The sequence below is a fragment of the Salmo trutta genome, chromosome 2, assembly GCF_901001165.1.
Source record: "Salmo trutta chromosome 2, fSalTru1.1, whole genome shotgun sequence".
Taxonomy (NCBI): Eukaryota; Metazoa; Chordata; class Actinopteri; order Salmoniformes; family Salmonidae; genus Salmo; species Salmo trutta.
The window spans coordinates 33369009-33513187 of record NC_042958.1 but is presented as its reverse complement, the minus strand read 5'-3'; the positions used below and the strand labels follow the sequence as shown (position 1 = coordinate 33513187).

The following is a 144179-nucleotide window of genomic DNA, read 5'->3' as shown; positions in this document are numbered from 1 at the left end:
ATAAGAAAAATACTGCAAGGCTAATACTACAATCAGGTAAAACATGATACATTTTTGTGCAAAGCTGAGCATGAAAAAGCCAATGGTTCAAAAATATCTTTGAACATCTAGAAAACTAATTTGCTCAAACAGTGTGCAAAAGCCTATATTTATTTCTCTATAAATGTTTCATATATAATGTAAAATTCAGAAAGGTCAGCTACCCTGGCACCGATGGAAACTTTTAAAACACACACAGATGGGCTAAATCAAGCACGACAGACATGAGTGCATTTAACTGTATTTTCGAATGAGAATGTATATCTTCAAAAATAGTGGTGTGGTGGAACTGAGACTGTGAAGTAGAAGTGTCTCAGAGCACTAAAGAACCTGGATATGCAGCTGTAGTTGTAAATATAGTGTCAGCTCAACACTGTCTGGGGCTGGAGGAAGGTGATGACTAACACCAAGAAGCATCATTTTGGAGTCAGATGTTACTGTACAGCAAAAGAAAAGGCAGCAAATGGAGCTTGTCTGGACTGTGAGAAGGCATCAGTATGACCATGGTACATACAGAAGGGCAACTCTAAATGTAGGTCCCAACGCTATGTGGCATACTGTATATTTAGATTTTATTGTAAAAAAAATATTTTGTCTTTATTCAAAAAATATTTAGACTTCATAAAAAAAATCATTAATTTAACTTAAATCTACAAATATTTAGTCTTTATTCTCAAAATATTTAGACTTAATTCTGAAATATCTGAACTTCATTCCTGAAACATGATTTTGACCTTAATCTCGAAATACTTTTCATGTTTTGAATTATAATGCTTAGAAAAATATATGTATATTTGTACTTAAGCTTCTTCCAGAAAATGTATTTTACCTCAAAGTTGCTTTTTGTTTGTGTCTTAGAGAAACTATTTTCTGCTCTGAAATGCATTATTTAAAATGCTGCCATTTAAAGGAAAGCTATTTCTGTTAATAATGATCCATGGGAAGCTTCTGTTCAGTTAAATGTAGTGTTTGTTCATTGAGCATCAGAGGATATGGCTGTGATATTCATGAAAACCAGAAAAAGAGAGACAAATGTGAATTTCCTTCTAGAGCTATTTAGTCATAAAATGCCCCCTAAAACAGAGAGAAATACTGCAACTGGCAAAACAAACATGATTCTTAAAGCTGCATAACTCACCAACCACGTGGCATTCCTACTCAGCAATCTGAAGCATGTCTCACCACCACTCTATGTTGAGTCTCGTCAGACTTGTGTCAGGAGACAGAAAATGTTTGTTAAGATATTCTGACTAAGGAAAGCATCTGAAATAGGAAGTAACTCCTTTGAGAACAAAAAATGGTAAACCATTTATGGACACCTGTGATACACAGAAGCATGACATAAGAATGAATGACAGACCGTCTCTTGTTGTAAAATTGACTTGTGCCAGAAAATCTCGTTATCAAATTGATTGGATCCAGCAAAGAGCAAGAATCAAACATGTGGAAACCGCTCAACCCCAGTCAATTTGACAATTACAGATTTGCCAGCCCCAGTCAATTTGACAACAAGAGTCTTTGGTTGACCAATAAGAATGCTGCACCATTATAACGCAATTTTGTTTAGACCCAATACATTTTTGGGGGGTGGGGTGGGGGGGGGGGGGGTATTATGAAAAACTATCATTCCACTATTAATGTAGATATATTAAGGACATTTTCTGAAATGACAATGTAAAACTATTACACATAGCTCTATGTACAGTATTAAATATTATACTGTACCAAAACATAACTCTAAGATCCACTAATTAATCATCATTCTCGGGTAGAAACATTTGTCTTCTCAAGTAAAAAAAAAAGTCCAAAATTACATTATTATAGCTACATTCTGCATTACGCATTTATGTTTTGAGGTCAGAGTGAATTCCACAGTGACATTATCCTTACCATAGTTTCAGAGGCATGGAAGAAAGGTAACCTAAGATAGTACTGTCACTCATGGCACCTTGCTAAATGGCCATTATTCAACAGAGAAGATTCAATAGAGATTCAACAGAGAAGACAGGTCTGTCTATACAAAACCACTCATTACATCAAAATAATAAGGGATCAAGCATAACTATTTATAACTATTAATCACTGGATAAGTAAGTGCAGACTCAGAAATTGTTTCGATGACAGCACAGATCTAACTCTCCAGGGTCGTAAACATGTCATCAATGCAGGACATGATCACCTCATCAACGAGTCGTCTTGCATCCATCCCCAAACACAGAATATCACTGAATACTCCACATGAATTCAACAAAATAACAGAACTTCAGCAATTTGTACCTGTAATCTACTATTACAAGTCTTTAACTGGAAATTATAATTGTTGCACAATGATTCTTGCTATCGTTTCTCATTTCATTTGTTGTGGAAGGCAAAAAACACACACAGAGGAGTGCAGAACTAATCAAAATGCACCCTCACCTCATAGTCATAAAGTTACAGGAAACAGGTTGAAGATATGAACAAGAAAGTACAAAACTATAGCTTTGGGCTGTCTAAAGCAATAATTTTCCAAATTGCTAGTCTTTTCTTTCCCTGTCTCACCGTAGAAGTTCAAATCCCTCACCCAGACAGGTCTCTTATTACAACTTACTGAATCTAACTTGAGTGCTACAATGCTATGTTCAAGTAGAAGCGACTTAATCAAGCCACACTAGCGGTTCACTGACTGTGAGATGCTCAGTGACACTGTCATTCTAGGTGAGCGAATTCAATGAAATCTGGAGTGATGGGAATCTTTCATGAGTTATCACACAAATGAATCTAGGCATGTCTGTATTTTTGTTATATTGTTATATTATTGTTATAAAGTATATTTTGTAGTTGTCAAAGACCCGTGAAAGATTATTTAACTAGTGAAAGATTCCCATCACTCCAGATTTCATTGAATTCGCTCACCTATTGACGTTGAAAGCTTCAGTGAAATACATGCACATACGTAATTAAAATGACCAGACCGACCGACTGAGAGACAAAATAGATCATCTCCCTGGAATTCCAAGGGACCTTTTCTTGTTTTCGAGGCAAGGAGCGTCGGACAGTGGGGTTGAGAGGTCAACGGGACCAGTTTGCTGAGGACCAGCTGTCGGTCTGCTCTGTATACGCATCATCCCTGAAGTGAAAGCAAGCGGCTCAAGAGCTATCCTGTTCTCATAACACTACACCACTTCATAATGGAGGAGGAGAGAGAGTCCTCATGCTCTGAACCCAGCAGCCTACCGACCAGGGCTGCACTAATTCAACATCTAACAGGGCTATAACAAGGTATGGATAAAAGATAGAAGTCTCAGACGCCATTTCCTTATTTATGCTACGTATTGCTTTGAATACAGAATGATGCGTATCTTATTGTTAAAACAATATTTTGAAGGCGAGTTGAAGGCGAGACATCATGATTCTACTATACACGTTCTAACCTGGAGGCTACCAGGCCTAAAATAAGTATTTCCTAAATGGTATTTTGACTCAACAGTGTGTAGTTTCATTCACAAAATCTATGATTACACATTTTAATGATATGATTCCAGGCCATGACAGAAACCATAGTGGGTGTACTTATTTTGTTTTACTGAATATTAAAAGGTAATATTTTAAATGAGATAGTTTTCCATACAATTTGAAACGCTGATACTGTATTTAAAGCAAATTGTGCCTGCACTTGTGAAAAAATGACAGTGCTCACTATGTATTTAAGTCAAGCTGAGTACAGTAAGAGAGCAATATGAGAATACCCCATGACCACATAAAACAGCAGAATATTGACTGACTTCAAAGGGGCAAAGCCAGGGCACCAGGAGCAAGCACCAACAGCAAAAACAATAATTTAATACATCATTATAAATATTAGGTCAAATTCTAATTTATCTCATAATCTTTAAAGTGGGATTTTATTATGTTTACTCTGTGTAATAAGAGGTTATAGGATAATTAAGGTGTCACTTGAGAGAGACCCATCTTGTGGGCTATATTTGATGAGATTACTCACTTTTCACCTGTACACTTAGCAGATTTTGAACTCTATGTGGTTACATAAAGTGGCTAGCTTACACTTTTCCGATTAATGTTGGGGTTGATCGAACTTTGTAACCCTACCCTTGTTTTGATGTGATTGAATACACCAAATGTTTGTTTAAACAGTTTTGAGTGATTGTTGAGGTTTATATCACACACTGTAAGCCCCATGGCATTATTAACTAAAATAATTATAGTAAGTTGAACTGAAAGTCAATGAAAAGTAATTATTACTTAAAATGTTTATGTGGTACTGACTCAAAACTAAATGAGGAGTCACATCACCTCTATTTTTGTAAATTATGATAACAAATAAACTTTTTCCCCAGCATGCTCTAATGCAGGTTTATTTGTTTTTGATATCTGTATTGTTGCATGTACAGTTGAAGTTGGAAGTTTACATACACTTAGGTTGGAGTCATTAAAACTATTTTTTCAACCACTCCACACATTTCTTGTTAACAATCTATAGTTTTGGAAAGTCAGTTAGGACATCTACTTTGTGCATGACACAAGCAATTTTTCCAACAATTGTTTACAGACAGATTATTTCACTTATAATTCACTGTATCACAATTCCAGTGGGTCAGAAGTTTACATACACTAAGTTGACTGTGCCTTTAAACAACTTGGAAAATTCTAGAAAATTATGTCATGGCTTTAGAAGCTTCTGTTAGGCTAATTAATGTAATTTGAGTCAATTGGAGGTGTACCTTGGGATGTATTTCAAGGCCTACCTTCAAACTCAGTACCTCTTTGCTTGACATCATGGGAAAATCAAAAGAAATCAGCCAAGACCTCAGAAAAAAAATTGTAGACCTCCACAAGTCTGGTTCATCCTTGGGAGCAATTTCCAAATGCCTGAAGGTACCACGTTCATCTGTACAAACAATAGTACGCAAGCATAAACACCATGGGACCATGCAGCCGTCATACCGCTCAGGAAGAAGACGCGTTCTGTCTCCTAGAGATGAACGTACTTTGGTGCGAAAAGTGCAAATCAATCCCAGAACAACAGCAAAGGACCTTGTGAAGATGCTGGAGAAAACAGGTACAAAAATATCTATATTCACAGTAGAACGAGTCCTATAACGACATAACCTGAAAGGCCGCTTAGCAAGGCAGAAGCCACTGCTCAAAAACCGCCATAAAAAAGCCAGACTATGGTTTGCAACTGCACATGGGGACAAAGATCGTACTTTTTGGAGAAATGGCCATAGTTTGGCCATAATGACCATCGTTATGTTTGGAGGAAAAAGGGGGAGGCTTGCAAGCCGAAGAACCCCATCGCAACCGTGAAGCACGGGGGGGGGGGGCACCCCACAACAGCATCATGTTGTGGGGTGCTTTGCTGCAGGAGGAACTGGTGCACTTCACAAAATAGATGGCATCATGAGGTAGGAAAATTATGTGGATATATTGAAGCAACATCTCAGACATCAGTCAGGAAGTTTGGTTGCAAATGGGTCTTCCAAATGGACAATGAACCCAAGGATTCTTCCAAAGTTGTAGCAAAATGGCTTAAGGACAACAAAGTCAAGGTATTGGAGTGGCCATCATAAAGCCCTCACCTCAATCCTATAGAAATTTTGCGTGCAGAACTGAAAAGCGTGTGTATGAGCAAGGAGGCCTACAAACCTGACTCAGCTACACCAGCTCTGTCAGGAGGAATGGGCCAAAATTCACCCATCTTATTGTGGGTATCTTGTGGAAGGCTACCCGAAACGTTTGACCCAAGTTAAACAATTTAAAGGCAATGCTACCAAACACTAATTGAGTATGTACACTTCTGACCCACTGGGAATGTGATGAAAGAAATAAAAGCTGAAATAAATCATTCTCTCTGCTATTATTCTGACATTTCAAATTCTTAAAATAAGGTGGTGATCTTAACTGACCTAAGACAGGTAATTTTTACTAGGATTAAATGTCAAGAACTGTCTAAAACTGAGTTTAAATGTATTTGGCTAAGGTGTATGTACACTTCCGACTTCAACTGTATATTAAATGATTGATCAATCTCATGCTGCAAAGAAACATAACGTACATTTTTCTAAACTAATCCAATCATTTAGTTTTTTGCACCCGTTACTGAAATAGTTCTTCCAGTTTGTTCCTAACCCCGACAGTCATTATGAATGCAGGTTGCGGGTGAATAATAATTTCAACTGTTGGATATCCGAACACTGGCTGGATTCCAATAGGAATCACACATTACTTTGCAAGCCAGCATAGGATGGCAAAATTCTGGTAAATTGCCCAGGTTTTCCAGAAATCCCAGTTGGAAGATTCCTGAATATCCTTAAACAAGGATGTTTGGAAAATCTGAGAATTTTGGAAAAGTTACCAGACTTTTGCAGCCCTATTTGCAGGCCTGATGTCACCTGTAAATCCTGAGTTTCAGGCTGCTGTATTAGGGTAAAGCTAGGCCTCAAAATAAGGCCTCATAAGATATATAATTTATTGTCATATAGTGTTTATTTATAATGATAACATTTTCCTAGGAACTCACTTGGCGAAGGCCACAGGACTGAAAAGGAATGAATTCAACAACCATGTCTCTGTCACTAACAAATACAGTCATGGGTGGTTACTCTACATTTCACTCGAAAAGGCAAGGCACACTGGGAAATTATATTGGAGGCTTGGCTTAGTGGGGGTGTTACTCAGAATATGATTATTTGTCAAACGGCAGTCAAGCATCGATCATCATGTCACCAGAATAAGCCCCTCGATACTTATTGAAAAGGAGCATCAAGCTCATCCCCCATTTACCATCCTGTGAAGTTCATCATAATTTATTTAATCTGTAGCCTAATGCCACGTTCAAGAAAACTAGGAACTCTGAAAAAAAAACTATCTCCGACTGAGACTCTTTCTAGAACTCTGACTTTCTGACCTTAAGATCACTGACGTCATGATTTGACCTTGTTTCTTTCCGAGTTCCCAGTTGTCTTGAAAGCACCATCACTGCATGGTTTTCTAAATTGTAGTGGGAGGTCCACACACCATATTTTTTATTTTATTTTATTTTTTATTTTATTTATTTCACCTTAATTTAACCAGGTAGGCAAGTTGAGAACAAGTTCTCATTTACAATTGTGACCTGGCCAAGATAAAGCAAAGCAGTTCGACACATACAACAACACAGAGTTACACATGGAATAAACAAACATACAGTCAATAATACAGTAGAAAAATAAGTCTATATACAATGTGAGCAAATGAGGTGAGATAAGGGAGGTAAAGGCAATAAATAGGCCATGGTGGCGGAGTAAATACAATATAGCAAGTAAAACACTGGAATGGTAGATTTGTAGTGGAAGAAAGTGCAAAGTACAAATAGAAATAATGGGGTGCAAAGGAGCAAAATAAATAAATAAATACAGTAGGGGAAGCGGTAGTTGTTTAGGCTAAATTATAGATGGGCTATGTACAGGTAATATCATCATGGGACTCTAAGTTTACTTCGATATGTTGGTTATTATATCAATATTTGAGCATAAAGGCATTTTTCTACCACCATTTGTTGCATAATTATTTTTACTGACACAGAAAGATCCCAATACGTCGAACAAACAAATGATGTCTGCATTTATAAAATTCTACAGAAACTTCCTGTTTCCATCACAGCTGTCTTGATTTTTTTTTAATAATATGACTTAACTCGCATAAAAACTGTGGATGGAAATGTGGTTAATGAGGCTGAGTCTTCAGAGATAACCTCTCTGGCTGAGTTGTGTAAACCAGGGAAATTCCTATTGTTGGCAGAAGTACCAGCAGGCCTCAGGCATTTAATGTGCAAGTCTTGGCTACACAAGACACTGCCTGGGGAGCTCAGACAGAATATACAGACCCCAAATACAAAAAAAAAGAAGGAAAAAAATTTGAAAATATAAACTGTCATTCCATCTGGCTCCAAAAGGGCATAGTAGTGTAAATTGTTAAATGCTGTCACCTCTACCCCTATCATCTATCATATACTTTTGAAACAATCACAGAATGTGTGAACGTAAACATTGTAAAAGTAATAAAAGCAAGGACATGAAACATCTTCTTGAACATTTAGACTAGCTTTGTATACATGGCAGACAAACTGAGCAAGTTCAAGCTTGTGCTCATGAACTGTTTAATAAATCTTACATTGAAGGATGAAAACACTTAACAGACTGATTAACCGCTGACAGCTTTATGGCAAAATTACTATTGTTGCACTTTGAGCACTCATCATTAGCTAAATCAATGATAAGGTACAATCATTTATACTTTTACCACACTTCTTGTGTCTGTTTCTTCCCTTTGATTTGGTCCCACTCTATCACCATGCCACTGCAGTGCAACAAGCAGACACTCATAATCGCCCCAAATATCCTATGACAAAAACAGTCATATGACACTTAATAAGTAGGCCTAGCCTATATCATATCTCAGCAATGTACAGTATGGGAAATCTGAAGGTCCCAAACACAAGGGGGGAAATAACACAATCATAAGGAAGCCTAGGAGCATTGAAAATAATATATTTTGCCAAAATAATTTTAAATAATTCACGTTTCGCCAACCAAGTATGATCCAGCTCACCTGTGTTGGCTGTGATCTTGTCCCAGGCAGCATACAATACGTCTACTCCCGCTCGGTTGGAACTACAGCATCGTAAACTGGTAAGAAACCATTTTTTCATCTATCATTAACATAATAGGCATATTCCAATTGTGTTTTGACCAAGAATATTAGATATTTGGAACATCCTCATTTTATAAATTGTCGTAATTAACTCAGTGACGCAATTTAATAATTAGCCTAGCTGTAGGAAACAGCCGACATAAAACAGTATTTTAGGTCGCAAAAGATGAATATGCCCATAGGCTACCTCTAGCCTACACAGTAGCCTACACACTAAAATAAGTAGCAAAGCAACCTTCATGATGAGAACAACCTTCATTAATTTGCTGTGTCTAATGACAATGACGCCATGTAGAGATGAACGTATTTTCTTTCTTTTTTTTATCCAGTGAAATATCTAAGAAATGCAAGGAATGTCTTTTGTTGGGCTTCCTATATTGATCAGCCCTACTCAAGAGGCTACTTGATGTCCTCTCTTTGTGGGTCTTTGGGCCGGACACTAAAGCCTGATCCCATAGATGGGTCTCAACCCTCCACTTCTGTTGAGAAAGGGGCGACAGAATACCCTAGCTTGCTCAGATAATCTTCTCTGAACATGCGGCTGCAGAGAGGGACTTTGACCACTGCAGAGTCTGGATTCAGGCTTGCAAGGTAGACGTTCTATGAGCTGGCAGTGATTACCTCCCTCACTCCCATCTTCCCTTCTTCCCTCCCTCCCTCACTGATTCAAACCTTACACAGCAACTCTCCAAGACTGACAGACATACAGTCATAGAATTAGGAATTTGGAATAATAATAATTTAATAGGATCTACAGTATATGCATAAATTTTTTACATTTACATTTACATTTACGTCATTTAGCAGACGCTCTTATCCAGAGCGACTTACAAATTGGTGCATTCACCTTATGATATCCAGTGGAACAACCACTTTACAATAGTACATCTATATCCTTTCTGGGGGGGGGGGGTCTACGGAAGGTGGTGATTGACTCCGCTGTCCTGGCGTCGTGAGGGAGCTTGTTCCACCATTGGGGTGCCAGAGCAGCGAACAGTTTTGACTGGGCTGAGCGGGAACTGTGCTTCCGCAGAGGTAGGGGGGCCAGCAGGCCAGAGGTGGATGAACGCAGTGCCCTTGTTTGGGTGTAGGGCCTGATCAGAGCCTGAAGGTACGGAGGTGCCGTTCCCCTCACAGCTCCATAGGCAAGCACCATGGTCTTGTAGCAGATGCGAGCTTCAACTGGAGGCCAGTGGAGAGTACGGAGGAGCGGGGTGACGTGAGAGAACTTGGGAAGGTTGAACACCAGACGGGCTGCGGCGTTCTGGATGAGTTGTAGGGGTTTAATGGCACAGGCAGGGAGCCCCGCCAACAAGGAGTTGCAGTAATCCAGACGGGAGATGACAAGTGCCTGGATTAGGACCTTCCTGCGTAAGGCAGGGTCGTACTCTGCGAATGGTGTATAGCATGAACCTACAGGATCGGGTCACCGCCTTGATGTTAGCGGAGAACGACAGGGTGTTGTCCAGGGTCACGCCGAGGCTCTTAGCACTCTGGGAGGAGGACACAATGGAGTTGTCAACCGTGATGGCGAGATCATGGAACGGGCAGTCCTTCCCCGGGAGGAAGAGCAGCTCCGTCTTGCCGAGGTTCAGCTTGAGGTGGTGATCCGTCATCCACACTGATATGTCTGCCAGACATGCAGAGATGCGATTTGCCACCTGGTTATCAGAAGGGAAAAAGGAGAAGATTAATTGTGTGTCGTCTGCATAGCAATGATAGGAGAGACCATGTGAGGATATGACAGAGCCAAGTGACTTGGTGTATCACGAGAATAGGAGAGGGCCTAGAACTGAGCCCTGGGGGACACCAGTGGTGAGAGCACGTGGTGCGGAGACGGATTCTCGCCACGCCACATGGTAGGAGCGACCTGTCAGGTAGGACGCAATCCAAGAGTGAGCCGCGCCGGAGATACCCAACTCGGAGAGGGTGGAGAGGAGGATCTGGTGGTTCACAGTATCAAAGGCAGCAGATAGGTCTAGAAGGATGAGAGCAGAGGAGAGAGAGTTAGCTTTAGCAGTGCGGAGAGCCTCCGTGACACAGAGAAGAGCAGTCTCAGTTGAATGACCAGCCTTGAAACCTGACTGATTTGGATCGAGAAGGTCATTCTGAGAGAGATAGCAGGAGAGCTGGCCAAGGACGGCACGTTCAAGAGTTTTGGAGAAAAAAGAAAGAAGGGATACTGGTCTGTAGTTGTTGACATCGGAGGGATCGAGTGTAGGTTTTTTGAGAAGGGGTGCAACTCTCGCTCTCTTGAAGACGGAAGGGACGTAGCCAGCGGTCAAGGATGAGTTGATGAGCGAGGTGAGGTAAGGGAGAAGGTCCACCTATCTCCTTAGAAAATGTATGTAATCAAAGCATCATGTATCCTATCTTTCTATGAAAGCAAATCAAGCGTATTTATTTTAAATTAGGCAAACTGGTGGATAAAAAGTGTAAAAACAATAGAAAATTGTTGCCTGCATTACACTCGGTTGGCTAAATCAGCTTTAAGGAAGAAACATTCACCACCAAGAGTGTAATAACACACTGACTGGAGAGGGGCTTAAACCATGCCAAAACACTGCAACAACTCAAACAATGGTCAAATGTCCTCACTCTTTGTGTGCCATGGCATGACAGCACAAGCTTTTAGTTCCATCAGGTTTAGACATCTATTTAGCATGAAGATGTTGAAATAGTTTACTTGAACATTTGTTTTAAATTAATGCCAATAATCTGTATGTAAAGAAAGCAATCTTTCATGGTGAACTCAACGTTTTGTGATGTTAAGGTGTCCAGGTTTGTCCAGGTATTTGTAGTGCCGTGGTGATAGCTGACTATTTCCTCATTGTTTTTGAGGTCGATCATTTACTTCAGGTCAGGTGAGAGTGTTTTCAGTAATCAATAACAAAGCCCATTCTCAAACGTCAGGTACAAAGTTGGCACCTCTATGGACGTGTAAGACATGAGAAAAGACACCTTCAATGAGGACAAAGAAGTTCTTATCAGGTGACACACTGTCATTATAACCCTGAAGAGAACCTATAGGGAAGTGTGTGTGTGTGTGTGTGTGTGTGTGTGTGTGTGTGTGTGTGTATACCTGTGTATTTGAGTATCTTTAAAATACTTTTTCTGTGTATTTGAGCATTTTCAAATACACAGCCCAAAACAAGTACAGTAAATTCCAGACTATAAGCCGTAACTTTTTTCCCACTCTTTGAACCTCGCGTCTTAAACAATGACGCGGCTAATATATGGATTTTTCCCACTTTCAATTTTTTTTTTTTTTTAAAAACACATTCTGCGACGTGCTCAGTTTTTTGGCGGCATGAAGCTTTCATTCGACCAATGAAATTGCCAAACAGGTTAAGGTCAAACAACTTTTTTGTTTTCTGTTTAGATTAAGTCGAGCGCTCTCAAACTTCCCATCATTCTGATTACGGTAGTCATTTTGTCACCCTCATCATGGCAAAGACACAGAGAAATGCATATGATGCAGCTTTCAAGTTGAAGGCAATTGATCTGGCTGTTGGAAAAGGAAATAGAGCTGCTGCACGGGAGCTTGGTCTTAATGAGTTGATGATAAGACGTTGGAAACAGCAGCGTGAGGAATTGACTCAGTGCAAAAAGACAACTACCGGTAAAGCTTACTGCAAATTTTTTTTTTGTTTGTTACAAGCCGTGTTTCGTTAAAGCCTATTTATTTTTGTTACAAGCCGTGTTTCGTTAAAGCCTGTGTAAAGTTCATTTGTTTCAATGTACCGGTAGGCACCTGCGGCTTATAGACATGTGCGGCTTATTTATGTTCAAAATAATACTTTTTTTTTAATTCAGTGGGTGCGGCTTATATTCAGGTGCGCTTAATAGTCCGGAAATTACGGTACTTTTATTTGAGCATTTGAATGGTTATTTGTAAAAACCAAATAGTCTGCCAATTTGTATTTGACAGTACGTTCAAATACTTATTTCAAATACTATTTTCGAAAACCTGGGTTAAATGCTTGGGAGTGTATTTGAATTTTTCAAATACTTTCCAAGTGTATTTCCAAAAACATTAACATATTCAACTACTTGTCTTTTCAAATAAAAGATATCTGAATACTTACTTTGAATGTATGTGAACGTACATGAGATATTTGAAATAGTATTTGAATCCAGGTCTGGTGTGCACCTTTACTTGTATGTACATGTGCACATGTGCGTGTAGAACTATGCCAGCTGAACCTTCTAAATTCACTCCACACGTTAGCCTTTCAAAGGGCAATCTAATATGACCTCAGCCTCGGGTCACCCACTTCTTCCTCATGTTATTTCAGCAACACAGACCGATCTAAAGCAGTTAGTAACTTCATCTCTGGACATATTCTTTCACAAAAGGTGTGTTTGTTTACAAAACCCTGCAAACGTGACACTTACCCAGTCGGCGGGTACAAAGCCCCAGTCGTGTGAGTCGAGTGATCGCGGCACAGGGAGTGAAAGATGAAAGCTGGACTGAGGCTAGGGCTCTGCACACGTTGGGATGATGCTCTCACCAGCCTCATCGGCCTTCAATTAGACAGGTGGAAGAGTCAGCTGTAGAGAGGTCTGGGGGGGGGGGTTAAACCCAGACCGGTGTTGGTCTAAACTTATTTTGGGGGTTTGATGCACTTTGATATGTACACTCCACATGAGCAGCCCAGACTGTGAGTGGTGCAGGGCGATGAGCAGGGACTTGTCGGAAGCTTTATGGGATGCAGCGTTTGTTTATTAATCACTGGGTTCTGTGATGTGTCTCTCATCACTCCAACAGGTATAATTAAGCTTTAAAGGGCATGGGAGGCTTGATGTGTCTGAGATACATTTTGTTTTATCTCCATGTCTCTTTTGAAGTCAGTGGTGCAGCGTGAGTGCGTTGTGTGTAGTGTGTAGTGTGTGTTTGTGTGGGGGAGACTACTCAGCTGGGGTTGCCATGTTACATGTTCTTCAAAATGTATGCAGCAAGCTTTTTACACGACAGCTTGTTAATCCTTACATAACTTACTTAGCACAATTCATTCATTGAATTGAAAAGATTGATAGTTCAAAAACCGTCAGTTCATCAATGGCCAGAATGGGGAATAATTGTTCCCATGACATCCTTGATTTCCACCAGACAGCTGTGACAGACTGTTTCCCAGTGAAAGCTTCTAACAAACGTTGGGAAAAAACCAACACCTCATCCTCAGAACCTGTGCAGCTTGACTGTCGTAGCCCAATTGACCCAATCGAAAGGTCAAGCGAATTGGAAGATACATCACAGAACATGTTTGAATTTCATAAGTTCCTCGTCACTTCATCTCATCTAATATTGATTTACGGCGTCAAGCGGGAGATGTTGAGTGGGACATCAGAGAAGAATGTAAACACACTGCCCGTCACGGGCCTTGATCTTCCATTTCACCTTTCCACCTTAAGGACCGGTCCTCTGCCGGACTGAAGGGCGACATATCTTTTTCTCTACTAATATATATTTTTCAAGATATTTTCAGATTTAGGATAGCTTTGTAGATAGAGGAGAGAGAGAACGTGAGTGGCGTAGCAGGGGATCAAACCAATGTCTACAGGGGCTCGAAGCACGATTCTCTTTCTTTTTTTGGAATACACTTCAAACAGAAGTTATCATCTTTGTCTGAGGACACCAGAAAAAAGTCCAATCTGGTCAAGCGCTTGAGCTACATATAGCCTTGCTAGCTAGCGTATCAGGACGCAGAACGTATGGTGGTTGGCTACGCAAGCTAAAATTAATTCTACAAGTTACTGGGGTACATTGTATAAAATAAGTGATTTCATGTGTGAAACCAGGTAACTTTAAATAGTAAAAAAGGTACATTTGCTTAATTTTGGTTGTGTTCCATGTGCTTGATCAAGCTGTCATAGAGCTGGAGCAGGGGAGGTGTGAAGAGATGAGAAGCTCACCTGTTTACTTTGGCAAGGAAGATAGAGCAGGCAAACAGCCAATGAGCTGTCACCTCTCCAATTCGATCACACGGTAATGTCCCTTCACATGTGAGTGAGTGAGCGAACACAAACCTTACAGAAAATGCTATCTGACGCTGCACATAATAAAAATATAGTGGGCATTCATAATCTGAACGTAGTCTGAACGTAGTCTGGACGTTTCAGGAACAGTCGAGTTCGAGGATGTCAATGAGGCAAATTGGCTAATCCAACGGAACATTTCGTAAGCCTAGAATGGACCCCAGCCATGTTCTCAAACATACAGTTGCTTTATTAATTCATACATTTAGCCTTTAGCGCCATAGTGGCATATTAGCGTGACATCTTCTTGAATTTTTAGTGAGGAAGCTTTGTTGATGCTAGAGGCACATCCTAACACCTGACCAGTAATCAGAATGACATTAAGAAGTCTATTGACTTCTTATTAATACTTAATAATACTGTAGCTGGAAAGTTACATGACTGAAATACTCACTAAGTTGGAACACAAGTACAGATTGAAACAAGTCCTGCTGAGATTGAAAGAAGTCTGGCCTATATTATGGACACCGTTAAGGAGGAACAAATTGCAGACAGTATACATTGTAGATCAAAGACATATAATGACATACTGTATGTGCAACTGACTGGAGATTGAACTCAAGTTTTGGATTTGACTAATGATCATGTTAGCCTACTGAGCTAAAGCCTAGGCATTAGCTTAGGGAGCTAGCACAAGTTCTCAGGTGTCGTTACTCACTCATGTGACCATAACTGACCAATGAACTTCAACCTTCTTTGACCTCCTAAACATAACACAAATGTGACCAAAGAGGTATAAACCAGGTTTGCGAGAATAAAACAAGACCATATTATCATTATATTGCCAACTCCTGTCCTGTTCACAAACTGAATTCAAAGTGGTGCACTACATATTAGACTGAGTGTACAAAACAAGGAGGACACCTTCCTAATAGGAGGACACCTTCCTAATATTGAGTTGCACCCTCTTTTGCCCTCAGAACAGCCTCAATACGTTGGGGTATGGACTACAAGGTGTCCAAAGCGTTCCACAGGGATGCTGGCCTATGTTGACTCCAATGCTTTCCACAGGTGTGTCAAGTTGACTGGTGTCTTTTGGGTGGTGGACCATTCTTGATACACACGGAAAACGGTTGAGCAGGAAAAACCCAGCAGCGTTGCAGTTCTTGACACACTCAAACCGGTGCGCCTGGCACCTACTACCATACCCTGTTCAAAGGCACTTAAATCTTTTGTTTTGCCCATTGATCCTCTGAATGGCATACACACAATCCATGTCTCAATTGTCTCAAGGCTTCAAAATCCTACTTTAACCTCTCTCCTCCCCTTCCTCTACACTGATTGAAGTGGATTTAACAAGTGACATCAATAAGGGATCATAGCTTTCACCTGGATTCACCTGGTCAGTCTATGTCATGGAAAGAGCAGGTGTCCTTAATGTTTCGTACACTCAGTGTATATTTAACAGTATGACTTCCATTTGTCTCTGACACAGGCCGATACATCCTATGTCTGTATGCGTGTACTACTCATTCAAACCAAGAGCTTTGTTTTTGCAATGTTAACAGCCTGCAACAGAGCAAATCAAACTATCCTGCCTCCTAGTCACCAAGCCGACATTTCAAAGTCTTCGTCACGGACCTGATGAATGCACCATGAGAAATACAATTATGAGGTGACAATCAAACGTCCCAACTGCAACATCAACCCTCACTGATCCACCCTGTGTTACAGAAGAATCCCTTAACCAGAGAGTGATTTGTACTGACCTCATGTTCATAGATACACATTTGTGACACATTCACAACATGTCCAAAAACAGAGAAGAATGAAGAAACCACTCAGGTTCCATGAAAATAAAGCACGACAGGGCGGTGTAGTACGGTCCCTGAGACTGAACTGTTCTTCACAAACAGTTTTTTTTGGTTTCATCAGTGTTCTATGCAGCCTGGAGTGGTGTGTTCCTTGCCACAGATAAAGAAATAACAAGAATTGTATCAGCTTTTTGGAAAAAGTCTTGTTTTGTGGCTCACATTCATATCAGATGTCTAAGTGCAAAGTGCCATAAACTTTGAATTGTGTAATGAGGTGAATGATTTAGACCAGGGTTCTCTAACCCTATTCCTGGAGAGCTACCCTCCTGTAGGTTTCCGCTCCAACCCCAGTTGTAACTAACCTGATTCAGCTTATCAACCAGCTAATTATTAGAATCAAGTGTGATAGATTAAGGTTGGAGTGAAAAGAATGGTAGCTCTGCAAGAACAGGTTTGGAGAGCCCTGATCTAGACATCATTTTTTGAAAACATAACTGATCTCTAGACAAGTCATTATATCTAGGCCTCATTTCACCACAAACCGAGGTTGAGGTTCATAGATAATCATTAATCACATGATTGAAGGGGAAAAACGTGTGATCAGACAGATAACGGAAACGCAAACACAACGCGCTGTACCTTTGGCGCATTGAAAAATAAGTAAATATGTGTTGCTACTTTACCTTTCATCGCTGTTTGAAATTACAACAAGAGGCCAAAAGACTGCTTGCATTTGGCACAACCTCAACATGCTTTGAAGTATTAAAGCTGTGGTGAATGACTTGCCTCCTGAACGGTTAAGCAACATGTGTCATTTAGACTGTGGGGGTTTTATGTTTTTTTTATGATGGGCTTGGCTTTTGACAATCAAACCATTTTGATTTTTTGAGTGAGGGAAATGTTTGGGAGAGGTTAATCCTGTGTGCTGTATTGGCACAAAAGTGTAACCAATGCCAAAATATATTGTCATGTATAATGGGAAATGTGGTAGCATTGAGTTCCCTTGTGGTGGCACTGGCAACAAAGGTACACCTGCCACAAAAACACCTTTTACCTAAAGACATTTGTGTTTTCGAGTAAGCACAGTAACACAGAAGACCAGAAAACACAAAACATTAAAGTAATGTGCCGTGATCTGTCAGTCTATTTGGAAATGTACATCTAACCACAAACCTCAAGTACCTTCTTAAAAGTGCACCACTGCTGTTGTTTTGAGCAGTTCAGAAATCCTGTGTTTTGTTGTTGAATTATGTTTGACTGGCACAAGAACATCTCTACCATGTTGTAAGCTCTCATCACCTGAACATGTATTCATACAAGCAAGGCGGAGGAGACAGTGGGGTCCTGTACTGCAGACGCGGAAAGTCCCCAATTATGTGGTAATTCTAGAGAGTGGTTGGGATATTTATTCTTATTGCCCAAAGAACTTGGCATTTACGAGACTCACCACAAAACACATTCCACCAAGCACAGTACAGGCAAACTTGAGGCTCCCTCACTCACTCACTCAGATGAAATAGCTACTGATTTATGGTGTATTTTGAAGGAAGTCTCCAGGCTTAGTTTTTAATTCTGCCTCTTTTTAAAATGAAATCAGTTAATTACCTTTTCTTTGAGGAGTGGTTGGCAATATTAACGAGTATGCTAATAAACTACAACAAACAACCTGCAGTATTTTCACCTCACACCGCCACCCTTCAATATGCCCCCCTTAGGTAGGGTGTGAAAACCATAGAAGTACATATAGATAATAGGATCTCCATGGTGAAAACATTGCTGTAAATTACATGATCTCGAAATGGTCATTTACTTTTGCGTAAGACAATTTACATTTTTATTGATTACATATTTCATGTATTTTCCAATTGTTATAACGCTTATTTCTAAAGTCACTCCATAACTAGGAACAGGGAAAGTCCTGTTCACTGTGCTCACAATGTTTTTTTAGGTTTGGACCAATGGACCTCAGTGCTAAAGGTATAATTTGAATCATTTCTACGTGCCATATATGTAATCAGCATGCAGTCAAGGATAAGTACAAAACCCCTGTATGGAAGTTTCAATGCCTTTCAGACACAGCAGGGTTGGTCAGGTTTTCTCGAATAATTCCTTCCTAAAGCACCATTTAAGGCCATTATGTGACTCTATTTTTGGTCACAGAGATGGATTCTGCTCAATTATTGTCCATTATGGAGAGAGATGGCCTAACATGCGTGACAGGAATTACTGGTAACGGCTGTGACATCCACTGTGAAATCCACTTTGCACATTTAGCTCAGCTCATCAACAAGTTTGTATTTCTAATTCACTTATGTGTGCAATGGCTGGTGGCTGCTTTCATGTTGTCTTCTTCCATTCTCATATTAGGTATCTGTACAGATGTGGGATCTTCATTTGACCAGTTTCGTCTCAGGAGTAAAATAATCCTGCAGCAGGAGGATTGGACTATAAAAAAAGGGGTTCATTTGTAACGGGAAATTTGTTTTGATAGGCTAAAGTAGACTATAGTTTTTGGTGTGAGATCTAGTGAGAGAAAGAGAGCTGCAGGTTTTCAATTAATTTATGCAAATCACAAGGCTCGTTTTTTTCTGCGACAACAGATACTACACCTGTAGTTTATCAATTCATTGGTAAATGCTCCACATACTCAACATAATTGTACCTATGATGAATAGGTACCCATCACGTATAGCCTACCAACTCTCCTTATAGTCCAGGGTTATGTGAAAATATCATAAAAGCAGGAAACTTGGTACAATTTGGGGCATATATAATGCTATTTGCATAACCTGCAGTGGTACTTGTCTTATCAAGACTAATAGAACAGAAACAGGCAACAGAGGTTGAGTTAGTTCCTATAACTCTTCTCCTGGCGCTAGAGCACTGCAGTGGATGGCGTCTTGCCAGGGTTCAGTCACAGCAGTCAGCACAAACTGAAGCTAATTGAGAAGGAAAAGTGGAAACAAGTTCTACCAGAGGGCCTGAGAACAACCCCGAGAGCCACCAAGGCCCCCGCCAGAGATGAATCAAAATGGTCGATCAATAACTTCTCAAGTGCTAATAAGCGCTGGCACATTTGGTGATATGTGAGCCTGTTCGTCATTTCAACTGCGCAAAGAGTTATGGGAAATCCATTGTTAGGTCCAAAGTATGACGTAATGTAGCACTTAGTAAATGAAGGAAAACCAAAAGCCCTCTGTGATTTGTATTTCATTTACAAAGGACAAGTCTAATCATTAGGAGCTCCATCTCTTCAAAACGCATAGGAAATGCTATAATGACGGCCATGTTTTTTTATAGCCGACTTAGTCAGCAATGAGCCAATGACACAGGAGATTACAGCAAATAGTATAGCCTTTCTGTCTTCCATCTTTGATTGGTTCCTTCTCAGATAACCAGGGGATGGATTCCTATTCACCATAAGGTGATTAAAGTCATATTAGGAAGCGTTATGGGGGAGTCGTAAAATTATTTGATTTCTGTCCTTTCCACTGTCTCCTATCAAAGTGATTGGTCTACTAGGTCATCTGCAGTGTTTGACATAATTGTTAATTAGCCATTATGGCCTGGCCTCTCTCCCCCAGAAATGTAATCTCTGGCCAATTATTAATTTGAAAACAATGCCTTATATCACAGTGTGATGTATGGATACAGACCATTTTTATTACCACAGACTGACATGACACAGTGGCCTGAAATGGTGATATATTTACACTCCAGTCTAGACATTACATTACATATTGATTGCAATATGAAAATTAAATCATAATATGGCAAAAACTGCAAGTCATTCCCAGTATTCCTTCACTCATGCTGCCAAACATACCATCGTAAAACTGACTATCCTGCCGATCCTTGACTTTGGCGATGTCATTTACAAAATAGCCCCCAACACTCTACTCAGCAAACTGGATGTAGTCTATCACAGTGCCATCCGTTTTGTCACCAAAGCCCCATACATTACCCACCACTGCGACCTGTATGCTCTCATTGGCTGGCCCTCACTACATATCTGCCGCCAAACCCACTGGCTCCAGGTCATCTATAAGTCTTTGCTAGGTAAAGCCCCACCTTTTCTCATCTCACTGGTCACCATAGCAACAGCCACCCGTAGCACGCGCTCCAGCAGGTATATTTCACTGGTCACCACCAAAGCCAATTCCTCCTTTGGCCGCCTTTCCTTCTAGTCCTCTGCTGCCAATGACTGGAACGAATTGCAAAATCTTTGAAGCTGGAGTCTTAAATCTCCCTCTCTAACTTTAAGCATCAGCTGTCAGAGCAGTTTACCGATCATTGTACCTGTACACAGCCAATCTGTAAATAGCACACCCAACTACCTCATCCCCATATTATTACTTACCCTCTTGCTCTTTTTCACCCGAGTATCTCTACTTGCACATCATCATCTGCACATCTATCACTCCAGTATTAATGCTAAATTGTAATTATTTTGCCTCTATGGCATATTTATTGCCTACCTCCCTAATCTTCTACATTTGCACACACAGTACATAGATTTTTCTATTGTGTTATTGACTGTACGTTTGTTTATGTGTAACTCCGTGCTGTTGTTTTTGTCGCACTACTATGCTTTATCTTGGCCAGATCGCAGTTGTAAATGAGAACTTGTTCTCAACTGGCCTACCTGGTTAAATAAAGTATTTTGTAAAGAAATATATTTCAACTGTCAACTTTCAATTTCCCCGCATATTAAATAGTTCGGTCCAGCTATACTCATCAGATATAGTACTATATCACTGTTCAATGCCTTGTCCATCCAAGTAAGCACAAGGCTTATGTTTTATTAAAGAGAGACCCAGTTTATAGAGAGGAAAATGGAGGTTGGAAAAAGGCTGTGTGACCATGTGGATACATACCAGTGATATGGGTCAAGTCCAAGGTCAAAATATGTGAAAAGGAGAAGACTGCTTCCTTTAGAGAGGCAATTCGGATTGACAAGACTAAAATGAATGGTTGATATCAAAATCATGGGTCACCTGACTTTAATCAACAACGATGTAAAACAAATTGTATCAAACAGATTATTTAATAAGCAGATTTTTGTCATCCTTTCAGTGAATATTCTTATACACTTTTATTTACCCGTATGATTGTATATCATTGATTGAATAAACATATGATATCATATTACCCATTATAACATATTTTGTTTGTGTTCCTGGCATCTGGGCATGTTACTAATCACATCATGTTGATACCCTGCATGTCTTTTTCAGCATAGATAAATTGTGGGCTTATTTTTTTCCTATTCAAGTCTGTCGTTGGCTCACAGTTTGCAAAGGGGTACAGCAAAGGGCTCTTTTTCAAATTATTACCACTACAAAGCACCTTTTTTTAACCTTTATTTCAGTCATCAGCTTTTTGCATGACAAGGTGAGTTTTTCTTTTCAAAATACCACAGATCAGGTAAAGAGATTGGGGGGGTAGAAAGTTAAATAAAAGGCTCTTTAACATGGTATTTATAAAGAAAAAGACAAACAGTGTCCCTGTTGAAAATAAAAGTTCTGAAATGTTCGGAAATCCATTCTGATGACAGTTGGAAGAATGCAGAGCTTTATGAAGGACTTGAGCCCCATCTTTGCCATATCTTTTAACCATGATTATTTACTTAAAAACACAAGCGAGGGCCCTAGTCTGGCATTGTGGACGGCAGTCCTTTGATAAGGGCTCTAGGCTTGAATTCTTAACTAATAATTTGTTCCACGCCTTTGTCTGAGGCATTAACGGCAGTGGTCTGCGTTTTTCTTTCTCTAATCTCAAGAATGTGCCAGCCTCTTGAGAAGCGCAGGGCTTCCCTCCTCTCCCTGAGCGGGCTCCTGGTTTTGTTTTCTTAGAGGGCTCCCCAGATTGACAAGCCTCATCGTTGGGCCCTCTCCTCAGCCATCTGTTTTCACTGATTCTGTCCCAGCACATCAAAGTCAATCAGAGCAGCAAAGCATTTTAAAAGACACACACTAACCCCGCAGTGTGTGAGAAATAAGGCTAACTTTCATCAACCCCACAGAAAAAGATTGTTAGGATCTCATTTATGTTTGTGTGTACGATTTTCCATGTTGGGGGACCTGAGAGGGATTCCTTAGCTCACAGCATAGGTATGAGCAGCTAAGCTTTGTTCATCTCCAGCTCTGACGACAGCTCGGTGAGTAAATTCGTCCCAACATTTACCATAGACTTAGATAGACATCGCGTCAATATATCTGTCCCATTATGCTGTCTCTGAGGCCATTTCCCTTTTGAAGTAGTCAATTTTCTTATTCTACTAACTGAAAGGGTACATACAAACAAACTGAAAGGGTAAATACTGCCACCTGGAGTGTGTTGTTTGAACAGGTATAAACCCTCCTGGTGACCTGGATGGAATGATGGGATCCTTCCTTAACCCATAGGAAATCCCACTCAGCTGACTACTTCAAAATTGTGAAAATCATCAATGGCACTGCACATGCTAAAACAGGCTTTTTGGCATTAGAGTCCTCTATTTATCTCTATGACATAGACAACTTTTTTGGTAATGTATTCAGTGACATCTCTTGACAATGAAGGAATCACCTGTAGTGAAGACAGAAGTCAGTTCAATTATGTTTTTGTAGGAAAATCATATTTTTTATTTAGGTCAAAAGAAAAACATGGCTATATATAGTGACATGAAAGATGAATCCTAGTTGACTAATGGGACTGGCTGGGGCTATTGTACCACAAGAGTGTATTAGCCCACTGTGCGAAAGCCTAGGAATTAGCACGGGGAGCTAAGACAAGTCTTCAAGTTTCAGACAAGGTTACTTAGACAAGCGTAGTTCACCAAACCACATCTGTGTGAACCAGTGTTTTTTATGGTCTCTGGTGTGAACACATTAAGTATCATAGAAGAAATATTAGATTCTGTTGATACAATTTGATCTTTCTTCATGGAATAAACAGCATTTTATGATGTGTGAATGTGATGATTGGAAAACAGATGTTCTATTCAAGTTCAAACCCTAAAGGTATCTAGACAGTTAGGGCTCAACAACAACAAAACCCAAACATTACTATTATTATCATACTATTACAGCCCTAATAAAACATTTTTTTTTAAAGCATGGACATTTTAGGTAGTCAAATCTGGGTAACCTGGTTCAGACTCGTAAAACATTCTCAATTTCCATCCAGTAACCAATAGGCTACGTATATGTAGAAGACAACGGAAATACCATTACAAAATATATTCTAGTGTTTTCTAGCAGGTTAACAGCACAAGGCAAATAGACTTATTCTCAGCCCAATCGGTGATTCACTTGACCAAGGAACTTGTTTGAGGTGGATGGGGAGGAGGATGTGATGGGGGACTATTATTAAGTTATTAAAGTATTCTAATTCCTAATTCTGTGGGGCAGATCATGATGAAGGTTTGGATTTTACTCTTTGTATGTGTCTTGTTTTCGATTCCTGTCAATCATGAAATCATTTTTGCAACAATCGTAGCAACTGTTCTTTCCTGACAATCTTTCAGCGCATGCATATTTATCTAGTCCTTTAGCTAGCTATTTTGATCTCTAAATGTAGCAATGTTACAATGCAGCTTGCTTGCCGACTAACAAGTCTCAGTTGGGCATCTTTCAGCTAGCTGAGTGACATAGTAACATGTGATCTGACTGAGAAACATATGTTTGAACATAATAAAGTGCATTTGTCATAGACAATGTTTTAATGTAAGTTTTGGGGTCCAACTATAAGAGACATTTATTTGTCTATCATGAAGCAACTAACCAGATGCATGTCCCATTTTACTAAATACTTTTTCTACGTGTGCACATTTCCACATCAAATGTCAGATTTTAAAAGTCTTTATATTAATGCAAAGATACTACATTAGGCTATGTGAATACAAGTAATTTTTTTTAAACTTTTGTCTTATTTGTTCATTCTAAAATAGATGCAAACTTCACTATCACAGTTCAAGAGGGGTTTCTCTCATTTTACCGGGCTTGAACTCAAAAGCAACCAGTGGCAAGTTAGCGATCACCACAACTGCTCTTCAAGACCATATCATATAAAACTTACTGTTTCAGAATGTGTCACTGTGTGACCCTGTGAAGACAAGACGGTGCAGAATAGCCTCCACAGACGCCCACTGCAAAAGAAACCATGTGAAAGGAACTGTGAAACAGAAAGGTCCTCATCGTCCCCAGTAACACAATGGACCAGAGGAGAAACAGTATGTGCTAGGTAGCCAAAAAAATCTATCAATCAATTACATTCATTTTACAGTAGTCAGTTGGGAACAGGGGAACTATTTCAACAACACTTCTGAACTAACAAGTCTCATTGTGAAATCAAATCTGCATTTTGGTGCTTAGGCTACTACAGAGCTATTTCATTTTTCACTTGTTGTTTGATATTGTGCCGTTGTCTGCCTCCCCAGGCCAGAAATTGGGTTTGGTGGAATCCCCGGCCAGGAGACTGATGGTGGATGAATGGAGTTGGGACAAATCGAGGTCTATTCACAAGGGAGACTTCAAGCAGCCCTGTGTGATCTGCAGGGAGGAGCTTCACCTACAGACTCAGGTATTCCTCCATACACAATACCTGTTGTTTATTCTCAGTCAGAGTCAGTCAGAGGACCCTTTTTGAACGTTTTTAATGTTCCTCACCCTCCCTTGGGGCAGCCCCCTCCGACTCCCCAACACCCTCTCTACCCCTCCCTCTGGTTCTTGTATTTTCTAATCTGTGTAGACAACTGTACACATTTCCCATACTGCCTTGGAACTCAACTGTGACGCGATGATGTAGCAATCAGTGTGTTACTGTGAGGGGCATTCAGTCTTACATCTTTCTGGTCCCCTTTTAAGATGCCAATCTCAAGAATGCGGGCTAGAATAGACTGCCTCACAAAGCACAGTTGCCATACATGCCTGCGTAAATGTTAGTTTGATTGGAGGGACATTTTTTAATTAGAGCCTGGAAAGTGACAAAAGTGAATCTTTGTTGACTTGTTGATGTGTTTGGCAAAAACATGTTAAATGGGTTTGTTATTAGTGAAACAGTGCAATTATTTGAAATGGTCTAATTTCCTGTATTATAAAATGCTTCCTTATTTCATACAATGTACATTTTTGCAGATTATGCTTTCAGCTATTTAACATTGTACTAACACCAAGTACAGACCATACCATCTATATATAGATATAGACTGAGCACTGCAGTGAGCCCTTTCACTGGTGATATAGTATGTTGGTCAGGCCAAAAACAATGGGAAATCAATATGGCTCCCCTGCCCTCTAGAGCTCGGAGTACACTGGTTTGTGTGTCCCAAGCCCCTTAGCTGGAGCTACAGACTCCTCACTCTCCTTGTGAGAGCAGACGACAAAAGAGTCTGTGGCAGGTGGAGCAGAGGAGAGGAGAGGAGACTGCAGTCCCAGGTCCCAGCCCTCCCAGCAGGGGCTCGCTGACTCCCACTGCCCCCTGAGAAATAGCACACACTCACACTCACACACACACACACACACACACACACACACACACACACACACACACACACACACACACACACACACACACACACACACACACACACACACACACACACACACACACACACACACCTCTCACAGGGCTCACCAGAAACACTTAGAGAGATGTGAAAAACTATACATATGCTCCAGCAACCCCATGAGGCTCTGCATGCCACAATCATCTCAAAAGTCATTCAATCGGTAAAATGCAGAGGGTATTTCAGATGGATAAGACCAAACCAAAAATCTAATCTAATTATAAGGCTGAAGCTGATTAATTTAAACTATATATATATATATATATATATATATATATATATATACATGTGTGTTTATAATTTATAATTGTGTGTATAATATTCAACAATCAGCACTAATGATATTCATATTGTGTCTAGGTTTTGATGTCCTGTTCCCATGTGTTTCACAGAGCCAGTATGCAGGCCTTTGAGAGGTTTTCAGGTAGGAAGTTCTGTCCTCTGTACAGGAAGGAGCAGTATGAGACCAGAAATTCACGATGGAGCTCGTCTCTTCAAAGAGAGGTGTGCCATCAGGTTAACTTCTCCAGAGATTAGACTGCATGTTTCCCTCTATTTACTGGGTTGTTACACCAATTTGGTGCCTTTTCTTAGGTGTAACTTAATAAAACATTAAAAAAGAGTTTAATTTCACCAGATTATACCATTGTGCCATAAAGACCACATGTTCAACTTCATTAAAAACACATTTTCCCATCTCAAGAGGTTAAATTTAAAAATAGACTATAATAAGTGCCTATTAAGTGCCAAATAAAGTAATTGTTGGGTTGACCTTAACAGGGTTGAAGGTTTTTGTCAAATATTACCTGGGGATTTTAACAAAGCAAACCTGAGAACAAGGCTACCTAAATTCTATCAGCATATTGACTGTAGCACTCACGCTGGTAAAACACCCGGATCACTGCTACTCTAACTTCCGGCAATGCATACAAGGCCCTCCCCCGCCCTCCTTTTGGCAAATCAGGACTCCATTTTGCTCCTCCTTGCTATAGGTAGAAACTCAAACAGGATGTGCCCGTGCTAAGGACTATTCAATGCTGGTCTGACCAATCGGAACCCACGCTTCATTATTGTTTTGATCACGCGGACTGGGACATGTTCCGGGTAGCCTCAGAGAATAATATTGACGTATACGCTGATTCGGTGAGTGAGTTTATAAGGAAGTGTATAGGAGATGTACCTACTGTGACTATTAAAACCTACCGTAACCAGAAACCGTGGATAGATGGCGGCATTCGCGCAAAACTGAAAGCACGAACTACCACATTTAACCACGGAAAGGTGACTGGGAATATGGCGAATACAAGAGTGTGCAAAGATGTCATCAAGGCAAAGGGTGGCTACTTTGAAGAATCTAAAATATGATATGTATTTTGATTTGTTTAACACTTTTTTGGTTACTACATGATTCCATATGTGTTATTTCATAGTTTTGATGTCTTCACTATTATTCTACAATGTAGAAAATAGTGAAAATAAAGAAAAACCCTGGAATGACTAGATGTGTCTAAACTTTTGACTGGTACTGTGTATTAAAAAGCAGATTTATTGAATTCTCCATGTGGTCTATATTAAAGGGCACTTTATTTAATATAACAGGCTTTTAAAATGCAATACTGGTGCACAATTTCAACTTAAAATATCAAAGTTACACAAAAGGCACTTATTTCGTTGAACGACCCGACTATATACTGAACAATGCCATGACGGCTCAAAACACTTATCTGGTGAGTCTGTCAACTGGTGACCACCAGGTCACATTGCTGAGGCTTTTCCCTACTCCTATAAGTATGTGTCACAAATGTCACCCTATTCCCTATATAGTGCACTGCTTTTGATCAGAGCTCTATGGGTCCCGGTCAAAAGTAGTGCCCTATAAAGGTAATAGGGTGCCATTTGGGATGCATCCTAAGTCAGCATTCTTCCTGAAACTCACCCGCCAGACATTCCTCACCTATTTAGCAGTGGTGGACTTTAGGTTGCTGTGATTGATGGACAGACAGCCGATCTGATCACAGGTCAGTGTGGAGTGGACATGGGCCTCAGTGGAGGTGGAGGGCCGAGTAAGGGGGAACTGAACCTTCTAAGCAGCTCCAGAGGGCCTTTGATGCCGTGTGAATCATACACTGTTTGTAAACTAATTATGGAGAGTGTGTGTTTTGGTCAAACAGTCTGGACATTCCAGGGTCAACACAAAAGCAAGTGTTTGTCTGTGTGTTTTGCCCCCAATGCATATCAGTGGCAGGTTCCCTGGTTATCATTTGCATTGGCTATTTTCACTGTCCCACTTTAAGAAGGAAAATATTCCATTGGATTTCACTTTGATCTGAGGAAAGAATATACATTCTAAAGGGTTAGTCCTTTCAGCTTTGGCTGGCTGGTTGCGGGATCTAGCAACTGGAAGGGGGCCTACCGACATTAAGGCCACTCTGCCTTCTCTAGTCTGTGGCTCCCTGGAAAAGGAAAGATTGCCACCTAGTGAGACTGAAATCTCCCCCTCCATTTTACTTACTTACCTCTGTCTGGAGTGCAGGTTTGCAGAGGTTTGCAGAGACAGGGCTGAATAGAAAACACTACTATTGAGCTTTTCACTACATTTGGTTCTATCTTTACCAGTCGGCACAGTTGTTCACTAGCTATGCCATTTTCCCATCAAACAGACAAGTTAAAACTTGAGTAGCACATATACTGATTTTACTGATATATTTGTCGTGTGAGCTTTGGTTTCTGTCCAAATGCACCCCTTTTGGGCGGTAAGTAGCCAATTGGTTAGAGCGTTGTGCCAGTAACCAAAAGGTTGCTGAATCGAATCCCCGAGCTGACAAGGTAAAAATCTGTCGTTCTGCACCTGAACAAGGCAGTTAACACACTGTTCCCCGGTAGGCCGTCATTGTAAAAAATAATTTGTTCTTAACTGACTCGCCTAGTTAAATAAAGGTAACAAAAATATATAGATAATAAAAATAAAATAAAATAAAATAGGGCTCTGGTCAAAAGTAGTACACTAAATAGGGAATAGGGTGCCTCTGTGGGATGTAGGATGTCCTACTCTTTCCTAGAATCCTCTAGGAGCTGCCAATCACTTCTCTCTCTAGGGCTCTACGTAATCAATCAGAGTGCCTCTATGGGTTCAGAGAGACCGATGACACCTTGATTACGCCCAACTTGTAATGCGCTCGGAGAGGTCCATCACCTATAAACCCTGCCTTAGAATGTCACTTAAACACCGAGCAGACATTATATTGGTCTCATTAACTCTGTTGGAACTCATTAGCCCCGTCCAGGGTCCCATCCTGGTGCCAGTGACGGCCATGTCAAGGATGGGGATTGGCGGCTCCAAGAAGATTCTGAGATAGAGTAGGACATCCTCCATCACACAGAGACAGGTTGAGTCCCAAATGGCACCCTATTCCCTATTTAGTGCACTACTTTTGCCCAGAGCCCTATAGGCCGAGTTGCACCAAGCCAGCAAAGCCTTTAAGACGTTCAACCAGTTTTCACATTCTTATCAGCCGACTGCGATGACCAGCTTTCCATTTGTACCTTTTTGACGTCCGACCCTAAGTCAACACATTGAGGATAACTGGTGACATCAAAATGGATTGCAGTGAGATAACGCGGCACCCTCTAGCCCCTTTCTTTGCCCCCCTCGCTCCATCCCTATTTCTGTCCTCTGCGACTGCAGTGAGACAAGGCAAAGTTCACCAGGGTCCATGTTTTTTGGATTCGCTGTAGAAAAGTCAGCTCATAAAACCTCATCTGAATGCTTAACAGTTGTTTAACTCGTGATAAAAGCCCAGCAATAAAGCACTTGTGATGTCACTGTGACATGAGCGAGCTCGGTGGGGCAGCCTGAGGGATCGCTTGTGTGTGTGTGTACACGTGTGTTTGTCTGTTTCCCAGCACCAACTATCCTATTACTGGTTTCCATAAATGTTCCATGTAAGTCTGAGACGTGCCGGTATCAATCTGGCCTGTTTAGCAACTTGACTTTGTCTTCAGGCTTCAAGCATTACAATACAACAGCAATTAAATCTGAGATAAAAACAGTACTCTATTTGGTGTCCAATTGAAGGATGACCCTTTGTACAACTAAATGGTTTCCAATTAGTTGCAGGGGTGGAATGACAGCTTTGTCCAATACCGCCACACAGACGTGGAGGCTTTCCTGAATGATATCGATGAGTTGTGTCATCGAGCTGAAGAGTGTTCCATCAGTTTGAGAGAGAGCACATCTCAGAGCCGCAGATGGATGATTGGAGGAAAATACAGGATAAGATTTGGGCCCTGACTGTGGAAAAGTGTTGCAAAATTCCTGGAACATTCCCAAAATTCCCAGGTTTTCCGGGAAAATCTCCAAGCAGGATTTCTGGAAAACCTGGGAATCTTGGGAAAGTTACAGGAATTGTGCAAACCCTACTGTGGAAAAACTCACCATACAAATACCATAGTGCCCTATCAAAGAGAATCTCATAAAGTTCTAACCCTGGTCTAATTCTCCCTGTAGCCAAGCCATTCATTCAACATGCTAACGCTTGTCCAGGAGAGGCAGCTGCTATACAAAGTCAAATCTCCCAGAGATGATCATTCACTTTTCCAAATGAATGATGGAAATAATTCTCTGTGTTTACAAAAAACGGAGCAAGTCTTATAATGCACGCCAGGGCTTTCATCGCCCCGTCTGAACCACCTGTACTGTGGTTCGAAATTAAAAGAGATCTAGATTTGCTGTTCCATAGGTGTCACGTCCTGACCAGTAGAGAGGATATTTTGTTATTGTAGTTTGGTCAGGACGTGGCAGAGGGTATTTTGTTTATGTGTTTCGGGGTGATGGTTTATGTAGTGGGGTGTTTGATTTATTATTTCCGGGTTTTTTGGTCACTGCTATATGTTAGTCTATTTCTATGTTCTTTCTAGTTAGTCTGTTTCTATGTGTAGTTAATTGGGGTGTGGACTCTCAATTGAAGGCAGGGGTTGTCTAGTTGCCTTTGATTGAGAGTCCTATATATTAGGGTGTGTTTGTGATTTGTGGGAGGTTGTTCCTTGTTTAGCTGTCTATGCATGACAAGACTGTCTTTTCGTCGTTCATCATTTTTGTTATTTTTGCATACATGTTTGTTTGGTTTTCCTTCTTTCGCCTATTAAAAGAAGATGAGTATACAACCCGCTGCGTTTTGGTCCTTTCCAGATGACAAACGTGACAATAGGCTCTGTTGTATATAGGTATTTTTAATGCCAGCCAATGTAGTTTCCCACAATCCCACAGGAGGTGAAAAAGGGTATGTTTCTTTATCTTGTGTTAAAAGGTTGTGCGCAGGGCAACAGGTATTGCTCAACCTTGACTCGTACAGAGAGAATCAAACGGTGAACTCAGGGTGTTAACCGCACACAGTGTACCTTCCTCATGAAGGTAAACACTATAAATGTCGCAAAGCTCATTATCAAGCGTTTAAGCCTCGAGGGTGTTGACCGTTTCTGAATAAAGGAAGCTGTCTCAGAGTTAATCATTGGTGGAGTTGCAGCAGACACCTGCCCCCCAATGGTATCTCAGAGACACACGGCCAAACAGCCAAGCTTGTGTGACACGCTAAACCAGATAATGTCAACTGAACAGGGAGGCTTTTGTAAGGAGGCTTTTGTGAGAGAAGATAACCATTATAAGGTTGGGGTCCATTCCATTTCAATAGCGGAGGTGCATTAATATGGCCCTTGCACTTACCACAAATTGCTCATTTGTTTGCCGTATTGTACATTGCTCTCCGTTACTCTTAATTGAAAAACTAGCTTGTGCTGATTTATAGGCACATTGAACCATGTAACACACCGTAGTTTAAACAGTCAGTGCCATGACGTGATATCTGAATTCAGCCATTTTTATACACGTTCGCCATTGTCAATTCAGGAAGTAGACATTCTAATTCCCCAAAATGTTCATAGGCTTTGAGGAAAATGTGAGTTCCCTTCCTTAATGGAAATGGAATTGACCCCAACCGTATGTGGTGGTGTGGTAATGTGTTGTGGAAATGTATTGAAGACTTGAAGTCTTATTTTGGAATGCCAGTCCGTCCCTTCAGGTAACAGCCCTGTCTGTCACAGGTCATCCAGAGACACGGGACTGTCCCATTTGCCTCACCGCATCCCCAGACTATAGATGGACGCAGGGATGAAAGAACAAAATACTGGTTGGATTTTACTTCAAAACACACACACACAGTACCAATCAAAAATATGGACACACCTACTCATTCAAGGGTTTTCTTTATTTAGACTATTTTCTACATTGTGGAACAATAGTGAAGACATCAAAATGATGAAATAACACATATGGAATCATGTAGTAACCAAATCAAAATATATTTTATATTTGAGATTCTTCAAAGTAGCCACCCTTTGCCTTGATGACATCTTTGCACACTCTTGGCATTCTCGACCAGCTTCATGAGGTAGTCACCTGGAATGCATTTCAATTAACAGGTGTGCTTTGTTAAAAGTTAATTTGTGGAATTTCTTTCCTTCTTAATGCGTTTGAGCCAATCAGTTGTGTTGTGACAAGGTAGGGGTGGTATACAGAAGATAGCCCTATAAGACAAAGTCCATATTATGGCAAGAACAGCTCAAATAAGCAAAGAAAAACGACAGTCCATCATTACTTTAAGATATGAAGGTCAGTCAATTCAGAAAATTTCTAAAACTTTGAAAGTTTCTTCAAGTGCAGTCTTAAAAACCATCAAGCGCAATAATGAAACTGGCTCTCATGAGAACCGCCACAGGAAATGAAGACCCAGAGTTACCTCTGCTACAGAGGATCAGTTCATTAGAGTTACCAGCCTCAGAAATTGCAGCCCAAATAAATGCTTCACAGAGTTCGAGTAATAGACACATCTCAACATTAATTGTTCAGAGGAGACTGTATGAATCAGGCCTTCATGGTCGAATTGCTGCAAAGAAATCACTTCTAAAGGACACCAATAATAAGAAGAGACTTGCTTGGGCCAAGAAACAAATAATTCTCTGTGTTTACAAAAAACTGAGTGAGTCTTATAATGCACGCTACGGCTTTCATCGCCTTGTCTGAACCATCTGTACTGTGGCACATCTCAACAACTGTTCAGATGAGACTGTATGAATCAGGCCTTCATGTTACCTGGGGTGGCATGTAGCCTAGTGGTTAGAGCGTTGGACTAGTAACCGAAAGGTTGCAAAATCGAATCCCCGAGCTGACAAGGTGAAAATCTGTCGTTCTGCCCCTGAACAAGGCTGTTAACCCACTGTTCCTAGGCCGTCATTGAAAATAAGAATTTGTTCTAAACTAACTTGCCTAGCTAAATTGCCTAATTGCTGCACCAATAATAAGAAGAGACTTGCTTGGGCCAAGAAACATGAGCAATGGACATTAGACAAGTGAAAATATGTCCTTCTGATGAGTCCAAATTTGAGATTTTTGGTTCCAACCGCTGTGTCTTTGTGAGACGCAGAGCAGGTGTTGATTAGGATGATCTCTGCATTCGTGGTTCCCACCATAAAGCATGGAGGAGGAGGTGTTATGGTGTGGGGGCGCTTTGCTGGTGACACTGTCTGTGATTTATTTAGAATTCAAGGCACACTTAACCAGCATGGCTACCACAGCATTCTGCAGCGATATGCCATTCCCATTTGGCAAATCTGACCACAATTCTATCCTCCTGATTCCTGCTTACAAGCAAAAATTAAAGCAGGAAGCACCAGTGACCCGTTCAATAAAAAAGTGGTCAGAAGAAGCAGATGCTAAGACAAAAGACTGTTTTTCTAGCACAGACTGGAATATGTTCTGGGATTTGTCTGATGGCATTGATGAGTAAACCACATCAGTCACTGGCTTCATCAATAAGTACATCGATGACGTCGTCACCACAGTGACTGTATGTACATACCCCAACCAGATGCCATGGATTACAGCCAACAACCGCACTGAGCTAAAGGGTAGAGCTGCCGCTTTCAAGGAGCGGGACTCTAACCCGGAAGCTTATAAGAAATCCCGCTATGCCCTCCGACGAACCATCAAACTGGCAAAGCATCAATACAGGACTAAGATTGAATCGTACTACACTGGCCCTGAACCTCGTCGGATGTGGTAAGGCTTGCAAACTATTACAGATTACAAAGGGAAGCACAGCCGAGAGCTGCCCAGGGACACGAGCCTACCAGATAAGCTAAAAACTTCTATGCTGGCTTCGAGGCAAATAACACTGAAACATGCATGAGAGCACCTGCTGTTCTGGATGACTGTGTGATCACTCTGTCCACAGCCGATGTGAGTAAGACGTTTAAACTGGTCAACATTCACAAGGCCGCAGGGCCAAACAGCTTACCAGGACGTGTACTCTGAGCATGTGCTGACCAACTGGCAAGTATCTTCACTGACATTTTCAACCTCTCCCTGTCTGAGTCTGTAATACCAACATGTTTAAAGCAGACCACCATAGTCCCTGTGCCCAAGAAAACAAAGGTAACCTGCCTAAACAACAACTGACCCGTAGCATTCACACCTGTAGCCATAAAGCGCTTTGAAAGGCTGGTCATGGCTCACATCAACACTATTATCCCAGAAACCCTAGACCCACTCCAATTTGCATACCGCCCCAACAGATCCACAGATGACGCAATCTCTATTGCACTCCACACTGCCCTTTCCCACCTGGACAAAAGGAACACCTACAGTTGAAGTCGTAAGTTTACATACACTTAGGTTGGAGTCATTAAAACTCGTTTTTCAACCACTCCACAAATTTCTTGTTAACAAACTAGAGTTTTGGCAAGTCGGTTAGGACATCTACTTTGTGCATGACACAAGTAATTTTCCCAGCAATTATTTACAGACAGATTATTTCACTTATAATTCACTGTATCACAATTCCAGTGGGTCAGAAGTTTACATACATAAAGTTGACTGTGCCTTTAAACAGCTTGGAAAATTCCAGAAAATTATGTCATGGTTTTAGAAGCTTCTGATAGGCAAATTGACATAATTTGAGTCAATTGGAGGTGTACCAGTGGATGTATTTCAAGGACTACCTTTAAACTCAGTGCCTCTTTGCTTGACATCATGGGAAAAGCAAAAGAAATCAGCCAAGACCTCAGAAAAAAAAATTGTAAACCTCCACAAGTCTTCACAACGTTCATCCTTGGGAGCAATTTCCAAACACCTGAAGGCACCACGTTCATCTGTACAAACAATAGTACGCAAGTATAAACACCACGGGACCACGCAGCCGTCATACTGCTCGGGAAGGAGACACGTTCTGTCTCCTAGAGATGAACGTACTTTCGTGCAAAAAGTGCAAATCAATCACAGAACAACAGCAAAGGACCTGGAGATGCTGGAGGAAACAGGTACAAAAGTGTCTATATCCACAGTAAAACGCGTGCTATATCGACATAACCTGAAAGGCAGCTCAGCAAGGAAGAAGCCAATGCTCAAAAACCGCCATAAAAAGCCAGACTATAGTTTACAATTGCACATGTGGACAAAGATCGTACTATTTGGAGAAATGTCCTCTGGACTGATGAAACAAAAATAGAACTGTTTGGCCATAATGACCATCGTTATGTTTGGGCGAAAAAGGGGGAAGCTTGCAAGCCGAAGAACCCCATCCCAACCATGAAGCACGGGAGTGGCAGCATCATGTTGTGGGGGTGCTTTGCTGCAGGAGGGACTGGTGCACTTCACAAAATAGATGGCATCATGAGGTAGGACAATGATGTGGATATATTGAAGCAACATCTCAAGACATCAGTCAGGAAGTTAAAGCTTGCTCGCAAATGGGTCTTCCAAAATGGACAATGACCCCAAGCATACTTCCAAAGTTGTGGCAAAATGGCTTAAGGACAACAAAGTCAAGGTATTGGAGTGGCCATCATAAAGCCCTGACCTCAATCCTATACAAAAATTGTGGGCAGAACTGAAAAAGGGTGTGTGAGCATGGATGCCTACAAACCTGACTCAGTTACACCAGCTCTGTCAGGAGGAATGGGCCAAAATTCCCCCAACTTATTGTGGGAAGCTTGTAGAAGGCTACCCAAAACATTTGACCCAAGTTAAACAATTTAAAGGAAATGCTACCAAATACTAATTGAGTGTATGTAAACTTCTGACCCACTGGGAATGGGATGAAAGAAATAAAAGCTGAAATAAATCATTCTCTCTACTATTATTCTGACATTTCACATTCTTAAAATAATGGTGATCCTAACTGACCTAAGACAGGGATTTTTACTATGATTAAATGTCAGGACTTCTGAAAAACTGAGTTTAAATATATTTGGCTAAGGTGTATGTGAACTTCCAACTTCAACTGTATGTGAGAATGCTATTCATAGACTACAGCTCAGCGTTCAACACCATAGTGCCATCAAAGCTCATCACTAAGCTAAGGATCCTGGGACTAAACAACTCCCTCTGCAACTGGATCCTGGACTTCCTGACGGACTGCCCCCAGGTGGTAATGGTAGGAAACAACACATCCGCCATGCTGATCCTCAACACGGGGGTGCATGCTCAGTCCCCTCCTGTACCCCCTGTTCACTCATGACTGCACGGTCATTAAGTTCACCGACAACGATGAGACAGCCTATAGGGAGGAGGTCAGAGACCTGGCCGTGTGGTGCCAGGACAACAACCTCTCCCTCAACGTGATCAAGACAAAGGAAATTATTGTGGACTACAGGAAAAGGAGGACTGAGCACGCCCCCATTCTCATCAACGGGAATGTAGTGGAGCAGGTTTAGAGCTTCAAGTTCCTTGGTGTCCACATCACCAACAAACTAACATGGTCCAAGCAAACCAAGATAGTTGTGAAGGGTGCTCGACAAAACCTATTACCCCTCAGGAGACTGAAAAGATTTGGCATGGGTCCTCAGATCCTCAAAAGGTTCTACAGCTGCACCATCGAGAGCATCCTAACGGGTTGCATCACTGCCTGGTATGGCAACTGCTCGGCATCCGACCGCAAGGCACTACAGAGGGTAGTGCGTACGGCCCAGTACATCACTGGGCCAAGCTTCCTGCCTTCCAGGACCTCTATACCAGACGGTGTCAGAGGAAGGACCTAAAAATTGTCAAAGACTCCAGCCACCCTAGTCATAGACTGTTCTCTCTGCTACCGTACAGCAAGTGGTACCGGAGCGCCAAGTCTTGGTCCAAGGGGCTTCTAAATAGCTTCTACCCCCAAGCCATAAGACTCCTGAACATCTAATCAAATGGCTACCCAGACTATTTGCATTGCCCCCCTCCCCCTCTTTTACACTAATGCTAAGCTGTTATTATCCATGCAGTCACTTTAATAACTACCTACATGTACATATTACCTCAACTAACCAATGTACCCACACACTGACTCTGTACTGGTACCCCCTGTATGTAGCCTCGCTATTGTTATTTTACTGCTGCTCTTTAATTATTTGTTACTTTATATATATATATATATATATATATATATATATATATATATATATATATATAATTGTTTTGTTGTTGTTGTTAAAACTGCATTGTTGGTTAAGGGCTTGTAAGTAAGCATTTCACTCTAAGGTCTACATCTGTTGTATTCAGCACGTGACAAATAAAATGTGATTTTATCTGGTTTGCCTTTAGTGGGAATATCATTTGTTTTTCAACAGGACAATGACCCAACACACCCCCAGGCTGTGTAAGAGCTGTTTGACCAAGAAGAAGAGTAATGGAGTGCTGCATCAGATGATCTGGCCTCTGCAATCACCCGACCTCAAGCCAATTGAGATGATTTGATATGAGTTGGACTACAGAGTGGAGGAAAAACAGCCAGCAAGTGCTCAGCATATGTGGAACTCCTTCAAGACTGTTGGAAAAGCATTCCAGGTGAAGCTGGTTGATAAAATTCCAAGGGTGTGCAAAGCTGTCATCAAGGCCAAGGGTGGCTACTTTGAAGAACATGAAATATAAAATATATATAAAATATTTGTTTAACACATATTTGTGGTTACTACACCATTCCATGTGTTATTTAATAGTTTTGATGTCTTCACTATTATTCGATAATGTAGAAAATTGTGAAAATAAATAAACTCTTGAATGAGTAGGTGTTCTAAAACTTCTGACCGGTAGTGTATATAAGGTCCCACAGTTGATAGTGCATGTCAGAGCAAAACCCAAGCCATGAGGTAGAATAAATTGTCCTTAGAGCTCTGAGACAGGACTGTGTCGAGGTACAGATCTGGGGAAGGGTACCAAAACATTTCTGCAGCATTGAAGGTCCCCAAGAACACAGTGGCCTCCATCACTCTTTTTTATTTAACTAGGCAAGTCAGTTAAGAACAAATTCTTATTTACAATGACTGCCTTGTTCAGGGGCAGAACTTCTTCTTAAATGGAAGAAGTTTGGAACCACCAAGACTCTTCCACGAGCTGGCTGCCCGGCCAAACTGAGCAATTAAGGGAGAAGGGCCTTGGTCAGGGAGGTGACCAAGAACCTGATGGTCATTCTGACAGAGCTCCAGAGTTCCTCTGTGGAGATGGGAGAACCTTCCAGAAAGACAACCATCTCTGCAACACTCCTCCAATCAGGCCTTTATGGTACTTGTCAGGAGTTGGGGACACTTTTTGTGTGTGACTTGTCAGGAGTTCATACAGCCAGATAGTGCCATGGTAACAGCAAGGTTACTTTTGCCCTTACATCTCAAAAAGAAGCCTGTGATGTATCCCACAAATGTAAATGTGAAATTAAAAAGCAAACATCAACATAAACATGATTTTCATTGTTTTATTTGCAAACAAACCAACATCGTAAAACAACAAAACACACATATAGCAACTCAGAAAAGAACAAGGTAAAAAAAATATACATTCACAAAAATGGGCAGGAAATTACATGCAGACACAGAAAATCAAACAAACAGACAAAACTACCAGCTACTCAACTGATAGCACAGGCCACCCCTCAACATTTCAAACCCTCTGTGAGTGAAAATAAACTGCAAAAGTGTTCCCTTAGGTTGGAACAGACCCCAACTGTGTCCTCCACAGAAACTAAGTAGAAAAGTCAGATTGTAATAGATTGTGATCACTGGTGTACTTCTTCAACCAATAATACATGCAGCATAAACATTGTCTGAAATAGCAATAATACAGATATTTTTTTATGAATAAAACTGATAGTTGAGGGTGAGAGGAACACAGAGGGGGTCACAGTCATCAAGGAAACACCAAACAGACGTTATTAGCCACAGTAGTAATGGGTTTTGGTTAGTGATTTTTTTCAATTCTGGATTTTCACAGTATCATTTATCATCAGCATTACCAAACCAACCTGAGATGTGGAATTGGATCGCTCATAATCTTGCATTTAATGAGGGGACAGAACACAGTACAAGGCTTGGCATTGCGAACTCCAGAATCTAAGGTGAGCCTTGTGACAGACAATAGCTACTGCTTTCCTTTCAAATTACTTTTAAATTTCATCCAAACTATTAGTGGATAATGCATTCCTTTAAAAAAAAATTTAAACAAGCCCTGTATAAGACAAGATGTCTCAAAAGAATATTTAAATAGAAAAACGTTAATCGTACCTCCTGCCATTTGCATCATGACAAGTCGCAATGAAAACACATCAAACACATCATAAAAACACATCATTGTAATTCGTATTTTTGGAAGCCCACAATACTATTTGAGTTAAGAGGAGATTATATTCTACATTCATCGCAAAGGACGAAGAAGTTCAAACTGGTTTGCAATTGAAATCCAGAGACAAGATGTTCACAGTAAAGTTGTCTTTTTTTTAACAAACATACCTGCGCACGTGAGCAAACACACACACAAATTGGAGCCTCCTATAAAGACTGTGGTGAATTCCTCCTCTAGCTAAGGCATAAAAGGTGCTTCTAGTGACAAGTAGCATCACAGTCCAAAAAGAGCTTCTGTAGACTTATTTACAACAAACACTTGAGGCTTAACGGCAGCCCACTATTTACATCCAAATAATGCAAAAGAGGTATGAAACATAAATGGTATGTACAAATACAACATTTACAATAGGAAGAAGTTCAACAAAGCTTAATGCCAGGTGAAATAAGATACCCTTTAAAATAGCTTAATAGTTATTTGGGGAGATCGAGATCAAGTTTACCAACGCACAACATTTTTAGAACATCCACCCACAGGATCAAACTCTGAAAGCTGTAATCTTTGCTCTTTGGGACCAAAAAAGACATCAGTTTTCCCATCTCTAGAGTGATCGAAATCGACAGCACCGAAAACAACATTCATTAAATCAAGACAAAATAATTAACTATATCTTTTATGAAATTAAAGCACAGTAGGCCTACAGACTACAAGGGAAATAAAAAAAGAGCACATTGTTACACATTCACAAATGGCGTGCGACAACCAGAAAGATGAAGGCTTGGCTAGTCACGCCTCCACAGTGCCTCCCCATTCTTTCTGTGTCAACGGAGGAGACACTGACTGACCTCCGGTGTGGTCACTGTGGTAAACGGGTACTAAATGTACCGGCAAGAAGTGGTAATACACAGGCACCTGTGAGGACAAGCAAAGCAACTGGGTATGACGTGTAAAAATGGCTATGAGTAATAAGTACGATTTATTTTTCATGCAATGTGCTTTCAAAGCAAGTCTATCATAAAATGGCAACATCTTTTCACATTTTTTGCATATTATCTTCTGACATAAACAAATAAAAATGTCCACTTATTTAACCAGTAGTCATCCATACTTCACACATATAAATATCCATTATATGACATACTGAATTAGATGACTGTTGGAGACCACCCAGTATTCACATATAATACAGGTAATCTATTGTGAATGTCCCCATGGCCACTGATCCACATCACATTTACTTTCTAATTCTGAAATGGAATTGTCTTCTCATTAAACTTTGGTGAGGCGGCATTTCTTTTCTCTCCCCAAATAACTTTGAGCTGCATTTTATAACTAACATGTATTTTAAACTGTGGAAATAGAACAGGGTGGAAACAAATAGTAGACGTAAGTGTAAAAGCCTCTGCCTCGAAAGGTTACATTGCGTCTTCCAAGACAATATGGCATAGCGCAATGGTTAGGCTATGGGGGAGAAAATAACATAAGAAGTGAATTAGGCAAGCACGAAACACAAGAGGTTAGAATGAGATTGGTTAGAGCAGAGCTCTCCAACCCTGTTCCTGGAGAGCTACCCTTTCGCTCCAACCCCAGTTGTAACTAACCTGATTCAGCTCATCAACCAGCTAATTATTAGAATCAAGTGTGATAGATTAAGGTTGGAGTGAAAACCTACAGGACGGGAGCGCTCCACAAAAAGAGGGTAGAATGAGATAAGAATAGACAAAGAGAGAGAAGAAAGTTGGTGCTGAGGGAAAATAAAGTCCCCCAGACATCGGCTGTGGCCCATGGTCACAGTCACTGTTGAGGTCAACATCAAGGTCACTGTTGTGAAGATAGCAGTCTGTCAGAGGGCTCAAACCAGTCCCTGTCCTGCATCCATCCATCCATCCACGAGGAAGAGGATGGAATGTCACAAAGCTAAATTGCAGTTTCTTCTCAGTTCGCAAAGCCCGTCAGACACTGTGGGAGTATACTAAGTCGCTTCCACAGACTCAATCACCTTCTGCTGTGGAGTTCAGTACTATCAAAATCTCCCTTTGGCTGCCGTATTGGGTGTGTGTGTGTGTGTGTGTGTGTGTCGGTTGTCTCTTTTACAGAGTCTTCTGATGCCCGTTGGCCGAGAGCTTCCCAGACTCCGGGTCTGTGGGGCTGTTTGACAGTTGTAATTTATCCAGACCTGGCCAGGAAGAGATAAGGGACAGAAATGTCAATAAAATAAACACAGTTAACCTTCAAGACGAGGAATGGAAAAAAATAAAACCCCACTGCCTCCGTGGTCTGACATTTTCTACATCAGACATCCTGGGCCTGTCACAACAAGCTTGAGAGACGTTCCCCCTTCGCCTCATAATATTCACTGTCACATGTCAGTCCTAAGGCACATTGGATTTTGCCGTCATTTCCCCACTTTGTCACTTGAGGTGTGTGTGACAGGAATCAACACTAGGCTCTACATCTCTCTGGCTGCAGCCACAGTAGTCATATTGCTGCCTGAGTTCCACAGAATGCAGACCCAGCTAGCCCCTGCAGACTTGGAACCGGTTAAGAGTTATGATAATAAGTCATAGGGAGACTGACTTCTATGTAATTAATGTTGAGTATTACTGAAATTAACAAAAACCTAAAAGTTTACTTCTCGTCAGTGCAAATAACTACGGTAAAAATGTGACGATATTCAAATCATACAGCATTCATTTGGTTCAATCTGAGCATAAAGCGTAATAATAATGTAATTATTATAATACAATTATTAATTTGGGACAATTCATACAAATACAGCGACTCAATGCACTGTGCATAATAAAAGAACACAAAATAGATAAAAAGACAAAGCAATATGTATCCCAAAGGCTGGCAGATCGATGTAATATGCTAGAGTGGCTAAATGCTAATCCCAGATGTTGTGTATCGCGTTCAGCCAATCAGGTTGCAGCAGTCTGTTGTTTACCATTGGCTGAACACGAGGCGCAACATCAGGAAGTAGCATTCCTAGGCATTAGCCACTCTAGCATGGTGGAGGAAAATAAGTATTTCATAAAGAAAGTATGCATATTTTCCCCCTTCCCGCTGTTAAATAAAATTGAGGAAATCGAAGCCTTTTGCAGCCTGAACGGAGAATGTTTTCGGTATGAACCAGGCCACGAGTGTACTGCCGGCTACATACAATGCATTTGGACGGTAAGATGAACTCAATATCGAGATCAAACATTCGAAGCAGCATAGTGATCTGAATGGTCTGGTTTTATTAGAAGGTCTCATGTCGGCATGTCTAGCTAGCTAGCTATTTTGCTGCAGTTAATAGCCAACTTGGCTTACTGATACAGTACTTCCCTGTTTCTGGTGCATGTATTTCATGATACCCATTTACTACAACACCTTGCTACAACCAGTGGTAACTTTGTTTCAACGTTTTATCACGTCATTGTAAAGAGACCTCTACCGTGGGAAACGGTCTCAACCGAGCAGGGCTCTAAAGTAACATTTTCATTGGTAGCACTGGTGCTCTCAACTAACACAAGTTTTTTTTTTAAAAGGTAGGAGAACCACATGACCTTTTGGAAAATAAGATTTTTTTAAATTGATTGAGATGCAGCCTATATTGAGCCTATATGAACTTTATCTACTTTTGAAGCACATGTGGTGTGCTAGAAACTATACTGAAGAAAAATATAAACGCAACATGTAAAGTGTTTCATGAGCTGAAATAAAAGATCTCAGAAAAGTTCCATACACACAAAAAGCGTATTCCTCAACAACAACAAAAATAGCACAAATTGTTTCCATCCCTGTGAGCATTTTGCCTTTGCCAAGATAATCCATCCACCTGTCAGGTGTGGCATACAAGAAGCTGATCTAAACAGCATGATCATTACACAGGTGCACCTTGTGCTGGGGACAAAAAAAGGCCAATAAAATGTGCCGTTTTGTCACACAACCCAATGCCACAGATGTCTCAAGTTGAGGGAGCATGCAATTGGCATGCTGACTGCAGGAATGTACACCAGAGCTGTTGCCAGATAATTTCTCTACCATAAGTCTGTTGTTTTATAGAATTTGGCAGAATGTCCAACCGGCCTCCAAACCACAGGCCACGTATAACTACGCCAGCCCAGGACCTCCACATCCAGCTTCTTCACCTGCAGGATCGTCTAAGACCAGCCACCCGGACAGCTGATGAAACAGAAATATTTCTGTCTGTAATAAAAGCCCTTGCGTAGGGAAAAACTAATTCTAATTGGCTGGGCGTGGCTCCCTGTGGGTGGCCCTGGCTCCCAAATGTGTGTGCCTATGCCCCACCACATCCACCCATGGCTGCGCCCCTTCCCAGTCATGTGAAATCCATAGATTACGGTGTAATTTAGTCATTTAAATTGACTGATTTCCTTATATGAACTCAGTAAAATCTTTGAAATTGTTGCATGTTGCGTTTATAATTTTGTTCAGTATAATACGTAACAGTAAATACATTTGTTTATTATAAAAGTTAAAACGTTGAGACAAATACCTGCCATTGAAATTAGTCATTTTTGGAATACTGAGTTTCTACATTGTGTAAAAGCACCATTTTCCTATTGAAATGCATTACACGGTCTCTTTAAAAACGTCAGGTTTGTGATGATGAAATACAAGAGATCTGTCATTCAATCATTGCTATAATCATCGATCTCCTGATGAAGAAGCTCTCCCTTTCTGTGCCCCCAAATGTTTGGATATACTGGTAAAGTTACCAGGTTGTTAGCTAGCTGGCCAATGACGTAACGACTCAACAAAGTGCAAACAAAATTAACGACGTCGACACGCAAGTAGTTCTAGAACAGCCTACGACATGGTTTAAGAATGTAAAATCCGGTCCCTAAAATAAGAGTGGATCACCTGAGGCCTCATATAGAGGAGACTCATCAGATCCCTCATAAAATTAAATCAGCAGCCTCCAGAACCACCACACCAGGGGCCTCCACCACACCAGCAGGTGCAGCCTCCACACCAGCGGCCTCCACCACACCAGCAGGTGCAGCCTCCACACCAGGGGCCTCCACCACACCAGCAGGTGCAGCCTCCACACCAGCGGCCTCCACCACACCAGCAGGTGCGGCCTCAACAACCACCACACCAGCAGGTGCAGCCTCCACAACTACCACACCAGCAGGTGCAGCCTCCACAACCACCACACCAGCAGGTGCAGCCTCCACAACCACCACACCAGCAGGTGCAGCCTCCACAACCACCACACCAGCAGGTGCAGCCTCCACAACCACCACACCAGCAGGTGCAGCCTCCACAACCACCACACCAGCAGGTGCAGCCTCCACAACCACCACACCAGCAGGTGCAGCCTCTAAACCAGCAGGTGCAGCCTCCACAACCACCACACCAGCAGGTGCAGCCTCCACACCAGCAGGTGCAGCCTCCACACCAGCTACTGATATAAACAAATGTATGTATGTATGTAATCTTGTCAGGTTGATATATATAAGTACACTTACAGGTACATTTTTCCAGGTGTTGTAGAGGCTTGGGGAGGAAAAGATGTATATGTGCTGTTGTCTAGAATCGGCCCATATAAAATCTTTTATCAGGATCTCCACAGAACTGGTCCAAATATGGAGCTGGAAAATGAGGTAAGACTGTTGCACATACAGTATATGTAAACACTGTATGTGTGATTAATCTTTGTATTTATAAGGAAAACCTAAATTGTTGTTTTTCCATGTAACAGATTTACCTTCATTGTCTTTCTTGTTTTCTGTCAGACCATCAATGCCTACATGTTCCATCTGGTGCAGAATTTTAACAGGCAGTCAACCGAGAAAGCGTTCTACAATGACACCTTTAAAATGACTGGCATTTGGGGGAGCAAGAAATCAAAACTTAAGGTTGGTTGGATTATTCTCAAAATATCATATTTTACAGATTTTGAACTCAAGCAACTGTATCCTTGCTCTTTTAAATTTCAGATTGATCCAACGATGTACAAGTACATGATTGGCATCATCAATGAACACAACCACTGGACTGGGACTGTAAGAGCCGCTAAGGCAGTACTAAGAACTAATAAATACATACATAATACAGAATATACATGTGAACACATACACGTGTGTAAAATGTGTGTGCGCCATATGTGTGTATTTATGTGTGTATGTCTGTCTAAACTTGAAAGGTTATGCTGCCATCCCAAAAGAGGACTCTGTTCCTCGACCCAATGGGGGAAAGTGCCAGAAAGATAAAAAGATGCCAGGGAGTGACAAGGTAAAAACTGCTTTTAATTTTTAAAAATTACAATGGAATCAATAAAGTCTTTCAAATGCTATACTCTTATTACTCTCTATATTGTAATCAATAGTGTTTCAAAATGCTTTTATTAACATATATGTTCAGATCATTCCTGAGATAGAAGGGGTGTAACATCTCCAGATGGGTGCGTCGTACCCTTCCTCACCCATGCCAACAAGATGTTACTTCTTGTGGGGTCTTTGCCTTGAAAGTAAGTATGAGAGTATAAGTAATGTATAATTAACCTACTGAACGTATACTGACTTAAAGGCAAAACAGAACTGTCAAATTATATTATAGCTGTGTCGTTGTATACTTGCAAATTAGAATCTTAAGTGTAACATCATTTTATTGGGGAAAACTGAAATGCCCATCACATTTTTCCCCCCAGTTTGCTGAATGTGTTCTGAAGGAGGAGTTGATTGTCTTTTCAAATACGGACAAAGATGTTTAACATCATCAGAGAAGAAATAGAAATCGCCTCCAAAACACTGGTATGTTCAATTTCAAATTTAATATACATGTAATTGTGGATAAAAAAAAAAACATTTATGTGGATCTTTCAAGGTTATCTTTGATCCAACTTCTGACTAGATGGCCACTAAAACACATGAATTTAAATCATTTCGATACAAGAAACCTATACTATTCCCTTGTTCCCCGTTAGCTCAGAAAAATGCATGTAAAGATGTATAGACTACCTAACATTATGTTTTGCTAGATGACCTGAGCTAACTGCTCTGTGGGGAGGTGGAAAATAATGAGGAAGACACTAACTGGATAATTGCTTGTTCACTTCTAAAAAGGCACATTTTTACAAATACGAATTTGTATAAGCAGTAATATTTCTAGAGGTAGTATTATTGGCAGGCAAGAAAATAGCCGTGCCGAACCCCCCCCCCCCTCAAATTTAAAATGTATGCAAGCAATAAACATTTCTGAACAACTAGTACTAAAATAAGACATGGGAGAGATGACGAACTTAGGCAAAGAGATTTATTTATAGACTAATACACTTGAAACAAGTAGCCAAACCGAAAACTGCAGCCATTACCAGTGCCTCCCCGCGATCAAACCGACATAAAAAATAAAAAACAGCCTAACATGAACAGAAATCTCAACTAGCAAGCAAGTCGCAACGATGAAGAATTGAATTCGAGCGAAGGGGAGGGAATTCTGGCAGAGGGGAGCTTTTCGGCACAACACCGGCATCTGCTATAGGAAGATAAAAATGTTGCGCCGGTAATATGGCTCAGATCTTTTGACCTGGTTGGGGTAGAAGCAAGCCGTTTTCGCTGTAGTATGGTGGAACCATGACGCTAAAAAATCTGCACTCGCTTGGTTCTCTAGTGCCTTTTCATTACAACAATTATTATCTTGGATATATTTTTCATAGTCGCACAGTGGTCCAAAAATAAAATTCCTTGTCGCACAGCAAAATATTTCGTTGCACTTTAGAGACTTGCAACCAAGCATCTTGGCTTTTTGATCTGAATGCAGTCTTTAGTCTGCTGTTCTATAAATGTTTTAAAGCTAATTTCCGGCAATTCTACATATTTTCACATAGCTCAGGCCTATGACCAGGGCGGAATAAAAATAAATAATAATCACAGGTCGGATGAATTCATGATTAAAATTGATTATGCATTCAAAATTCAACATCTTAGTCTGATTATTTGAGATTATTTGGTCATGGAATTTAGAGTATGCTAACTGGGGGACATTTAATTACATAGATTTTTGGTTAGAAAATTATAATATTAACAGTTGGTGGCAGTGGCTAAGCATAGGATGGATTGCAGTATCTCCTTGTCCATAAGAAACAAATATTTCAATATGTGATTAATTTGGGTGAACTATCCCTTTAAAATGGGACCATAGAAAATCCTGCCTTGGAGGTAGTTCTCCAAAAGGGTTGGCCACCCTCAAATAGCATAATTAAAACAACAAAATTGGTAAGATGTGAAATAATAAAACTATGGGGAATAACAGTAGTGTTCTTGCCGAGATAAGCACACTAATTAGTCTACATATTAGCCCATTGTAGGGGATGGAAATTGTTCCAATGATTTACATAAGCTATTGTGAGAGACCAAATAAATTAAAACAGATAATAAAATCGCCTGAAGGCAAGATGACATCGCCTAAATCTGCCGCTACACCCAACTCAAATTATCTTTCAATGTATTAGAACCAGAACCACTAGAACCAGTTACACATTTGGGTTCACAATCTGTTTGGGCAAAACAAGGTTCATAATACAGTTGTATCAGGTCACTCCACCAAACTTCCTGCTGAATGCTGCCTTTTCATTGTTACAGCCTAATGAACCTAGCGTTAAAATTGCCAATGACTAACGAGGTGAATAACGTAGCCTATAGATCTGGGGCTGCAATTGGTGGATTCAATCACTAGTAGTAGACTACATTATCACATTCTGTCAAAAGGAAGCATTCTGTGATAGGGACAGGAGTGACAGTAAATTCATTTGTTGACAATCATGTGTAGAGAATAGCGCTACAAGTTTCAGTTTTAACAATCGAGTTCATGAACTCTGTTCAACGGAGAATGAACGTGCCTGTCCAGTCTGTCATGGCTGCCTGCTCCACTCTAATCTTGAGGGGAGTTTCTTTTCAAACGCGCATCCAATCTCCTTGGGTCCGGATCCTTACTGAACCAATCACAAGCTTCAATCTGCTACGGTTCACAGTGCGGTGGCAGGAAAATGATGGATCTCCCGAGTGAAGCTGACGTGGTTACAATGCTCATGATATAGAATTGCAGGCGCATATGCTCCGATTTCAAAATGATTTGGAGGCACAGTTGAAAAGTCAAAACACTGAACGGAGTGGATTAATTAGAAAATAAAAGCAGTACTTTTTTCAATGTGTGAGAAATAAAAGGTGTGTTGTGTGAAGAGGGTCAAATGTGTGTGTCTCAATGCGTGAGAGTTGGCAGCACTGGGTGAAAAGCCTTGAGATGAGATGGCGCCGATAGATAGGGCAGCGGTGCTTCTAGCGCCAAAGCAACTTTGGTGTATTTAGTTTATTCATGTGTTATATCTTACATTAATAGCCCAGAATTTGTTTTGTGTTATTACATACAAACGGAAATAACTTTTGGATATCAGAGCAGCGGTAACTCACCAGCATTACCACCAGGAATATGACTTTCCCGAATTGGTCCTTTGTTCGAACCTCCCAGGGCAATATATCTGATTCCAGAGGCTGATCCAAAACACCGCCGGCAAAGAAGAAGTATTTGGAATGAACTCCTAGTCCGACTCAGGAGGCGCGCACACCTCCCACCGCTTCCGAGTATATTACTCGCTAATGTTCAGTCTCTGTATAATAAAGTAGACGAGCTCAGGGCGAGGATCTCCTTCCAGAGCGATATCAGGGATTGTAACATACTCTGTTTCAAGGAAACATAGCTCTCTCGGGACATACTGTCTGAGTCCGTTCAGCCAGTTGGGATCTCAGTTCATCGCGCAGACAGAAAAGGAAGGGCGGGGGTGTATGTTTCATGATTAACTACTCATGGTGTGATTGTGATAACATACAGAAACTCAATTCCTTTTGTTCACCCGACCTAGAACACCTCAATCAAATACCGACAATATTACCTCCCAAGATAATGCTCTTCGGTTATAGTCACAGCCGTGTATATTCCCCCTCAAGCCGATACCGCGACGGCCCTCAAAGAACTACACTGGACTCCATGCCAACTGGAAACCACTTATCCTGAGGCCGCATTTATTGTAGCCGGGAATTTTAACAAAACTAATCTGAGGATAACGCTACCGAAGTTCTACCAACACACTGTTTGTTGCACTCGCTCTGAGAAAACATTGATCACTGCTACTCAACTTTTCGCAATGCCTACAAGGCCTTCCTGCGCCCTTCCTTCGGCAAATCTGATCACGACTCCATTTTGCTCCTCCCTTACTATAGGCAGAAACTCAAACAAGAAGTACTTGTGCTATGGACTATTCAATGCTGGTCTGACCAATCGGAATCCCATGCTTCAAGATTGTTTTGATCATGTGGACTGGGATATGTTCCAGGTAGCCACAGAACAATATCAACGAATACATGGATACGGTGACTGAGTTTATCAGGAAATGTATTGGAGATGTTGTACCCACTGTGACTATTAAAACCTGCCCAAACCAGAAACCATGGATAGATGGCAGCATTCGCGCAAAACTGAAAGCGCGAACCACCACATTTAACCATGGCAAGGTGTAGTTATTCCCTCAGTAAGGCAATCAAACAGGCAAAACATCAGTACAGAGACAAAGTGGACTCGCAATTCAACAACTCAGACACGAGATGTATGTGGCAGGGTCTACAGACAATCATGGACTACAAAGGTAAAACCAGCCACGTCGCAGACACCCGACGTCTTGCTTCCGGATAAGCTAAACACCTTTTTCAGCCGCTTTGAGGATAACACAGTGCCACCAACACGGCCACTCCCAAGGACTGTGGGCTCTCCTTCTCCGTGGCCAACGTGAGTAAGACATTGAAGCGTGTTAACCCTCGCAAGTGTAATGATTTACGCTGAGAGTCGGGAAGCAAGTTTAGGGAGTGAATAGATTTAATAAATAAATGAACAAAACAAGAAACACAAACAGCGCACCGACATGAAACAGGAACAATGACGACTGGGGAAGAAACCAAAGGGAGTGACAAATAAAGGGCAGGTAATCAAGGAGATGATGGAGTCCAGGTGAGTGTCATTATGCGCATAACGCTGGTGACAGGTGTGCGGCCTACTGAGCAGCATGGTTACCTAGAGGACGGAGGGAGCACACGTAACAGCAAGGCTGCCGGCCCAGACAGCATTCCTATCCGCATCCTCAGAGCATGTGCAGACCAGCTGGCTGGACTGTTTACGGACATATTCAATATCTCCCTATCCCAGTCTGCTGTCCCCACATGCTTCAAGATGGCCACCAAAGGTAACTGAACTAAATGACTATCGCCCCGTAGCATTCACTTCTGTCATCATGAAGTGCTTTGAGAGTCAAGGAACATATCACCTCTACCTTACCTGACACCCTAGACCCACTTTTGCTTACCGCCCCAATAGATCCACAGACGACGCAATCGCCACCACTCTGCACACTGCCCTATCCTATCTGGACAAGAGGAATACCTATGTAAGAATGCTGTTCATTGACTACAGCTCAGCATTCAACACCATAGTACTCTCCAAGCTCCTTATTAAGCTCGGTGCCCTGGGTCTGAACCCCGCCCTGTGCAACTGGGTCCTGGACTTCCTGACGGGCCGCCCCCAGGTGGTGAAGGTAGGAAACACCACCACTTTGCTGATCCTCAACACAGGGGCTCCACAAGGGTGAGTGCTCAGCCCCCTCCTGTACTCCCTGTTCACCCATGACTGCGTGGCCACGCGTGCTTCCAACTCAATCATCAAGTTTTCAGATGACAACATTAGTAGGCCTGATTACCAACAACGACGAGACAGCCTACAGGGAGGAGGTGAGGGCCCTGGGAGAGTGGTGCCAGAAAAATAACCTCTCACTCAACGTCAACAAAACAAAGGAGCTGATCGTGGACTTCAGGAAACAGTAGAGAGAGCACCCCCCATCCACACTGACGGGACCGCAGTGGAGAAGGTGGAAAGCTTCAAGTTCCTCGGCGTACACATAACTGACAACCTGAAATATTCCACCAACACAGTGTGGTGAAGGCGGCGAAAAAGGGCCTCTTCAACCTCAGGAGAGGCTGAAGAAATTTTGCTTGGCACCTAAAACCCTCCCAAACATTTACAGATGCACAATTGAGAGCATCCTGTCAGGCTGTATCACTGCCTGGTAAGGCAACGGCACAGCCCGCAACCGCAGGGCACTCCATAGCGTGGTGCGGTCTGCCCAACGCATCACCGGGGTCAAACGACCTGCCCTCCAAGACACCTACAGCACCTGATGTCACAGGAAGGTCAAAAAGATCATCAAGGTCAACAACCACCCGAGCCACTGCCTGTTCACCCCGCTATCATCCAGAAGGCGAGGTCAGTACAGGTGCACCAAAGCTGAGATTGAAAAACAGCTTCTATCTCAAGGCCATCGGACTGTTAAATAGCCATCACTACCACATTAGAGGCTGCAGCCCTATATACATAGACTTGAAATCACTGGCCACTTTAATAATGGAACGCTAGTCACTTTAATAATGTTTACATAGTTTGCATTACTCATCTCATATGTATATACTGTATTCTATTCTACTGTACATTAGTCTATGCCGCTCCGACATTGCTCGTCCAAATATTTTTAGATTCTTAATTCCATTCCTTTAATTTAGATGTGTGTATTGTTGTGAACTTGTTAGACATTACTTGTTAGATATTACTGCACTGTTGGAGCTTGAAACACAAGCATTTCACTACACCCGCAATAACATCTACTAAACTTGTGTATGTGACCAATACAATTTCATTTGAGTTGATTACCTGGCTTTAAAGGGATAGTTTACCCAAATTACAAAATGACATATTGGGTTTGCTTACAATATATAAGGTATGACTGCAATAGATGCTTTGGTTTAATTTCCCTGGCACTGTTTCCACATGCTAAAGTTTTAGCATTTGTGGAACAAATCCGATTCAAGTCATGGCACCGATATTAGCATTATTATTCCCTACAGAAATGGTTTGTCGAGATCGGTGTGGAAGAACTTGACTGGCCTGCACAGACCCCTGACCTCAACCCCATCGAACACCTTTGGGATGAATTGAACCGCCGATTGTGAGCCAGGCCTAAACGCCCAACATCAGTGCCCAACCTTACTAATGCTAGTGGCTGAATGGAAGCAAGTCCCCGCAGCAATGTTCCAACATATAATGGAAAACCTTCCCAGAATAGAGGTGGTTGTTATAGGAGCAAAGGGGTGACCAACTCCATAATAAATGCCAGTTTTACCAATATCTTATAGTCAAAGGTATAAAAAGCAGTACTCAAATCTAAAAGACTGTACAGGTGGAGGATTTCAAACGCACAGAGTGCGCTTTCATCAATTGTTGAAAACAATATTCTCTGATTGTCCTCGTTGTCTGTAGTAATCTATGATAAGGCTTTATTATTGTATATAGCAATGCATTCTTTAAGAATGTCGGTAACTCAATGAACCAGTAATAATGTAATTTCAGCTTTGTTTGACATGAGTATATGAATATAAAAATGTTACCTAATGCTTTCAAGAGTTCCTCTCGGACCGCTGAGGTAAACTTCCGGACTAGGCAGAGAGTAGTTACCACGGCAAACAGCAAGTTGTACGATAGGACGATATAGAAGTTTCCCAGCCAATTGAATCTCCCGAAGTCTCCGAGAAGATCAAACCTGGTGATACCTGTGAAGAGTGTGAAGATGTTAAATAGAAGAACAGCAGATTCAATATTTTTGCTATTTGAGTGGATTATAACACAAAACAATGAATATAACTATATCATGATCATTTAGAAATACTGGACCATAGTTTATTATGTTTTTAATTTTACTTCAAGCACTGATCATTTCACAACACTGACACCAGCTCTAACCCCTGGTTGAATTATCTGTCTAAGTCACAGGAGTTTGGTGGCAACTTAATTGGGCAGGACGGTCTCATAGGAATGGCTGGAACGGAATCGATGCAACGATAACAAACTCAAACACATGGTTTCCTTGGGTTTGATACCATTCCATTTACTCCATTCCAGCCATTATTATGAGCCGTCCTCCCCTCAGCAGCCCCTGTGTTCTAAGTAATGTAGGCCTATCAATATTCTCTGATTCCCACTGAGGCAGTGCCCAGCAGCATTACATGATCTGATACTGTGGACTGAAAACCAAGAGCAATTGATACAAACATGGGGCACAAAAATGTTACACAAAACCTGGAGAGAAAAAGTGAGCTTGGATTATTTCCCAATGACAGGCACTAACTATAAATGTTCCTTTTTCCAAACACCTTTGGCAAGACAAGAGTTGTGTTTATAATCACAAACCCTTCCCTTTCCACTACTGCTTCAGCGAATTAACTATTTAAGAATGTCTGTTCTGTTGGCAGTTGAGGCACTTTGAAAAGTGTCTCTTCAATAGCCTGACTCTTTCAACAGGCAAGAAAGGCCAAATTGAAAGAAGCGCTTATACCCAAAAACCATTTGATGTACACTGTATATTAAGATACTCAGGCATTGCCGGATCCAGGATGGACCAAAATAAAACCAAAATAGCCGAACCCTTTATATAAATGATTTAGCGGCCAATGCCACTCTTCCTGAGATAAAGTCATCTTCATTGTCTGACATTTGGCGGATTACTAATATTCCTTTCATAGGAAAGTGTTTTGTTAGTGGGACTGTATAGACAATTTGTTAGCGTGCAAAAATCGAGTGGGACAAAAAAATACAGAAATGAGCCACACCCCAGGCAACATGGGTATCAATGGGACCACAGTCACCTGCACATACACCTGAGTCAACTGTTCTGAAGTACAGTAAACAAGCAGAATCTTGTTGCTTTCCGATGTTGCCGAGACCGCTTGTACAACTCATGGCAGGCGGGCCTGACCCCCCTGCGAGAGGGAATCCTCAGTTTCAGGCCAGTCAGAGCCATTCATTCCATGTCTTGTCTCAGTGTATGCTTAGTATGAATCATACACATTGTAAACAAAACAATGTCTGAACTTCATCAGAACTTCACAAAAAAAAGCTACTTCAATATGGCCCCGTAGCCACCTCACCCTGTCCTCTATTTAGCTACGCACATATCTGCAGTTAGGTTACTGAGGAGGAACGAATGTAGAGACGTGCTGCAAACAGTTTCAACGCATTGGGAGGTTGTCTCCACTGCTCCATCCATCCATCTCTCTAGCATTGACAGAGACGGAACAGAGTTGCTAATCCCTCGTTTTTCTAGTGGGGCCAGGGCCTTTTACAGCCACGCTGGGACTCCGCCAGACTTGAGCGGGTTTTCCAATTTCAAACCATCTGTCATGGCAGATCACACGCTGCATGCAGAGGCGTCAACACCCTATTGTTTTCCTATTTATTTATCATGGGCTGCTGCTTCTTCTAGAACCTTCCAGAATGTTCCACCAGCCCTGGCCAGTACAATAACATCTTGGTCCCAAATGGCACCTTATTCCCTATATAGTGCACTACTTTTGACTAGAGCCCTGTCCAGAAGAAGCGCACTACGCAAGGGAATAGGGTGCCATTTGGGACGCACCCTCAGACTCATCTCAGTAGTCGAGGGTTTTGCTGCCGTCAAAAGAAATGTACTCAAAAAAGTGACAGGATCGGGAGGATAACCTACCCTGAGGTGGATTATAACACTTCAGTTGTAAATAGTCTTCACTCTTATAGTCCGAAGCAGTGGAACTCATTCATTCCTGTGCTTTCAATGTTCTTTACCCGTGTGAACTAAATAACAGTGCATGCAGCCAACCTTTCAAATGAAAACCACGACAAGCCTACCCAATATCAATACATGAACCAACCAGTCGCTTCAGCGGTCTTGATCAAATTTCGCAATTCATAAACTGGCATAGCTCACGGTGTGAGGTAATGTTCTTGGATTTTTTCCCCCCTTCGGTAATGCCTGCGAAACTGCTGCGTGGCAATCAATTTGGTGTCTGGATAGATGCATCTACAGCCTCTAAGCAGTTGGCAAGCATCAAGGGCCTTTAAACAAGTTGCTTGTAAAAGAGAGGCAGAGAGGTTAGAGAGATGGCAGTCAATACACCTTGCCACACCGGTCAAGCCTAATTCATTTCTATTGCAAAACATTTTGATCTTGGTTTGGTATTTGGAGCTGTTGAAGTAAAGTTTTTGGGGGCCTTTGGAATGGCGCCGTTAGCAGAAGGGGAAACTATGCTTACGTCCCAAGGGCCCATAGGGCTCTGGTCAAAAGAAGTGCACTTTGTAGGGAATACGGTGCCATTTGGGATGCTACCTATATAGTGTGTGTCTAGAGATGACGTAACCTCTCATAGAAGAACCTGTCTTCCTCTGATCACCCAATTCACTTCAGCCCGTTTTTCTCATCACCATTTGCAAAATGTATCATTATGTATTACTATGTGTATGTGGGCCAAGTGATATCCAACATGTCTCACAATCCATTCCAAGTAAGATGGAAGCCGTTGTGGGTGATTACATTTGCTGATTCATTCTGATCATTCATCCACTAATTTGCGAGAATGGTGGCCTACGTATTCATTCGACTTCAGATAAGGAACGATAAATGACTATCTAGAATTGCATCTATGTAAAAAAGGCTAATTTTCTGAGATGGTTTATACTCTGGTATGTTGTATCTCAAATGGCACCCTATACAGAGCACTACATTTGAGCAGAGCCCAGCCACAGTGTATTATCCCAGGAACAGCAGCCAGGCTGACTGTAGTGACCAAGTCCTCTCTGCTGCAGTATCTTACTGTGTTTATTGGGGACACTGCAGACGAAATTTACACAAACATACAGGGGAGAAAAATAACTTCTCGGTGGGAGCGATGGGGGTGGGGTCCCCCAAATGTCCCCCTATTCCCTTATGGTTGAAAGTAGTGCACTATGTAGGGAATACGGTGCCATTTGGGACGCATCCTATATCGCTCTGATGCCAACAAACACACACACTTAGATAACTGGTCCACCTGTAAAGCCTCTTTTGCCGCCCCCCCCCCCCCCCCCCCAATAAAGTGTGTTCATTGGACTTTTACCCTTGTCTGCACCCTAACTAACCCTGATGTTGAGAAACGAGCACTCCCATTTCAGTAGCATTACAGGTCCCATGGCCCTCCTTCAAGAGAAGCTTAAATAAAACATGGCGGACAGGACTACTGTACAAGCAGCGGTTAGCATTAGCCCCAGGTTCTCCTACAGCCCCTCAACTCTCTGCAGTTTATTTCTCTCAGACATGCGTTCAAATACTTGAACAATCCTTTCAAATATTTCGAGCATTTGCTTTCTATTGGTTTATTAAGCCAGGCAAGCACAAACAGGGACATAAAGTATTTTACATTATTTTTCAATCAGTTGAAACCCATGTAATCTGACTTATTTTGCTACATCAATCATGCTCTCTGGTTTACACACACACCTTTGACATGTTAATATCTTCACAAAATAGCAGAATGGTAACACTAAAAGGGTTTACCTCTCCCATAACATTGACACACACATTACACAAGCATACACACTCCCTCTCCCCACGTCTTTCTCCAGAGGGCTTTGGCTGGGGGGGGGGGGGGGGGGGGGGCATTCATTTATTCCTTTTCATCTATTCAGTGTCACAGAGCAGAACCTGTTGGTACTTTGTAAAGCTCCCTATGACTCACTGTAAGCCAGCACACACACACACACACACACACACACACACACACACACACACACACACACACACACACACACACACACGATGGTGCTATTTGAACAGCTGTGTCTGCTCCCTGTGTGTTTATTAGTGCCATTGTGATGCCGCTGCTATCATGTCATTTTCTCCCACTCTTGCTCCATTCTCTTCTCAAATCGCTATGGCAAACTATGAAGAAATTTAACTTGTTAACCTTAACGATCTGATGGGGGGGGGGTGTTCACCTCACCCTCACCTCCCTCCAATTAGTTTCTCACAAGAGCAATCCCGAAACATCAGTGCTCACCTATTCGTTCCATTCACTACGTGTTCAATGCATGGGTTGAATAGATTGTGAAATTCATAGATGTCAAAATCAAAGCTAGCGTCCGAAATGGCACCATATTCCCTGTGTAGTGCACTACTTTTGACCAGGGCTCATAGGGAATAGAGTGCCATTTGGGACAGAAAATTATAAGATGGATAAAAGCTAGGAGAGACTCACCAAGTGTTCTGGACATGACTGGCAGGGCTGAACTCAGCACCAGGATGGACACACAGCAACCAATGATCTACATGGAGGGAGTCGCAGAGCGTTAGAGTCAGCAGGTATAGAACCTTAACTGATGAAAACCATTAACATATAGATATGCCATGATGAAAACATTGAGTGTGAGAACTGAGGGCGTGATTACCTTAACAAGACACTGTGTACACACACACACACACAGAGGTGTGCACGCGCACACACCTCTTCACAGTAAATGGATTCCACACACATTGTGCAATTAGTAGTTCTGAAGATGCTCATTACCAGATTCTGCTCTTTTGTGGCTTTCGAGTCCTTTCACTGAGTCGCCATGGCTCGTTAACAAGCCTCACCGCTCCCCCCGCTCATTACTAAGTGAATGGCTGCCCCCGTGAGCCAAACAGAGCACACAACCAGCCCCCCACAACCAACCACCCCCCCACCCCTCACTGATGTACAAGAAAAGAAGCGCTTGCACTGCGTCCATGTTTACGCAACTCACAAACAAATATTGGGTGGGAGATCAACTGAACCATTCAGACGGAGGACTGAGTCGGGGGGCTGAAGAGGATGAAACACAAGGTCTCAATATATCATCACTGTTGTGTGTGTGCATTTACCGTTGTCATGGTCGTGTCGTCTTTCCTGGGAGTGAGGCCTTCAAACACTCGCAAGCTGTAGAAGCCGACAACTGAGGACACCATCAAGTAGCTGTTGCGGAATCAAGGACAAGAAATCCAACATTTGTTGACATTTTAAGTGGCCAGTTGGCACCTTTTCACCAAGGAATAATGTGACGAAACACAACAGAATGTCCAGGAAGATGTCCGGCTAAGCAAGGTCTTTAGTAAGTAAACACCACTGGCCCTTGGAATGTCACTCGTATCACCATGGAGCAAGGGCCATATGTATCAAATGTCTCAGAGTAGGACGGCTGAAATAGGATCAGTGTTGCATTGTTTTTATCCCAATGAAACAGAGGACTTGATCCTAGATCGGTACTCCTACTCAGACACTTCATATGGCCCCAGAGCAGAGGGATCATTGAAAGGATACAACATGAGGATGATGTCGACGACAGCCTGGACCAGTCCGAACGTGGACAGCGAGGTGTTCCCAAGCCCCCGATCCTGGAATGACAGATGAAGAGGGGGTTGTGTTGTTGTTGTTGTCTTGTTAAGGAAGGGGGCAGTCGCACTCCTCTTGATTTATTGTGGATAGAGACCAGGACAGGAAAGGAGACAAGGAGAGGAAATATAGGAGGAGAGTGTGCTGAAATAGCAGTGGGCTGCAGTGGTATGTGTTCCAGAGGCAGAGTCCACAGAGTCCACAGAGACCACAGATCAACATTCAAAAAGAGGATCTCTCATTTGTCATCAGAAGAACACCAAAATAGTTTTTAACAGTGCAAATAAATCCTGAATATAATGATTTTATATATATGACAAAAGTTAAAAAGTTAAGTACTTAGCTAGGTTTTGTAATCTGTAAGTAAGTGATTACAGAAGGAAAAGTTAAAGCATTTACATTACAGTTTAGTCATTTAGCAGAGGCTGTTATCCAGAGTGACTTACAGGAGCAGTTAGGGTTAAGTGCCTTGCTCAAGGGCACATGAACAGATTTTCACCTAATCGGCCCTGGGATTCGAACCAGCAACCTTTCCGTTACTTGCCCAAAGCTCTTAACCACTAGCCTACCTAAAACTCGGCACAAGTCGAAGTTTCCCCTTCAACACAGACTCCAGTAATGGATGGAAAGAGATGAAAGAGAGATAAGACTCCCTTATCAAATCACTGTCCATCACACTATATGTAAACAGGTGTTGAAACAAGCAGCAAGGCACAGAAGTGCTTACGGTAAAAAGTGGAGAACGTGAATGCATGCCAATAACAAATAAAATAAAAAATAATTTAAAAAAACGCTTCGGCAAACACGCCAGATGTTTTCTGCCCTGCCCAATTGAAGTTCGTGCGGGAAAAAGAGATATCTATATATTACGCCAATAGTCTCGGCATCTGTGTTTTGTTTGAGTGAATAACATTTGCTTTTGTAAGACTTGGCACCCTAGCTGTTTACATGAACTACTTTTCACTTCAATCCAAAAGAGGATCAGTGACCTGCTTGCTCTGTGTTCGAGCGACTCGCAGCAGAGGAAGACGTCGGCCGCATCCCAAACGGCACCCTGTATTCCCTATACAGTGCACTACTTTTGAGCCAGGCCCCATTGGCCCTGTTCAAAAGTGGCGCGCTAGAAAAGGGAACAGGATGCCATTTGTGACGCATACTCTCTGTTGAAGAGATCCATGCGATGGCACAGCAGGAGCAGGGACACGTTGTTCAGAGGGTTGCACTTCTGTCAAGTTAAAAACGGCACCGGCGTCAATATCTAGGAGCTGGCTCCAGCTGCATTAATACTGACAAAAACACACTTGTACAGGTCACTTTGCACAAACTCTCTAAAACACACACACACACACACACACACACGGCAAAGAAAAATAAAATAAAAAGGAAAGTGTAGTTTCACACCTTTTTCTGCAACGGTCTCTGTAGAGCCCTCTCTCTCAGCAAATTGGCACACAGCATCTAATGTCATTTATTAATAGTGGAGTGGGAGGGGTTGTGTAATGCATGTGTCAATGTTATGGGAAAGGTCAACTCTTCAGTGTTACGTTTCTGCCATCTTGGGAAGATATTAACATGTTAAAGTGGCAGGTGGGTGGGCGTGTGGCAGCTTACTCATTAAGCCACCTTTCAATCTAGTCTCCTTTTCATTCCAGTGGCGTGCTGCTAGGGTTGGTGTTGCTCGCAGCCTGGCTCATTCAGACACACCGTGGTGTGTTTGTTGCTTCTGGGATTAGTGGGGAGCAACACCTGTGTGCAGGTGAGGTCGTGTGCAGAGTGCAGAGCACCGCACCCAGCCGGGCCCTTCAGGTGCGTCCCGTCCTCCTCCGTCATGCTTTGATGTACCTCACATAGTTTCAGTGACGGATAATAACAGAAAGAAAAGAAAAATAATACTCATCGTGGATTTTTTTCCCCCTCTATCATTTCTTTGTTTTGCAAAGCCACAGATTGAGAAGGAACTGAATGTCATCAGTCAAAGGTTCAGAGGATCCCCTAGGTACGGATCTAGGATCAGCTTCCCATCCCCCAATCCTAACCTTAACCATTAGCGGGGGGGAAATGCAAAACTGACACAAGATCAGCACCTACAGGGGATGAGCTGGCAATAACACGGTTATAAGTCCTCTTAACACCCGTTCGTCAAGCTGTAAAAAGCCCTGTCCTCTGACTGGTGCACCTCCTCTCCTGTCTGGCTGTAAGTCTGAGAGAGAGAGACGGAGGAGGCTGGAGCAGCAGTAGCCCTGTAGTACGGAGTATGCTGAGTGCCATGCAGTGTTGTGTAGGAGGGAGGGAGGGATAAACAAACATCTACAGTTCCTCTCCATTGCTCTGTTCTGCTCCCAGCCCTATCTGGACTGGGCCTCATTTGACTTTCCCACAGTCTGGAGCCCATTGGCCCTCTCCCTCGCTTTCCCTTCTCTCTCCCTTTCTTGCCTACCTGGCCCAGTCATCCATCCCTCCCTCCCTCCCTCTTCCCCTCCTCTCCCCCTCTCTCTTGCTACTCTCTCAGAGAGTGCATAGTAGCTGAGAGGGCATTGCGATGCACCAGCCATCCCTGTTAAGTTGGTTAGATGGGTATGATATCCGTAATGATTGACTGTTAGGACACCCGAATGCTCCCCCCACCCCCCCCCCCCGGTCGCCTTAGCGATGTGAGATCAGAGGCGTGGCATCCTTCCAGCTCATCAAACGCGTAAACCATTTAGGTGTGCTGTGGCTGTCAGTTGGAGGAGGGAGGCAGGAATCAAGCTGCATGACAAGCATAATTTGGGGGATTTTCTGCAACGCGTCATGCCAAAGAAAATATCTCCTCAATAAAATAATTGGAATGTCGAGAAGGAGGGCGGACGGTCGCCCGTAAGACGAGCTGAGAAATTAGGCAGAAAGAAGATACCTTTTGTTGCCTTAGTCAGACGAAAGGAAAACACACAAGAGACTAGCGCACGCGCGCACACACACTTCGGTTGTAGCAGATGAAACGAGATAAAGAAAGTACATTGCATGCAAGAGTATTAGGTTCTCCAGTCAGACTCATAACAGGAGTTCACCTGGTCTGCCTGGTCCACACAGAGCAACTGACTGAAACACACACCACACACACACACACACACACACACACACACACACACACACACACACACACACACAGAGGGTAAAGCAGCTTATTTCACCTGCCGTGGACATCACACATTTCATCTGCATGCCGCTGTGAAATGACTTTCAATGAGCAGCAGCACGACAAAAAAGGCATCCAGGCCAGCTCTGCTATGATAAACATCTGGCCCAGAGCTTTCTTTCCTTTCTTCCCAACATGCACCTGAGCATATCCGGAATTTGATTTATGTCCCCGACGACTGCCAAGCACCTTCGCAGCGGTCTAGTTCAGTAGCTGCCTTGCTCCGGATTTACCTGTGTGTGCGTGCGTGCGTTAGGGCTTGTATAAAAAAAAAAAGGCCTCCGATGTGAATCTGTTCATAAGGGGAACAGGAAGTAAGTCTCTCTCGCCATTATAGCCTACCTCTGATCCCTTTGGCATGGCAGTCTCATCCACCAGCAGATAGAGGATATTCAGCGCCACCAGCAGGACTGAGATGGTCTAGAGAGGAGGAGAAGAGTTGAGAAACAGAGGGATTTAGCTAAAAAGATTAAGTCAAGACAAAACTAATCATCGGTTTGCTTGTCTGTACTCTGCAAAATCTGTATTCTGAAAGTAGTTCCACACTGCTGCTGTGCAACAGGAGCATGTTAGAGGCAGACTACTCTACACGGGGGATTCAATCGAAAGCCCAGCTGCTTCAGCGGTGTGACTATTTAGCCAAGCCTTTTCTCTAACACGGCCGGACAAACGATAGGGTGCCATAGGGCTCTGGTCAAACGGAGTGCACTACATAGGGAATAGGGTGCCATTTGAGATTGCAAACTAAGTTGACCAGGGAAAACTCCCCAGCAGCCACCAAGGCTTTATGATTCATATGCCATTGGGAAACAGGGGGTGGTTGGTGGGGGGGTGGGCTTTAGTGGGAGTGACTGGCTGCAGTACTATCAACCTGAATACTCACCGTCCCTGTGAGTAGTATTAACATCACAATGGGGTAGAGCAGGTTCTTTTCCCATGCAGAGGCTTTCTTCCTCCTCTCTAGGGGAGGGAAGAAGGGAAGGTAGGAGAGAGAGAGGGGGTGGGGGGGACAGAGGGAGAAAGAGAGGATGAGAAAGAGGATGAGAAAGAAAGACAAAGAAAGAGGTCTGAGTTGGGAAACCACCACATTCATTGAGTTCGGGGTCTAACCATTTAGGCAAAAAGACCAATGCCTCAAATCAATCAAGAGCGAATCACTTACGATATTAAAGACTGTTTTCCTAAACTGTTTCATTAATATATCAAAGGTGAGTAGTGAAACCTCATGGCTTCAGGGTTAGTACAGAGTTAGTACAACTTGGTTTGGTAAAACATATCGTGAGTGTGGGCACCAACATTATCTGCTCTCTCATCAGAGCCCAGGGGGGCAGAAGGTAATATGGCTTTTGCAACTGACCATAAATCAGTCTTCCTCTTTAATTAGTCTATCTTTGCTATATAGAAACAATAACGGAGTACAGATGAAACAGAAAGGTGAGATTAAAATGAACAACTTGATTTGTAGGTCTACCTGTTAAAGGATGACAGACAGTGGCGCTACCGTTCTGCCTTCTTGTTCTGACATAAATAGATGGTTGCAGAGATCAGGTCTCTATCGTTTAATCGTTCTACACATTGAGAATCTGCCTTATAATAGTAATATGTCAGCATTGGTAGCTGCTGAAGACTGACGGAAGAGTACACAACAGCATGGGCCAAGGACAGTAAAGGACATGTGATGTAATGTCCTTTCTGAAACCCCTTTATAACACTGTGGTCCAGTGTCCTTACGACTAGCTTGACTTGACTTGCCCTCCATCCTTCTCTCTCACCCCCCCTCCATCTCTCTCCCTCCCCTTGTGCCAGGCTGGGCGGCCTGTGACGTTTGCCAAGGCGCACTCTATATGCACCCTCCTGCTAAATTAATGACATCACTAAAAGGCTGGGCACAATATAAAAGTTTGCATCTTGTCCAATATCCTAAGTGCCTTTGTGGCCTCATCTCCCCCTCCCAACCCCCAAAAGCCTTGGCGCGCACCCATTGTACCTCATTTATAATATCCTAAAAAGGATGGAAAATAATAATTATCGGGCAGAAATGCTTTGGGACGTGTCCAAATTAAGAAATGAGACCGAGAGGGAAAAGAAAGGCTCGCTGGCTCTCAGCAATATCAGAAAAGCCTACCTCTTTGCATACGTTTCAATGGGAAATTCAAAGTCCCGAAAGACAGCATCTGTCCATACATATTATAATTTGAGAAAGCATAATGCGGCACCAACAACTCACCCAGTTTATTCCTCTGATCTCGGACGATGTCCAATTCTTTGTTGAGTCGATGAGCACTTCCTTGGGAATGAGAGTGAGATATCGACTCTGCGGACGAGAGGAAAGAAAACATCAAATAAGGGTCTCAGGAATGGCATTTTATCAAGCTTTTAACTTATCTTTACACTTCACTCGCGCACCATGTAGTCATTGTGATTCGACTGCCAAATATCTGCCAAATAACTGAAAAGGTATATTTGTTAATTCTGTCAAAACAGGGAGGCTAGACAGACAGTTCGATTAGCTACACATGATTAATGTTCAACAATAATTCATAGTCATGGCAAGAGGTCTCCCTTTAACAGTTAAATAAAGCATTTTCAGTCCCTGCTCACGTAAGTGCAGTTCTTTATCCAGAAAGGTTGCACTAAAGCCTCTAATAAAAAGCATGACTACTTCATCTCTGTATTTTCTACCCTCAACCTTTATGGCATTTCTCCTATTTTATTAAGAAATCCCATCTGAACGGGTAATCCTTCTTTGTACATAACAATGTGGTCTCTCAAACAAGTAAAAATAATCTCCTGTGTCAATGCTGTCTAGCGAGCGAACGGGTACATGCTCCAACTGGTCCCGGGGCTAGGGAGAAGACAGCGAGGGATTCTCCAGGAAAACCACAAGGGCAGCTCATTTAAGGCTAATTGATCTGTTTTACTCTGTTTTCCTTCCAGCCTTGACGTACAGGTTGGAGCCCTCAAAGCCAAGTGGAAGAGTATCCATTTGCATCCCCTGGGGTGATTGGCAGATCAAGACCAATTAGTTCAGTGTTACACTGTTACTAGCGTGCAATAAAAAGATGATCTTTCATCTTTGTTACAGGGGTGAAGAACCAATCACTTTGATCAAATATTTCCCCCTCCCAACTACTATGACACACCCTGTCTGGATGGGCTTTGGGATACAACGAGAAAGAAAAAAAAAGGATAGAGTAGGTGGAAGGGGAAAAAAAACAGAGTGGATCCTGTCTGTGCCCTGCCTAATACCTGTCCCAGGAACGCAGTTGGGGAAACTTTGAACCCTCAAACCAAATGCAGTCACAATACAACAGGAAATGTCACGAACAGTTCAACAGGACGTGATTTGAGAATTGAGTCGGACCCAACATCGAGTCCTGAGGGGCACCGTGACTGTTCAGCCACAAGACATCTCATCTATCTGGAGAACGTATGCAAAACAAAGTCCTCAGCCATCACCTTATCACAGTAATCCTATTATTACACCGACTCTAAATCAATTTCAAGCCAGGTCGCAGTTGTAAATGAGAACTTGTTCTCATCTGGCCTACCTGGTAAAATAAAGGTGAAATAAATAAAAATATTTTAAAAAAAGCTCCAACTAGCCATGACTATTATTAGGAACATCAAATTATCTGACCACCCAAGAACAAAATCCTTACATGATAGAAACCCAATGCAGGCGATAAAGGAAAAGTGCATAATAGCATTTTAAGACGTGACATCCTTCAAGCATAAGCAAGATATATTAAGGTACTGGCAGCAGAGGAGACAGCAGTCCACAAAAAAGTTCCAGAGTTCCTGCACGTACCGACGCTGCTACTGCTGCCGAAAATAATGAAACTTCTCCTCTCCAACCTTCATCATAGTTTAGCGATTACGTCACCTAGCATTATGCTAAGCAGCATGCGGAGGCGACGGACGGAGGCATTGGCAAGGTCATCGTGCCGCATAGCATCTGGACCAGAGCACGCTGCTGCTGCCGCGAAACACACAGAGGGAACCAGAGGGGCTAGCGAGCCTCAACTAAGACAGCAGCTTAGCTCATGTCTGAACTGCATCCCAAATGGCACCCTATTCCCTATATAGTGCACTTCTTTCATCCAGAGCCCTATGGGGTACTTTTGGACACAACCCTGGACTGGAGATGGAATACCGGACTAGCTGTGGTGCCAGGCCTTCACATTAGCATAGGGCCATTGTTACGTTGCCCGCTCACCTAATTAGCTACTGCGTCTGAAGATGTGGCATAAGGTCAAAAATCGAAACCATCCTTGTCACTCACTATAGAACGCCGTAAACTACATAGACCTAGGCATTGACACTTTTCAGAAAAGGCCAGAAGTATAGGGGGAAAAAAGCATCAAAAGAGGGATAATTGGATATCTTAATCCATTATCAAGACATTTTGTGACATTGGACAATATCATATGTACCCTAACTTCGCATAATCCATTTCCTAAAATGACCAAAACACTTAATTTATCTCAACGCACCAAACTGCAGTAACTTAACAAAAGAACACGTCCCAATAATATTTCCCTTCTCCTGAAGTGTGCATTTGTTCGCTCCTTCCCACAAATCTAAAATTATTGGATTGGTGGAGGCAGGGGCTAAAGGTTTCAGCTATATTTCTTATACCAGTCATTTCCTTTCAGTCAAGGGATGTGAACAAGTGCATACTTTGGGAGGAAGGAGAGATAACTGGGACATAGCTTGACTCTCTCAATAAAATAGGCTACAGCATAGCAAACAAACAGGGACACCTGGTGGAGGGGGCTCAGGACACATCATTTTGTCAGGCCAATGTAAAACTATGCATAATGTCAATTCTCCTGACACGAATTACATATGCAGATAAATTATGCAACACTGTGCATTTCAAAAGGACAAGCTTGCTCCCCATCACTGGCTAGGGTAGCCAGGTAGGTAGATCTGATATTGTAATGAGCGTGTCACTGCGCGTCTCCTTGCGGTTCATATGGTCCTATCAAACCTCTCGCAGAGTACACACACACACACACACACACACACACACACACACACACACACACAGCCACTCAGCCGGAATAACCCACCGCTCCTGCTCATCTAAAGCAAACAACCAAATCCTAAATGCTATTTGGGATGTAATTGCACAGAGAAGAGATGCAAACTCAAAACCCTGAAGAGTAAATATACATCAATCCAATCCATTGATCGGTCTCAATAATCCAAAACAGCAAACATAAACAAAGTGTAATGAGACAAGTCTAATTTACGGCCGGGCAGGCGAGGGACGCAGAGGACACAAGCCAAGCGAGGAGGACATTGGGCGCTTGTGGAGTGTGTCCTGTGAACTATCCCTGAACCTCTTCCTCCTTCTCGAAAAGATCAGAGGGAACCTCACCCTCCACTCATACCCTTCGAGTTGCACCCAAGTGTGTGTGTGTGTGTGGTGAACAAAAAAACATTCCTGGGATTCCCGATAAGGCGACACGGATCTCGCTACTTAGTGTCTGAGCGAGAGCTCTTCTCCCAGCTGCTTAGCTCTCGCTCTCTCCACGACGGGAGAGTGGTGGAGTTAGGCCGCGCCGCCCTGGTGGACTGGAGAAGTCGTGGAGTGAGGTGATTGTGTTCAACTCACGGCGACATCAAACCCTCGTCCCGGTGATAAGGAACAGATTACACTTATTTTATCAGGTGTTCAAAGCACCAGCATTTGGCATAAGCCCTAGGGAACCAAACAGCTAAATAGCAGGCCTATTGAGAGGAGCACCGGCGTAGCGTTTGAAAACAGCGCTATCAGCACAAGCAATCTTCCGTACCTCCCTGGTTTGTAAAGACACTCATCCTCTTTATTTACTTGCATCTGTACACTTTGTTGCGTGCTTCACTTGATATTAAAGTTTGTTTGGCGGGCGCCCCAAATACTTCCTGCTTTGTGGGATTTTTCAACACTAAAAGAAGGAATTTGGGAACAGTGGCGGTAGGTAGATAAAAGGCAACACAGATTGACAAATAGTGTATTTTGCAAGTGAAACATTTTAGCGGCCCTCTTGACAGCAAATAACATTTATTTTTAGTTCATTTTTAGTTTTAGTTCATTACCACTGGGAGTAGAGAAGATTTTGCAGTTGTAAAGCAATAATGCTGCACATCTACACTTTTTTACATGGGGTGGAGAGAAAAATGTGCAATTTTACAGCTTATTTCCTGCAGTTCTACACATTTGGTGGAGAGAAATGTTTGCAGTTTCTAGCATGATATGAGTGAGCGTGACTAACGAAATCAATGATAACTCTGTCGGTAATGTAAGTTTAGATAGCTGGCTGCTAGACTAACTTACCAATCTAAAAATGTTTAGCTGACATGGGCTAATTGAGTGAATGTCAGTGACTGACATAACAAGAGAAAAACGGCTGATGCACAACCAAATTTCGAAATGATACCTTGTGTATTCTACTATTCTAACATTCAACAGTAAGTTGAGATCCCGACTGAGTGCCAATTTTTTATTTATTTTTGTAATCATTTTTTGGGGTCTTTGGAAATTGATCCACGGGCCTACAAAAAAGGAGGGCCGCCAGTTGCCCATCCCTGGCCTAGTTAGTTGTAGTCTATGAACATGTTTCACCAACATCTACTACACCACCATCAGAAATAAATACATTCTGCGTCCCAAATGGCACCCTTTTCCCTACACAGTGCACTGTTTTTGACCAGAGCCCTATGTGCCATTTGAGACACAGCTATTCTCCAAGACCATTTCAATTCCCTCCTAATGAGGGGCCTGTTATTACTAGTCTGGGGCCAAAGATCAAATGAGGAAATCGCCTGGCCAGTAGTGCCAGTGGAAGGCAGTGTGCCGTGTTCTTAAATTGACTCTAAAACTCTCCACCAATGTAATTTACGGTCTCTGACAATGGCAGCTGCAGCTTGTCCTTTAGAAAAAGTGAAAGAGAGAGCGAGGGAAAGAAAGCGAGCGAGCGAGGGAAAGAAAGAGAAAAAGAGAGCGAGAGAGAGAAAAAGAGGGGGAAAGAGAGAGGACAGGGAAATAGAGAGTTGTTGGGGGAAGAGGGAGAGAGGGCATGAGAGAAAAAGAGGGGTGGAGCAGGAAGGCTGATTTGTCAATGCTAATTGATTCCAGTGCAGGAGCGCTCCATCATGACCCAATGGCGAATGTGCATAAAGACGACAGGGCATCAGTTTTAGCACTATCCACTGAGTTTTTAAAACTATAGCGTGCGATATGGTTCAATGTGCCAATAAATGCCAAATTGACAGCGTCTTGAAGTTAAGCTTTGCTAATGACCATACAAAAAAAGAGTAATGGAGAGTGTATGTACAATACAATGTACAATATGGCGAACTGAGCAAAAACTAGGAATTTGTGGTAAGAGCATGGGGGCCGCCATCTTTATGCACCTCTGCTATTGTGCAGTCATCTCCCTGTAATGTGCCAACACATTTCCTGGTCTGTGTCCGAAATAGCACTCTATTCCCTATAGCCGATAGTGCATTACCATAGGGCTTTGGTTAGGGCTGAAAGGTTGCTGGATCAAATCTCCGAGCTAACAAGGCAAAAATCTGTCGTTCTGCCCCTGAACAGGGCAGTTAACCCACTGTTCCCCAGTAGGTCGTCATGGTAAATAACAATTTGTTCTTACCTGACTTGCCTAGTTAAATAAAGGTAAAATAAAAATGTTAACCTGTTGGGGCTAGGGGGCAGTATTTGCACGGCCGGATAAAAAAATGTACCCGAATTAAACTGGTTACTACTCTTGCCCAGAAACGAGAATATGCATATAATTAGTCGATTTGGATAGAAAACACTAAAGTTTCTAAAACTGTTTGAATGGTGTCTGTGAGTATAACAGTTATGGCAGGCCAAAACCTGAGAAGATTCCATACAGGAAGTGACCTGTCTGACAATTTGTTATCCTTCTGTTGCATCTCTATCGAAAATACAGCATCTCTGCTGTAACGTGACATTTTCTAAGGCTTCCATTGGCTCTCAGAAGGCGCCAGAAAGTGGAATGAGGTGTCTGCAGTCTCTGGGCGAAGTACAGCAGCTCTGTTTGTTACTGGTCAGGCTGGGGACAGTGACACTGGAGATGCGCGTTAATGAGAATTCTCAATTTTTTTCTTTCAGCCTTTGAATGAATACAACGTCACCCGGTTGGAATATTATCGCTATTTTACGAGAAAAATAGCATAAAAATGTATTTTAAACAGCGTTTGACATGCTTCGAAGTACGGTAATGGAATATTTTGAAATTCTTTGTCACGAAATGCGCTCGCGCATCACCGTTTGGATAGTTACCTGAACGCATGAACAAAACGGCGGTATTTGGATATAACTATGGATTATTTGGAACCAAAACAACATTTGTTGTTGAAGTAGAAGTCCTGGGAGTGCATTCTGACGAAGAACAGCAAAGGTAATCCAATTTTTCTTATAGTAAATCTGAGTTTGGTGAGGGCCAAACTTGGGTGTCAAATTAGCTAGCCATGATGGCCGGGCTATGTACTCAGAATATTGCAAAATGTGCTTTCGCCGAAAAGCTATTTTAAAATCTGACACCGCGATTGCATAAAGGAGTTCTGTATCTATAATTCTTAAAATAATTGTTATGTATTTTGTAAACGTTAATTGTGAGTAATTTAGTAAATTCACCGGAAGTTTGCGGTGGGTATGCTAGCTCTGAACATCACATGCTAATGTAAAAAGCTGGTTTTTGATATAAATATGAACCTGATTGAACAAAACATGCATGTATTGTATAACATAATGTCCTAGGAGTGTCATCTGATGAAGATCAAAGGTTAGTGCTGCATTTAGATGTGGTTTTGGTTTTTGTGACATATATGCTTGCTTTGAAAATGGCTGTGTGATTATTTTTGGCAGGGTACTCTCCTGACATAATCTAACGTTTTGCTTTCGCTGTAAAGCCTTTTTTTTTAAATCGGACAATGTGGTTAGATTAACGAGAGTCTTATCTTTAAAATGGTGTAAAATAGTCATATGTTTGAGAAATTGAAGTTATAGCATTTATGAGGTATTTGTATTTCGCGCCACGCGATTCCACTGGCTGTTGACTAGGTGGGACGCTTAAGTATCTGCTTTACATACTTTCAGTATGGTTTTAGTCATTTAAGGTTACACTGAAAGCATTTTTCCAACCCGGAAAATTAATTGTAAAAATATTCTGGGTGTGCAGCGGTGGTACGCATTCTAAATGCATATAGGGGAAACACTGAACTTCTATTCATTCCATTTCTATGGCAGCACATGTAGTCAGGAGCTGAGAAGAGAAAATGTGTCTCTTAATTAAAAATGTGTGTCGTTTTCGCTATTCGAACGGTTATCACAGTGAACGTTGTCATTTGGCTGCCTCACAGCCCTAGCTCTGGTCAAAGGTAGTGTACTAAATAGGGTGCAATTTTAGGTGTGGATCTACTGACAACGTACCATTCAATCTCCTCTGAAGGGCTTCCTCTTGCAAAGTAACGCAGTATATCTGCTCATCCAGGTCCTCCAGGATCTGAGGGGACAAAATGGGTTGTGGGGCCGAAGAGTAACAGATGGGTGGATGAGTTGGTGACATGTTTGTAGTCCTCGTGTCCAAAAGTTGCACATGTTAATAGCAAAAATGACAGAGGAAAGCTAGAAGTCCATGTCGGTCAAACATATAAAGTCACAAAAATATTTACTGTACACATAAATACATGTAGCCATATGTTCCCAAAAATCTGAAGTAGCCAGCGTAATGAAAAAAAGAAGCCAGGTAGTGGAGGGGCATGCCCCCCCAAAAACATTTGTGCACTTTAAAATTAAATGTGGCATCTGCTGTACTGCAATTTGTTAAAGTCAATTAGGTAGCCAGTCATATGAGGGTTAGTATGCCAGCTATTTGGCTGGCATCTGGCGCTTATAAAACAACAAGGAAGGCGTTTGAGGTAGAGAATGGAATGGAAGTTAGTACTCACGGTTGGTTTGACTAGTAACTGGCCCATGACTGTGAACATTCTGGACAGGCCCACAGGAGTACACACTGGGGATGAAGAAGTTACAAGTGGTGAGACACAACTAAAACATTACTACAGAAATGACCTTCTAGTCCAAGCCATATGTGATCCCCCCACACACTTTTTCATAAAAGCATGAAACTTGGTACACTTGTACAGTTTAGGCCCCTATCAAAAGTGTTACTGAACTTGCCGCACATCAATCATCAATTGAGATAATATTCAATGTGCACATATTTCATTGATTATGCTCCTATTGATTCAACAACAATACTCACTCAGGAGGAGCAGTCCCCCCATCAGTGATATACAGGAGTAGAGGTATGGTAAGTAGAACTCCCAGAGATCTGAAGTAAAAGGAATTAAATGTTAGTCAAAGCTGAACAAATACAGTAAGTCTCAAAAGTTCGGACACACCTACCCATTCAAGGGTTTTTCTTTATTTTTACTATTTTCTACATTGTAGAATAGTGAAGACGTCAACAGTATGAAATAACACATACGGAATCATGTATTAACCAAAAAAAAGTGTTAAACAAATCAAAATATATTTTAGATTCTTCAAAGTAGCCACCGTTTGCCGTGATGACAGCTTTGCACGCTCTTGGCATTCTCTCAACCACCTTCACCTGGAATGCTTTTCGAACAGTCTTGAAGGAGTGCCACATATGCTGAGCACTTGTTGGCTGCTTTTCCTTCACTTTGCGGTCCAACTCATACCAAACCATCTCATTTGGGTTGAGGTTGGGTGAAAGTTCTTGTCATTTTCCAGATTGACTGACCTTCATGTCTTAAAGTAATGATGGACTGTCATTTTTCTTTGCTTATTTGAGCTGTTCTTGTCATTTTACAAAATAGGGCTATCTTCTGTATATCACCCCTACCTTGTCACAACACAACTGATTGGCTTCAACATTAAGAAGGAAAGAAATTCCACAAATTAACTTTTAGCAAGGCACACCTGTTAATTGAAATGTATTCCAGGTGACTACCTTATGAAGCTGGTTAAGAGAAAGCCAAGAGTGTACAAAGCTGTCATCAAGGCAAAGGCTGGCTACTTTGAAGAATCTCAAATATAAAATATATTTTGATTTGTTTAACACTTTTGGTTACTACATAATTCAATGTGTTATTTCATAGTTTTGATGTCTTCACTATTATTCTACAATGTAGAAAATTGTAAAAATAAAGAAAAACCCTTGAATAATTAGCTGTGTCCAAACTTTTGATGGGTACAGTACATCAAACCACGCAGCTAGAAACAGAGGTTGTGTCCCAAATGGCACCCTATTTCCTATATAGTCCACTACTTTTGACCAAGGCCCATAGAGCTCTGGTCAAATGTAGTGCACTAAATAGGAAATAGCGTGCCATTTGTGACACACAAATCCCCATAGCCTTACCATAGAGTGACTCCATACTGGCTGCGTCATTGTCGATGAGCGCGGACGCCACCCAGACTATTCCTAGGATGAGCAGTCCGAGGAGGAAGAGCATCACAAAGGTCTCTAGAACCCGTGACTTAATGCCCTGCGAGAAAACACACACAGATGGAGGAGAGAGAGAAGTGATGAACAAAAACAGCCATGTTACTGTTTTTATTCATACAAAGCTGTGATTTATGCCAAGTTCTCCTAAGGCTATTCACACTGCCTAGGAATTGAGTGAGGCAAGGAAGGGTCAGCAAAACAAGCTCATTCTAAAAAATGACCAATCAGTTGAATCACTTGGGCCCAGTTCCAAATGGCCAGAGCCCATGACCAGAGTCCTATGTTAAACAAGTAGGTAGCCTTGCACGAGCCAGAAAGGCTCGTCCTGCCCTATAGGCCAATCTCCTGTTTCTGTAGCGTTCGACAGATTGGTACCCCAATCCTTAACCTTAATACTGAGTGCCAAGCAGAGAAGCGTTGGGTCCCATTTTTAGTCTGTGGTATGACTTGACTGGGGGTCAAACCCCCAACCCTGCAATCTCAGGGCGGACACTACCCACAAGGCCACTGAGCTGGTATGGGCCCTGGTCAAAAGCGGTGCACTATTGAATAGGGTGCCATTTGGGATGCACTCTTGGTTCATAGAGTGAAACCGTGCAGACACTGCAGTCTCCCCACAACCAGTGTTGCTGCAGCCTCACTACGTTACTTCAAATATCAATGTAGCTACTACAGTGCCTTCTCTATAAAATCACCCAAACGAATGCTGCACTCTAATTTAAAACGCCATTGCTTTACATTCAGGTAATGTCCCAAATGGCACCATATTCCCTATGTATTGCGCTACTTTTGACCAGGGCTCATAAGGGCCTGATCAAAAGTAGTGCACCATTTAGGGAATAGGGTGCTGTTTGGGACGCATCCCCAGTTCCATATTACAGCCTCACGCATACTTAACTGATCCCAGAGAAGACCATGTTAAAGCACCTTCTACAACAGTATATTAAAAGGGGCCTATCCAGACTCAGAGCCGGGTCCGGTTAAATAAAAAAACAAGTTGAAGTGAAGCCTCGCTCCTGTGTGTAGATTAAGAGCAGGCCTCCCATTACATCTGGGGACGATTAGGGGGCTCTTAACGCGCCCACGGCCCTGCGGCCCAGCGCAGACAGGAGTTGTGGTAATTTGGGTTTTCCGGGTCACAGACTGCTGAGTGGTTAATAAAGTCTTCTCTACCTGTTCACACAAGAGTCCATTTACCCCCCGCGCCGCCAGTGGAGGCGGACAGGCTCTACACGAACGCGAAACAGCGGCTGCCTTCCAAATGGCACCATATTCCTTATCTAGTGCACTACTTTTGACCAGGGCCTATAGGGGTCTGGTCAAAAGCAGCGTACTTTAAAGGGGATAAGGTGCTATTTGGGACACAGCCTCTGTTTTACAACACTGTAGAGGAGATACTGTCTGGCACTATAGGAATAGGCTGCAAAGCATGACTTACACAGGGCTTGTGGGTTAGCCCCAAATGGGCATCTATGATCAATTTGTTACTAGGTAAATGGTGATCTGCTAACTGGTGTGTGGAATTTGTTTTGGCCAGTAACTGAAAGGTTGCTAGATCAAATCCCTGAGCTGACAAAGTAAATATGTCGTTCTGCCCCTGAACAAAGCAGTTAACCCACTGTTCCCCAGTAGGCCGTAATTGTAAGTAAGAATTTGTTCCTAACTGACTAGCCTAGTTAAATAAAGGTTCAATAAAATAAATACACAGTGCAGTGATCCTCCTTGAAGGTGATCCTCATGTAATGTAACTGCTTTTTAAAACTCTGAACTCAACATTGAGCCCACATTTCACACACCGAACACTTAGCTTACCAATGATCTCAAACACCATTATCACAACCATTTTGATAATCAATCACATTCTGCAAACACACGGTCTCTCCACACAGACAGCGGAGCTGTTGAATCTAAGCTCGTGTCCCAAAATGGCACCGTATTCCCTATATAGTGCACTATGTCAAAAGCAGTGCACAATATAGGGAGCCCTTTGGGGGACACATAGACTGTCATATTACTGAAGTATCCCCCCACATATAGGCTAGATAGAAGGGACCTGTGTAGAAGTTTCTAGCACAGCAGTGGGAGTAGTCTAGAGCGCCCCATTGTGGCCATGTCTGGTACGATCTGCTGCACCTCAGCAGGCAGGCCTACCGATTCTCTAAAGTGAGGAAAGGAGTTTTGAATATACTGTACGTAGTCTGTGTCCCAAATGGCACCCTAATATCTATATAGCCCTATGGACCCTGGCAAAAAAGTAGTACACCATTTTGGGAATAGGGTGCCATTTGAGACAAAGACATTCCCTCAGTAGACCTTATAAAACCCCTTATCTAGAGAAGCATCTCATGTGGTATACCGAGGGAATATGTCTTCGTCTCAAATGACAGCCTATTCCCTAAAAAGTGCACGGGTCTAAAATGGATTAAATGACAGGCCCTTTATCCTGACCTGCTTACTGAAACCTCTATCCGCCAATGTGTTCAGTTCCTCCAACTGAGTACATAACTACTGTGATGCTGCAGTCTAGCGGCTCACATCAGAGCTGAACTGGCCAATAGGGAGCTCTCAATGCCGAGAGAGATGGAGAGAGGGAGGGAAGGGGAAAGATAGATAGATGGTGGAGGAGAAGAGGAGAGCAGTTGAATGTCTGAACGCATCTCGTCCCCAGAGGTGAAAGAGGTGAGAGAGGAATGCTTTCAGGGACTTCTGTCACGTCCCACACACACACACACACACACACACACACACACACACACTCTTAAGGAGGCTCCGGGATGGATAGAACCTTGCATGGCCTGCTGTAGGAGGCGGCTCCGCTCGGGTGCCTCGGTCCACCTTAACCAGCAGCCCATGCCATGCTGAAGGTGTATTCCCTCGATGGCCAGGCCTCTCAATCATTTATAAGGCTCAAATCATAACCCATTCAGATCATTTAGGGCAAAGGCAATGCCTGTCACCTCCCCTAATATTATTTCTGTGGAGTGTCAGACAAAGGTTGACCAAGTGTTGGGAAGCAGAGGGTCTGAATTGCAAGCTTTGAATGAATCACGTATCACATAACATATTCCATTACTTATACCCTGCATTCTCCTTGTTGCTCTTTCATAACAAATTAGCATAATTATTTTCTTCTGAAGATGTGTTTTTTCATTAGAATGGTAAGCACTGAAGACAGTCGCCACAATCATCAAAAACGTGTTAAACACGTTTAAAAATAGGCAAGGGAGAGCGCCATGGAATCCAGAGCCGAGCGCCAGCCCGTGCTGCTCCATTCCAAACCCCAGCAACCCAGGGGACACTGAATTAGAGGTCTAACTACCTTACAGTGGATATACCCTAGTGGACCCGACCACTGCTCTGCATAAAGACTATAGCTTTTAGGTTAGGGGGAAGTTGCTGACTTACAACATTACTAAACCTATACATTAACCACAGGGAAACTTAGCTGATATATTTTTTTGTCTCTCTTTTTATTATTTTACCGGTCCGTTTAGGGTTCTTGTAGGAAATCCAGAGGTCAGTTCCATTCGGATCCAACTTTTTGGACCTGTGAAGACCTCTACACTGAATCACTGGTTGCCCTAATACCAACACTGAATGGCTCAATGCCACCCTCTTACTCTGTAGGATCAGAAACAACATATCTGGATACTGCTATGTACAGCACAATGGATACATGCATCCCCATGCGTGTCCTTGGGGAAGCATAGCTAGACAGTGTCAGCATCCTCAATGGCACCCTATATAGTGCACTACTTTGACCAGGGCCCAAAAGGGGTACACACGCAGTGTTTCATCAGTGCTGAATGTCATTGTGCCATGGTGTGCTATTCCCTCCGCATCCCCAGGGCAGAGAAAGAGAGAGGGAAAGAGAGAGAGAGAGTGATGGGAAATGAGATGGGACAGCGAGAGGGAGAAAATTAGGTCTGAGCAAACGAGTGAGGAGAGGGAGAAAACAGAGGAAGGTAAAGAAGGGGTGGGGCAGAGTTGCAGAGAGACAGAGAGAGGGGGACAGGAGAGGAATAGAATAAGGAAGGAGGATAGGGACTATAGTGACAGATTGAATAAAGAATAGCAGGGATGCATGGGAGAGGTTGAGCGCCACAGAGACCCAGACATGGGGTCTCTGTGGCGGGTGGGGGGTGGGAGAGAGCTTCCTTCCCTCCAGCCCCATTAATCTGCAGCAGGTCAGCGCACAGTGGCAGAGATCATCCCACTGCAAATCGCTCCACTCCCCGACAGGAGCGTGTGGGATGGAGGGACAGAGGGATGGAGGGTGGGGGCCGACCCCAATCCACCACTCCCAGCCAGTCCACTTCTCTGCCTATGCTTGCTAAAGAGACGCCAGATGCAAAGGGCCCTTATTAGCGTACCCTTCAGTCCCGGCCTTCAGCCCCGGCCGTGTCAGAGACAGAAAACAGAGAGGGAGTCGCTGGTCTGGAGGGGACTGGAAAGCTTCCCCCTGTAAAGCTGCCGCAAACTAAACTTCTAAAGACTCACCCCAACGACACAGCAGTGGGCACGTGGGAAACCGTTTGCTTCACGTCGTAGCCCGATCCTTCGATTCACGTCAGTCTTGTACGACGAGAGAGGAATAAACAAAGCCGTAAAACTCATACTTCACAAGCACTCCCATTTTTTGGTTTTAAATGTAAAGCCTTTAAATGAACCTGAGCCATTCGCTCCAAGCTCCCATGGCCAATACATTAGACACGAGTCAGAAAACAAAGGGATTTACAGGGAGGAAGAGGCTTCAGTATGCTACCTTTGATGTTTTCCTCGAGTTTATTCAAATAAAAATGTATTAGTCACATGCACTGAATACAACAGACCATACAGTGAAATGCTTACTTACAAACCCTTAACAAACAATGCAGTTAAGAAAAATAAGTGTTTAGTAAAAACGAAATAAGTAAAAAATACAAATAATTAAAGAGCAGCAGTAAAATAATAGAAGCGGGGCTATATACAGGGGGTACCGGTATAGAGTCAATATGCGGGGGCACAGGTTGGTTGAGGTAATATGTACATGTAGGTAGAATTAGTGACTATGGATAGATAATAAACAGAGTAGCAGCAGCGTAAAAAGAGGGGGGACAACGCAAATAGTCTGGGTAACCATTTGATTACCTGTTCATGAGTCTTATGGCTTAGGGGTAGAAGCTGTTAAGAAGCCTTTTGGACTCTAGACTTGGCGCTCCGGTACTGCTTGCTGTACGGTAGCAGAGAGAAAAGTCTATGACTAGGGTGGCTGGAGCCTTTGACAATTATTAGGGCCTTCCTCTGACACCGCCTGGTATAGAGGTCCCCCTACAAGGACTCCATCTTGTTGTCATTACCAAGAGGTGTCAGGCTGATAAGTCCTCAAAGAAGAAATGACCGTCACCTGTGTTAATAAAATCAACATTTTGGGATGTCGCACCCCGCGTTCAGCCAATCAGGTTGCAGCAGTCGGTTGTTTCCCCTGGCTGAATGCGATGCGCAAGATCAGGAAGTAGCATTGGCCACTCTAGCATGGTGGTGGAAAATTGTGTTTCATTAAGACACTATGCATATTTTCCCTTTTTTGGAGGCCAGTGGGCCATTAAATCGAGTTAAGGATCCGCCCCTTTTCCAAAAATCTTCGCCTAAAATGACATAACCAAATCTAACTGCCTGTAGCTCAGGCCCTGAAGCAAGGATATGCATATTCTTGGTACCATTTGAAAGTAAACACATTGACGTTTGTGGAAAGGAATGTAGGAGAATATAACACAATAGATCTGGTAAAAGATAATACAAAGAAAAATAAATGTTATTTTGTATTTTTTGTACCATCATCTTTGAAATGCAAGAGAAAGGCCATAATGTACTATTCCAGCCCAGGTGCAATTGAGATTTTGGCCACTAGATGGCAGCAGTGTACGTGCAAAGTTTTAGACTGATCCAATGAACCATTGCATTTCTATTCAAAATGTTGCATCAAGACTGCCCAAATGTTTTATTAATATCTTTGTCCAAAATTGTGCGCTCTCCTCAAACAATAACATGGTATTCTTTCACTGTAATAGCTACTGTAAATCAGACAGTGCAGTTAGATGAACAAGAATTTAAGCTTTCTGCCAATATCAGATATGTCTATGGGAAATGTTCTTGTTACTTACAACCTCATGCTAAACGCATTAGCCTACGTTAGCTCAACCGTCCCGTGGACGGGAAATCAATCCCGAAGAAGTTAAGGATGACAAAGTTGCAGCCTGAAATAAGGATGTTTTATGTACGAGCCGGTCGCCTGTACAGGCTTCCTTCCTTTCACTCTGTCATTTAGGTTAGTATTGTGGAGTAACTACAATGTTGTTAGTCCATCCTCAGTTGTTTTCTCCTATCACAGCCATTAAACTCTAACAGTTTTAAAGTCACCAATGGCCTCATGGTGAAATCCCTGAGTGGTTTCCTTCCTCTCCTGCAACCGAGTTAGGAAGGACACCTGTATCTTTGTAGTGACTAGAGGTATTGACACACCATCAAAAGTGTAATTAATAACTTCACCGTGCTCAAAGGGATATTCAAAATCTGTTTATTTTTTTCATTTTTAAAAAGAAATAAATTAATAATTTAATAAAACGCAATATAATCCATTTTTAACTCATTGTGTAATAACACAATGTGGAATAAGTCAAGGTGTGTGAATACTTTCTGAAGGCACTGTATAGCCGGCTGGATACATTAAAGTCGGACGCAGATGACAAACTAAGTAAAAGGAATATTAGTGTTATCTGGCGGCCAGTTGGGCTACCTTAAAATGTGCAATATGCAGAAATCGCTCCACCATATCCTGGTTGCAATTAGAATATATCGCATAACTTCAATTTATGTGACAAAACAAGCAATCATTGTGTAGATAATCATTGTAGCATCTAAAATCGCTGTGAAATATATTTTCCATAACAAAAAATATTACATTTTCAGCTGTTTGAAGTTGGTGTACAAAACCAAACTTAAGACTCAAAACGAAACGTAAGAACAAGAAGCATAGAAACAGAGCACAAAGAACAGATCTACCGCTTCTTAGACATGTCTTCAAAGAGAAAGACAGATCTATAACTCACATTTCTATGCGGATTTGGTCGGGTCGCCCAAAAAGTTACACATTGCAGCTTTAAATCTTGAATAAAAAAATGTTTGTGCCAAAATCCGGGATCAAACCAATGAATAAGACTTTCTTGAAACTATTAACATTGGACTTGAATCTCAGGCACTATATATTTTTTTCCAAAATGACAGAAAGAGGTCTAATACGTCAAAAGACAACACAAGCTATAAAATAAACAGACAATTTCATCCAAAAAATGTAAATGCAGTCCCTCTAGGAGCTGATCAATTCGTTTGAAAGACAGAGAGGGAAATAAGAAATTCTCAGCTCAAACTAATATGTTACCATGGCGATGGACATTGTAACAGAGGGGCTTTCGTGAGACATTCTGACCTTAAAGGAAGGTATGTAAACATCACTTTATATTCTCCGGCCACCCCTGCCAGAGCCAAGGCCTGGGAAAAATGTCTACATGTGCAGGGAGATTTGAAATAAACATCCAGGCTCCATTGTGGAGCGCCAACAAAGAACAGTATCTTAGTAACACAAGGCGGTTTACTCAGCTCAGACGTTTCCCCTCCACAATAAACACACACACTTTTCTTCATTAAAGGGTTTAGCCTAGGGCGCTAGATTGATGAGGAGCTTCTTTTAGCAACAGATGAAAACTGCTGGCCCATAGCTGGGTCACTTTCTGGGTCAGACTAAGTCTGGGTCCCAAATGGCACCCTGTCCCCTATATAGTGCACAAATTTTGACCAGAAAAAAAACAGTAGTGCACTTTATGGGAAATAGGATGCTATTTGGAACATAACCTAGTGAAGGAGAGCATCCACAGAGTACTCAATATTGGTTGGAAGACAAAAAAAGGCACACCACTCTATACTTGATAACAGCTTTGTTGACGTAATGTTTCTATCCCATATGAACGGGATAATTCTCATGCCAAGGGGATGTATGCAGATTTAGGCCCACAGTCCTTTATTGGAAGCCTTTGAAATGAGGTTGTCTGGATGGACTGGGATAGCTACAAGGCCAAGGCAGAGGAGAGACCCTAGGGCCTAGACCACTCAGGCCAGTAGTCCATCATACAGATACTGACCGACCATCATCATAAACATGCCATCTACTGGTGGTGAATACACAACAGGGCCTTCACCCTCCACATCAGAGGGATATGCTTATATACGCTAAAACCAAAATAATTCATAGTTAAAGATAATTAATAGATCATTGATAGTTAATATATAAAAACAAAAACACACACAAAAAATGTAATATCCAAGAAACAAAAAGCCTAGTTTGAATTATAACTTAAATCAGGGATGGGCAACTTTGATGGGGGTGGGGGCCACAAACAATTTGTACACATCAAGATGCCCCCTTTCTTGACAACGGAGAGAATAAAACTTGAATTCAAGTTAATTTCCTGTAATTCGCCACATTTTGGCATGGGGCGTAGAGAAAAAGTAGCAGTTTTAAAGCAAGTTTGCAGCAATTCTACATTTTGCCATGGGACAGAGAGAAAATGTAGCCATTTTACAGCTAATTTCCTGCAATTCTACAATTTTGCCATAGGGTGGACTGGTGGAGAGAAATGTTTGCAGTTGTTAATATGATACCGGAGTGAAAGTGACTAACAAAATCAATTGGGGCCACCCAGTCGGTAATTAGACTACGAATACTATACGTTTAGATGGATGGCTAGACTAACTTACCAATCTATCTAAAAAGATTTTGGTGACATGGGCTAATTGAGTGAATGTCAGTGACTGACATAACAAGAGAAAAACTACTGATGCACAACCAAATTTCAAAATGGCACCTTGTGTATTCTACTATTCTAACTCAACAGTAATTCAGACCCTGGCGGAGTCCCCAAAGAATGTATCCACGGGCCAGGGATAGGCCAGTTGCCCATCCCTGGCCTAAAACCAACCAGCCCTAAAAGGTGGTGCGTTCATCACAAAGTAGATCTAGTCTAGTATCTCTGTATAAGCATGAGATGATGACTGGCTGGCACACAGTCCGCAGCATAAATGGGTTTCTGGAACAAGACCAGGAGCCAAAACCGCTCAACGATAAGATGACATTTAAAATCTGCCACTTCTCCGCAAATGATTTTAAAAGCATTTTACAACCATTAGTAAGGAATCTTTTTCAGCTAAGAAAGTCAGAGAGAGTAAGGTTATTGTGGGGTATTTTATGCCGGTGAACAAAGTTAGTTCATACCCACATTTGGGCCGTAATTCCGATTCATCCACAATTTGGACAATTTGAAAGACTGTTAATCATGTGGACAACAGAACATCTGAGTGAGCTAATAAAAATAAAAAAAAGCATAGAACATTTCAATCTCGATTCAACTCGGAGAGCTTTAGTGCCCTCGTCAAAAGTAAACAGAGCCACATGAAAAACCTGACTTAAACCGTTACCAGTTAAATTCATCATTCACTTCATTTCCGCAGTCAAAGGGACTTTTCAGTGGCGTAACATTATGGCCACATAAACCCCTGAAATCTAATACTCGGTCTCTAATACTTTTATTGGGAGAGGGATAATATCACATTATAAAAACTTAAATCAAGCTTTTAAATGGTCATCCTGTGGTTGGTCTGACGAGTGACTCGGCAGGGTGCTTTCCTCTGTTCTCCACAAATACACACAAATATACCTGGATGTGTAGCCAACATTAAGCAGTGCTTCCTCTCAGCAAATTTATAGATGATCAGTAGCAAGAAAGGGTACAAAATCATAAAGTGATAGAGGCCAGTGTGTTCCACTTCCTTGCCATCCTGGACTTCATTACAAGAAATCCAAACGAAACAAATTAGCAGCCCGCCCCCCCCCAAAAAACAGGGCTGTAAACTACAGTAACAGACACATTTTTATGTAAGTTTGCCAGGAGGGACATAAACCAGAGGGGTTTCAAACTGTGACACAGGATAGAGGTGTATTAAAAGTAAATCTTTCCCCGCGCTTTTTCAGCTCCATTGTGCCATCACGTTGTTCTGTCTTTATGGCCCCGCGAAACATGGGCCCCGGCCTCTTTTCAGAGGTAATTCATTAAAAGAGGAAGTTTGCAGAGGCTTACAACTCGATTATTAGGTTGTCCTTTTGAAGTTTTATTTTAGGGCAGAGGGGGGGGGGGGGGAGAGAATCAGGCCCTAAATCACGGAGGCCGATGCCGTGGTGTTGAACTGTTTGCAGCGTCTGGCTTATTGGAACGGCTTGTCAGGATGTGGCGGATGCCGAAGACCAGATTGTCGTTGTTTCGGGGTTAATGAGGTTTTTGCGGTCGCAGTTACGGTCAACTGATGAGAGTCAGAGAGAGGGCAAGGACCAGGCACCTGCTGTTGTCACTAGACATACTCTCACACAGACAGACAATGTAAACAGGAATTAATAGATATTCTTAGACAATGAAAGGCAGAGAAACAAAAGAGACTAAAACTATCTACTCTGCAACATGCTCTGCTTATGACAATCGACTCAATAGCCATAATCATTAGGATTAATGATTGATAAAGATAGTGTAGTTCTGCTATGGCACAGTGGACAGCGGACAATTTTAAAACAGTTGTGTGAAAACATGGAGATGTAAATCAAGAAAGATCAAGAGTTCATCAATACTACAAGAGCGTGTAAAACAAAAATACACAGGTTTTAGCAAGTTGTTAGCGAACCATGCGTTATGTACCTTTTTTGATCCAGCAAATCCCTCGGACTCCAGGAAGAAATAGGCAAACGGCATCAGGACGAAGAGGCAGAGATTGGAGAAGAGCGATACCAGATTCCACAGGCCTGTAAGGGCAACATTACAGGTAGTCCTGATCAATGAATCAACCAATCAATCTTTCAAGATTGTCACCAAGCAAAATACAACATGACAGAAATCACACCTTACAATAACACACACTATCCTCAGGAGGCATCCTAAATGCCACGCTATTCCCTACATAAATGCACTACTACCCTAAATAGTGCACTGGGTAGTGCGCTATACAGGGAATAGGGTGCCATTTGGGACACGTCTAGTCTCACGAGAAAGCGTTGCGTTGGATAGATAGACAGCACAGTTGTATCCACTGGCCACCATGTATTCCTGCAGTCAACTGCTAAACCATGGACTCTGATGCCCCCTTGTGACTGCAAATGAAGATGTTTGTAATACCCTATCCTCTGCCGAATCTCCAACAACCGGATGTTGCAATTTTCAGGGAAATGGAAAGAGAGCCTGTGACACAACGCGACACTCCAGCTTAACTCCTCCTCCACATTTACTGGATTGGTTGAACAATGCAGATGAGAACGTCCCCCGACAGTTTTTATTTCTTCCTGTCAAGACCAGTATCTAGGGGGATCTAGTTTCCGGCGTTAGCTTACTAATACCCTGTTCCTGAAGAGCTATGGGTGTGCAGACTTTTGTTCCAGGCCAGCACCATCAAGCCACGTCTGTTTCCGCTAATGATATGTTGATTGCATGAGTCAGGTGTGTAGAATCGGGTGCAGTGCTAGAACAAAAGCCTACACCCCCTGCAGACCTCCGGGACTAGGGTTGGTGGCTACTGCCGTTCGGATGGTTTAGGCATGCTTTGCCATCATGCTCACAAATAGAAAAGCAGGTCTTGACTAATGTAACACTCTCTGACAAACCACCAGGTTGTGTCCTATTCCCTTTACTTCTTTTGACGAGGGCCCATAGGGCTCTGGTTGAAAGTGGTGCAATTTATAGGGTATAGGGTGCCATTTGGGACGCACAAGTCTGATGGAAACAGATCTTTGTGACTGGATGTATAAAAGGAGTGATTCTGTTATGTGTGGTTAGTGGACCAAATCCAAAGAGACCAGGCTTTACTTATCTAAAGCTGGAACTACAAAAATCGAAAGCACTCCAAACATAGTCAATCCACATAAAGTCCACATCCCAAATGGCACCCTATTCCCTACACAGTGCACTACTTTCAACCAGAACCCTATGGGCCCTGGTCAAAAGTAGGATGCTATATAGGGGATAGGGTGCCATCTGGGATGCAACCAAACAAACAAGATGTGAAATGTGAATGACACTACTGACCATGGATGAGGGAGCCATTGAGCCACTGAATGTAGTAGTTTTTGGGGAAGGAGAGCAGGATCTCATTGCTAATGATAGAGAAAGGCAGGAGGAGAACAGCCCCACCCGACATGGCCAGGGTGAAGGTGCACAGGTACAGTCTGTGGGGGAGCCACACACACACACACACACACACACAGTGAAAGAGAGGAATTAGTAAGAAAGTCTACAGTTTGCTGTGAAATCACACAGCTTTGTTAAGAACTTACACACATACAGTATCTTACAGCTAGTGTCGGCAACAGGTGGCCCGCGGGACAAAACCAGTCCGCGAGTGATTTCAAAAAATAAAAACATTTTTTTTTACATCACCAGCTAAAATGAGTTTCATTTAGGAAATCTGTTCCCAAGTAGTCCCACAAATAGACACTTATGTGATCGTGTCTCAATGTAATCAAGGCATGAAATTATTGCTATTTTCAAATACAAAATCACTTTTTGGCCTTAGTTGTGGTCAATTTGCAGTGATCAAATTGTTATAATTATGTTCCGGCCCCCCGACCCGTCGCTCTGACAAAAATCATCCCGCGGCTAAATCTAGTTGCCTACCCCCGTCTTACAGTATTAATTCATATAAGAATGGCAGTGTCACAGCTCTACACATCAGCATTCAAATGCATCTACATGAGCTGTGTCCACACATACAATGCCCACATTCATGCAGGCTAGGAATCATTTGAATAAATTTGATTACTCAAGTAGACCTGTAGGCCAACGGTCATTAAAGGATTAGTGTTAGATTACAAGTCACATTAATGGAGGATCCTCTTATACAGTGTGACAGGGATTAATAATAAGGGAATTAAGTTGTTTAGTGCAGCAGGCTGCTTCCCAAATGGCACCCCATCTCCTATATAGTGCACTACGGGCCCTGGTCAAAAGTAGTGCACCACATGGGGAATAGGGTTCCATTTGGGAACAGTCGACCACTTAACTTAAATACTAATGGAGCAGATGGCCACTTCAGTGTCTATGAGCTGTATGTCAATCTATATCCCTCCCTCCCCTCCAACCTGGCATCCCAGCAGAGCAGGGGCCTGGGCTTTAGCCTGCATGTGGAGCTTGCCAGATTCTGCTGGCCAGAAGACTACTTATGTTCTGGTCCACTGTGGGATGTGGACAAAGTCACCACTTTGATATATAGCTCGAGAATCTAATTCATGTGGAATGCTACACTATTTACTTTGCTCAGCTGTTCCCCCTTGCAATATCACCATTAGCTGGACCAAAGAGGACAAATGACAAAGTGGACTGCAAACATATGGTCTATTGTTTCTGCTTTACTACCAGAGTTGTGTTGGTTAGGCCTGGTGTGCAGTGGTGTGTGCTATGTGAAAGACAAGCCACATCAGCCATTCGAACCAAGACATAGGCTACACCTGTGCTTCCCAAAACTGTCCTCGTGACCCTCAGCCATTCCACATATTTGTTCTATTCCAACACAAGCACACCTGATTCACCTAATCAGTACTTGCTGATTAGTTGGCTAGTTGAATCAGGTGTGCTAGTGTTGGAATAGAACAAATATGTGGAACGGCTAAGAGGCATGAGGATCGGTTGGGGAAACACTGAGATACTAGAAGTAGGGCTATTTCTTAACAGCTTTATTGAAAGTAGTTCCACTCACGATATTCTGTTGACGATGGCGTCTTCGTCCTCCTGGTCATCTGAGGGAGAGGAAACCACTTAAATTTACAGCAGGTACAGCAAATGAACCCTACAGAGACATCCAAGGGCCTCTTGGGACTACAAACCCCATGTTGCCTGGTTCAAATCCTGGGTTGGACTACCGTTAATGCATCAGTGTACTTGGCTTAGGGGAGTCCCTTTTTCCTATGGGCATGTCCCAAATGGCACACTATTCTCTACACAGTGCACTACTTTGACCAGGGTCCATAGGGCCTATGTAGGGAATAGGGTGCCATTTGGGACTGATACATGTACCTACTGTACTGTAGCTACCTGGGTGTGGAGAAAATAATAGCCTAGATTTTCTGGGCACAATATTTCACAGAGGATCTTTGATGTGGAGTGGTCTACTTTTAAAAGGAGCTTTGAGAAACCAGGGTGACCTGGACGTTCTATTCTTGTCCAAGAACAATGGGCGTGGAAGAGAGTTCATCATAACTACATCTAGTGATTATTTGACTTTGATTCTACACATAGTAAAACTTGCAGTTAGGCTGGCTATAGGCCCATTTCTATCCATGGCCCATCTGTTTATACTATCAACACACTTCATGTGGGTGTGGGGGTCATATTAGTTTCATCGTAGGGAACATTACATGGAAAGCCATATACTTTTGATCTTGAGAGAAACCTTTCCCTCAGAATAAATATCAAATGAGTGATTGCATTTCCAGTGCTGGACAGCAAATGCATCTGAAGTTAATTTAGAAAGTATAAACTGGGTGGTTCGAGACCTGAATGATGATTGGCTGACAGTCGTGGTATATCATACCGTATACCACGGGTATGACAGAACATTTCAATTTACTGCTCTAATTACGTTGGTAACCAGTTTATAATAGCAATAAGGCGCCTCGGGGGTTTGTGGTATATGGCATATATTCCACGGCTAAGGGCTGTACCCAGGCACTCCGCATTGCGTCGTGCTTAAGAACAGCCCTTAGCTGTGGTATATTGGCCATATACCACAAACCCCCGGGGTGCCTTATTGTGTCAGTATACATTTTCACTAGGTAGAGTGCCTTCAAAAAGTATTCACACCCCTTGACGTTTTCCACATTTTGTTGTGTTACAAGTAGGGCTGCCCCAAATTAGTCGACTGGTCGATTGTTTGGTCGCTAGGCTGTTGGTCGACCGAGATTGTTGTAGTGCCTTCAGAAAGTATTCAGACCACTTTACTCTTTCGACATTTGTTACGTTACAAACTTATTCTAAAATCAATTAAAACATTTTTCAAAAAAATACTCAGCAATCTACACACAACACCCCATAATTAGATTTTAGCAAACTTTTAAAAATAAAAAACAGAAATACTTTATTTACATAAAGTATTCAGACCCTTTGCTATGACACTCAAAATTGAGCTCAGGTGCATCCTGTTTCCATTGATCATCCTTGAGATGTTTCTACAATTTGATTGGAGTCCACCTGTGGTAAATTCAATTGATTGGACATGATTTGGAAAGGCACACACCTGTCTATAAGGTCCCACAGTTGACAGTGCATGTCAGAGAAAAACCAAGCCATGAGGTCGAAGGAATTGTCCATAGAGCTCCGAGACTGGATTGTGTCGAGGCACAGGTCTGGGGAAGGGTACCAAAAAATGTCTGCAGAATTGAATGTCCCCAAGAACACAGTGGCCTCAATCATTCTTAAATGGCAGAAGGTTGGAACCACCAAGACTCTTCCTTGAGCTGGCCGCCTGGCCAAACTGAGCAATCGGGGAGAAGGGCATTGATCAGGGAGGTGACTAAAAACCCGATGGTCACAGAGAGCTCCGGAGTTCCTCTGTGGAGAAGGAAAAACCTTCCAGAAGAACAACCATCTCTGCAGCACTCCACCAATTAGACCTTTATGGTAGAGTGACCAAACAGAAGTCACTTCTCAGCGGCAGGGACTGGGAGGCTAGTCAGGATCGAGGGAAAGATGAACGGAGCAAGGGACAGAGAGATCCTTGATGAAAACTTGCTCCAAAGCGCTCAGGACCTCAGACTGGGACGAAGGATCAGCTTCCAACAGTACAACGACCCTAAGCACACAACCAAGACAACGAGGAGTGGCTTCGGGACAAGTCTCTGAATGTCCTTGAGTGGCCCAGCCAGAGCCCGGACTTGAACACAATTGAACATCTCTGAGAGACCTGAAAATAGCTGGGCAGCAACACTCATCCATTCAAACTGACAGAGCTTGAGAGGATCCCGCACAGAATAATGGGAGAAACTCCCCAAATACAGGTGTGCCAGGCTTGTAGCGTCAAAACCAAGAAGACTCGAGGCTGTAATCACTTCAACAAAGTACTGAATAAAGGGTCTGAATACTTATGTAAATGTTATTTCCGTTTTTATTTTTAATACTTTTGCAAACATTTCTAAAAACCTGGTTTTGCTTTGTCATTAACGGGTACTGTGTGTAGATTGATGAGAGAAAAAAAATATATAATCAATTTTAGAATAAAGCTGCAACATAACAAAATGTGGAAAAAGTCAAGGGGTCTGAATACTTCCCGAATGCACTGCAGACAGGTAGTGTTCAATCAATTGAATTTACCATAGGAGGACTCCAATGAAGTTGTAGAAAGATCAAGGATGATCAATGGAAACAGGATGCACCTGAGCTCCATTTCAAGTCTTATAGCAAAGGGTCTGAATTCTTACGTAAATAAAGTATTTAAAATGTCCAAATACCTGTTTTCACTTTGAGGTGCCGGTACTCAGCTCCTGTGAGCTCCTGTCAAAGTCAAGCACTGCTTCTTATCCCTTGCACAAATAGCCTAGAGCTCACTGGAGCAGGAAACTGAGGGCCCAGAATATTTTATACAATGTTGCAAGTTCACTAGCACAACAAGCTTTGTCTGGACCAAAGTTAATTGTAGATACAATGTTTCAAGTTCGTTGCAGACAGGCCATGTGTAGCCAATGTGATTTATAGGATATTTATATTTAGCTGGATATTTTCTACCTGCAGGCTGAAATATTTTTATTTGTTGGCTTTATGTAGGCAATTTTTTGGTAATGGCAATAGAGATTACTTTTTAGGTTTGTATCATAAAGATTTGGATAGAATTTTGATTAACCACATGACAATGATAGAGATATGAAGATGTTATTTATTATGGATCCCCATTAGTTTTTGCCTAGGCAGCAGCTACTCTTCCTGGGGTCCAGCTAAATTAAGGTAGTTATACAATTATAAAAACATTACAATACATTCACAACAGATTTCATAACACACTAAGTGTGTGTGCTCTCAGGCCCCTATTCTACTACCACATATCTACAAAATCCATGTGTACGTGTGTGTATAGTGAGTATGTTATTGTGTGTTAGTATTAGAGGTCGACCGATTATGATTTTTCAGCGCCGTACCGATACCGATTATTGGAGGCCCAAAGGGCCAATGCCGATTAATCGGCCGATTTTGTTGTTGTTGTTGTTGTAATAATGACAATTACAACAATACTGAATGAACACTTATTTTAACTTAATATAATACATCAATAAAATCAATTTAGCCTCAAATAAATAATGAAACATGTTCAATTTGGTTTAAATAATGCAAAAACAAAGTGTTGGAGAAGAAAGTAAAAGTGCAATATGTGCCATGTAAGAAAGCTAGCGTTTAAGTTCCTTGCTCAGAACATGAGAACATATGAAAGCTGGTGGTTCCTTTTAACATGAGTCTTCAATATTCCCAGGTAAGAAGTTTTAGGTTGTAGTTATTATAGGAATTATAGGACTATTTCTCTCTATACCATTTGTATTTCATAAACCTTTGACTATTGGATGTTCTTATAGGCACTTTAGTATTGCCAGTGTAACAGTATAGCTTCCGTCCCTCTCCTCGCTCCTACCTGGGCTCGAACCAGGAACACATCGACAACAGCCACCCTCAAAGCAGCGTTACCCATGCAGAGCAAGGGGAACAACCACTCCAAGTCTCAGAGCGAGTGACGTTTGAAACGCTATTAGCGTGCACCCCGCTAACTAGCTAGCCATTTCACATCGGTTACACCAGCCTAATCTTGGGAGTTGATAGGCTTGAAGTCATAAATAGGGCAATGCTTGAAGCACAGCGAAGAGCTGCTGGCAAAACGCACAAAAGTGCTGTTTGAATGAATGCTTACGAGCCTGCTGCTGCCTACCACCGCTCAGACTGCTCTATCAAATCATAGACTTAATTATAATATAATAAACACACAGAAATACGAGCCTTAGGTCATTAATATGGTCGAATCTGGAAACTATCATCTTGAAAACAAAACGTTTTTCCTTTCAGTGAAATACGGAACCATTCCCCATTTCATCTAACGGGTGGCATCCCTAAGTCTAAATATTCCTGTTACATTGCACAACCTTCAATGTTATGACATAATTACGTAAAATTCTGGCAAATTAGTTCGCAACGAGCCAGGCTTGTTATGAAAATTTGAAATCAGCCCTAATTAAGTCGGCCATTCCGATTAAATCGGTCGACCTCTAGTTAGTATGCATGTGTCGGTGCCTATGTGTTGCTTCACAGTCCCTGCTGTTCCGTTAGGTGTATTTCTATCTGTTTTTTAAATCTAATTTTAGTGCTTGCATGAGTTACTTGATGTGGAATAGAGTTCCATGTAGTCATGGCTCTATGTAGTACTGTGTGCCTCCCGTAGTCTGTTCTGGACTTGGGGAATGTGAAGAGACCTACGGTGCCATTTCTTGTGGGGTATGCATGGCTGTCTGAGCTGTGTGCAGGTAGTTCAAACTGACAGCTTGGGGCATTCAATGTGTCAATACCTCTCATAAATACAAGCAGTGATGAAGTCAAGCTCTCCTCCAATTTGAGCCAGGAGAGGCTGACATGCATATTATTAATGTTAGCTCTGTGTAAATCTAAGGGTCAGCCGTGCTCTGAGCCAAATGCAATTTTCCTAAATCCCTCTGTGGCACCTGACCCCACAACTGAACAGTAGTCCAGGTGTGACAAAACAAGGGCCTGTAGGACCTGCCTTGTTGATAGTGTTAAGAACGCAGAGCAGCGCTTTTATGGACAGACTTCTACCCATCCTAACTACTGTTCTATCAATATGTTTTGACCATGACAGTTTTCAATCCAGGGTTACTCCAAGCAGTTTAGTCCCCTCAACTTGCTCAATTACCACATTATTCATTACAATATTTATTTGAGGTTTAGGGTTTAGTGAATGATTTGTCCCATGCTTTTAGTTTTTGAAATATTTAGGACAAATGTATTCCTTGCCACCCATTCTGAAACTAACTGCAGCTCTTTGTTATGTGTTGCAGTCATTTCAGTCGCTCTGCTAGCTGACATGTATAGCGTTGAGTCATCCGCATACATAGACACACTTGCTTTACTCAAAGCCAGCAGCATGTTGTTGGTAAAGATTGAAAAAAGTAAGGGGCCTAGACAGCTGCCCTGGGGAATTCCTGATTCTACTTGGATTATGTTGGAGGCTTTCATTAAATAACACCCTCTGTTCTCTTAAACAGGTAACTCTTTATACACAATATAGCAAGGGTTTAAAGTGATAACACATACGTTTTTCAAGCAGCAGACTATGATCAATAATGTCAAAAGTTGCACTGAAGTCTAACAAAACAGCCCCCACGAAATTAGAAATTAAATGCAACCATTTCACGAAAATGTGCATATGAAATCCGTAACTGGCATACAGATCGGTAGAAAATATAAATTGGCATGCCACATGAGAAAGGTTGCCGACTCCTCGTGTAGCCTATCACCGGCAACTTCAGGAGAGTAATGGCAGAATCTGCAAAAGCCCAACAGGAGCAGGAAAAGAAGTTGGGCCAGGTTAAGTTCTTTCCTATGGTTATTTAGATCTCTGGCACCCTCTTGAGGCATCAAACCGTAAACTTAAAGCATCAGACAAGCTCAATGCATATAGTTGATTTAATTAAAACACAGGGTGTGTCTATATATGGAAAAATACACATTTAACAATGTAGAGCAATTGATTGGTCGAAAGAACACAACTTTAAGTCTAACAATATACATTTTTTTTGTCAGTGACAGCCCTAGTTACAAGGTGGGATTAAAAATCGAGTTAATCGTCAATTTCTGTCAAATTCTAATATTTGTAAAAACGTAATGTTTAATAAAACACTAATATAGGCTACATGAGCAAAACTACGTGGACACCTGCTTGTTGAACATCTCATTCCAAAATCATGGGCAATAATAGGGAGTTGGTCCCCCCTTTGCTGCTATAAGAGCCTCCATTCTTCTGGGAAGGCTTTCCACTAGATGCCGGAACATTGCTGCGGGTACTTGCTTCCATTCAGCCACAAGACCATTAGTGAGGTAAGGCACTGATGTTGGGAAATTAGGCCTGGCTTGATTGGGTTGAGGTCAGGGCTCTGTGCAGGCCAGTCAAGTTCTTCCACACTGATCTCGACAAACCAGTTCTGAATGGACCTCGTTTTGTTCAAGGGGGAATTGTCATGCTGAAACAGGAAAGGTAATTACCCAAAATGTTGCCAAAGTTGGAAGCACAGAATCGTCTAGAATGTCATTGTATGCTGTAGTGTTAAGATTTCCATTCACTGGAACTAAGGGGCCTAGCCCGAACCATGAAAAACAGCCCCAGACCATTATTCCTCCTCCACCAAACTTTACAGTTGGCACTTCGTATTTGGGCAGGGTTTTTCACACTCAACAGTTTCCCACCCAAAGGACATCCAGCCAACTTGACACAACTGTGCAAAGCATTGGAATCAACATGGGCCAGCATCTCTGTGGAACGCTTTTGACACCTTGTAGAGTCCATGCCCCAACGAATTGAGGCTCTGCTCATATCCTCTGATATGGGCTAATATTTGACTGGAGCGTGGAGCGAGATTCCCAAATGCTGGAGCGCCGGCCTTCTCGCCCGCTCTAATTTCGCTCCAGCAGCGCTCATTTCACGTGCTCAGGGCATACCTGGCCCAGCATGCATTTGTAGTTCACTTGTATGCTACTATCTATAGCCCCTTGCTTTAGATACTGTCATTTTCATACAGAAACTGATATGAAACACAGGTTCTAAATCAAGGTGACTTACAAAGATGAGGACCAAGAGCAAGACAGGGATACTGGTGATGTACAGTAGTGTCCACAACTAAACAATCATTGTGGCATCTGAAAAGACACGTATCCCGAAAGAAAAGGAACGAGGTGGGTAGATAACTAAGTGTGTAATTGTAGCAAAGTATCTATAAACTACAAATAATACCTCCTCTTACGCGTTACCTTCATTTTTGTTCTATTATGTACACAATAGGCCATAATATATTTTGGCCCAATAGGCCTGGCATATTCCCACGTTCAAGGAGCTTTCCATTTTGATTGGGTTATTTTACCTAAAAACCTTTAGGCCTACCTATAGAAAACATATTTTTTTTAAATCTCTGCCCAACCTGGCAAGAGCGGCCAAAAGGGTGTTTAGCATCCCCAGTGGCTCTGCAAGTGTAGAGAGGATATTCTCTGCTGCTGGCCTGCTCTCCAGGCACCATCACATGAGCCTGAATCCACAGACTGGCCAAACTCGTGTTTCTACAAATTAATTCTAAAAGGCACTAATAAGTCATTTTTTGCTTAATTTGTATTTATTCTAAGTAAATCACTTAGAATGAATACAAAACTCTGGGACTGTGTGCGCATCTCAGGTGTGCAAGTATTACATAGAAACAGTTTTTGAAGTTGGTACCACAACATGTGCTGGTAGTTTCAGTACAACCACCATAAAAACAGAACAAGACTACTTACCTGTTTTCCTCTTGTACCTGGTGATGATGCAGTACGACACAATGTAGAGTACTGCAAACAGCAGGAAACAAATCTGAAAAGACAAAAAAATGTAACAATTATAAAGCTGCTGAAGTGTTATGTACATGATTAATGTTACAATATCTGGCATTATATTGATGTGAACGCATAACACATTTTGATATATATGTATTAGCCTCCCGTAGACATGTTCTGCATCCCAAATGGCACCCCATTCCCTTAGTGCACTACCTTTGACCATGGCACATAGGGCTCAGGTTAAAAGTAGTACACTACATAGGCAATAGGGTGGCATTTCGGACGCAGATATGGTACTACGACATTACTACAGTAGTTTATAGGGATGCACAATATATTGGTGAACATATCGGAATTTTGCGCTACACAGCATTCCTAGCCCACAATGTCTGCTGTGTGGATCAAGCTGTCAACAAGTCGAGCAGTCATTTGAAAGAGTAACAACATTTCAGAGACAACTCAAAGGCGAAATCCATTAAAGCCAAGATAATGGAATTCATTGCCCTTGACAATCAACCGCTCTCTGTCGTGGGTGATGTTGGCTTTCGCCGACTGGTCGAGCACCGGTACACACTACGAAGTGTGCTATTTTTCAGATGTTGCCCTACCAGAGTTACACAGTAATAGCGTCACGACATACATACTATGGAACACCATTTGGGTCTTTGCGTGTCAAAAAATACACAATAGGGTTGTCAAAGCTGTACAAAAAAAGTCTGCAAACACCGGCCACGAACGATGTGTTTACAATACCACGTTGGTAATAAAGCATCATTTGTTCGACCGCAACTTCTGGGGTAGCTAGCTTTAGCTTGGTACCTACCTAGCACCAATATAACCAGCCTGAAAACAATGATCAGCAGAAACTGCAGTCATTTTCATTATTCTTAACAATGATTTAGGAATCCTCGCAAGTATTAGCTAGGTTGCCACTTGTTGTTCACCTCTTGAAATTGAACTTCGGTTCATGAAAAAAAATTGCTAGCCAGCTACTTAACCCTGTTGCCCAAAACTAACGTTATAAGCAGCCAGCTAGCTTCATCTAGCTAGTGAGGCTCGACCAGACCGGGTTATGTGTTGTGAAGCTAGCCACAATAAGGACTAGCCACAATAGTGGACTATGCGGTTAGCCTTCAAAATAAAAGTATGTCATTGACAGGATACAAATGAATACAATTAGTAGTATGTCATACTTTTATTTTGAAGGCTAACCGCAAAGTTCACTATTGTGGCTAATCCTTATTATGGCTTGCTTCACATAGATGGTCCGACCACCATTTAATCAAATAAGAACTGTCTTATAAATTAGGGTTATTTTAGATGATGACACCTAGCTATTTAGCTAGCTAGCTAACTATATAGCTACTGAAACAGATGTCATTTTGCTATGTTTTTGGGGAGAACATTGTATGTATCCATTAGCCAGCTAGCTTTTTTTATGACCAGCACCGTATGTGCGCAAGACAACTTTACCAGCATCATAGCATATGTATCGATGAATCATTATGACATATGAAATACGAGTGATAGTGTAATAACTACATAAAAAATTAATGAACGCGTTAAATTATTATGTGACGTGCAGTCATATTCAGGTCCTGATTGGTCAACAAGCTTATTTGACACGTCAAATAGTGTTATTTCACGTGTATCTTTTTTGGCATGCAAAGACCCAAAGCGCGTTCCATAGAAATCCTGGTTGAGAATGAAAAGACTGAACAAATGAACAACGAAACAGCACAGCAAGTAAGTGAAAGAAACAGGTTTTGATTATGTTTTACTGGTAATGGGGACATACGTAAATGCCAACAAAATAACTTTTTGGTCAGTGTGGTGTGTGTGCATAACCTTTATTTAACTAGGCAAGTCAGTTAAGAACAAATTCTTTACAAATGACGGCCCGGACAATGCTGGGTCAAATGTGCACCACACTATCGAACTCCCAATCACGGCCGGATGTAATAGAGCCTGGATTCGAACCAGGGACTGTAGTGACGCCTCTTGCACTGAGATGCAGTGCCTTAAACCTCTGCGTCCATGTGTGTGTGTTAACTATTTAACTGTACTAGAATGCTTAAAACGCCGCAAAAAATGTTTAATATCGGATTTTGGTCAAAAATGTCTTATCGGTGCATCACTAGTAATATATGGACATGAGATACATGGTCTATGACAGCAAGTTTGCTGGGATATGAATCACTGCATATCATGTACTGTATACGTAGAGTTATTTCCATAAGACAGCTATGATTGATGGAAGTTGGGATGGCCTGGCTGGATGGATACCAGTCATGCATGTAGCCTTGATCAGGTTACAGGCAGACCTCCCCCCAAAGGCCTCTCTCAAGTCTAGGTGATTCACTCCTACAGGGAAAGAATAGCCTGGGTGGGTGCCGATACTTTTGCTACATATATTCAACAACACCTTGCCCTTTGACACGAGATAGCCCCTACATTTCCAATTTGAATTAATGTATTAATTAATCTACATGCAACATGATCTGGAATTAGGCGGCCTAACAACAACTGAATACATTTTTCGCAGTGCCATTGCCAAACCCAGGGCCTCAGAGCCCCAGCACTGACAGAAATATTCCACATTCCCCTACGGACCGTGGGACAGACAGCAAATAGGCCTGCAGATGTCCTCCTCCTCAGCAGCAGCACTATCTCCGGTTTCCACATTATACAACACGAGGAGACATGAGTCAGCAGGAGTAACAGGCAGACAAGACACATATCTTTGTCTATCATTATAAAGTATGATAGACAAAGATTGGCTCTCAAAACCCTTCAAAAAGAAAACTCAACTTCGCAACCACATGACAACAGACCAGAAAAACAGTTGAAAGGTCAGTGCTCTGATCAGCAGCAACACATCTAACCCCCTCCGACAAAACTTCAGATATGAGGTTGGTGGATGCCTGACTGTGCCCAGGAGTGACAGGACACCGAGGGAGAACCCTGAGCTGGCTGATGGTGATCAACTGACAAGAGTCTACTCTACCTTGCTTATCGTCAAATTGCTCCACTGTATCTAGGTCTATTTCTTATTTTTTCTCCCATAGAATCCTCACTTTCTTATTTAACAGTAGGCTCATAATTTAAACCCAACTATCCTAGCCTACATCCGCTTTCTACACACATTCCCTCGTGACAGGCAGTGCATTGTTGCCTGGCTTCTACCAGGTCGATGTTTTGCATGATTCATGCATCTACTACCATCATACGCATGACTCAGTGGATGTACTGATAAAGCCTAACAGTCATGGCGTTTTCGATATGCATTATTTTCTGCTTGAGGCTCAATGCTGTTAGACATAGCAGCAGAGACAACCCATGACATAGACTTGTTTAGTGTGAGTGCAGGGCACTTACAGCACCTAAAATAGCATTGTACACCTCTATGATATTTGACCTCACACAACACTGAGGACACTATAGTGACCACACCTTTAAAAAATTTAAATTATTATATATATATATATATCAAAAAGAAATCATACTAGCTCTGGTCCAGGGCGTTACTGCGCGTTAATCCCCTAAGGAATCCGCAGTGGAGGAAAGCAAACTAATGCCCTGGACCAGAGCTACGATCCCTCATGTTAAGGTACATATGCTGCTACAGCACTAGCTATGTAAAGTTTAGGCTACGCTATAACTCCGGTGACAGCAACAAAATGTGGGTCACAAATGGTGGTCACATTTCATAGTAGAATCACTTAGGCACTATGTGCTAGAAGGGAGGAGGGAGCATTTGAATGCCAGCGTGGATAGGGGCATTTCCATGTAAAAAGCCCCATGAGCACCGACATGGGAAGTTCTTAGGAGCATGTCAAATGAAAGTCTATAAAAATAAATAAAAACACAGAAATTTCTCAAACATTTTCCCATCCTAAAAACGTGGAATAAGCAAATGCTTGGCTTTCTGGTCAAACCGATAGAAAACGGGTGTTTGACAACACCTACCATAAAGTCTTGAAAGATATTAGAAATATTTGAAAGACAATGTTGAAGTAAAGACACCTGCCAACTAATATCAACACATTTAGTGTTGTACATTTTTTTTTTTTTTAACTATATGGGACTGGAAGTGTGGATGAGAAGCTAGGGTATAAGTTACTACAAATGTATGGGTAATTGGAGCTTTGTATTTGTGTTACTTTTTTATATAATTTTTTACTTGCTGTTTAATATTCAAACCACTGATATACAGTACCAGTTAAAAGTTTGGACACACCTACTCATTCAAGGGTTTTTCTTTATTTTTACTAGTTTCTACATTGTAGAATAATAGTAAAGACATCAAAACTATGAACTAACACAACACACCCCCACACCTCCATGCTTCACGGTGGGAACCACATATGCGGATATCATCTGTTCACCTACTCAGCATCTCACAGACACGGCGGTTGGAACCAAAAATCTCAAATTTGGACTCATCAGACCAAAAGGACAGGTTCCACCGGCCTAATGTCTATTGCTCGTATTTCTTGGCCCAAGCAAGTCTCTTCTTATTATTGGTGTCCTTTAGCAGTGGTTTCTTTGCAGCAATTCGACCATGAAGGCCTGATCCACGGTCTCCTCTGAACAGTTGATGTTGAGATGTGTCTGTTACTTGAACTCTGAAGCATTTATTTGGACTGCAATCTGAGGTGCAGTTAACTCTAATTAACTGATCCTCTGCAGCAGAGGTGACTCTGGGTCTTCCTTTCCTGTGGCGGTCCTCATGAGAGCCAGTTTCATCATAGCGCCTGATGTTTCTTGCGACTGCACTTGAAGAAACTTTTAAAGTTCTTGATATTTTCCGCATTGACTGGCCTTCATGTCTTAAAGTAATGATGGACTGTCGTTTCTCTTTGCTTATTTGAGCTGTTCTTGCCATAATAATATGGTATTTACCAAATAGGGCTATATTCTGTATACCACCCCTACCTTGTCACAACACAACTGATTGGCTCAAACGCATTAAGAAGGAAAGAAATTCCACAAATTGACTTTTTAAAAAGGCACACCTGTTAATTGAAATGCATTCCAGGTGACTACCTCATGAAGCTGGTTGAGAGAATGCCAAGAGCGTGGAAACCTGTCATCAAGGCAAAGGGTGGCTACTTTGAAGAATATTTTGATTTGTATAACACTTTTTTGGTTACTACATGATTCCTTATGCGTTATTCCATAGTTTTGATGTCTCACTATTATTATACAATGTAGAAAATAGTAAAAATAAAGAAAAACCCTGGAATGAGTAGGTTTGTCCAAACTTTAACTGGTATTGTATGGTTGAAAGATGCTGTCTTGTTTGCAGTCTTGGTGGGTGTTCGGTTTTTGTTTTTATCAGTGTTATGTAATGGTGTAATGTCAAATTGATAAAAAAAAAAGATATAAAAAACTTTCACAAAAAAGAAACAACCCCTTGTTCCTAGAAATTCTGTTCCCAAAAACCCACATATCTTTAAGATAATTTGTAATTTTTCCTCTCTCATGAGAGGGAGGATAATAAAAGTTCATAGAGGTAACAAGTAAAGGCAGCCCTACCAATTAGTTTGTGTTTTTACTGATATCAACTTTAAGTGATTAAAACTCATAATTCTGTTACCAATTTATCAGTCAAGGAATTACTGTAATTTAATTGGCTAGAATGGGAAATCACAGTAGTCACAAACCACAGTTGGGTCTCCTGTTACTGTCCTCCCTTCCACTGTCATGTTCAGCTCAGTGTCTCCTGCTACTGTCCTCCCTTCCACTGACATACTGTTATGTTCAGCTCATAGTGTCTCCTGTTACTGTCCTCTCTTCCACTGACATACTGTTATGTTCAGCTCATAGTGTCTCCTGTTACTGTCCTCCCTTCCACTGTCATGTTCAGCTCATAGTGTCTCCTGTTACTGTCCTCCCTTCCACTGACATACTGTTATGTTCAGCTCATAGTGTCTCCTGTTACTGTCCTCCCTTCCACTGACATACTGTTATGTTCAGCTCATAGTGTCTCCTGTTACTGGCCTCCCTTCCACTAACATACTGTTATGTTCAGCTCATAGTGTCTCCTGTTACTGTCCTCTCTTCCACTGACATACTGTTATGTTCAGCTCATGGTGTCTCCTGTTACTGTCCTCTCTTCCACTGACATACTGTTATGTTCAGCTCATAGTGTCTCCTGTTACTGTCCTCCCTTCCACTGTCATGTTCAGCTCATAGTGTCTCCTGTTACTGTCCTCCCTTCCACTGTCATGTTCAGCTCATAGTGTCTCCTGTTACTGTCCTCTCTTCCACTGACATACTGTTATGTTCAGCTCATAGTGTCTCCTGTTACTGTCCTCCCTTCCACTGTCATGTTCAGCTCATAGTGTCTCCTGCTACTGTCCTCCCTTCCACTGTCATACTCATGTTCAGCTCGTAGTGTCTCCTGTTACTGTCCTCTCTTCCACTAACATACTGTTATGTTCAGCTCATAGTGACTCCTGTTACTGTCCTCTCTTCCACTGTCATGTTCAGCTCATAGTGTCTCCTGCTACTGTCCTCCCTTCCACTGTCATACTGTTATGTTCAGCTCATAGTGTCTCCTGTTACTGTCCTCTCTTCCACTGACATACTGTTATGTTCAGCTCATAGTGTCTCCTGTTACTGTCCTCTCTTCCACTGTCATACTGTTATGTTCAGCTCATAGTGTCTCCTGTTACTGTCCTCTCTTCCACTGTCATGTTCAGCTCATAGTGTCTCCTGTTACTGTCCTCCCTTCCACTGTCATGTTCAGCTCATAGTGTCTCCTGGTACTGTCCTCCCTTCCACTGACATACTGTTATGTTCAGCTCATAGTGTCTCATGTTACTGGCCTCCCTTCCACTGACATACTGTTATGTTCAGCTCATAACTGGTGGTCAAAGCAATAATTAAAACAGTCTGGCCACCCCTCCCTCTCACTCCAGTTAATCTCACTTCTCCCAGCTCTTACAGACACCTACCACCTACCCTCTTTCCATTTACTGTCACAGGTATCCTCACCTACTGAGCACCGCTCGACACCACACATCCATAGACGTTGAAAAGTAGTTGACATTTGGTCAGTCCGCCCTGGCCAGACCAAATCTGAACCAATCATAGGCGCCTATGTTTCATACATTTGGACAGCACCGTACAGTAAAGTAAAGAAAATTTGAGTATAGTACATTACAGTAGAATTCAGTAAAGTAGAGAACTCTAGAGTACAGTATAATGTATTGTACTGTGCTTATCTACTTTACTGAACTCTATTGTGCTGTAATGTAGATGATTGGTTCAGATTTGGTCTGGTCCGGACCAACCAAATGTGGTCTTGTTTTGGGGAATAAGAATAATAGCCAGTGTCTAGAATAATACCCAAATATGCAAATGAGGATATTGAATATTTCTACCTTTAAGGATACATCACCATGAAGAGAATGATATTCATAATTATGCATTTTTTTGTATGGTACAGATCTGGGACCCATGATGTAATTCCGTGATGTAAATCCACTTCACTTACTGTAGTTCAATAACCAAAAGTCAAGGTGTCATGTCATAGCTGACACCACATGCTTTCTGCAGACATCTTTGAATCTTAATTCAGAGCAGATATTTAAACGGAGTGTTTGGAAAACGTGGCCACATACAAAAAACAGAGGGAGATTTTACTAAAATTATGTTACCAAACTTTGCATCTGCACATTTTTTGCAGTTTTTGTTTTTATAAAATGTTAAGCAGAAATTGTTCAAATTTGTCCTTGCGCATAGAGTTATTGTACTTTTTAAAATCACATTTTTTTGTTTGGTAACATTCAGAAGGAAAAAGACTCATTACCATGGAATTGCCTATAGCTAATTGGGTAGCCACAACCAGCATAATGCATCTAATCCCAGAGCTGACAAGGTAGAAATCTGTCGTTCTGCCCCTGAACAAGGCAGTTAACCCACTGTTGCTAGACCGTCATTGAAAATAAGAATTTGTTCTTAACTGACTTGCCTAGTTAAATAAAGGTGAAATAAAATGTTTAAAAAATACTGAACAAGCAAGGAAGGAGAACGATGACAACAATAGAGGCAAGCTAACTTATTTAGAGACATAAAGGCGCAATTTTCCATAAGCAGATATCCCGACACTGATTTGGTAAATAGATGGATTAGACTAGAAACAACTCAAATTCGTATAGATGCAAGGACTGACCGATATATAGTTTACTTGTAATTAACCATGTTTTGAAAATATAACGTTAGTGTTTGTTTACAAAACAAATTAGTAAAACAAGTTTATATTTTGGGTTGTGATGAGGGTAAGACACTTGAACTCATGGAGGTATTCATAAGTTTTACTCTTCAGTCCCCAAATGGATGTAGAAATCGCAGCTTTTCCCCGTTAACGTGGCTATTCCCTGTTGTGGAGCTACAATAAAAGTGAGCTAATCAGAAAGCTACTATTATAGTTACACGTGGGGAACGTTCGCTAGTTATAATTGGTAGCTAGCTATATGCAACTTGCTTGCTAGCAAAATAACGTTAGCTTTGCTTTTGACTGATCTAATGTAAGTAAGCAGCATCGCCACACATCAAACATTGGCTAGCAAGCTGGCTAGCTAACGTTACAGAGATTAACTTACAATGTACTCTCGAACTTGGCTGTGGAAATTCTGCTCTCTGATAGTAACATCGTCTTCTTCCATTCTTCATATTGCAAATGCAAGTCAATTGCCCCACTAAATACTAGTCGTACAACTGACGTCCATAAAACCTGTCTATGGTCAACAGCAAAAAACGGCTCAGGCTACATACACTTCTGTGACTAGTATTCTGCTAGCAGCACAAACGATGACGTCACTTTGTATGGTAATAACAAAAACATCAAAATAAAACCCCGCATTTCAAAACATTGCAATAATATATTTAAGCAATAATGTCCGAGGGGGTATGGTATATGGCCAATATACCACGGCTAAGGGCTGTTCTTAATCACGACGGAACGTGGAGTGCCTGGATACAGGCCTTAGCCGTGGTATATTAGCCATATACCACAAACCCCCGAGGTGCCTTATTGCTATTACAAACTAGTTACCAACTTAATTAGATTAGTAAAAATACATATTTTATCATACCCGTGCTATACGGTCTGATATACCACTGCTGTCAGCCAATCAGGGCTCAAAACACCAAGTTTATAAATACCATTTAGCAGACGCTTTTATCCAAAGTGACTTATAGTGATGCGTGCATGCATTTTACATATGGTGGTCCCAGGAATCGAACCCACTACCCCGGGCATTACAAGCGCCATGCTCTACCAATTGAGCTACAAAGGACCACAATGTGGATAACTCATTCAAATTATATAGAATTTTAATCAATGGCGAATTTTATTGTGCAACAAGAAAATGCAATAAGTAATTTATGGAAACATAACAAATAAAAAACATTTTATAACACCAATAATAAAAAGAATACAATGTTGACACTGGTGTGTTAGGCAATAGAAAGAGCACTAGCTGAGACAGGTAGAAAAGTTGTGTGGAAAATACTCAGTAGGGTCTCTCACTACTAACCAAATATAGTTTGTTTTGGAGGGCGACTGTTTTATAGGCATATGCACTTAGTCCTGCATGTTATATTAATTCCAAAATAATACATGAATGTACTGTTGTTGTGTTGAATATCATCTGTAAAGACAAAACACTTAAAACCGTTTTTTTTGGGCTTACCCTGTTTGCTTCCTGTGTGAAATAAAATGTAAACAAAGACACATTGTAAACAATGATGGAATGGCATACCTGTTAAAGACCTGTATTAACCTAATGGTGCTGATAATGGTTGTACCTTTACATATTTAAATCAGCCCAAGGCCAGCCTTGACATGTGCCATAAAATGCATGAAGTCAATCGCTTGGCCTGACAAATTAAATATTTTTGAGATAATATGCGATCCCATCGATGTGGATAGGGGGGTGCTCCCTCTCCTGTTTCCTGAGGTCCACGATCAACTCCTTCGTTTTGTTGACGTTGAGGGAGAGGTTATTTTCCTGGCACCACTTCGCCAGGGCCCTCACCTCCTCCCTGTAGGCTGTCTAGTCATTGTGGCCACGCAGTCATGGCTGAACAGGGAGTACAGGAGGGGGCTGAGTATGCACCCATGTGGGGCCCCTGTGTTGAGGATCAGCAAAGTGGAGGTGTTGTTTCCTACCTTCACCACCTGGGGGCGGCCCGTCAGGAAGTCCAGGACCCAGTTGCATAGGGCGTGGTTCAGACCCAGGGCCCAAGCTTAATGATGAGCTTGGAGGGTACTATGGTGTTTAATGCTGAGCTATAGTCAATGAACAGCATTCTTACATAGGAAATCCCCTTGTCCAGATGGGATAGAGCAGTGTGCAGTGCCATGGTAATTGCATCGTCTGTGGATCTATTGGGGCGGTATGAAAAGAGGTGATATTATCTTTGACTAGTCTCTCAAAGCACTTCATGATGACAGAAGTGAGTGCTACAGGCGGAAATAATTTAGTTCAGTTACCTTTGCTTTCTTGGGTACAGGAACAATGGTGGACATCTTGAAGCGGGGACAGCAGACTGAGATAGGGAGAGACTGAATATGTCCGTAAACACTCCAGCCAGCTGGTCTTAGCATGCTCTGAGGACGTGGCTAGGGATGCCATCTGCGCCAGCAGCTTTGCGAGAGTTAACACGTTTAAATGTCTTACGTCGGCCACGGAGAAGGAGAACCCACAGTCCTTGGGAGCGGCCGTGACGGTGGCAGTGTGTTATCCTCAAAGCGGGCGAAGAAGGTGTTTAGCTTGTCCGGGAGCAAGACGTCGGTGTCCGTGACGTGGCTGGTTTTCCCTTTGTAATCAGTGATTGTCTGTAGACCCATCCACATACATCTTGTGTCTGAGCCATTGAATTGCGACTCCACTTTGTCTCTGTACTGACATTTTCCCTGTTTGATTGGCTTACTGAGGGAATAACTACACTGTTTGTATTCAACCATGTTCCCAGTCACCTTGCCTTCACAGTCTACTGCTATACTGCTAACCTTGATAGAAAAGCAACACATTAAGGCCTATAACTTGTAAATAATGTTCTCTATTGTTGTTCTGTAAGCTTGATTATGCTGTGTATTGTTAGCCTATCAGCCTTGTTGCCTCTTGTAATGCATGTTCAACACTGCAAAATGTGCCTTTGCTGACCTTGATCGATAATCATGACAATATAGCTTGTAAATAATCTTCTCTCTGTTATTATTCTTTTAAACTAGGTAAGAGGCATTTACTGTATACTGAAAACCTTGATAGATAAGAAGCACATATCAGCCTACAACTTGTAAATTATTATCGCCATTGCTGTTCAGAAAGTGTGATTATGCTGTGTCTTAAGAGCCTGGTTGATATGCATTATATTTAACTTGGAAATAAATTAATTTTCTTTTTGATTGAAAAGTTTGGTATTTGTGTTTCCTTTTTGTTGTTGAGTGTGTATTGATTTCAGGACCATGGATAGCACCAGGTAATTTAAAGCTGTGTTCCTGGAATGACACAGTCCCCCTCCAAAACGACACATATTTGGTTAGTAGAGACTCTACTGTGTATTTCCCACCCCACTTTAGCTGAGACAGGTAGAAAAACTTTATCTCTAAAGTGCCAACAAGTATCCCACATACTGTGTATTGCATTGCAGTGATTGGAGTGGATGGAGTAAGGAGTCACAAGTACTCTGTATTAAACCCGTTGCCCAGCACAAGAGACCCATTTCATTTTTACAGACTATATTGAGTAATTCCAATAACATATATTTGTAGTTTATTAAAACGTGTATTTCTTTAAATATAGCCTACACAACAGCTTTCAACATAGCAGTATTTGTGTAAACTTTCAAAAGAAATGCTGGTATAAATAATATAAGAAAAAAAAGAAAATACGTCAAATTATAAATGTATTTTTTCGAAGGTGGTGTGCTGTGAAAAAAATATCGATATTCGCATAGTTTAGCATGTCTTTGCAGGGGGCTCTTATTTTTTAATCCATGATCGTGCTCCAGCATAATATTCTGCTGCTAGGAGAACGGTAATTCAGCCAAAATCTCCTTGAATGGGTTGTTACTAGTTAACACAGTTACAAAGTCCTAATTATGGCTAAACCCCACCGATTTCTACAATTTATCTTGTTAAAAACTGATTTTAAACCTTAACTCTAACTTTAACTACACGGTTAGCCTATATTGTATATCATACAAATTCATGAAAACACAAAAAAAAAATCGTATTCATTTAAGGTTAGGTTTGGGCATAAGGTTAGCAGTGTGGTTAAGATTAGGGATACGTTTAAAATCAGATTTTAAGAAGCTACATTGTAGAATAGGCGGGTTGCAGACATAATTATGACTTTGTGGATGTGGTAACTAGTGACGACCAAAAATAAATGACATCATCATTCCGCGCTAAAAAATGATAGGTTTCCTGAGTCGTTTGTCAACAAAAATGTCTTGCCTCATGAAGACTGGATACATGTGTCTAATTATTTGACGTTTTAAGATAAGTTTTGTTCAACTATTTCAAGTGTTCCGGAGTAACGACGGTAGGGGTTATTTCACTTAAGTAGGTGGTAGGTAGACTTTTGCTTCATAGACGAGCTTTTTTGCTTCATACACAGGCATGTTTGCTTCTTGCCAAGCTTGAAACTCGTAGACGCATCGAAAGGAATTTAATTATAAAAGTCTGTGTCTTTCGTCAAGTAACAATAAGATCATAGTTAAGTAGTTAACGATAGTTATCTCTGTTGCAAAGATGAAAGGCAAGGGAAAGCCAAGAGGGAAGGTGTAATATTCATATGTGAATACATACTGAATTATAATTGGATGCATTTTACCGCCGTATCCTACTGTGCAGTGATTGGTTAAGACCACCCAGACGGTTAGGGCATCGTCAGTTGATCGTGGTTGGAGATAGGCGAACATGTAGTTGTAGCTAGTTAATAAAGAGTTATGTTAAGAAACATCCTGTAGTTCTGCGTTTTATTATTTGTACAAAGCGTACAAAACAAGACAGAAGGAAAGACAGGAAAATTGCAAAAGTATATGGTGACAGTTAACGACTTTGTAAAGAGTAAGGTATGCTGTGATGAAACGGAAGATGGCTGTAGTTTGAGATTTGTTAAGAAGAAAAGTAGAAGTGATGCTTAAGGCGAAAAGAAAGATAAAAAGACAAAGTAAGGACCGCTATGAAGGCTAACGTTACAAGCCTCTCAAAGCATCCACTGGTGACAGTGAGGAAGTTGCAACCCCATCTGATAAACAACAAACAAAGGTGAATTGAAAATTGAAGAAAGATGAGCCAGCAACTCAACAGCCCAAGTCAACTCCTGTTGAGACTGCAGTTTAGAGAAGGCTGAGAAAACAGGACCGAAGAAACCATCTAAGAAAGCAAAGCGAAGAAGCAGACTCGAGGAATCAAGGAAAAAAAGCAATTTTGGAAGCAAATGTTGCCGAGGACCGAGAAATTAAGAGATTGGAGGGATCTCTTGGGTATAACAAGAGGAAAAACAATTTGCTGATGATGGACTTGATTACATTTTGGGTGTACTGGATGCAGGGTCGGCAGCTTCAGGGATGATGTATGACAGTGATGACGACATGGACATTGCCAAAAAGAAATTCAGGAAGTTGGAAGACAGTGAATCTGAAATGTCCGGCAAGGAGGAGGAAGAACAAGGACAAGACTCTGAAGAGGAGGGCAGCGAACTAGACAGTGATGGAGATCTGGACACCGATGCGGAGGAAGGCAAGTATGTGGAGGAAGACGAGATTGATGAGGATGAAGAAGGAATGGATGAGAGTGGTGGAGCAGGTTCGGAAGAAGAAAATTAAGAGGAATGAGTTGAGACTCAAAGCTTGCAGGGCCTAAGGCAGAAACTGTAAATTGACCAATTAGAATCTAATTTGTGAATTTCAGCAAAAATGTATGTTTTGTATTCCTGGACACAGATTATGCCTACTAGTCCTGGACTAAAAAGAAAGCTCAATGGAGAATCTCCACTGAAAATACTTTTTAATCCAGCATCAGGCTTAATCTGTGTCCCGGAAACTGGACATAAATGTATAGACTGAGAATTAAACACTATTCTGTATAAATAGGCTGCCGTGTCAGCAGGCAAATATGTGCCTCCTCACCTACGGGACACCAGCGATGATAAGCGCAAAGCTGAGTTAGAGAGACTGAAGAGACAAGTCAAAGGACTTGTGAACCAGTAAGGCCATTCAAATTTGATTTAAAGTGTAGGAAGTATGCATTTTTACTAACCAATATAACAACATAGTGTGGTCAAAGACTTAACTTAGTTGTAGTCACAATCTAGTTACCTGTAAGTAAAAACATAGTCATTTTTTTGTGTTATTACATATTTATGAACTTATTTCCAGATATCTTTGAAACTACCCACAATGCACTGTTTCTCAATGTCATATGTAGGATCTACTCTGTTTTACCGAGTTCGTATGCTAGCTCAAGCATGTAATTATATTCCAGACCAAGTGTTAGCGGTGGTGAGCTACAATCCACCAATCACAGGAAGTGTGATGTAAACAAGAAGCAGATGGGGCACCTGCTGCCATGCAGAAGGCTCTTCATGGACCTTGTGGCTGTGTTATCTAGCGGGGGCCGGTAAGCGTGGCACGCTCGAAAGAAGGAGAAAATCATATCAGCTCTGATTTTGTAGTACCTAGTCTGTTCTCCGTTTTGTTTTGTAAACTTTTCAGCATGTTCTCTGTGAAATAGGCTACAGCAGTTTTTAACTTTTTCCACCTTCGCTTAGTGCTAGCACGCTAGCTGACAGACACAAGTATGGGTAGCTGCAGCTCAATATGGCAACCGGAGTATGGGCGAGTGGGTGTGTCTAAGGGAGTGGGTGTATGGAAAGCGAATCAGCTAATTGGGCAGGTTTGTATCCACTCAAGAATGTTTTGCGTGGCTGATTGGGGTGCACAACGAGTCGATACGCCGGCGACCAGTGCAATGGTGTTGTATTGGCCTGCCTGCCGACTTGAAATACTTCTTACTGGCTATCACGGTCATGTCGCTGCTGTAGCTCAAGTGGCAATTTTTTTTAAATGCGTATACCAATGCAAATCTATATTTGACATGTTATGTTTATGCTACCTACCCTTTAATTATATATATTTTTAAGTTGAACCCCTTTAAAAAAAACACTATCCAACCTCAGTTCAACACCTAGCGACCTCACCAAGCGATTTTTCTTTTGCCTTTTGGTATAATTGTTTTGGAATGATAGTCACAGAAACCAGGGTTTGAGTCTCAGTCAGGGTACTCCCCTAATTAACTACGTTGGTGTCAGGTGCTGGATAGCACCACAATTGGGCCCTATGGGCCCTGGTCAAAAATAGGGCACTATATAGGGAATAAGGTGACATTTGGGATGCAGGCATAAAGTAAGGGAGCTAGTTACAGTCAACTAAGAATTACGATTGAATCCTAATGGATTTGTAGCAGGTGTAGTTGTCTAGAAGGTCTTGGTGACCTTTAGTTTACCTTTAGTTCACCCCTGTATGCTCCTCTGATAAGGGCACAGAAAGAAGAAAATAGTATTTTGTAACAACACAGTCTGTGTGAGAAAAGGAGTAACCATTAACCAGTGAATGATCATTAGCTTGTGGTTTGTTTGATTTACGTGCTCAGTGTGACTTGTCTCCAGTTCCTTTATAAGCCCCCACCCCCGTTTGATTAATGGGAAAGTGGCAGTTCACACCTTGCCTTCCTATTAGCATTATCTCTCTGTCAGGCTTACTCCCCACCCGTCAGTAAATGACCACACACAATCAAACTTGAAACACACACACGTTCACATACCCTCCAGCAATTCAAGGTTCCAATGACTTGCTTTATTTTCTGTTCTTTGACAACAATGTACCATTTTGCAGGTGGGGACTAATTTCTTGGAGAGAGTGGTGCGGAAGTTTGACGGAATGTACAAGACCCCGGTGGCCATGGTGGCACATCTCTACAACTTCCAGGTGGTGCACGCCCTCCTCACCATTGACATCCTGAAGATGATGGTTGGGGCCTTCACCGAAAAAGGACATGGTTCTGTTCATGCTGAAAAATGTAGGCTTCGCCCTGCGGAAGGATGATGCCCTGGCTCTGAAAGAGCTCATCTCTGGGGCCCAGCGGAAAGCCAGCGGTGTGGGCACCAAGTTTCAGGATGAAAACAGGGTACGGTCTTTCACAGCTACCACACAACACCACTCTCAACACAGGGGCGAAAATCTGATATCAACTTTGGAGGGGTCAATTCATTAAATTTTCTCAAGAGCAATTCCTGAGGGGGACACCAAAAGTAGTGCTGTAACACATAGCCTACATTGTAATATGGTAAATGTATATTGAGGAACCAAAGAAATAAGGTGTTTGCCGTACTCCTAACTACCGGTACCCAAAACTACACAACTAATCACAACAGCAATACCATTGCCTTTAACAAATCTTAGTTCAGTCACCAGTTTAAGTTGAGAGTGGGGGTATCCATGGCATTTTCCAATTATGTTCCTATTTTACAAGTAAAAAAAATTGAGAACCTTTCATAATGTTGCCAAACAAAGACTCAACAAACTTCCTGAGACTCCCTGTCTCTGCCAGTCTGTCCCTGCATATCTGTCCCCAACTCTGCTGTCTGTGTGCCATCTGTTGCCTGCTCTGCCTAATGACATCATTGTGAAACATTTCCATTAGAATTTAATTTCTTTCTTATGAACATTTTATCAACTAGTCTTTGAGATATTAGGCTACTAGGGTTCTTACTATGCGTTTTGGTGTATTGAAAAATACTCTGATGTCCGTCTTTTATTTTTCTGCCATTTTTCTACCTGGCTGGCTGGCTGGCTGACTGGCTGGCTGGCTACACACACAGTGTTTAGGTTATTTACAGTAGGAGATGGGCTTCTATCATCTTCAATCATTCTATTTGGGCTTCGATCTAAAAGGTAGCTAGCAAATGTGAAACGGATTAAAATGACAAGAGTTGACAGCTGTATGAGTTCACCATTTACACAACATATGCTGCAACCTTTTGTCATTTTAATAGTTTGTTTCATATTGGCTGGCTTCCAACAATAGCTGAATTTGCAAAGCTAGCGAGCACCAATTCAGTTTCAGTGGTGTTTGCTATAATCTTTGCTACTCGGGTTAAATAAAGGTGAAATAAAATAAATAAATAAAAGTTCCCGTGCGACAATTTAGCTTTTGCAACGTGACCATTAAATATATTTAAGACAATGGTAGAAGAGAGTGTAGTTCTGTTCAGTTTGGATTTCAGTTTATCGCTAACCTTATCACAGGGACTTCGAAGCACTAACTTACATCATCTGCATGCTGATCTTGGAATAAATTGACGATAGCAAAGATTCCATCTTTGACGACGCCACATAAATGGAATAGGTACTAGCTAGCTTAATAGTTAATATTTGCGCGCTAGCTCTGCATATTCAGCTAGTGTGTGTGCGCGATTGACTGGATTAACCTCACGTCAGTTACGTGCATTGAGTGCCTTTCAGACAGTAGATACGACCTCTCTGTTACCTAGCAAGCTAAGGAATTGGCAGTGGATCAAACCATTGTGAGGCAAAGGGTGGGGGGGTTGCAATCTTTTGAAACTTAAAAACGCGCTATTAAATGTCTATAATCAGCACAATTGCTTTCATTGCGTATTATTAATATTATTTAAATTACATAGTTATGTTTCAATTATATATTGGGGGGGACAAATCATATTTTTCCCAGGATGGGGGGGTCATGTCCCCCCCGTCCCCCCCGGGATTTCCGCCCCTGTCTCAACATCACCCTCTGTCTATACTCTGACCTTATTGGTGATAACGCTTTCGAGCATGGTCATTTAACATTTTACTCATTTAGCAGCACTTATCCAGAGCAACTCGCAATTAGCATTCCTTAGCAGTCATAAATGAACAACAAGCCAACTCTCTTCTGAATATCATCTCTGTTGGCTCTGAAGAACAACGATATGAGGAAGATCCCAGTCCATGACCCAGAGCCTGTTGAGAGACTGCAAAAGCTACAGAGAACTCTGGTGGGATATGGATCTGATTAACTTAATATTTACTAACAAACTGTCATATCATAACCTCAAAACCATTCTTTGCTCAGCGATGAAATATTCTTCCATTGTTGATGTTTCAACCACAAGAATATATCACTTGTACCTTTTAGCTAAAACCACCAGGGGGCACTAGAATCTCACATAGCAGTTTATGTTTAAGCAATAAGGCACGAGGGGGTGAGGTATATGGCCAATATTCCACAGCTAAGGGCTGTTCTTATGCACGACGCAACGCGGAGTACCTAGACACAGCCCAGAGGTGCCGTATTGCTATTATAGACTGGTTACCAATGTAATTAGAGCAGTAAAAATACATGATTTGTCATACCTTTGGTATACGGTCTGATATACCACGGCTGTCAGCCAATCGGCATTCAGGGCTTGAACCACCCAGTTTATAATATAGGTTTGAGCACCCAGATGAGGGGAGTGTGAAGGAGTAAGGTGAGGTTGCCCCTAGACGCTGATCTTGGGTCAGTTTAGCATTTACCCCACTTACATTTAAGGTTGGGATTGGGGAAGGGGAAGCTGTGCCTCCCGGAGCATTATGTGAATAATGTTTTAACTGTTGTGTTCAGATCCACCAGAGTTCAGGGGCCAATGATGTGAAGCTGAGGGTCTATTTGGAGAACCTCTTGGCTGCAGAGCAGGTGGGCCGCTGGTGGATCGTGGGGCAGAGCATCCATGATAGGTGACCAGGGTAACATGACATCAAAACAGACAACTGCAGAAGGAAAGGTACTAGAACCATAAAAGATCTGAGGCCGTATGCATCTAGTGTCTCAGAATAGTCCTGCTGATTCAAACCATATAATCTTATTTAGATGGGGGGGGGGGGGGGGGGGGGGATTCTAGATTAGCACTCAGAGATGCTTGGTACATATGGCCCCTGGTGTTCCACCAAATCATTGCTGCAACTCTTTCATATGAACATTTGAGAAGTGACGTGCGGTGAGGTCGGTGGCTGGCTAGGCACTGGCTATTATCAAAGCCTGATTTACTGACAAATAAACCTTGATGAATGCCAAGTTCACCATACAACAGATAGCTCCAACAACCAGTGACATTATCTATTAACTGAAATTGACAAACAATTCTCACCCATTGTAAAAACCAATGTAGCCAAGATACAAAAGCGATAGCCTCAGATGGCGACATATTTCATATCATCCCCGACAAAATGGCACACTGCTCAACTCAGCTCGGCCATAGACTGATGTAGCATCCACAGTTACATTTCATCCAAATAGTTTGCAACGCAAACTCCCTAGCCTTTCACAATGGATTTACAATTCTTCCAATGCACCGCGAGTGAAATGCACGCATGCACACACACAATAATATTATTATGTGAAATATTATTACACACGTGATGAATACGGTTTTGAAGAAAATCCCATATCAACAATTGACATGACTGAAAAGTGTTTCTTCAAAACAAAATTCTAGCTTGATAAAGGAAATGCGTCAAAGGGATGTTGTCTATTCCCATGTTCATCCAATAGTAGCCTAAACCGCAAATTGCAAAGGAAAATGCATTTACTTGTGATTTAAGTCTATTCGTCTGTCCTAGAAAGATGTGTCAGCATCGAGTAATTGTCTCTGGCCCCCTCCCAGTTAGGGGGAGTGATGAGCTCTACAGCAGAGTCTCACAACTCAATCGCTGGATGAAAACTGTTTTCTGCCCCTCCCAAAAGATAGAATTTGTAGATAACTGGCCCTCTTTCTGGGATTCACCCACAAACAGGACCAAGCCTGGCCTGCTGAGGAGTGACGGACTCCATCCTAGCTGGAGGGGTGCTCTCATCTTATCTACGAACATAGACAGGGCTCTAACTCCTCTAGCTCCACAATGAAATAGGGTGCAGGCCAGGCAACAGGCTGTTAGCCAGCCTGCCAGCTTAGTGGAGTCTGCCACTAGCACAGTTAGCGTAGTCAGCTCAGCTTTCCCCATTGAGACCGTGTCTGTGCCTCGATCTTGGTTGGGCAAAATTAAAAATGGCGGTGTTCGCTTCAGTAATCTTACTAGTATAAAGACCTCCTCCATTCCTGCCATTATTGAAAGAGATTGTGATACTTCACATCTCAAAATTGGGTTACTTAATGTTAGATCCCTCACTTCCAAGGCAGTTATAGTCAATGAACTAATCACTGATCATAATCTTGATGTGATTGGCCTGACTGAAACATGGCTTAAGCCTGATGAATTTACTGTGTTAAATGAGGCCTCACCCCCTGGTTACACTAGTGACCAAACCCCCCGTGCATCCGGCAAAGGCGGAGGTGTTGCTAACATTTACGATAGCAAATTTCAATTTACAAAAAAAAAAACAATGACGTTTTCGTCTTTTGAGCTTCTAGTCATGAAATCTATGCAGCCTACTCAATCACTTTTTATAGCTACTGTTTACAGGCCTCCTGGGCCATATGCAGTGTTCCTTACTGAGTTCCCTGAATTCCTATCGGATCTTGTAGTCATAGCAGATAATATTCTAATTTTTGGTGACTTTAACATTCACATGGAAAAGTCCACAGACCCACTCCAAAAGGCTTTCGGAGCCATCATCGACTCAGTGGGTTTTGTCCAACATGTCTCTGGACCTACTCACTGCCACAGTCATACTCTGGACCTAGTTTTGTCCCATGGAATAAATGTTGTGGATCTTAATGTTTTTCCTCATAATCCTGGATTATCGGACCACCATTTTATTGCGTTTACAATTGCAACAAATAATCTGCTCAGACCCCAACCAAGGAAGATTAAAAGTCGTGCTATAAATTCTCAGACAACCCAAAGATTCCTTGATGCCCTTCCAGACTCCCTCTGCCTACCCAAGGACGTCAGAGGACAAGAATCAGTTAACCACCTAACCGAGGAACTCAATTCAACCTTGCGCAATACCCTAGATGCAGTTGCACCCCTAAAAATTAAAAACATCTGTCATAAGAAACTAGCTCCCTGGTATACAGAAAATACACAAGCTCTGAAGCAAGCTTCCAGAAAATTGGAACGGAAATGGCGCCACACCAAACTGGAAGTCTTCCGACTAGCTTGGAAAGACAGTACCGTGCAGTATCGAAGAGCCCTCACTGCTGCTCGATCATCCTATTTTTCCAACTTAATTGAGGAAAATAAGAACAATCCGAAATTTATTTTTGATACTGTCGCAAAGCTAACTAAAAAGCAGCATTCGCAAATGGAGGATGGCTTTCACTTCAGCAGTAATACATTTATGAACTTTTTTGAGGAAAAGATCATGATCATTAGAAAGCAAATTACGGACTCCTCTTTAAATCTGGGTATTCCTCCAGGGCTTCATTGTCCAGAGTCTGCACAACTCTGCCAGGACCTTGGCTCAAGGGAGATACTAAAGTGTTTTAGTACTATATCTCTTGACACAATGATGAAAATAATCATGGCCTCCAAACCCTCAAGCTGCATACTGGACCCTATTCCAACTAAACTACTGAAAGAGCTGCTTCCTGTGCTTGGCCCTCCTATGTTGAACATAATAAACGGCTCTCTATCCACCGGATGTGTACCAAGCTCACTAAAAGTGGCAGTAATAAAGCCTCTCTTGAAAAAGCCGAATCTTGACCCAGAAATTATAAAAAACTATCGGCCTATATCGAATCTTCCATTCCTCTCAAATATTTTAGAAAAAGTTGTTGCGCAGCAACTCACTGCCTTCCTGAAGACAAACAATGTATACGAAACGCTTCAGTCTGGTTTTAGACCCCATCATAGCACTGAGACTGCACTTGTGAAGGTGGTAAATGACCTTTTAATGACGTCAGACCGAGGCTCTGCATCTGTCCTCATGCTCCTAGATCTTAGTGCCGCTTTTGATACCATCGATCACCACATTCTTTTGGAGAGATTGGAAACCCAAATTGGTCTACATGGACAAGTTCTGGCCTGGTTTAGATCTTATCTGTCGGAAAGATATCAGTTTGTCTCTGTGAATGGTTCGTCCTCTGACAAATCAATTGTAAATTTCGGTGTTCCTCAAGGTTCCGTTCTAGGACCACTATTGTTTTCACTATATATTTTACCTCTTGGGAATGTCATTCGAAAACATAATGTTAAATTTCACTGCTATGCGGACGACACACAGCTGTACATTTCAATGAAACATGGTGAAGCCCCAAAATTGCTCTCGCTAGAAGCCTGTGTTTCAGACATAAGGAAGTGGATGGCTGCAAATTTTCTACTTTTAAACTCGGACAAAACAGAGATGCTTGTCCTAGGTCCCAAGAAACAAAGAGATCTTCTGTTGAATCTGACAATTAATCTGGATGGTTGTACAGTCGTCTCAAATAAAACTGTGAAGGACCTCGGCGTTACTCTGGACCCTGATCTCTCTTTTGAAGAACATATCAAGACTGCTTCAAGGACAGCTTTTTTCCATCTACGTAACATTGCAAAAATCAGAAACTTTCTGTCCAAAAATGACGCAGAAAAATTAATCCATGCTTTTGTTACTTCTAGGCTCGACTACTGCAATGCTCTACTTTCCGGCTACCCGGATAAAGCACTAAACAAACTTCAATTAGTGCTAAATACGGCTGCTAGAATCCTGACTAGAACCAAAAAATTTGATCATATTACTCCAGTGCTAGCTTCCCTACACTGGCTTCCTGTTAAGGCAAGGGCTGATTTCAAGGTTTTGCTGCTAACCTACAAAGCATTACATGGGCTTGCTCCTACCTATCTTTCCGATTTGGTCCTGCCGTACATACCTACACGTACGCTACGGTCACAAGACGCAGGCCTCCTAATTGTCCCTAGAATTTCTAACCAACGGCTGGAGGTAGGGCTTTCTCCTATAGAGCTCCATTTTTATGGAATGGTCTGCCTACCCATGTGAGAGACGCAGACTCAGTCTCAACCTTTAAGTCTTTACTGAAGACTTATCTCTTCAGTAGGTCCTATGATTAAGTATAGTCTGGCCCAGGAGTGTGAAGGTGAACGGAAAGGCTGGAGCAACGAACCGCCCTTGCTGTCTCTGCCTTGTCGGTTCCCCTCTTCCCACTGGGATTCTCTGCCTCTAACCCTTTTACAGGGGCTGAGTCACTGACTTACTGGTGTTCTTCCATGCCGTCCATGGGAGGGGTGCGTCACTTGAGTAGGTTGAGCCACTGACGTGGTCTTCCTGTCTGGGTTGGCGCCCCCCCCCCTTGGGTTGTGCCGTGGCGGACATCTTTGTGGGCTATACTCGGCCTTGTCTTCGGACGGTAAGTTGGTGGTTGTAGATATCCCTCTAGTGGTGTGGGGGCTGTGCTTTGGCAAAGTGGGTGGGGTTATATCCTGCCTGTTTGGCCCTGTCCGGGGGTATCATCGGATGGGGCCACAGTGTCTTCTGATCCCTCCTGTCTCAGCCTCCAGTATTTATGCTGCAGTAGTTTATGTGTCGGGGGGCTAGGGTCAGTCTGTTACATCTGGAGTATTCTCTTGTCTTATCCGGTGTCCTGTGTGAATGTAAATATGCTCTCTCTAATTCTCTCTTTCTTTCTTTCTCTCGGAGGACCTGAGCCCTAGGACTGCCTGGCATGATGACTCCTTGCTGTCCCCAGTCCACCTGGCCATGCTGCTGCTCCAGTTTCAACTGTTCTGCCTGCGGCTACGGAACCCTGACCTGTTCACCGGACGTGCTTGTTGCACCCTTGACAATTACTATGATTATTATTATTTGACCATGCTGGTCATTTACGAACATTTTAACATCTTGACCATGTTCTGTTATAATATCCACCCGGCACAGCCAGAAGAGGACTGGCCACCCCTCATAGCCTGGTTCCTCTCTAGGTTTCTTCCTAGGTTTTTGGCCTTTCTCAGGAGTTTTTCCTAGGGAGTTTTTCCCAGCCACCGTGCTTCTTTCACATGCATTGCTTGCTGTTTGGGGTTTTAGGCTGGGTTTCTGTACAGCACTTTGAGATTTCAGCTGATGTACGAAGGGCTATATAAATAAATTTGATTTGATTTTGATTTGACTTTAGGGTGAACCTCTTGGTGACAGTGCTGTAGGGCCAAGGCTGACAAACGGATCAAACATGGCTTTAATTTTAACACTGATATTGTCCAAAATGTTGTAAAACATTCCTCTCGTCTCTGATCAGTTGTGTGCTCCGGGATGCTGTGTCTGTTAGGCCGAGTGTGGTGCATTCGATCAGATTATTTTCTGTCCCTTCCTCTGATGAAGGTCAGGAAGCTCAGCTGTTGGTCTCCTGAATTATACCAAGTTTCCTTGGAAATCCAACTTGGAAAATTGTTTGAGGTGCAGTGAAGGCATGGCCCCGAGTAGATGTTTTGCGGTGGGGGTGCTGAAATTGTTTGTCTAACGGATTTTGTTCCGCTCCGCTCGTACAGGAGTAATAAAGGCCTAGTGGCACTAATTTGGCGGGGGGGAAGAAATGCTCCCAAATGTCTTTAAAAATATATATATCATTTTTAACTGTGATTTATCAGGGGGTGCTGCAGGACCCTCAGCACCACTACTTCCCACCGCTATGAGTGAAGGAGGTCCATTTACCCAGGCTGTTTTTGCTAGCTAGCTAGCTAGCTAGCTAGCTAGCTTTGTTTAGTTAAAGGGATGAGAGCACCAAATTATGTAGACACGCCCAAATGTGCAGAGCTTGCACACAACATGTTTAGGCAATACGCATGTGCAAAATATTAAATCATCTCAATGCAACAAATGCTTTCTGCCCATATAAGACATGTCTATGTCCTGGAAAGTTTACTGTTACTTACAACTGTCATGCTAATCACATTAGCGCATGCTAGTTCAACCATCCCAGTATAGGGACACCCATCAGAAAAAAACATAAAATAATGACAATTTAACCGCTTTTTTAAATGATTATTATATTTTTTTTACGCACTGCCTACCCTGACTGCATTTCACTACATTTGAGTACATTTGAATTCTGAACTAGACAACATTTTCAATGTGTTTTACTGATCATAATGCCATTTTTCTTTCATCTGTCTACTCAGTTCAGCTTAAAGGTCTTAGACCTGGCCTGGAAACGGAGAATGAGCAGACATAAGGAGAAATATCTTCTGCGTCATCATGACCAGCAAGGATTACCTGGATGCCTTTTGAGAAGCTGATACGGTGTGTTTTGTGTCCCTACCCTAATGCACTGCTGAAATGCTCTCATACCAAAGCTAGACGTTGTCACAAGTTTCAGTATGTGACACTACATTATTTTCTGTGTACAGGATGGGTCTAAAGGACCAGCAGGAGAGAGAGATTGTCCACCTACTGATGGATTGTTGCCTCCAGGAGAAGAGATTCAATGCCTTTTATGCTGTACTGGGAGATAAATTCTATGAGCATGACAGGCAGTTCCAGGTAAGAGAACAGGGCCCGTAATTATAAAGCCTCTCAGAGTGCTGATCTAGGATCAGTTTAGTCTTTTAGATCATAATGAGTAAGATTACATGGACAGAGGCGCTTTATGAATACAGGCCCAGACATTAGAATGGTTCATTTTTGCTCCATAGTAGGGATGTTTACCTACATTTGACCGGTCATGCTGATCGGTCTATAGGTTAATTTGCATAATTTAGTGTAATTAAATTGGTGCATCTGTATTTTATCGTTAGTTCATCATGTATCTTAGTTATTACACACGCATAGCATATACAGCCTAGTTTGAGTGAAATATCATCTGTTGGAAAGCGAAATCTGCAGCTCCTCAAACAGCTGGTTGCTACTGGAGTGAAACGTGCTTTTATAAGCCCAGTCATTGCGCAATAATTCTAAATGCAATCGCGTGTTTAAAAACAGAGTTTTGATGGCCATGATTAAATAGAGAAGGATCCCAGCTTTCTATTACTACTATTTCTCAACTCGTAATTGAAGCGTGCCTCCATTCGCCATTCGAGTGCATAGACAACGGTAGGCAGGCTATCAGCACATCACCTTCCACTTTGCAAACTGAGCTGGAGGCAGTAGGCTTACACATTTTGAAAACATATAGCCCTACTTAATTGTTTGAAACCTGAACGTTTTACCTCATATTAGCCCCACAGGGGAGGGTTTCTCTGGTCGCCAGGAGGGTGGATGTGGGGTTGGGGGAATGGGATGGGAGGTTGGGGGTGGAGGATCACTTATTTTTGTTTCTTTTCCTTTTATATTGTAACTGTAACCCCCCCCCCCCCTCCAATTAAGATCTTATTGAAAAATGGTTCTTCCGACCGCCTATTATATATTGTTCCTGGATGGCAGGAAGCTTGGCCCCAGTGATGTACTGGGCCATTTGCACTTCCCTCTGTAGCGCCTTACGGTCAGATGCTGAGCTGTTGCCATACCAGGCGGTGATGCAACCGGTCAGGATGCTCTCGATGGTGCAGCTGTAGAACCTTTTGAGGATTTGGGGGCCCATGCCAAATCATTTCAGTCTCCTGAGGGGGAAAAGTTTTTGTCGTGCACTCTTCGCGACTGTCTTGGTATGTTTGGACCATGATAGTCGTTGGTGATGTGGACACCAAGGAACTTGAAACTCTCGACCCGCTCCACTACAGCCCCGTCAATGTTAATGGGGGCCTGTTCGGCCCGCCTTTTCCTGTAGTCCACGATCAGCTCCTTTGTCTTGCTCACATTGAGGGAGAGGTTGTTGTCCTGGCACCACACATCCAGTTCTCTGACCTCCTCCCTATAGGCAGTCTCATCATTGTCGGTGATCAGGCCTACCGCTGTTGTGTCGTCAGCAAACTTAATGATGGTGTTGGAGTTGTGTTTGGCCACGCAGTTGTGGGTGAAAAGGGAATACAAGAGGGGACTAAGTACACACCCCTGAGGGGCCCCAGTGTTAAGGATCAGCGTGGCAGACGTGTTGTTGCCTACCCTTACCACCTGGGGGTCGCCCGTCAGGAAGTCCAGGATCCAGTTGCAGAGGGAGGTGTTTAGTCCCAGAGTCCTTAGCTTAGTGATGAGCTTCGTGGGCACTATGGTGTTGAACGCTGAGCTGTAATCGATGAACAGCATTCTCGCATAGGTGTTCCTTTTGTCCAGGTGAGAAAGGGCGGTGTGGAGTGCGATTGAGATTGCATCATCTGTGCATCTGTTGGGGCGGTATGCGAATTGGAATGGGTCTAGGGTGTCCGGGAGGATGCTGTTGATGTGAGACATGACCAGCCTTTCAAAGCACTTCATGGTTACCGACGTGAGTGCCACGGGGCGGTAATCATTTAGGCAGGTTACCTTTGCTTCCTGGGACACAAAAGTCAGTTTTCTTTGCAAGGGTATCGTTTTCTTAGCAAGGGAGGAGAATTCTCCACCTGGGCTGACTGTGAGAGGATCAAGTACAAACTCAATGATATCCTTGGGCATGCTGTAGTCTTCAAATCTGGTGGAGAAGTTGTCCCTCAGCTGCTTGATGAAATCTTCCATCACCTATGTGACAATGCTGCGGCCTGGTCCCTCTGTCTGTCGTTTCTTCATGTGCTGAGGTGCAGTAGCCTTCCAGATGACAAGTCCAAACCGAACAACTCAATCTTCCTAGTAAAGGCCTCAAGTTTTTCCACCATGTCCACTTTTTTCCCTCTTCCTTGTAACTGCAGATTTAACCCGTTTAAATGACAGAATGTCAGCCAAAAAAGCTTTGTGTGTAGCTTACAGTTAACTCTTCAATGTTTCTGCGTCGGGCTTCTGTCTGGGGCGGAAGGCCACTTCGAAAGTTCCAGGTTTAGATTCATAATGACGTCTGAGATTTAAATGATTTGCACGCAGTGACATTTTCATTGCAAATAAGACACACTGGCTTGGCATTGGGAAAATATGGTAAGATGAACGCATATCGCTCTGTCCATTCTTCTCTGAAATGGACAGAGAGATATGCGTTCATCTTACCATATCCTCGATTTTTATTATCCACCTTTCTTTTTATACTTTTTGAGAGCGACATTTTCTCTTGCAATGAAGCTAATTGTTCTGAACGAATGTTGACATTAAAAAGAGTATTGTAGCCTAAAGTAGGCTACGTAGACCTGTTTTTCCCACCAATCTACGCACAGAGAAAGAGACAAAAATAATAATTGAATAGAGACATTGGTAAGTTTATGAGCGTAATCAAATCCAAATTGTTATTTTCACTGAATGTATTATGTGCTAATCAGATGTGTTAAATTGTGTTCCATTTGTAATGTAGTTGTGCTAATATTATATGCTAATTATGTTCTGGCCCGCCGACTATTAGCTCATAAAAAAAATTGTTGACGAACCCTGGTTTAGAATACATTTTATCAGGGTCAGATTCTTCCTACTTTCGCGTAGTCATGAAACATCTTTGGCCAGAGTCCTTTGGCTCTCCTGTAAAACTGCACCGCTGAGACTTGACCATGTGAAAAGTCTGGTATCAATGTCTGTCATTGTGTTGTGTCTCGTCAGGATTTTGGGAATTCCCAAGCTAGGAATGCTGTGGGAGGGCTTGAAGCTGTTCATCAGTCACTTCCTCCTTAAGAATGCCCAGTCCCAGGGAACAGCTGAGCAAACAGGCCTTCTGTCAGAGCGAGCCGAGGTCGCCACCAAGGCCATGGAGGCCAAAGAAACCAAACTCAAACTGTAAAACACACACAGACACGTTCGGACTCTGGGAGAATGCCAGGAGAACAAAAGAGACCTGTTTGGAGAAAATTGTCTTTATTACAAGGAACAAACCCATCAATTTAATTTCAAGACTGAAGCAATGCTGTTTTGTTTTGGGGTTTTTAAACTGTGATTTTAGATGTTGCCCCAAGGTCAATGGAAATGGCTCCTCTGGGAGGTCTTAGTCATCATATAAGTCATCTCTTTTATGAATTGCAGTATTGGCAACCACAGAGATGTTTTTTATGACATTATAAATATCAACGTTAAGTAGAGGCTTCATCAAGTGGCAATAATAATGACCATGCCACTGTGGACAATTCTATTTCCAGTGTAGTTAACACTGATGTATAAAATTTAATTCATTGTCATAATGGAAATTGCCTTTGTCTATATATTTGTACAGAAGTTATTCTGTTTTTACCATGTAGCAATGGTATGCAGTCTACTAAAATGTATGTTTCAGATGAAATAGAGGATTAATAATGTAAAACATTTGAGATGTGCATAAGGGGAAATAATAAACATTTGCATACTGAATTCATCTGATTTGATGGGTCTTGATACATGTGAATGTGCTTCCTATATGTTATGTCTCTGGAATTCTTGAAAGCTTATTTGCATAATGTCAATACACTGAGCTCACTTTCCAGGCGGACGCCACGGTTATAGGAAATAATCCTCTCGGGTGGCAGTGTGAAACAATGTCTCAAAGTTCATACAGAATTTACATGACCGTCATCATCACTGCATACCACATTTGTATTAAACTTATGTAGTTCTGACCTTGTCTATTAATATTCTGTATTATGTCACATTTTGTGTGGACCTGAGGAAGAGTAGCTGCTGCTTTCACAACAGCTAATGGGGATCCTAATAAAATACCAGTTCTGTGTGGTCCTATTGATGTTACGTTTTACCAGTCTATTGAAGTTTTACATTTGAATCCCTAGTTGATAAATCAGCTTCCTCTCAATTAAATGGCATTGTGCACTCACTAAATTCAATTATAAGTTGTATAAGTCTAAATATTTTACTTTGTGTACGACCTTAGCTATGAATTGCGTTTGAGGAGGTTGTTGACTGAGGACAAAATGAATGGCTTTGGCTATGCCATTGGCATCTGATTGTCCATAGCTAACTTTATAGGTCACTTTCTAATCTGTTGTCAGCGTCATTAGCATCGCTCTGTGACATTGTTGACCTCTTCCCATGAGCAAGCTTCCATGTTTATGACCTTGTATCAGAAGTGCCAAATGAATCACTATTCAATCTTTTCAAGTTTTTACCCTTGAATGTATCAACATTGTAAAAGATACCCAACATCATGTTCATTCACATTCTGTGTAGGCTAACACATCTGAATGAAATGACACTGGGTTTTTATTCAAATCAAATCGATTTTTATTTGTCACATACACACGGTTAGCAGATGTTAATGCGAGTGTGGCGAAATGCTTGTGCTTCTAGTTCTGACAGTGCAGTAATATCTAACAAGTAATCTTAACAATTCCCCAACAACTACCTAATACACACACATCTAAAGGGAAGAATAAGAATATGTACATGTAAATATATGGATGAGCGGCATAGGCATGGTGCAATAGATGGTATAATGTACAGTATATACATATGATATGAGTAATGTAAGATATGTTAACATTATTAAAGTGGCATTGTTTAAAGTGACTAGTGATCCATTTATTAAAGTGACCAGTGATATGAGTCTCTATGTAGGCAGCAGCCTCTCTGAGTTAGTGATTGCTGTTTAGCAGTCTGATGGCCTTGAGATAGAAGCTGTTTTTCAGTCTCTCGGTCCCATCTTTGATGCACCTTTACTGACCTCACCTTCTGGGTGGTAACGGGGTGAACATGCAGTGGCTCGGGTGGTTGTTGTCCTTGATGATGTTTTTGGCCTTCCTGTGACATCGGGTGCTGTTGGTGTCTTGGAGGGCAGGTAGTTTGTCCCCGGTGATGCGTTGTGCAGATCGCACCACCCTCTGGAGAGCGTTGCAGTTGAGGGTGGTGCAGTTGCCATACCAGGCAGTGATACAGCCCGACAGGATGCTCTCGATTGTGCATCTATAAAAGTTTGTCAGGGTTTTAGGTGACAAGCCACATTTTTTTAGCCTCCTGAGGTTGAAGAGGAGCTGTTGTGTATTCTTCACAACACTGTCTGTGTGGGTGGACCATTTTAGTTTGTCTGTGATATGTACGCCGAGGAACTTAAAACTTTCCACCTTCTCCACTACTGTCCCTTCGATGTGGATGGGGGGTGCTCCCTCTGCTGTTTCCTGAAGTCCATTATCGTCTCCTTTGTTTTGTTGACGTTGAGTGACACCACACTTTGAGTGCCCTCACCTCCTCCCTGTAGGTTGTCTCGTCGTTGTTGGTAATTAAGCCCACTACTGTTGTGTCTTCTAAACTTGATGATTGAGTTGGAGGCGTGCATGGCCACGCAGTCATGGGTGAACAGGGAGTACAGGATGGGGCTGAGCACCCACCCTTGTGGAGCCCCAGTGTTGAGGGTCAGCGAAGTGGAGATGTTGTTTCCTATCTTCACCATCTGAGGGCGGCCCGTCAGAAAGTCCAGGACCAAATTGCACAGGGCGGGGTTGAGACCCAGGACCTCCAGCTTAATGAGGAGCTTGGAGGGTACTATGGTGTTGAATGCTGAGCTGTAGTCAATGAACAGCATTCTTACATAGGTATTCCTCTTGTACAGATGGGATAGGGCAGTGTGCAGTGTGATGGCGATTGCACCGTCTGTGGACCTGTTGGGGCGGTATGCAAACTGAAGTGGGTCTAGGGTGGCAGGTAAGGTAGAGGTGATATTATCCTTGACTAGTCTCTCAAAGCACTTCATGATGAAGTGAGAGCTACGGGGCAGTAGTAATTTAGTTCAGTTGTCTTTGCCTTCTTGGGTACAGGAACAATGTTGGCCATCTTGAATTATGTGGGGACAGCAGACTGGGAAAGGGAATAATTGAATATGTCCGTAAACACACCATCCAGCTGGTCTACGCATACTCTGAGGACGCGGCTATGGATGCCGTCTGGGCCAGCAGCCTTGCGAGGGTTAACACGTTTAAATGTCTTACTCGCGTCGGCCACGGAGGAGGAAGGGGGGGCAGTCCTTGTTAGCGGGCCATGACGGTGGTGCTGTATTATCCTCAAAGAAGGCAAAGAAGGTGTTTTAGTTTTTCTGGATGCGAGACATCGGTGTCCGTAACGTGGCTGGTTTTCTTTTTGTAGTCTGTGATTTCCTGTAGACCCTGCCACACACGTCTTGTGTCTGAGCCGTTGAATTGCGACTCCACTTTGTCCCTATACTGACATTTCACTTGTTTGATTGCCTTGCGGAGGGATTAACTACACTGTTTATATTCGGCCATATTCCCAGTCCTCTTTCCATGGTTAAATGTGGTGGTTCGCGCTTTCAGTTTTGCGCGAATGCCGACATCCATCCATGGTTTCTGGTTAGAGTAGGTTCTAATAGTCACAGTGGGTACAACATCTCCAAATCACTTCCTTATAAACTCACTCACCAAGTCAGCGTATAGATCGATGTTATTCTCAGAGGCTGCCCAGAACATTTCCCAGTCGGCGTGATCAAAGAAATCTTGAAGCGTGGATTCCGATTGGTCAGACCAGCGTTGAATGGTTCTAGTCATGGGAACATCCTGTTTGAGTTTCTGCCTATAGGATGGTGAGAGCAAGATGGAGTCGTGGTTGGATTTGCCAAAGGGGGGGGTGAGGAAGGGTCTTGTATGCATTGCGGAAGTTAGAGTAGCAGTGATCGAGTGTATTGCCTGCGCGAGTGCTGCAACCAATATGCTGATAGAATTTAAGTAGCCTTGTTCTCAAATTTGCTTTGTTAAAATCCCAAGCTACAGTAAATGCAGTCTCAGGATATATGGTTTCCAGTTTACATAGAGTTCAGTGAGTTCCTTGAGGGCCGTCGTGGTGTCTGCTTGAGGGGGTATATACACAGCTGTGACGATAACTGACGAGAATTCTCTTGGGAGATAATATGGTTGGCATTTGAAGTAATTCTAGGTCGGGTGAGAAGGAGGACTTGAGTTCCGGTATGCTGTTATGATTATACCATGAGTTGTTAATCATGAAGCATACACCCCCGCCCTTCTTCTTCCCCGAGAGGTGTTTATCTCTGTTGGCGCGACACATGAAGAAACCCAGTGGCTGAACCGACTCCAACAACGTATCCCGAGAGAGCCATGTTTCCATGAAACAGAGAATGTTACAATCTTTGATGTCTCTCTGGAAGGCAACCCTTGCTCTAATTTCGTCTAACTTGTTGTCAAGAGACTGGACATTGGCAAGTAGTATACTCGGAAGCGCTGGGCAGTGTGCACGCCTACGGAGCCTGACCTGGAGGCCGCTTCGTCTGCCTCTTCTGCGGCGATGTTGTTTTGGGTCAGCTTTTGGGATTAGATCCACTGTCCTGGGTGGTGGTCCGAACAAAGGATCCACTTCGAGAAACCCGTATTCCCGGTCGTAATGTTGGTAAATTGACGTCGCTCTCAAAGGCTCTGACAACATTGGCTGCATGCATTGCATAGCAGAGTCATTGCATTACATTTGATGCCTGCTACTATTAATTAGCTCTATTACCAAGGCTGGCATTAATCTGTGTGTAGGCCAGAAGGTGAGACGGGGCCACCGAGGTCACTCAGTGGAAACGTCCCTCCGCCAGACCACCAGACAATGGCATCTATGGGAGGGTGGCAATGTCTTCGCCTTTAATGTTCTTATTTGTTTTGATGAAGGTGAAAGTGCAAATGTAGCTGATCCGTGTCAGTCAGTCTCTATGGTAACAAAGAGAAACCCTGTGAGTCAACTAGAGAGGCGAATTGTGACTGAGAGTCAGTGAAGAGCTCACAGGTTATTGTATGCAGGTTGAAGCCATCTTGCATGTGTCATTAGGTTGGTATTGACCCCTGAGTGACCCTCTAATGGTTCTGCTAAAATGTTAAATTCTACTGATAACACTCCAGCTAGCAAACACAACCAGCCAGTTAAGCATCTGTAATCCCATAATTAGTATACTACTTAACACTTCAGTACTATCACAGGAATAAAGAAAATATGGAGACCCTATAATTAGCCTCAACATTTTATAATGCTTACACTGTAGTACAGTGTGTGTCCCATTCTTCAGACTGACTCTCGTAAGTCCCAAATGGCACCTTATTCCCTATATAGTGCACTACTTGTGACGAGACCTGTCAAGAGAAGTGCACTTTAAAGGGAATAGGGACTCTGTCTATTGTTCCCAGCTATATCCTACCCTCCCAGAGAGTGTTCCCATCCCATACCTGACTGAGAGGTGTTGATTAAGCAGCTCTCTCTCTTTGTATCCTCACAGCTGGGCAAACTATCCGTTAGCTAAATTACTCCTCAATCAATAATACTAACACACCTATACAGAAACTCAGAACTTCTGAAACATATTTTGGAACACTCCCTTACAGAAAAACCAAATTAATTTTACAAGTGATAATGTGATCACATGTAAAATCAACAGGTCATAACATGAAACTAAACAATTTAAAACATGATCTCGTGAAATAAATGTGACAACATGGAGATGCAAATTTTCAAGATGTGATACTTTGAAACTACAAATGTGATTACATGATCTCATGAAATAATGAATGCAAAATAAGGAAATAAGGGATGCAAAATTTCAACATGTGAAAAACCAGTTTCACACTTGAGAATTAGATTTTCACAATTCGATTTTCACATGTGAAGGTTTTTCGCATGTGAAACTGAAAATTTCACATCTGAATCTGCAATTCACATGTGAGATGAAAACATGTTATTCTCCTCACATGTGAAAGGTGGTGTTAACATGTGAACTCTAAATGTAATACATGTGAACATATGAACATCTGACCTCACGTATTTCTTTTTTACATGTGGAAATTTCAGCTCAACATGTGAAAATAGCTATTTTACATATGAAAATGTAATTTCACATGTGAAACTGCCATTTTCACAATTTAAACTGCAATTTTCAAATTTGTTTTTTTTGTAAGGGAAATAAATTATATGGGGGTTTTAAAGAAAGTAGTACGCTGTTCAGCTAAAATAGTGTAAAACGTTTTAATCAATGACAGTATGATTCCATTTGACACGATCACTTAGTACTGACATCTCAATATGACCCCACCTGGGATTAGAATTTACAACCTCTGGATGATGGATATGCTGCTCCACAAAGTCTGTAGCATTCCTCTACACGTTCATTACATATAATACATCTTTGCACTTAAAAAAAAAAGCCATCTGCACTGCTATTTTCTGACTATTCTCTCATCATTGATTTAATTGACTTATTTCAGCAATTTGAGGGGTTTTCTGTATAGTTGTCTAATGTTGGTGAGGCATATTATTCTGTTTTAATGGTACTCCTGAATCACAATGATAAATATAATCGTTTTTCTTGAGTGTATTTTTAACAAAGCTGAGATTTACTTTACTTAAGTCCAAAGTGTAGGAATACAGGTGAAATCAATAATTGAGAAAGACATTGTGGCATAGCAGGGCGATCGGAATGCTGTGAACTTAGAGGTTGTGAGTTCAATTCCAAGTTGAGGACATACAATGTAATCATGAGTGTCAAATATGTAAATTGAAAACACTATGTTAAAAGCACTGTTTGTGTGTGTATCCTAAAGACACATTTTGGTTTGCAGGACATCACCTGTGAAATCTAATGTAAAACAAAATATGCACATGTGAAAATTTGAATCCTCATGTGAGACGTATGCGATTAAATGTGAAACTTCATGTGAAATATCATCACGTGAAGTGTTCCAAAAACACATAGTTTCACATGATTTCACATGTGAAATAAAACTTTGAAATCATGTGGTTTTTCCGTAAGGGTTTAGCTACTTTCTAAGCAAAAAACAAGTCACACATTTGGTCGAACGTGAAGGAAACGCTGATAAGGAATTCACAAAACAGTAATCATGCTATGCACCACATAAAGCATAAGTAACCCATAAACTCACCAATGTGCTACAGTGACTGATTTCCCACATTTAAGCTGTGCTAGGTTCTGTACATCAGACCAGACCGTGTAGGACAGAAACCTACAGTATGTTACAGGGTTGGGGAGTAACTGATTACATGTAATCGGTTAAGTAATATGATTACAAAAACCTGTAAATGTAATCAGTTATGTTACTAGTAAAACTATTGTAATCAGTGCAGTCAAAAACTTGATTTTTGTGTTTTATATATATTTCCACACTGAGGTTGGAATAATACGATTAAATTGTGAAAATTATGATAAGGCCCTTTTAGTCTAAGAGCTGTTGAAAAGGCCGCCTGAAATTTCTGCCTGTTTCGATGGGAGGGAGTTTTGGCTTTCCATGGTGACATCACCATACGATAAATGAGTTACTAATTCCCATGTGGCTCAGTTGGTAGAGCATGGTGCTTATAACGCCAGGGTTGTATGTTTGATTCCCATGGGAGATCAGTATGAAAAATGCCTGCATGCACTACTGTAAGTATCTCTGGATAAGAGTGTCTGCTAAATGACCTAACTTTCAAATGTTAATAGACCAATAAGAAAGAGAGTTCCAAAACTCTGACAATAACAGCTAGTTTTCAATTTTTCCCTCCCCACTCAAACAACACCCGGACAGTCCTCGCAAAACTCTGACAATAACAGCTAGTTTTCAGTTTTCCCCACTCAAACAACTCCCGGACAGTCCTCGCAAAATTGTTGCTTGAGAAATTGCTCTTTGCTAAGAAGTTATTTTTGTTTATTTTTGACCATTTTAATTTGAAACAATCACAGTAAAGTACTTAATTGTTAGTTGTTACCCAGAAAATATTGGGATAAAAACTGCTGCATTGTACCTTTAAGTTTGTTCTACTTGAGTGAGTCTAGTCTGACCACAATTCAGAGACCACTATGATGACACAACAAATGTGTTTGATGGATCCTTTTTGTCATCTTCTAATGCCTCTTAAAGGGAAAGTAATCCAAAAGTAACTGAAAGTAATCTGATTACGTTACTGAATTTGGGTAATCTAAAAATTACGTTACTGATTACAATTTTGGACAGGTAACTACTACACTAACTGTAACGGATTACATTTACAAAGTAATTTACCCAACCCTGTTCTTAAAGTAGACTGGTAAATATATCACACTTCATAAACATATAGCTGCAATGCAAGACATCTGTATTTCCAAAACAAAAAGACACTGCATGTGATTATGAACAACTACCAAACATTGTCAATCTTAAAAGAGACAATGGAATAGGGGGATATTAGATGAGGCATTATGGGTAAAAGAAAGGGAATATATTGCAAAGGAATTGCTTTTCATGCCTTGAGCATTATGTTGATATTTACATGTACTCTAGTAATTGATCTGAGATATAACTCATTGGTAGCTATGTACCCTTATGGAAAAACCCATGATTTCACATGTGGAAAATCACATGATTTCACATGTGAAATTCCCACATGTTTAGGAAATGCTTTTCATTCACATTGAACCAAATGTATGACTAGATTCTTTGCTTAGAAAGTAGCTAAGCCCTTGAGGAAAATCCACATGATTTCACAATTTTATTTCACATGTGAAATTCCACATGTGAAATCATGCAAAACCATGTGTTTTTGGAACATTTCACATGTGATGATATTTCACATGAAGTTTCACATGTGGATTTTCACAAGTGATCACATAACCTTTTCCATGTGAAATCATGTGAAACCATGAGGTTATGGAACACTTCGCGTGATGGTATTTCACATGAAGTTTCACATGTGGATTTTCATGTTATCACATGCTGCTTTTACATGTCACATTAACTTCACATGTGAAATTCATGTTTTTTTTCTTAAGTGTGGGCCTAAATATGTATTAGACTTTTACTTTCTATTAAACTGGACTGAATTACATTGCCACAAATGCCATTGCAATTACTAAGAGCTCTGTCTTCTTCCAATATTGTATTTCTCTCCTTCCAGATAATGTTGCAGTCTCTTCAGGCCTAAAGATGATGTAGTGAGCTCAGTAGCCTATAATTTTGATGAGTAAAAGCATGTTGTTTTGGTGGATGTAACATAGGCAATAGCCTAAATAAAATAAAAAATGCATTATAAGCTGTGGATGTAGTCTATATATTAGTAGGATATCATACACTTCGTAGGCCTATTGAAGGTTCTGTCGTCATCGTTGGTCTGACAGGTCGGGTCATGGGAATCGCTGTTTATACCGGTGTCGGATCTGTGCAAACGTGTCTGGAGTAAGACTGTGGAACCATTTCACACTAGACCAGCAATTGGCTCATATTAATACATCTTTGAAACTGCTTGTTAATGCGGATAGACAACAAAAGCACTATTTTCAAAGGATTGTCATTCGATCTGCTAAATATAGACATTATGTCATAATTTATTTATGAATGAAAATATTTTCCTACTTCGCACAATAGCCCTCAAGAAAATATAAAATGCTATGCACTTGCTGGCTAAATCAATATCAATCAAAATTGTACTAAGATCATAAGGTAAATTATACAGACCTATGTGTATGCTTATGACCTCTAAACAGAGAACAAATTGGCTCCAACATGGGACCATAATCAGCTAAGTGTGTTTGATAAATTCACATTGGTCAGCATTAAAAAACACAATGTTTTATACAACAAATGTATTTAATGTCGTCTGTAGGCTATCATGGGAGAGGTTAACAATAATTTAGCATGCATCAGTATAGCCATTTTATAAACACAGTATACAAAAATAAACAAAGGACATTTTTCTGCACGTTAACAGTATATGACACAATGACATTAGTGTTATAGGCTATATCCACACAAATTCAAAAACATGAAACAAAATAAAATGCAAAGATGAATATCATGTCTGAATTTACAATTGGTAGCCATATCAAAATAGTATGACAATAACACCTATAGTGGAGTACCCATGTGATTGTACTGGACATCAGGGTCCTAAACCAACTGGATGAAAACATGACATTGTCACATAAAACCATGCAATATTACAAATAGCAGAGTGTACCTCGATACTGCATTCTAAAACGTCAATATGACCTTATAGGGCCATTCTGCACACTGAATCTCAGTCAGGCATTGATCGTTTAGTATTTTCCAAATTATTCTAATTACTTTCGTAATTTCCGGGTAGGTGATTGAAGGTTGTTATTACTGTACATGCAGCTGCAGTTAGGTGGAACATTTCATTCCCATTTAAGGCGTGTAGGCCTATAGCTTTTCAAAAATACGTGTATCCTTACCCCTATCAAGGCTGTGGGCTTATATCACTGGTGTGGTTTCTATCGTCGTCTGATGAGCAATCCGAGGAGTTGTACAGGAAGTTGTCACCTTCATCGTCGTCACTGTCCCTGAAGTCTCTTATTCTGTTACTTTTGGCAGAACTAGTCTTTTGATAATCCGTTTGTTCCTGTCCGTCCGATTTCTCCTGTCCGTTTTTGTTGCTTTTCTTATTCTCAGCCTCCTGTGCGGCTTGCTCTTTGGCCTTCTTGCTCCGTTTCCACTTCATTCGCCTGTTCTGAAACCAAATTTTCACCTGAAAATGAAAATAACAAATATTTTTGAGAAAATGTGTTTTTATATGGTCGAACAATAATAGTTCAAGTTAATAGGCCGTTTTTAGATACGAGCCGTTCGTAATGGGCAGCACCTGGCCAGATCATAGAACACAACTAAAGAGCAGTGTTTTCATGTAAAACGGATTGAATAGCATAATAGTGGTATGTTTCACAATGGCTCTCAAACAAACATGTATTTGAAGCTCTTATATACCTGCGTTTCCGTCAGCATCAAGGATGTAGCCACCTCAAAGCGCTTCGGTCGCGACAGATACTTATTCAGTTTGAATTGATGCTCGAGCTCCAGTAGCTGCTGACTTGTGAATGCAGTCCTTGGTCTTCTGCACTTTCCAAGCAAGTTTGACTGGGCCTGAGCTGGAAAACAACATGTAAGTACATTTCTATACTCATGAGGTCAAGAAAAAATGATGTCAACGTGCGTGCGTGGTTTTACATTAGGCCTATGCGCGGCATTTGAATACATTATTCGATAGGCTGTAATAAAACCGTTATATGCCTGAAAAATCCAATTTGTCTGCAAACAAAAGGAATAATATTGAGATAACAATTTCCCTATATGATATAGCCTATATGATACATGGCCTATATGATATAGCCTATAACAATATGTACTTTTGTAATAAGCAGATAGAAAATGAAAGGCTAATCATTTCAGGTTTAAATGGGAAATCAGTTGTTGAATATGAAATGGATAAAAGCTTTATATTAAACTGATTTAAATTGAACATATAGAAGACATATCCTTTGGGATATAAATGTGTGTTTTTTTGCACACTATGCAGCCTTCTCAAGAAACGGGTTCAGATCGAAATTGCCATAATATTGTTAGTATAACATCTAACATTGTCTGAATATATATTCAGAGAGAGCTAACCTATTTGGCACCTAAATGTAAACACATCTGTTAAAACGAACCGGAACAAAAAGCGTAGTATCTGGTTAGCAAACAGTGTGTCGGCTGCGAGTTTCACACTGTCCATTATATGTCCATTTTAGTTTCTCTCTGAAAACCTATCACCCCTCTCCTCGCACCTTCACCAAGTCTTGAGGCAGTAAAAGCACCAATGGATGAATAATGTAAAATCCATCCACTTGCTCGCCAAGTGCGTATACAGCAAATATAAAGTCAGCAGTTTTTTTATCAGCAGTCCAAAAATTATTATATAATTAAAAGCATAGACGACAAACTATGAAAATTAAATGGCAGCAGTTATACTCACAATACTCACAATTAAAGTCGGGCATTTTGGGTAGCATCATTCCCGCTGTGGAGACTCGCAGCCAGTGGTCGAGCTGAAACGTCCCGGCCGAGAGTTTGAGGGAGTCGCTGCATGGATGGTGGTGATGGGACCCATGCGGATATGAGTAGGACAAGGCAGGGTGCTGCCCGAGGGAGTAGGTATACATGGGGTGGCCGTAGAGAGCCTGGGGAGGGATCCCTGCGCTGCTCTGTGGATGTAATCCAAGCATACTGTGGGGACTGTTCAAGAAGCCTGGTTTAGGAATCAAACCAGAAGGGGAAATCCTAGGTGGAGACGGCGTCTCATTCCGTAAAGAGTCGGCATTCAATTCTGAGTTTGGTACACTTCCGGACGATGAAATGGAAGAGGAAGATAAAGAAGTCACAAGCGCAAGCGGAGATGTCTGCACCTTCGGTGGGTCAACAGCCAGAAGCGCATCGATGCGGAAATTTTTGGATTTCTCCATTTGAACCAGTGTCCCCGTCGTTTGCAGACGTTGAACAGTTGTATCAAAACGATATTGAAGTGTCGTCGTCGTTCCACCTCTTAAAGTTATGATCTCGGTTAAAGTGTGAGCGGTGAAACCAACGTGACACTTAATTCTTATTCAATATGGGATTGGTTCCACCCGTTTGGCATGGGGTTATCCCATTGGTCAATCCAAGCCATGTTTACAATGCGTTTAGTTGGCACATTACATACCTCTCTAAGAAATGACCCGTCCCACTTTGGGTCGATGGGGCACTTTTGAAAGGGTGAAGTTTAGAAAACATTTTAATGAATTGGTTGGATATATTTGCATTGATCAATAATATGATATACATTTAGCCAAACATGGATAGACTTGAAAATGTATTGAGAGCTTATTGACCTATTTATAGTCACATAGTTTAATTAAATTACAAGTTGTGAAGACTTCAACCTATAATGCCTGGTGATTGCAAAGGTGGAGATTTGCTCCTTTGTCTTAAAGTAACTGTCCAGTGAAAATCTCACGTTTAAAAGTTAATACTCTCTTAACTCATAGTCTACCCAAATAATGTTGTTGACTCATCCTATACTCGCATTTGTAGCCAAAGCAAACTTGTATCTCAAACAGACATTAGAAAAATGCTTGCTATTTCCTCATAGAGAATGATGTCAACCTCCTGAAGAGGATGAGCTGGCCAATCAGTGGTCCATGAGCTGGCCAATCAATAGGCTATTTTTAATGATCAGTATAAGCCAACACCATTCTGTTGATGGGGTATGCCCACAACATTCCGACACAGAAAACTGCTTTTGACATACATGGGTACCATTTTTTGGAAGGAAAACTATTTGACTCATATTGTAATTAATTATAGATCAAATTTCATAGAAATTTCAAAACACTGGACAGTTACTTAAAAAAAACTATAGCCTATACTTTCCTAAGGGAAATTATTAAAATGCTTTTTGGGTAGGCCATTGTGAAGAGAATATGGCATTCACCATATTGACAGCTAACGGAAGGCTCGTTATTGTACAACATATACACTGAGTGTACAAAACATAAGTAACACCTGCTCTTTCCATGACATAGACTGACCAGGTGAATCTAGGTGAAAGCTACGATCTCTTATTAATGTCACCTGTTAAATCCCCTTCGATCAGTGTAGATGAAGGGGAGGCGACAAGTTAAAGAAGGACTTTTAAGCCTTGAGACAATTGAGACGGATTGTGTATGTGTGCCATTCAAAGGGTGAATGGGCAAGACAAAATATTTGAAGTGCCTTTGAATGGGGAATGGTAGTAGGTGTTGGCGACCGGTTTGAGTGTGTCAAGAACTGCAACGCTGCTGGGTTTTTCACGATCAACAGTTACCCGTGTGTATCAAGAATGGTCCACCAACCAAAGGAAATCCAGCCAACAGCAGGTCAGTGGTAAAAAACGGGTTATTGATGAAAAAGGACAAAGGAGGCTGACACAAATTGTGCAGAGCAACAGACTATAATGCCTGGTGATTGCAACAATGGAAAAAACACTGCACACTGGAGAATTGGTCTGATGAAATCTGCTGTTTCACGCTGATGGGAGGACTACAGTATGGAGAAAACCACATACATGTACATGCATTCATCATCCTGCATGTCAACATTGCAGGCTGGTGGTGTTACGGTGTGGGGTGGGTTTTCATGGCACACATTGAGCCCCTTGATAAAAGTGGAGCAATGTTTGAATGTCACAGAATATCTGAACATCATTTCCAATCAGGTGAATCACCTTCATGGCAGCAGTGTATCCATCTGCAAATGTATTTTCTCAGCAGGATAACACCCCATGGCACAAGGCTAGGATTGTCCAGGAATGGTTCCATGAACATGATAGTGAATTTAGCTTACAGCAGTGGCCTGCCCAGTCACTAGATCTAAAATCATTTGAGCATCTGTGGGATGAGATGGAACAAGCTATTTGAAGTAGAGATCCACTACCAGCCAACTTGACACAACTATGGGAAGCATTGGAGTCAACATGGGCCAGCATCCCTGTGGAACGCTTTTGACTCCTTGTAGAGTCCATGTCGCGACGAATTGAGGCTGTTCTGAGGGCAACTCAATATTAGGAAGGTGTTTCTCGTGTTTTGTACACTCAGTGTATGTGTTTCTTTCTTTCTGCAGTATAAGACAATTGGGGGCATCTAGGGGCCAGTGGATTCCTAACTTCAGTTCTGCGCACATAACTCACATTTGAGTTGGGGACAAGTATTTATAATAACATTTTGCACCAAAATCCGTAGGCCTGTTTAATGCATTGGATTTTGATGGCTTGTGTAGCCTACATGTACAGCTTAGCAATGACAGACATATTACCCAAAATATTTTGGAAGAAGCCTGTACAGTCAAATAATAGGCCTATTCATGCTTTACATCACCTGCCATCACATGGTTGGAGAGTTATTTATCCAACAGAACCCAGAGAGTGTTCTTCAATGGAAGCTTCTGAAACATCAGATATGCACAGTTTGGTATCCCTCAGAGCAGTTGCCTTGGGCCGTTACTCTTCTCTATTTTTACAAATAATTGCCACTGGTCTTACACAAAGCTAGAAGGACGATGTAAAGAGGATGATTCCACACTCTACATGTCAGCACCTAAAGTCAGTGAGCTCACTAAAATTCTAAATAAGGAGTTACAGTCAGTGTCAGAATGGGTGATTAATAATAAACGGGTCTTAAATACATCTAAAACTAAAGGTATTGGCTTTGGTTCAAAACATTCTCTAAGACCTAAACCTCAACTGGAGTTGTGCATAAAGGGTGTGACCATTGAGCACACCATACATGATATTATATTCCTCCCCCCCAAAAAATGTAATGTCACAAATGAAAAACTGTGTCTATGCATGACCCAGAGACCTGAGCCCAACTGGGAAATTTAGCTAAGAGCCTGCCTTATGCCACTACCCAAATCCGGGAGTAGACTGAATACATTTTGCTCTGCCCTGCACAATATACATGTTAAATGTAACATCTTGATATGTAGGGCATATAGCCTCCTGGGACCCTGCAAAAAAAAGGTCTTATATTTGGATGGACTTTTTTGTGTTTGGGTTGAAAGGAAAATGCAACCAATAATGGATATTTTAACTAAATGCAATACATTTACCATAGTATTTTGGAACTCCTTTAATTACTCAAATAAATTACAAATTAGACTTTTCAAAGTGTATTAAATTATGAAAAATTATAATTAGGGTAATACCATGTATGCCTCTGCATGCACCTGCATACACACCTGTATTCACACCTGTATTCACACCTGTATTCACACCGGTACATAGATATTCAATATTCAAAGGCATATTTTGACATTGAAAGTGCACTAACTGTTATCAAATTTGACGAAAATTGCATCCTTAGTTCTGTATGGCTCAAATCACTGCACCTGTACATAGCTGTAAACAGCCCATCTATCTACCTACCTGTAAACAGCCCATCTATCTACCTACCTCATCCCCATACTGTATTTATTTATTTATCTTGCTCCTTTGCACCCCAGTATCTCGGCTTGCACATTCATCTTCTGCACATCTACCATTCCAGTGTTTAATAGCTGTATTGTAATTACTTCGCCACCATGGCCTATTTATTGCCTTAACTTACCTCATTTGCACTCACTGTATATAGACTTTTTGTTTTATTTTGTTCTACTGTATTATTGACTGTATGTTTTGTTTATTCCATGTGTAACTGTGTTGTTGTATGTGTCGAATTGCTATGCTTTATCTTGGCCAGGTCGCAGTTGCAAATGAGAACTTGTTCTCAACTAGCCTACCTGGTTAAATAAAGGTGAAATAAAAATAAATAAAAAAATTAGCGCGTAAAATATGAAGCATATAATCGTTATTAGGTGCCATAGGTTCCATGTAGGCCTAGATATCTATAGCTCTGGGGGTGGTTGTCTTATGGTCTAATAAGCCACTTAAAGTTCATGGAGGAAGAGGTCGAAATTAGAATTATTACTGTTGCCCTTAACCTGTCTACCAATCAAGCTGATTAGTTTTTGTCAATTCATCAGCTAACCACTATTGGGACCGGCGCAGTCTTTGCAGACTTTATTTGCTCAGGGGAAATCAACAAGTCACGGGGTAGTTCCAAGTAAACGATGACCGTTTAATTGGAAACCTTGATGATATCATGACCGATTACGGAATAATAGCCAAATCTGAGATTGATGTGTCATCCTGCAATGGGAGTCCACGTGCGCCACAAAATCAGAACGCCTAAACCCAAGCCTAAAAGCTAATCAAATAATACCAATGGGGTAATCTTGATATTACTTTTATCTCGCTCAGGCCTCAGATGATGTTCACCTTTTGCATTTCGAACATGGACTAATTTGTCTTTTTTTATGATGACCTTTGAGATCCATTAAATGTTTTGAAATTCAATTTTTGCGATTTCTTAGAATTTATGAACAGCATCTGAATCTACGATTTGATCATTTTCTTAATATCTTAACAGCGCCACACGTTTGATCTGTGCTTTGTCGCCTCCCCTGGTTTAATTTCATTAAGGGGCCAGGTGAATATTTCTATTAAAGCACAAGTGAAATATGAAGCCATTTAGTATTGGCCAACACCAATCACGGAGATGTATTGCCCCTTTTCATCACGTCAACAGGAGGGAAAATGTATATGGGACCCTAAGATGGAAGCAGACCCTAAAACCCCAGTCTTTCCTGAAAGCTGTTAATTTGCGCCGTAATTACTTTCACAATTAACTAAAATACAAATCAAAGTGACAAATCGAGATAGTTTATATATTCATTACCCTCGGTAAATGTGTTCATTATAAAAAGGCAATTTAAGGGGACGTGCACTGTCTCTTTTATTGCAATAAATACATTCCATTAAATCGGCACAAATGACCACTGCCTTGAAATGCAGCTAGGACTGCTGTGAAACACATTTGTGACTCATCATTTTATCAATTTGAAATGTTCAGGAAGCCATTCCTTGGAGAGTATTTCTCTCCTTAAAAGCCCTTGGACGATAGACTCCATTAACTAGACATCACCATTAGCGAGGAGATCACATTCCTGCAAGACTTAATTGCATATGATTTTTGTAGACTGCTGGATCTGAGTAGAGAACTAATTTCCCTCGAACAGGCGCAATATGTCTAAATGTCCTCAATTCAATATTGCAGGCTAATTTCTTGGGCACGTGCCATCAATTTTGTTCGGCTGCAGAGCCGTATTAATAATTTCTCTCAATGTCCTTCAGCATGAACCACTCAATAGAATGTAACTTGTGCTATATTAGGCATATTTTTTCAATGAATGAAAATGATTCAAAACGTTAAAAAAAGTTGTAGGCCTATTTAAAAATGTTGTTATTTACTTTATTTAATAAATGTCATTATTGATATTCATGCATATGTATTGTTAAACATGCATTATTATTAGTTATTATTATTATTATTATTGGTGTTATTGTTGTTTAGGCCTATCACATAGTCATAACCAACAAGTAGTAGGCCTACATCATCAGCACCACCATCCACTATATCATCATCAACCTATAGCTCACCTGCTGGAATTATACCTTAAGTTTACCTTTCTGTAATTCACGTTAACGGTGAAACCATTTATTTTACGAACCCAACGAAACATTAAATTCCTTGGAGTGATGATCAAATCAGTCTGCTTTTGTGTCGTGAAATTTCCACTAAACGAGATGACAGTCGGATAGGCCGTTCCCCCATCACATGAGACACAGTGATTGACGATCTGAAATGTTGTCTATGTAATCTTCTAACGTCTGTGTTTCCAATTGACACTTGACATGATTAATTGTGCACCTGTCAACGTGTTAAGTAACCTGTTTATTATTTAATACAATTCATAAAATTTGATCTCAGAACATGGTTATTTTAAGTTGTTAGGCCAACATGTGTTTTTATTTTTTTCTAAGCGAGTGCTGCAAATGATAAATGTCCTATGATATGTTATTTCATTTATGAAATTGATTTTTACACACAAGCACAGAAAAGCACAACGAATGGATGTGACAAAACAGGACCGTATTTAAATAGAACAAAGAATAAAGGTGGTTGAGATGTAAGCAAGATACATCTTCGATTGGGCACTTGTGTTAAATTGATGTTGACTGCCTTCTGCTCAAGAGCAATGGACATTGATGATGACGCAATTGATGAGTCATTTGTTAAATTTCATCTCCCTTAATTCAACTATGATTAACACTAGGCCTATCACTATTTATACATTTACATAAATTGTATGAAACATATACTATGCACTTCTTGCTAAAAATGCACCCCCTAACATATATGTTTATCCATTAGGGGAAATGTAGTGAGGTGACATCCCACAGACAGTAAATTATGCTGATTTAATTTCTAAAAACACTTCTAACCTGTGGTCTTAAATTGATTAGATTAGATGTAGCTACAACAACATACAGTCCAAGACAGAGGTTAATGATATTTAGAAATGTGTATAGTCCCCATCTTGATCTATTGACTTGGTCCTGAGACAAAAACAAACAAATATGTACATGCGCAAAAGTTGAGGTCATGGTGAGGTCAAGTACTTATCATTTGTCCATTATTGTGCCAACTCTCAACAGCTAGCCCACTGGTGACAGACGTCAATTCAACGTCTATTCCAGATTGGTTCAACATATGGTGCGTTCGTGAATTCACTGTGGCTATCAACTCCGATTTCTGAGCACTCTCGTCTGTGTGCCAGAGCACAGAATAACTGATTATAACTGATGAATTTACGAACACCCAACACCCGTTGAATATGACCGGTGTCCATAAGGCGGCAGGTGGCTAGAGCGTTGGACTAGTAACCGAAAGGTTGCAAGATCGAATCCCCGAGCTGACAAGGTAAAAATCTGTCCTTCTGCCCCTGAACAAGGCAGTTAATCCCACTGTTGCTAGACCGTCATTGAAAATAAGAATGTTTTCTTAACTGACTTGCCTGGTAAAATAGACAGGTCATTAAATTGTTTCCAGCAGCACAGTCACCAACGCTAGAAAACAGCCTAACCAACTCCCTTATTTCATTTTTTATTTAACTAGGCAAGTCAGGTTGAGTAAAAAGGTCAGAGTGAGGTGTTCTCTCCTTGTGTTGCTCATTTTTGTCTGGAACTAGCAAGCAAGCTAACGAACTTCGACCAGTTACTTTGAGTGCTTGAGGTCAGAACGCTCGGATCAACCCTCATCTACAGAATCGTCGTCTGCGCTCTGAAAGCTCCGAGAGCGAACCGCTCTGAATATACGAACGGACAATCTGACAACACTTTGAATTTACGAACGACCCAGAGCGCACTCTGACACACTGGAGGCAATTTACGAACGCACCCGAGTGCACGGTGGGCTCCCGAGTTGCGCAGTGGTCTAAGACACTGCATCTCAGTGCAAGATGCGTCACTGCAGTACCTGGTTCGAATCCAGGCTGCATCACATCACCGTGATTGGGAGTCCCATAGGGCAGGGCAGAATCGTCCGGGGTAGGCCGTTATTGTAAATAAGAATTTGTTCTTGCCTATATAAAAAATACAATAATTTCATTGAAATGAAGTGGAAAAAACGTTGATTCAACCAGCTACTATTTGTGATTTTTCGAAATTGTTAAGCGTTTAAGATGGAATATTGTGTGGGGGTTAGCAGGTAAACTGACAACTCAATGTCTGAAATTTCTGTAACTCACTGTAAC

The 144179-nt window shown here is 41.8% G+C and overlaps 2 protein-coding genes and 1 pseudogene across 3 annotated transcripts; 1 reads left to right on the top strand and 2 right to left on the bottom strand.

The window, feature by feature from the left end:
- Positions 1–38832: 38832 nt before the first annotated feature.
- LOC115154252 (limb region 1 protein homolog) lies at positions 38833–104225 on the bottom strand. 2 transcript variants are annotated; one of them, XM_029700285.1, is made up of 17 exons: positions 103970–104224; positions 95316–95388; positions 87493–87532; positions 85827–85966; positions 84450–84553; positions 73591–73717; positions 72466–72534; positions 72149–72213; positions 71631–71703; positions 64404–64490; positions 63060–63136; positions 62519–62596; positions 58930–59003; positions 58494–58584; positions 57850–57916; positions 53197–53358; positions 38833–41885 (listed from the first exon to the last, which is right to left on the bottom strand). In XM_029700285.1, the coding sequence occupies exons 1-17, from the start codon at positions 104030–104032 to the stop codon at positions 41800–41802; spliced, it is 1476 nt and encodes a 491-aa protein (XP_029556145.1). In that variant the 5' UTR covers positions 104033–104224; the 3' UTR covers positions 38833–41799. The 2 variants fall into 2 exon arrangements, with proteins under 2 accessions (XP_029556145.1, XP_029556154.1); XM_029700294.1 differs by lacking the exons at positions 58494–58584; positions 58930–59003 and having other exon boundaries at positions 103970–104225.
- Positions 104226–108419: 4194 nt separating this feature from the next.
- Positions 108420–124962, top strand: LOC115163011 (nucleolar MIF4G domain-containing protein 1-like; annotated as a pseudogene).
- A 9238-nt stretch (positions 124963–134200) lies between these two features.
- Positions 134201–136970, bottom strand: LOC115148321 (motor neuron and pancreas homeobox protein 1-like). Its single transcript, XM_029690249.1, has 3 exons — positions 135958–136970; positions 134922–135082; positions 134201–134685 (listed from the first exon to the last, which is right to left on the bottom strand). Exons 1-3 carry the CDS (start codon positions 136433–136435, stop codon positions 134398–134400), a joined length of 927 nt encoding a protein of 308 aa, XP_029546109.1. The 5' UTR covers positions 136436–136970; the 3' UTR covers positions 134201–134397.
- Positions 136971–144179: the final 7209 nt, after the last annotated feature.

Bases quoted from the DNA above. Each gene is read 5' to 3' on its own strand.
- LOC115148321 (XM_029690249.1), bottom strand. From the start codon at position 136,435: ATGGAGAAATCCAAAAATTTCCGCATCGATGCGCTTCTGGCTGTTGAC. The intron at 135,083-135,957 runs GTGAGTATTGTG...GTTGTTTTCCAG, and splicing joins CAAAATGCCCGACTTTAATT to CTCAGGCCCAGTCAAACTTG. The intron at 134,686-134,921 runs GTATATAAGAGC...TTTCATTTTCAG, and splicing joins TGATGCTGACGGAAACGCAG to GTGAAAATTTGGTTTCAGAA.
- LOC115154252 (XM_029700285.1), bottom strand. From the start codon at position 104,032: ATGGAAGAAGACGATGTTACTATCAGAGAGCAGAATTTCCACAGCCAA. The intron at 59,004-62,518 runs GTAGGCTATAAT...CTGTCATTCCAG, and splicing joins CCATGCCAAAGGGATCAGAG to GATCGGGGGCTTGGGAACAC. The intron at 58,585-58,929 runs GTATCCTTTCAA...ATTCCGCAACAG, and splicing joins GTCGACATCATCCTCATGTT to CTACTTGATGGTGTCCTCAG.